General features: G+C 38.6%; 3 protein-coding genes across 19 annotated transcripts in view; 1 reads left to right on the forward strand and 2 right to left on the reverse strand.

The window, feature by feature from the left end:
* The window catches only part of fhod1 (formin homology 2 domain containing 1), a 79,970-nt gene extending 47,983 nt beyond the window's left edge, over window positions 1-31,987 (reverse strand). For 5 of the 9 annotated variants that reach the window (XM_037534520.1, XM_037534517.1, XM_037534515.1 and 2 more), the window contains exons 1-3: window positions 31,562-31,985; window positions 27,612-27,718; window positions 22,355-22,419 (exon numbers count right to left, since the gene is read on the reverse strand). In XM_037534520.1, coding sequence (XP_037390417.1) covers window positions 22,355-22,419; window positions 27,612-27,718; window positions 31,562-31,726 — 337 coding nt within the window. In that variant the 5' untranslated portion in view covers window positions 31,727-31,985. Of the gene's footprint in view, window positions 1-22,354; window positions 22,420-27,611; window positions 27,719-31,561 lie in introns of all 9 variants that reach the window. The other 4 variants (XM_037534514.1, XM_037534516.1, XM_037534513.1 and 1 more) reach the window with 2 other exon arrangements.
* Window positions 31,988-35,717: 3,730 nt separating this feature from the next.
* cars1 (cysteinyl-tRNA synthetase 1) lies at window positions 35,718-51,467 on the reverse strand. 2 transcript variants are annotated; one of them, XM_017706163.2, is made up of 23 exons: window positions 51,371-51,467; window positions 50,048-50,284; window positions 47,992-48,083; window positions 47,046-47,134; window positions 46,451-46,547; window positions 45,847-45,945; window positions 44,921-45,070; window positions 44,558-44,698; window positions 44,031-44,119; window positions 43,813-43,934; window positions 43,547-43,659; window positions 43,164-43,292; window positions 42,817-42,946; window positions 41,879-41,982; window positions 41,321-41,418; window positions 40,779-40,968; window positions 39,652-39,720; window positions 39,455-39,536; window positions 39,285-39,365; window positions 38,672-38,739; window positions 37,685-37,744; window positions 37,499-37,582; window positions 35,718-36,682 (listed from the first exon to the last, which is right to left on the reverse strand). In XM_017706163.2, the coding sequence occupies exons 1-23, from the start codon at window positions 51,390-51,392 to the stop codon at window positions 36,554-36,556; spliced, it is 2,475 nt and encodes an 824-aa protein (XP_017561652.1). In that variant the 5' UTR covers window positions 51,393-51,467; the 3' UTR covers window positions 35,718-36,553. The 2 variants fall into 2 exon arrangements, with proteins under 2 accessions (XP_017561652.1, XP_017561653.1); XM_017706164.2 differs by lacking the exon at window positions 50,048-50,284.
* Window positions 51,468-58,168: 6,701 nt separating this feature from the next.
* On the forward strand, window positions 58,169-111,537 carry mybpc3 (myosin binding protein C3). Of its 8 annotated transcripts, XM_017706156.1 has the most exons (35): window positions 58,169-58,253; window positions 67,523-67,792; window positions 68,649-68,837; window positions 69,255-69,341; window positions 71,415-71,563; window positions 72,719-72,836; window positions 73,151-73,199; window positions 74,013-74,057; window positions 77,513-77,572; window positions 78,052-78,054; window positions 78,804-78,827; window positions 79,226-79,389; window positions 79,503-79,635; window positions 79,856-79,858; window positions 80,335-80,459; window positions 81,188-81,293; window positions 83,180-83,346; window positions 85,614-85,779; window positions 85,964-86,070; window positions 86,167-86,196; window positions 87,240-87,379; window positions 88,185-88,256; window positions 89,945-90,104; window positions 91,429-91,533; window positions 91,660-91,848; window positions 96,059-96,193; window positions 97,774-97,941; window positions 100,241-100,329; window positions 101,586-101,781; window positions 102,267-102,406; window positions 105,658-105,817; window positions 106,322-106,458; window positions 109,387-109,573; window positions 110,344-110,387; window positions 111,105-111,537. In XM_017706156.1, exons 1-34 carry the CDS (start codon window positions 58,229-58,231, stop codon window positions 110,352-110,354), a joined length of 3,909 nt encoding a protein of 1,302 aa, XP_017561645.1. In that variant the 5' UTR covers window positions 58,169-58,228; the 3' UTR covers window positions 110,355-110,387; window positions 111,105-111,537. The 8 variants fall into 8 exon arrangements, with proteins under 8 accessions (XP_017561645.1, XP_017561644.1, XP_017561649.1 ...); XM_017706155.1 differs by lacking the exon at window positions 110,344-110,387; XM_017706160.1 differs by lacking the exons at window positions 88,185-88,256; window positions 110,344-110,387.
* The last annotated feature ends 1,493 nt before the right edge of the window (window positions 111,538-113,030 follow it).

The following is a 113,030-nucleotide window of genomic DNA, read 5'->3' on the forward strand; positions in this document are numbered from 1 at the left end:
CTTTTACATTTAATTAAAAAAATAAATAAATAAAATAATAATTTACAGACAATGTTATAACAAATACAAAGACAAAAGTCACTCAGATCTTTTGCGCTGTTGTGCAGAATTCCACCTCTGCTGTAGAATATGGCTTCAGTTCGCGTGTGCATACATCATGCATGTATTATGATGTGAGGCCATGTTCACAATTTCCGTTTCTACATTTAAAACAGATGGTCAGAAAAACACTTATAAAAGGAACACCAGACCTCAAACATTATCTGTAGCACCCAGTACTTTTTCTGATCCTTCAAAGCATAATTACTGGGTGTGATACTGATTGTACTGAACTTCAGGATTTTTGGATTTTTCTTTGAAGAAATGTAAACTACTAAAAGTGCTCAAAATACTAACCCTTGACACTGGGGCAATTTTCCGCTTGGCCTTCACTTAGGTATTTACCCACAGCCTACTTCGATCTCACAGTTCACCATGTTCTACTCAATGCCAATCAATACTCTCGTTAAGTTGCTAGCTATGATGGTCATAGTAAAGTTTAAGGTTGAGCAAGAAATGAAAAGAAACTGAAGAGAAGTGCATGCGAGAGGATTTTGCACATTATGAAAATAGCTTTACATAAAAAGATGTGCATGGTCCTCTGACGCACTGGGTACAATATGAGAAGGCTAAGCCTGGAGACAACGAGGACAACAAACCACAAACATTTTCAGCCACAGCGAAGACGGGAGCTTTTTCCAAATGCGTAAATACACTGACTACATGGTAGATGCACCAACTGTTTCACCCGAATATAAACAACACCACTGGAGGGATTCAGCTGGGGACCCAAAAATGAACTTGCATAAGAGGGTTTAATGGCCACATGCTTGCTTGGAACACAAACTGACTGGTACTGTAGTTTATCTTGTCCAATACATTAACTACGGGGGGGTGGTCACAGTGCATTCCTGATGGAGACAAACAAATGTACATACATACGTACACCCACCAATATTTCCAAAAGTATTCGGTTGTCTGCCTTCACACGCATATGAACTTGAGTGACATCACTTTCTTAATCCATAAGGTTTAATATGATGTCAGCCCACCCTTTGCAGCTATAACAGCTTCAACTCTTCTGGGAAGGCTTTCCACAAGGTTTAGGAGTGTGTTTATTTTTGACCATTTCTCCAGAAGCAGATTTGTGAGGTCATGCACTTATGTTGGACTCCTGAAAAACAACCCCACACCATAACCCCCCCAAGTTGATGCATTGTGTGCCCTATGGTCAGAGCACTGACAGGCTGATCTAACACTTCTTCAACCTCTGAAGCAATGCTGGCAGTACTTATGCGTCTGTTTTCTGAAGCCAACCTCTGGATATGATGCTGAACACGTGGACTTCTTTGGTCCACCCTGGAGAGGCCTGTTTCAAGTGGAACCTGTCCTGGAAAAGTGCTGTATGACCTTGGCCACCATGTTATAGCTCAGTTTCAGGGTGTTCGCAGTCGTCTTATTGCCTAGACCATCTTTGTGGAGAGCATCAATTCTATTTCTCACATCCTCAGAGGGTTCTTTGCCGTGAGGTGCCATGTTGATTATCCAGTATGAACGAATTGTACCCAAAACACCTAATTTAACAGCACTGCTCCCCATTTGCACCTGGAACTTTGTAACTAATGAGTCACATGGCACTATTGCCATGTCAATTGCCAGCTAATTAGACATTGATGGCTGTATGTTATTTTCTGAGGACAGTAAATCTATACAAGCTGTACACTGACTACTTGAAAAAATATAAAATGTTTGCAGAAATGAGAGTATTCACTTTTGTGAGATAGTGTATATAAGTGCACGCACGCCTGCCAAAACTATTCACTCACCCATCCAAATCACTGAATTCAGGTGTTCCAATCATGTCTATGGCAGACTGCTTCTACAAACATCTACAATGGGTCGCTCTCAGGAGCTCAGTGAATTCCAGCATGGTACAGTGTACTTGTTGCACAGGTGGCATCCTAACAGTCATGAAATTTCCTTGCTACTAAATATTCCAGTCAACTGCCAGTGGTATTATAACAAAGTGGAAGTGATTGGGAACGAGAGCAACTTAAGTGACAGGTAAATTGACAGCACAGCGTCAGCGGATGCTGAGGTGCAAAGTGCACATAGGTTGCCAACTTTTTGCAGAGTCAATCGCTACAGACCTTCAAACTTCATGTGGCCTTCAGATTAGCTCAAGAACAGCATGGATAGCTTCATGGAATGAGTTTCCTAGGCTGAGCAGCTGCATCCAAGCCTTACATCACCAAGCGCAATGCAAAGCGTCGAATGTAGTGATGTAAACCACCACCACTGGACACTAGAGCGGTGGAGACATGTTCTCTGGAGTGATGAATCACACTTGGTATTTCGCAGCTGCCAGGAGAACGGCAGTTGTCTGACTGCATTGTGCCAAGTGTAAAGTTTGGTGGAGGGGGGGGGGGATTATGGTGTGGGGTTGTTTTTCAGGAGTTGGGCTCAGCCCCTTAGTTCCAGTGAAAGGAGTTCTTAACGCTTCAGCAGACCAAGAGATTTTGGAAAATATCATGCTCCCAACTTGTGGGAACACTTCAGGAATAGCCCCTTCCTGTTCCAACATGACTGCGCACCAGTGCACAAAGCAAGGTCCATAAAGACATGGATGAGCGAGTTTGGTGTGGAAGAACTTGACTGGCCTGCACAGAGTCCTGACCTCAACCTGACAGAACACCTTAGGGATGAATTAGAGTGGAGACTGTGAGCCAGGCCTTCTCATCCAACAATGCCTGACCTCACAAATGCGCTTCTGGAAGAACAGTCAAAAATTCCAATAAACACACTCCTAAACCTTGTAGAAAGCCTTCCCAGAAGAGTTGAAGCTGTTATACCTGCAAAGGGTGGCCAACATCATATTAAACCCTATGGATTAAGAATGGGATGTCACTCAAGTTCATATGCATGTGAAGGCAGATGAGCAAATACTTTTGGCTATGTGTAGATAGATATAGTGAACAGTACCCACATTTCCACCAACTAAGAACCAAACAGTGAAGATGCTCTTCGACCATCAGCATGTTGATTGGTTAAATTTCTGCAATTACATTTTCATCCTACCGAAGCTGTTATACACAAACACTGCTATTATGAAGGTCCAAATGCTCTCACATTATGCAACCACTGCAAGATGCTGATAAAAAAAACATGCAAAAACAGACAGCACATTAATACATGTTAAAATAATTAAAAAAACATCCCTTAAACCTGCAGTATATCTGATTTGTGATTAAATAGCCTCTTATTATGAGAAACCATAAAAGCTGAGCAACAGTTAAGCCAATTATACTCAATACGCATCAAATTTTGGGGCAGGAGAGCTAGATCTAGGTCCAGTTCCTCCAGCCCCTTTATCACATTCACTACAATATGAAAGATGACAACTTGCTGTAGAACAGCCCTTGTTCTCTGAGAAGGTGGACCCACATGACCCCCACTTGGGTTGAGAGGTCAATAAAATGTGATTTAGATGCTTATTGAACTAACTGTAAGGGCCATCACAAGGCACAATCACCCAGAGAAACTTAACTGTGCTAAATCTGGATTAACAATAGACTAATTCATGATGGAGGCACACTGAAACCCAGTGTTTGAAAATGTACCATATGTTCATCTGCTGAAATAAAAGGTTAACTGTGGTCAATGTGGTATAAAGGAAGGATCAGCAGATTAGCCAACTATGCATGATGAATAGTGAGGTGGGAAAAAACATAGTAAGTTAGCACCTAAGAGGAAGTATGACTTGGCACAGTCCCGCATTTACAGTGGATGGGCACTTTTCAAACTGTGCATCGAATAAACCTGGACAAAGAGACCAATTATACAGTTAGCAAGTCAAATGAAAATCAACCATGGTTGTGTGTGTACAAGACAGAAAACATCCTTAAACTACAAATTTTGGCTAATTCGTTCGACATGACCAACCGTCATTAGCTGGACATTAACAGTCATTAATCAGCAAGCCTACAGTTAAGAATGGTACCTATTAAAATTTCAATCATAAAACAGAAACTTCAAGATCCAAAGAGCTGACTGAGCATTGTTTGAAGTCACTGTAAAATACTTTATATACTCACACTTGGTGCACACTCCAAAAAGTGTTCCTTGTATGGACCATGGAATGTAGTATTGATAATTGGGGTCAGGCATTAGCAAGTATATGAAGTAAAAAGCCCAAAGCTGTATTAAAACACATCCAACATAAGCTGGTTTTGTTAAAACTGAGGGGCTGACAATTATATTACAAGACCAAAACCTAAAAAGCTGACAAAATGCCTGGAATACATGAATGGAGCATGTATGGTCACCCTACTATGTGCGATTTCCCTTACACCACTGCATATCACTTTCTTTCACAGAACATGGACAAAATAGTTTGTCATATCATTTTTGGCCCTTTGCTTTCAATATGGTGCATTATGCATAGTTGTGCCACTATTTTTGTAGGCTTTTCTAGTGGAATCAATTGTCTGTTGCTCCCTCATGTGTCTTAACCAAAAACATTCCTTAACCTGAACAATAAAACTATCTATACAAACAGAAACTGTTTACTGAAAATGAAATGAAACAGAGCAGTAGCCAACATCACCTGTTACAGCAATCAAATTCAAAGTACATGTACTTTAAATGACCTCAGATGAGGTTGTGTGACCATTTTTGTAAATAGGAAAGACACTGACTCCCAGATCAACACTCCTATACAGCCATAACGAATGACCACAGAGACCTTGCTGAAACGCTATTACTCTACTGACTAAACACATGAGCTAATTTATGAAACTCACTGGACCTTCCTGGCATTTAGCTGTATATGGAGAAGAATACAAGTTCAACAGATTCTCTGCACTCTCCATGTTTTTGTGTCCAAAAACAACAGAAAAAGCTGGAAGACTGAAATAACTTGTGTGTTCTATGTGTGAGTCACATGTCCACACTGCAGGGAGAACACTGACTACATATCCGATTAAAAGTCAGAAAACCGGTCCTGCATGGCAGGTCTGGAGGACCCAACGGAGTCCATTGTCTGCAAGGTTCCGGCGCAGGAAGTCATTACAAGTGGAACACATAAGGGCAGAATGAAAAACAGGGTGAATACAGCTAGAGCAAAGTTAGTCATTATGATTTAGGGCAGTTATTTTTACTTTTTTGAATCCACAGTACAGTCAATGCTATTAACTGATCTATAAAGCATAGGTACATAGGTGAGTGATTTAAAAAAAAAAAAAAAAAAAAAAAAAAAAAAAAAAAAAAAAACCAACATGTTGCTAGAAGTTGCCCTTGCACTTCAATTAAATACTTTAACGTTTGTCCTGAAAACTCATGTGTACTCATTTTTTTTATTCTATTAACTATTATCTACAGATTGTGACATTATGATTAATTGGCAGAGATTTTTTTTTTGTTGAATGACACTACATAGTCTACTGTAACTTTTCAGATGTCAGAAGTAATAAATCTTAATGCCATTATGCATTGTGAAATACTTTAAGTACCGTGATATTAAATTGTCAATCATTAATCACAAATTAATCAGAGAAGTAGCCAGGACATTAAACATGTCAATCAAATTTGTGGTATACGGTTAAAAACCTCAGCAACAGCAAACAACCAGAAGACGCAGTAGTGAGTGACAAAAATTATTTCAGTCAGAAAGAACAGGGCATCAACAGATGTCCGCTTACATTGTTGACTATTGCCAATTATTAACTGCAAAGGAATCACTAACTAACTGGTAAACATGGGGAGTTTTGCAAACTATGGGATGTTATTCCTATACAGTTCATCCATTATGGAGCAATACTGACATTCTACACTTAAACCGTATAAGTCATTGATACTCATAGTGTCAAAGTACCAAAACAAAATATGTCACTATCCAATTACATATGGACTGTGCTCTATATGCACTACATAATGCTGGGCTACAAAAACGCAATAATGTAGAAAGACTGAATGAAGGTCTCCCCTGGTATAATACCAAGATGTGACAAGCATCTGATTGCTGATGGGACTATAATTCTCTCAGCATTAGATATGGTATACCAGTATTGTTGGGTATTGGGCCAATATCAGCAAAACTCGCTGGACTGGATGTTGGAGGGACAAAAAGACAATACCTTAACAAATCTAATCTGAAATGGCGCACACTCACGAGTGATATTGTTATCTGTGCATTTCTTCCTGTGCAGTTGTAGAGTGTGAGTAATGTGAGCATAACACTTTACTTTCTATGCTCATCTTAAATGAAGCATTTTAATTAAAACAGCTTAATCTAAAGCTTACTATTTCTAATATATACAAAGATATCAGCGATATGAGCTATTAAATATTTTTAAAAAAGCAACCTCCAACTCACAAGACAAGACATGCAGATTTGCATAATCACAAAAAAACTTAACTACACACAAAGGAGCACATGCAACTGCGCCAGCTCTGGCAGCTCCTTGCCCACAAAGCAGGATCATATATTTTGGCACACTTCAGGCACATCACAGGTGACAGACTGGGATAGAAATGGGCTGCAATTCCCTCAATGGGCTTTGCTGTTCTGAAACCTGATAGGATGTGAAAACACTGGCAGTTCCTTATGTTATGACGGCATAAGCGAGTAAGAATAGAACTTGACGCTGGTTTCCAAATAGGATGTTGCCTTTGAAGTAATGAATACAGAACAGACAAAAGGTCAAAAGCATCTAATCTGTCTCTACTCAATTTTTCACAATCCGGAACATATGGTTCAACAGTTTCATAAGAAATTACGCATTGTAGAGAAACTTTCTGGCTCACATTTCTCTACAATAGTGGGGTTGCCATGTTTACAATGCAGAATATAGCCATTTTATTTACCATTTCAAATACTTCAAATACCAGAGGTGGACAAAGTACACAAATCATGTACTTGAGTTAAAGTAGAGATACCCAAGAAGACGACCTCCCTTTAGACCTCCACTTGAGTAAAAGTACAAAAGTATTTGCCTTCAAAATTACTTAAGTATTGAAAGTCAAAGTACTAAAACATTAATTATGCCTCTAATATCCCAATATCATTTTTGTAACAAGACTCTTGCTTTTTCAACTCATTTTAGGTGAAAATACTCTAGTGTCACTCTTGGTATACCAGCCTTTTAACAGAATGTCATTCATTGGTCTGACACTTGTCTAATAAAATTATAAGCACAAAACACTGAAGGCAAACAATTTCCATTAGGTAGAACTGAGTGGCTCTGAAATAACTAAACAACTTATAGCTTATGTCGGTTGGTCGGTATGTCCAACATACTGTCAAAACAAGCTAAAAACAAGGTGCACTGTGCCCTGATTGGTGTCCTTCACGCTTCTTTTCGGGGGGGGGGGGGGGGACTATGAATTTGGACATGACTGAACATGTTAGAGACCCTTGTTAGACTTAACTGTCAATATAGACAAAAGTCAAAAGGTCACACCTCTGATAGATCAGATTCCCTTGCTGGTTCACTATATAGGTACAAACATGCACATCAGCCAAAACTCTACACCCTTATATGGACACACAAAAGCAGAAAGAGAACATTCTTGTACAAGCTGCCAAATACAGTGCAATCTAAATTACTCCCAGAATCTGGTTGTGTTCAGCTGGTCAGGATCTTTGAAAAGGTCCACTCTGCACCGTAATACATCATCAGCTTTAAATAAAAGGCCATGCTCACTTCTCATCGTACCTCACTAAGATCACGAAAATAATTTTAGCTCAGCCACAAATAAAAAGGTCATGATAAAAACACACATGAAACATGAAGTTTTCTGGACAAAAATTGAGCCCAATTAATCAGAAATTAATTACTAAAAGAGACCGGTTCCACATCAGCAAGGCTGCACACTAAATGCACACTTGTTCAACCTGTATGCTGGACATATCATGAGAGACGCAGGACTGGAGGAAGAAACCTCAATAACCTTTCAATATGCAGATGACCAGACGGATAAGTAAATCAGTAAGACCTCAAGTTAAAGATGAAGACAGAATATTTGCAAGTAACACTATCCATATGGCTGCCAAGAGTCAGCTTGACGACATTAAAAGGAGATGAATGGCAAATATTACGACAAAAGGCGAAGGCAAAGTAGACGAAAGCCTGAAAAAGAATTTCAAAGAAAGTGAACAAGCACTTCCTTACAATAATCTTCATTGTACAAGGCCCAGGGCAACCTGCTAGCAAGCTTCAAAAGCATCCTTAGCAGGAGACAGAAGTAATCTCTCTCAAGAAGCAGCTCTTGGCCTCAAACTAAAGCCACGTTTTAGTTTGTGACATAACCAGCATCATGTGTAAATGGGCACTCTGTCGAGTTTAGCAGTGTATGTACTGATAACAGTCTCCAGTGACCGGCTGCAGCGCTGCTGTAGGGGATCTGGCTCTATTTATCCCCTCTGCAGTATTCAGGGCACACTGATCCTTATCACCTACTGCCTGCCCTTTGCAGAAGACAAGCTCCCCTCAAGACCACAGTTTGGCCTGTACCCTCACAGTAACAAAATTAAAACACCAGCACAGGGTCCATATTCTACATTTTCCCTGCATTTATTTACACATTATGCTGAAAATGTGCCTCTGTATGGAACAAAATGTCAAATCTGGATGGACATCCTCAAGGACATCAGACACAATGAAAAAGCCACTCCAATACTTAGTAAATGACAAGAGGGAAGCTTGTGCTAGCCTTCACCCTCCATACATGGTAGAACTGTGTGACAACAAGCTGAAACCTAAATTGGGGAGAAAATTGGTCAAAACTGTATTTACTCCACATTTCAGTGGAGGCCAACACTTATGTACATAGTGTCTTGCGGTATGCACAAAGAGCAGAATACACAAATATAGTTTTTATATATAATTTCTTAAAGCTACAGATGGGTAAAGATAAAGAAGCAAAGATTTTTCTGGTCGTGATGCAGAAGGCAGTGCTAGGTTGAGCCAAGAGTTCTACAGCATGTAAGGCTGCAGTTAACAGTGCCAGTGCTTTAATTTATGAGAAGCTGTTCAGCTTATGCTTTTATTATTGACCATCCTCTAACCACATGAGCCAACCACACCTGGTGCTTTTCCTTCCTTCTTCAGTAAGACAGAAACAGAGAGAGAGGCAGAACAATCCTGAAACCCACACAGTAGAAATCCATTTAGTGCTTTCTGTGTTTGAATAATTGACTGAGTCAACATAGGTTTCAAATCACTCTCTTGTTTCGGTAACCTCTGGCCTTTATGTTCAGCCCTTGAAAGCATAAGAACTCTAACAGGGTTGCTTGTGTAAGTAGCCAGGCATGAACCTGCCAGTATCATGAGTAGAGTTACATATAGCTCCATGATTGAAGAATATATGGTCTCTAGGAAAATACTTGAAATTTCCTAGAGCACACCAGATTTTGCAATTGCAAGGTTGCAACTGCCAACTTTGATATCAACTTGACTTAATATAAGGGTAAAGGGACACCAATTTTTGGCCCTTACGTAAAGTGAGTTTCATTTTACCATGTGTGAGATTTAATTTGCACTATATGATGCATTATATCACTGTAAAAAGCTACAAAGTCAGTTGTTGTAACATACCGTCTTTTCACACAGAAAACGTCATCACACCACTCCGAAAATACAGCATTACATAGGTGATGTCAATTTGATGTCAAAGTTAACAAAAGTAGTGTTTGACAGCCTGCAGCTAATGGAATAAGCCTTAAGAAATGTTAATGTATGTTTGTCAATTGTCACGACAAGTTTACACAGGAGTCATGCCTTATGATCACTGTCCTACTGTAAAGTTTGAGGAATATGGTAAGCCAGGTCAGATAATTTACAGAAAAAAAGCAGTATTAAATAAAGATATCAGAAATTCCAGGTTTGTCTAATCTTTAGCCAAAGAACGTGTATAAAGATCCAGACAAGTCTCCCAAACCTCAACACTGACTTTCTGAGGGAGCTTTCCCCAAGACCAAGAACACAGCAACTCTGTTGCTGGTTGATCTGGACAGGGTCTGCAATAAACACACAAACACATAAGCAGATATTCCTGGAGAATGACTCATCGAATACCATGTGATCTTGTCTGGCCAGTCTTGGCTCAGTTTTGACCCTTGTGCAGATTCGTCCTCCCAGATGACACCAACAGCTGAGGTAGCCTGAGGAAAGCCATCTCAAAGAGGCTCTTACAACGAGGCAGTCGGAGCCACATGGTGTTCCTCAGATAAGAGCAACCTCAGGCCTGTGAAATGCCTGACCAGTGAAGTTTAGGCTTTAGACAGATTCTGTGGCCGAAGTGATCTCACTATGGGTGAAAAGGCTAAGCTTATTAAAAAAAATTAATTAAATAAATAAATAAATAAATAATAAAGTAAAATCTCAGGGGAGTACCCAGGGTATAATGGAAAAAAGCTTGAGGATATTACTAACATTAGGGTGTGTGAAGTCTCAATTTGACAGCTGAAAATAGAAGGAGAAGAGCATGGGAGAACCAAAGAACATTGACTTGGCAATTACATTGGTAACGGTAAACAAGCGTTGATTCCAATGCAGACATCAATTTTTAGTTTTAGTGGTAGACAGTACGCAGAATATTTATTATACACTACTCACAAAAAGTTAGGGATATTTGGCTTTCGGGTGAAATTTCAGGATGAACCTAAAATGCACTCTAACCTTTAAAGGTGAACTTAATGTGACCTTCTCTAAACTTTTGAATGCACATGTCCAACTGTTCAATGTTTCAGTGCTTTTTGCACAACTTGCTGTTCTCTAACAAGGAGCTTAATGGCAAGGTGGTGGTGGGTGTTAGTGTGGGCAGGTGTGTCTAGTCAATACAGAACTGCCCTACACTTTGTGAATGGTACAGTGACGAGCCCATACTACTTCAATAACATCATTAATCCAGTCATTGTGCCTCTGCATGAACAACACAGGCCTAATCTCATCTTCATGGACGACAATGCTCCAGCTCATCGAGGTCGCATCATTAGGGAATGGCTGCTGGAGACTGGGTACCTCAAATGGAATGGCCCGCACTTTCTCCAGACCGGAATCCCATAGAAAACCTATGGGATCAGCTGAGTCACCATGTAGAGGTTTGTAACTCTGTACCTCAATGACCTGAGGGCTGCCCTTCAAGAAGAGTGGGATGCCATGTCTCAGCAGACAATGAGTCGACTTGAACAGCATGAGTCATCGCTGTCAAGCTGTAATTGATGCTCAAGGACATAAGTTACTGAGACTGACATTTTTTGTTGGGCTATACCCACAATTGTTGTTGGCTTTTGTTTCAATGAATTGTTTGAGATGAGAATCGCATGCTTCTACTTAAATGCCCTTCTTTCATGGTATAATATCACTGTAGCGTGAACTTTAGGTTTTCCATAAATTTCATCAGAAAGCCAAATATCCCTAACTTTTTGTGAGTAGCGTATATTCACAGGTATCATATAGATCGTATTCTACAAAATAAATGTGTCACAGTTTACTCCCTATAAAGTATGTGTCTGCAAAACAGGCACAAGCTTTTACCCCATTGATGTTTAAATAAGTTAATACTGAATAGCTGAGATGTAGATAAAGTCAAGGAAAAACAACATCAGCAAGATTGAAACCTAAATACAAACAATCAGGTATCCTAATCTAAACAATACTTACTCAGTGGTATGAAGAATGTTAGCAGTAATGTTAATTAAAATGTATATCTGACCTTTGATGACTTGATGCATGACTAACCTCTGTTTGGCTTCGAAAATAGGTTTTTTTAAAAAAAAATTTAAATGCAGCTTTTCCCTATTTAACTTGTGATCAAATCAATACTCAGTACATCACTGGCTACACAGAATAGAAGGGAAAAAAAAACACTAACAGTTAACTAGTAACAGAGACCTCCAATTGTCATTGTGTTCTGGAATAGTTAACAGTGACTGGTTTTTCAGTTTTGTTCTTGTCCTAGCAGATTACCGTTCATTTCTGGCTCCGGCTTTCGTTCCACAAACTGGTTTGGAACCTTGTTTGCTGGTTGCTTCAGAATGTTTTGAACAGTCCAAAATACATAAGAACTAAAACAGTGTCTCCTTTTTGGAAATGTGGTTTTGGTTTGGTGAACTTTTACAATCTTGTGCAAGATCCCCTTTAGTGCGTTTTAAAGCAACTTACAATTTAAATTTTTAATTTAAAGACAATATAATTTAATAAAAGAAGCTATTTTGGAATTGTAAGACAATTGTTTAGTATAGAGTAACAGCAGTCAAGAAGTATGGCTTTGTTATTTATCAATGTTAATGCGAATATTATCATATACAATGAATAATATATTTGGAAGATATAGCAATACCAAATGCAGTCAATATGGCAGTGAGGATGTGCACACAGCCTGGCAACAATAGCCACCCTGGAAGCTATTTTTTGTTAAGAGTCTGAAGAAAACCTCAGTACATCAGGCCAAACAGGACAAAGGGCTTAGCAGTCTGTATGTACCCATTCACAAGACGCACATGCGCACATTCAGCAGTATAAATAGCCTGCAATGGCAGAACTTTACTAAACCACCCTCGTCCCTAAGGACAGGCTCCACCAGAGGCAATCAGGAGAGCAGTGCTCCAAGTGGAGCAAAGCACTATTATATACATCCATCACAGAAAACACCAACACACAATCTTGAGTCAAAGCTCATATAAGCAAGAGGAAGAAAAGCAATCACAGCCTTTTAAGAGCACGGATGCTATGACTATACATTAAAATGACAGTTTTATTTCTTCATAGAAACATGGCTATGCTACTTGCTTAGAAAACCGATCTGCAAAGATCAGTGGTTACACATTAGCCATAGCAGTTAGTTAGCATGCTAACCCAAGAGTTACTTCTTCTGCAAAGGTTCGGAGTTCAGCCCTATAGTCATAAAGTTCCAAACTGGTTCCCGTTTTGAATGTATGGTTCTGGAGAAAAACTAACTGGGGTAAAGCATTTACATAAAGTAGAAGGTTCTTTCAAAGAAAAGGCACTTCATTTGCACAAATTTAGTTTGTTTACTTATTTTGATTACTCATTAAAATTACTATTTAATTAACTATTAACTGAAACAACAGGGAACAGAGATCCTCCATGGCACTGCTCCAAAGAATCCTTTGAGAATCCCCTGTATTTGGTAGCAGCTCCATGCCAGGATTTTTTTACTGAAGGATTCACAGTAAAACCAACAAGGTGATGCATCAATCAGTCGGTATGTGCATGTATGTAACACTGAAAACAACACACTCCTCCGTGATCTGATACAGGCCATCACAACCAGAAAATGGGGAACCTTCTATCTGGTTAATATAACCTTCCTCAATATCTTTAAAAGGGTGTGTCATGCATTACACAAACTCCAGATATACATGCACACACACTATGCATACATATATGATAAATAGTGTCATAGGAGGATTAAATGGATAGTTAAAGAATGCCTGTCAGTTAGCATAATGAGACACAAACCAGAAACTCTTGCTTCTATTCATCACTATTTGGCTGAACCGTCACTTTCAACTACACTTGTATCTGAGCTTAAGCTTCAGCGCTCTGTGCTGCTGACCACCATCACATAAAACCATGCAGAAATAGAAGCCCAGCGCTATGTGGAATGACCTATCTGCAGCATGGCATTTCCTGTTGGCCACTTTAAATGATACTGTTCCGCTCAGAGAATTACAGCAGGAAAGATTCAACAAAAAACGTTCAGTGAACAACACTGCCATTACCCTCAGCTCCACAACAGTCCTCACTATGACAGAGGCAGTCTTCATCTCTGTGTCTCCATCAGCCAGCCAGATCAAATTTATCAGATCTTTCCTTTCCCTTGAAGCAAACATATTAAGCCAGAGCATTTTTTGTTTTGCCAGTTTCTCTGAGAATGAATTCATCTAATTAATTTCATCAGGTTATCAACAGGGCCTTAAGTCAGCTAAAAGCCCATAAATCTACATCACTAATCAGTGATGATGTAAAATTGAAAATCAAATTTCCTTTTACCCCAAATGAAACTGCATAGCTAAAGAAGCTCACATCAAAATGTGTTGAGCTGTTCATATCAAACAAACGTCCACACATGCTTTGTGACATAGCACGACATGATGTTATTGACAGAAATGGATAAAAGTACAGACAAAGTGCAGGCTACAAGATGGCTGCCATTACTGTTTTCAGCGAAGCAACACACTTTTCAGGTGCAAAACTAGAAAAAAAGAAAAAAAATTGAAGAACAAGCACAGCTTTAGGCTAGTGAACTACAACAGGTGTAAAGGGAAACTGAAGTTTTCAATTTGGCAGATAAATCACCTTTTAAAAAGGTCAAGGGATATACTCCTGGACCTGATAATTTAGCTGAAATTCCTTCTTCTATCATAACTATACCATGGTAAAAAACAGCAGGAATTTGGCCTCATCCACACCTGCTATAAAACCTAAGTTGTTATAAAGTTGCTGTATAAACAACATCTATATACCACAACGTTGCATAAATACCACATAACTTCTTGTGCCAAGTGGCCAGCTCTCTCTTACTTTTGATGGAGCACTTTATTTGATTCATGCTATTCACAATAAACTGATTTTCTGACTTAAAAATGGCAATTTGGCTAATTAATAATATAACATTGTTTATACTGTTGCTTTGGCCAATAGAAAGTACAGAGAAAGAAATGTGTGCAATCATTTAGCCTACAGTGTGAGCTTCTGGTTTAAAATAAATTAAAATTTCTAACATGCACACGTTAAACTGTGTAAGTCATAATTGGCCATAAGTAGGGATGCACTGCTTATGAATAAATACGTTTATTTACCATACTTCACAAACTGCATATTTCTGAGTGAGAGTTTCCTGTAACTTGAAGGAAATGAACACACAGTCAGAGGGCACTGGAAGTTATGGGTATTCCCAGCCTACTCCTCCACCAGTCACAACAGCAACATTCAAAATAACACACCAAGATCACTTAGAATGCAATCACACGGATTCCTAATGACTGTGTCACAGACTGATTAACAACAAACCATTAACATTCCTTTGTGTAAATGCGTAAAAAAAAAAAAAAAAAAAAAAAAAAAAAAAAAAAAAAAAAAAAAAAAACCCCACCACACACACACACACACACACACACACACCACCCTCAACTGCATTCTCACCATCCTTGAAGTAGCCAGAAAGGCGGTCAGACATTACTGAGCACAGGATGCTGTGTCAGCTTGTTTGTAACACAACAGGAAGACAAGGGAACACAGCCACATACTTCTTTCCAAAATGAAAAGTCAGTCAGTCAGTCTGTGTGTGTGTGTGTGTGTGTGTGTGTGTGTGTGTGTGTGTGTGTGTGTGTGTGTGTGTATGAAATGTTAAGTGCTAAATAATGTTCTCAAAGTTTCCAACTGAAGCCCAGGTCAAATGGTCCATCCTTAAATTATGCATGTTCCAGTAGCAGGCCCAACTATTACTGTTAACAGTGTTTCATGTCAGGATGAGGCTCAGCTGTTAAACAGGCCAGTTGCTGATGCAGTAAATCAGGCAAGATTATATAAAAAGGTTTTAATGCTAGTTTCTGTTCTCTGCTCCCTTCATTCATCTGGCCCATTCTCTAATGCCTGTGAGGCATTAATATAGTCTCTGAAAGCTATTTATTTTATTCTCTATTATTATTCAATATTAGCTAAAGGAACAGCCAACCATATACACTAATGGTGCTCATCATAAATGTAAGACAGTAGTCTCCTGCCAGCACGATACCGTTTTCATAATACTAATGATGGCCATTTTCCTCCATTCACTGTTAGCATGACTGACTCAACCACTGCTTTAATATATCTCCTAGCTACTTTTACATTTAGACATGAACCTCACAGCTTGTAGCTCACTCACATTTAGAAAGATGAAAATTCTCCTCAAGTGGGCACCATATGCAGTCAAGTAACTAAAAATGCCTTATATACATAATGAGATAAAAGTCAGAAATATTCATAAACAAAAACACTTTAGCACTAAAGACAATGAAAAATTCCTGCAATTGTACAAATCAATTATAAGCTGATCACAAACGATCTCCACAAACAGAAATGCCCTTATTTCCACTCTACATCTATAGCCTACATTCCCATCATCAGCAGAACACTGGACCGTGTTCTAGAACAAAGATCACCTGACGATCCTGGTGATTGCGTTCAACAAAAGACGCTGAGAATGTGGTTTGGATGGTTGACTCTGTAAAGCAAATTATAATATGCTAAGGGCACTGCAGCAGTCTGGGTGGCAAAATCATTCTATAGATGTCTGCTCTGATAAGACCTGAGGAAAAGCTGAACACAAAGCCAATTGTTAGCAGACTGAGAAAATGTATGAAGGAAAAACACCACAGTTCTTAGAAGGAACACACTTAACTACCAAATGCCAAAGGCAGCAACACAGGAAAACATGAAATATGGCTCATTTTGAGAACGTTGTACACATAATTACAGCCCTTATGTTTGAAATCAGTGTTCAGAACAATGTTACGAAAGTTATCTGAAAACCAATGAGTCCAAGTAAAGAAGCCTATTAGTGAAGCTTAATTCAGTTCATCTGCAAATTAGTTAGGATCAATCAGGTGTGCTGCTGTTGTCATATGTGAAGATGTTGACCTAAAGACTAAAAAGCTAATCAGGGCCAGGTATTGAAATTACTACAGTACCACAGTAGATGCAACCAAGACCACTTTAAGGCCTATGACTAAACAATTGGGATAAAATTGACTATTTTTGCGACCAACAGCGAGTTTAAATTTGTGCTTTTTTTCAGTAAATTAGAGCCCATGCCTGTTCTTTTGGCCAAGATTCCTTGAATATCCACTTATTTTGCTTGAGGCTTTAACACTGGACATAGTGTGCCAGACCGCTAGTTAGCTGTGATTGTTTTGCCATGTCCACTGAACATGGTCTACCTCGGATTACTGATTTGTCTAACTGGTTCCACTTAAAACTTAAGCCAAGGCTGTTAGGCAACACAATTACAGCTCTTATGAACTGAAAACTGCACTCTCAAATTACAGTTTCAATACAAAAACATGAAGCTATAGCCCTATTAAGGCTTGTATTCCAGTCATGTTCCTAACCAAGACACCAAAAGCATCTTCTGACATTTCACTACCACATTTCAGACCTAATGAGCAAGGGCGCTCCAAAACCTAGACTGCTGACTGGCATTATGTATTCATGTTATTACCATTAGTGCTTCTTGATTACTCTGCAATCAATTACGGTATGTAAATATAACCCATCCGGCAAATCACAATTTCTGCTTTAACCCACCTTTGTTTTGTAACATTCTGTATGCAACAAAAATAAGGCATTACAAAAAGTATCACTCAGGAATCAGCACTAAAGTCAAAGTACTGGTAGTGATGCATGAAAATTTTGAACAATATCCAGCCTTAGTGATAAGAACATTAAAATTCATTACAAAAATACAAATTATCAATAAAGAATTTTGACTGTTTGTCCTAGGCTAGGGGTCGGCAACACGTGGCTCCAGAGCTGCATGTGGTTCTTTTACTGCCCTGTTGTGACTCAACAGCAGAATTAGATGTTTAGGTAGAAATAAAATAATCCTCCTTCGCAGTAAAATATCTCTGCTGATCGTTCTAACTGTTTTAGCAATAAATGGTCTTAAAACACTGGAGTTAAATGTATAACTGCTTAACCCTGAAGACTGGCACACAGACTGCTCATCACATAATGCAGACAACAGTCTCGCCTGGATAGTAGCTAACGAAAAGTCAAAAAGAAAGATGAACATCAATAATTTGGAGATAAATAGAGAGACGGAAAGAGATGTACAGCAGGTTAGGCTGATAAAGGATAGAGAGGGAAATGTACTAGTGAGTGAACAGAGAGTGTTGAGTAGATGGAAGGAGTACTTTGAAGAACTAATGAATGAGGAAAAAGAGAGATGAGGACAACGGAGGGAGAGATAGTGGATCAGGAATTGCAGAGAATTAGTAAGGTGGAAGTGAGGGCAGCTTTAAAAAGAATGAAGAATGGAAAGGCAGTTGGTCCAGATGACATACCTGTGGAGGTATGGAGATGTTTAGGAGAGAAGGCAGTGGACTTTTTAACCAGGTTGTTTAACAAAATCCTGGAGAGTGAGAGGATGCCTGATGAGTGGAGAAGTAGTGTACTGGTCCCCATTTTTAAGAACAAGGGTGATGTGCATAGCTGCAGTAACTACAGAGGTATAAAGTTGATGAGCCACACCATGAAGGTATGGGAAAGAGTTGTTGAAGCAAGGCTAAAGCGAGAGGTTCAGATCAGTGAGCAGCAGTTTGGTTTCATGCCCAGAAAGAGTACCACTGATGCAATTTTTGCATTGAGAGTGTTGGTAGAGAAGTACAGAGAAGGTCAGAAGGAGCTACATTGTGTCTTTGTGGATCTAGAGAAGGCATATGATATGGTGCTAAAAGAGGAACTATGGTACTGTATGAAGAAGTCAGGTGTAGCTGAAAAGTATGTTAGGGTGGTGCAGGACATGTATGAGGATAGTGAGACAGTGGTGAGGTGAGCAGTAGGAGTGACAAATGGTTTCAAGGTGAAGGTAGGGTTACATCAGGGATCAGATTTGAGCCCCTTGTTTGCAATGGCGATGGAAAGGTTGACAGATGAGGTCAGGCAGGAGGCTCCATGGAACATGATGTTTGCAGATGACACAGATGACATTGTAATCTGTGGTGAGATTAGAGAGCAGGTGGAAGAGAATCTGGAGAGGTGAAGGTTTGCACTGGAGAGGAGAGGAATGAAGGTCAGTAGAGATAAGGCGGAATACATGTGTGTGAATGAGAGGGAGGCAGGAGTAGGGGTCGTAAAGGTGGATGACTTCAAATATCTTGGGTCAACCATCCAGAGCAATGGACAGTGTAGAAAAGAGGTGAAGAAGAGGGTGCAGTTCAGAGACATTTTACAAGAAACATTTTACTGGTCTACTTTTGAGGAAAAGATTCCTGCCAGAGACGCCAGAAAAGTGGCTATAGCTGAGCTAAAGCTTAAAGCAGAGCAACACAAGTCTGCATTTTCATTTATATTATATTTTAAGCCCATACTAGGACATTAGCACATATTGAGACATATTTATAGCCAACATGGTGAAATGTTACTTCAGTAAAATGAATATAATATGTGGCTCCCAAGATGGTTTGATTTTTGGTGAAACTTTACAAAATGGCTCTTCTTTGGGTTGCTGATCCATGGCCTAGGCTATGTGACCCTGTGGGCAATGTAGTAAACAGCACATAGCAAATATCAGCACATACAAACAATACTAAATCACAAAAACTGGGCCAGTGATGGGTTAACTGAAAAACCATAACAACAAGATACAGACATGTGGACATATCAGTTGGTGATTCAGTTTTCAAAGGATTTTTCAAATGTAAAAAAGAAAAACAATGTCATTTAAACTTGAGATATCAGGGTTGTAATTGTTTTTGTTTTAGCAATAAACAAGATAAAATCAATTAGGCGTTGAAAAAAAAGGAAGGTAAACCTGAGATAGCTCAATTACACTTGCCTGACAGACTAGCACTTATTTGACAGACAGGTGCTCCATTTCCCTGACCTGGAATGTGTGTGGGGTTTACCTCTTAATACACAAAACAGTTGAACTGGTCTATCCTGCTAAGGAACATGTCCTATGACACATGCACACTCTATGCACCTGCTCTTTTTGCTAACAAATAAGTCCATTAGGCTGGGGAAAAGCTTTTACTAAAGCAGCGTCATTTCCATGTGTTCAACAAATCCAAACACAAAGTTCTATGGTAAGCTTTCTGCCAAGAAACTCTGGCCCTCCTGATTTGAAATAAACAAAATATCTATAAACAATTAAATATACACTTTTTTTAGAGCAAACACGTGTATATATTGTCTATATTGTCCAAGTTGTTTACCCGATCAATACTAGTAGCTATCACTTTCAGTGTGCATCATGTCCTTTTTTTTGCAGTTTCTTAATGCAACCAAATTAAACACTCCATTCAGACTTTTTTCTGTTCCGTTAGAGGTCTGTGTAGGTGCTGGTTGCATTACTTAACATCCACCTTTGGTAGCCTGTCTAAATATTAAATGCCAGCACCAGAGATCAACACCCTTAGCTTTAATTTGATGTGTTGGTTAATGCTGGGTAGTGTGCTGCAAATATGTAAATGGTGGCTGGATTCACAGACGTGCCAAGGAAGTCTGTGCTAGTCTTCAGCCTCCATGGTGCTGGTAGTAGTGTGTGACTGTGGGAGTGCTTACTAGAGGGTGAAATTGGAAAAAACTAAATTGGGGAGAAAATTGGGGGAAACAAAAAGATAAATATACTGTTTGGTGAAAAATACAGTATATCGATTTTTAGGCACTACTAGACAGTCATAGTTCAAATGAAAATATCAGGAGCCAACTGTGCAGTATATAGGATAAAAGGCTAGGCTCTCTCACATTGAGCAACAAGCTAGCTAGTTTACACCTAACTGGAACCATAGAACATGTTATTGCCCCCCATAACACGTTAATGACATTCTAATTTTCTTGCTCTTTGGACATTTTCAGGTTTCATTGTGTTTACATTAAGATTTGGTAAACTTTAATATTACTTAATTCATTTGTATTCATTAGCCTGCAAACACTCCAAGTCACTGTTACAATTTTTATTAAAGATTAAAATTGTATTTATTTCCAGAGCACTAAGGTAGGTGCAGCTTTAGGTACAAAATGTTTAGAAAACCTAAACAGCCCTGTTCTGTCCATATCATACAATGATATAGGTCTAATGATTCTAACACAAGTACAGTCAAGCAATTGAATGAGACCTCACAGTCCTGCTCAAATGAGTCTGACAATGTCAGAGCCAAGTCAAAACCAATGTGTCGTTTAACAGGAGGCTGCAAGCTCTCTAATGTGCTATTTAGAGAGCAGCTGTGAAGATGAACATGCAGCGTATGTGTCACTTAACATTTTGTGATCTAATGCAAGAAAAAAGTCCTGCAAACACCTATAAGGAAAACACAAATACTGGAGACACCTAAATGCTCTAGTGTCCTTTAGGAATACACACAAACATTAGTCACCTCTTCCAAATGATGTACTGTTTGAGCCATGTAACACACAACAACTGGAAAAGGTTGACTATTAATATCTTTAACAGTTAGAGATTTATGATGAACCACTCAGATGCAGCCAAGAACATACTAAGGCCTGTGTTCTGGTCATGTCCCTGAACAAGGCACCAAACACATTTGAGATTTACTGAGAGAGCGATCAGTTGAAAACTCTTGTTTAAAGTGATGGTACAAGATTAACTTATAAGACCAACAAATATGTAAAAAAATCATTCAGTGTAGTTTAAATGCAAAATGCTACATTCATGTCTGAAGCATTTAACACAGACACAATCTTAAGATAAGCCCTTGGCCTAAAAGCATTTTTAACTATATTCATAATGAAGAGGTACATGTACAAACGCTCTAGGGGTACACAGTACCCAACGTTACATATTAAAAACTCAGCAGACACATAATGGTTCTTTGTTTGTGCTGTAGACATTGTGATGCCTGGTTATCTCACCACCACCACTGTAAGGAAGTCTGAGGTGGTAAGTTTCTATGCAACGAACCATTTGCATCAAACCACTTTGAATGACTTTACATCTCAACAATTGAATTATGTTGATTTTTTACAAAAAATCTATTAAATTCCCCTTTAAATGGCAAACTGCTTTATACTGAAGTTTATCAACACAATGCAGCACAAAGAGACTCTGTTATGAAAAACATCTTCATTTAGACCAGCTGTCAGCTCAGCTGAGAACCATTTGTGCACATGGACAGTTCTAGTAAGTGATTAGCAATGCTTTTTACATCAATCAAATTCATTAAACAGGCATTTTCGCAATTTACATATTCCTTCTGTAATTCCACAGTTCCTCTTCTGCTGCTGACTATGATCTCTACAGCAGCCAATGATACACTAACTCCAGCTGATGAGGTCAGAACTAGGGATGGATTTTGAGGGTAAAGTAGGAATGCTGTACGTCAAAGATGACCAAAAAAGGGATAAAAATGATTTTAACATGGCTGGCACTGTGGCCCTTTTTCCCCCCACAATCCCTTGGGAGCTCCTGGAAAGTAGGAAAGTTGAACTCTAGTGGAAAGACAGGGATGATTCTTTTGCTACATCAGCATTACCAAAGGTTCTACACTGGGATCTGAGCCAGAACTTTCCCCTCTTTCAGCAGATGGCATCAAACTGAGTTGAGAAGGAACAGAAGATATTCTTACCTAGGATGGAGTGGACACGCACGGACAGCTGGGTACGGAGGATCAAGATGGGCTTTTTGCCTATGCTGCAAACACACAAGCAAAGAAAAAGAGTCATGTCAGTAGAATAAGCATGCGGTCATCTGTGGGTACTGTGGCTTCTAAATACTTTTGAGATTTTGGGGGGTTGGAATGGAGTTCATTCATTGCACTTATGTCAGCAATGCGGTCATATCATTCTCCATAAAAGTCTCACACTGGGTAAAAGCCATTTAAAGGGATAGTTTAGAGAAAAATCTCATTTATACAATTTTCCCTTTATGCGAAAGTTGGTTAGCCAAGATGCGTGGTGTCTGACGTTTTTTAGTTTTATATTGGAGCTATGAAGCTAATGTAGCTAACAAGCAAAGGAATAGCTGCCAGGTTGGCACAGTGTAAACAAAGGCTAAATCATCACACACTTGCCTTAAACCTTAAAAGCTGTTAAGTGATCTCAAACAGACTAACAGTGTCAGGAACCACATCAGAGTTATTTATAAGAATGGATGGCTTATAGCTAAATAGAGTTCAACCAACTGGAAAACCTGAATTTTGACTGTACTTTTGTCCATTTATATAGATAATAGTACACTGAACTGTCTCAGAAACCACATAAGCAAGTCTATTTGAGATCACTTAACAACTAGATGCAGCTTGAGGCCAAAGATAGATTACTGACCAGGCCAGAGTCTGACCGCCATAGGCCTTGGGAGGCCTCAGACCACAAGGTTCAAAGTGGCCCAAAGAACTGGGATCATCCACTGCAGATGTAAATATTAGATGATCATATAGTCCTCAAATATGTATAGATGACCAAATAAATAATTTCACTACTCATAGACTGTTGCTGTTGTCAATCAAATGGGACATGCTGGACATCATGTGCTAGCGGTGTTGGCATTTACCCTCATGTGACCCAGCTTGGCATAAAAGAAAAGGGGAAAAAAAAGAGGAAAGCAGGATTCAAGTCTTGCACAAAAACCACAAGCTGTTATGATGCAGACACAATGGGTTATTCTCATGAGCATGACAAATACTCTGACCTAAACTCGCAAAAAATATGAGTAAACCATGTTTTCTTTTTGTGGATATACAAATGGCTATGAAGAGTCGAATAATCAAAAATAATTTTGAATGATGAAAGAGATTTTTAATAGAACTTTAGTTACGTGACCCAACATACCCTTTCCTGTCAGAACCTCTAAAAGATTCATACCCAAGGCCCTTGCAAGGCCATGACACATATCTGTTTAAGGCAAGTGTGTGATGATTTAGGCATGCAGTTCACACAATGGTAACAGGTGGGGGATAAGCTTTCAATCCTGGTTGGCTACATTAGCTTTGCAGCTCTGGTGAAAAGCTAAAACTTCAGACACCAAATATGTCTTAACCGATTGACTAAATTTGGGCTAAGAAGTAGACTGTAAAATCTGATTTGTTGCCAAACCATCACTTCAATGCAGATGGACGAAAGTATACAGAATGTAGGTGATTACTACACCACACACACAGTCCTGGCACTCAGTAGGGATTATGGTATGGAAAGTCAGCGCACAGGCATGGAAACTATGCTCCAAGAGAGTCAGCTGCTAAACTCCAAGCACTTTACAGAAAGGGTTTTCTTGAAGGTGTTGTATGTGGCTTGTGCTCACACACACAGCAAAATTACCGTCTTGTATTTTCCAAAGTGCCATTTCAAATGACGTGTTTCCTGCTGGCTCCCCTGTACGCAGTGTGGAACCTGACGAAGTTCCAGATGCGGCTGCACTTCTGCTTTGGCTTACCCACTTAAGCCCTTATAAAATCAAATATTTGCTCTTAATTATTCACTATACTGTATGTTTCAGTGCAAAAAAGCAAAGGATTCACTACAAAAACAAACAAATATTACATCCACAGACATGGAAACCGTTGCTCGAAAGAAAACAAGACTAACAACACTTAGATTGCATCAGTAACAGTGCGTCTTTCTTCCCCTCTGATCACAGTTTTCCTTGTAGGCCTTCATCAGTGATTACATCACTTTAGGGTTTTTTTTTTTTTGGTCTGCTACTGAGTTTGCTTATTTAATAAGACTGCCTGGTCTTTGCCATTCACTATCTCAGCAGAAAATAAAGCCTTGGATTTCAGTGGTTTGTGTGAATGATATAAACTCACTGTCTCCCTTAGGGAAGGAAACTGCATGAGGCCAGGACAGAAAGTGCCTTTGTTGCTGGGGAGAGAATGCATAGCAGCCCAGATACATTCAAATCAGATTCGCTTCATGTTCGCTTCTAGAATTGAGCTCATTGTGTGAGACAAAGCGAGAGAGCGAGAGAACATGTGTGAGAGTGAGGGTGTGAATGTATGAATGATGTAAACAGAGTCCAGTAAGAGAGACAGAGGGATATGAACTGATTTCTGTGTAAGATGTTTGAGCAACAGAAAGCAAGACCAACAAGTATGTGGGAGCCAGACAGAGCAAAAGAATCTACAGGCAATGAAATAGTCAGTAGGGGTGCACGGACACATCCATTTTCAAGTTTGATATAAGTTTTGATTCTGAGGTTAAGATTCAATTCAATGTCCTGGAGCTACGAAGCTAATGAAGTTAACAAGAAATGGAAGCTTATAGCTGCCAGCTTAGCACCGTATAAACTGATTGCCTAAATCATCACATACTTAAACCTTAAACCTCGTTGAGCTCTTAAGTAATCTCAAATGCACTGATGTAGTTCCTGACACTGTATTTTAGAGTTACCCATGTTAAATGTTACATCCAAGTGGTCTTTAAACTACTTGGACATAACATTAGTACTTGCATTTCCCTGTGCAAAATATGGAACTGAGCTACAAATAATATAAAAATGTAAAATGCCTAAAATAGAAAAACTGCCACATTAAACTGAGTGCCTTAAATTTTCCACCCCTCAAACTTAAATACATCAACATATCATAAAAGCACAGGTAAAATATAGTGCTGTGCAAAGGTCAGGGAGCCCCTGTCATTTATTTAATTTCCAGTCAAAACAGCCATTGAGTAAAATTTGTTCATATTTTTTAGCAACTTAAGCCAAAAACATCATAATGTAACATCACTTTCAGTTTTTAATGTGTCCACCTTTTCGTGTTATTTATCTGTTTGTTTGTTTGTTTCTTTTTTTTTTTTTTTTTTAATTAGTCTTAGAAGTTGGTTGGTCATTTTCTGCATCTCATAATTCAAGTAATCCATTTAATGATTCTGAGGTCTGAACTTTGGGGTGGTCAGTCCATTGTTCTGAGAACACCAGCAGATCTTTCTTTGCTTTGCTTTTTGTCCTCTTTATTTACTTCCTTTCTTGCCCATTTCCCTTCATCTTTCATCTCTCAAAGACGAAGGCTTTAAGTACTGTTTATTTCATGGGGACAGTTTTGGTGGTCTCCCAGGTCTTACACAGTTGTTAGGAGTCTCATTTGCTCTGTATTTAGCCTTTTTAGAACTTCAGTTTGGGAAACTACTGCATACCTTGTACTTAACAGCCTTTCTGACTTGAAAATAAGTAAACAAACAAAGAGTGGTCTCTGATTTTGTGAAAAAACTAAGCATTAACTACAAGTTACTGTTTCATTTTTTTTTTTTGGCCATTTCCACAAAAGGCAAATAAGAGATCCTAGAAAAGCAGACAACATTTTTAAATTTCAAATTTGGATAACATTTCAATTGTTCTTTTTCAGATTTGCCAATACTGTATCGAAATTGTCTTTTGAAATTTCTTTTACTGACTTCCTAGATTTACTTATATTTATTAGCTCTATCCAACAGAGGGGTACATTACTGATGACTGCTAACAGAAAGACAAGTACTCTGTTTCAATACTTTCTCAGCACCTGGATCTAGGATTTTAAATACAGTGACAAATGGTCATTGTCTGGCTTTAAACTGACTCTAAACAGTTATGCAAATGCACCTCTCTCTTCTGTGTCCAGCGAGCAGATCCAAATTTTATTCTAAATGTAACTAAGCTTGATTGAATCAAACAGAAAGACAAAATGTTAGACAACATGTGCTTTCTCTCGTCTCTCACCACAACTAAATTACCAAGTGCCTCATGTGTTTATAAGAATTCTCTCCGAGGATAGGTCTTAAAAAAAGAACAGCCACTGCGCTGTCATGTTCCTACAGCAAGAGTGACTCATGTGGTCCACTCACTCTCTCTGCCCAGAGCAAAGATCAAGGTTCCATCCTTGTCCACAAGAGTGTTTGGGTGTGTTTCTGAAGCACCATAGTCATCATGAGCCACTCCGTCCATCTCAGCTCTATTACCTACCCTTTTAAAAGTCCTGCCCCTTCCTTACTGTTAAATAAATGCCTGTACTTTTCCTGTCTGTGCTTAAGAACAATATCATGGTCGTAATAAAACCTTGTATTTCTGAACTGGTAACTTTACATAGGAAGGAAAAATGTTCTTAACTTCAATGAGTGTTAATTTGGGCTGGCGCAAGGAGTTTAAATGAGTACTCGTTCATTACAGAATCCGTTCTCTATTTTGCATACAAAAATTGGGGGGGGGGGGGGGGGGGGGGTTTAAGCCGCAAAAATTATAGCCTACTATGATAAAATACAATTAATTTAAGTTGGTTCAGTTGATACATCACAAGTTTATAGCATCTACTTCAGCTCACATCAGAGCGCAATTACCACACTGCTTTCCACTTGCCCACTGCAACTAAAGGAACAGAGATTCCTTAAAGAAATCGCATGTGGGAGCACTTTAAATAAATGGATAAGAAAAATCCTCAGTGAAAAATTTGCGATAAGAGGCTGGTCTACCATTAAAGGCACAACAAGTTTGATGCATTCTCTCAATATGAAAGTATAGGGGTTCTTATCAGATTACCACCACGCAACCTACTAACACTGTTCAGATCCATCACATGCCTGGAGTGATATGCAGGAATATCAATTCTTTTTTTTTCTTTTTTTTTGATTAAACAGTTTCACAGCAGGTTTAAAACATGGACAGCAGACAAGAGTGTCCTCCACACATTGTTAGTACAGCACAGGAGCTGCTCCATAACTACCACACCAACAGGATCATCAGAATAAACTAATGTCCTAAATATGGTTTAGAATGCTACAGGAAGTGGGAGTGTTTGATTTGACTGGATCTCTACAGAGTTTATGTCTTCATTTGTCACACATAAGATGTGTCCAACACAACCAGACAGCAAAAGAAAGTGAGAGAGAGACAGAGAGAGAAAGTGAAGGATTAATCCTTACGCGAGATCTTCATAGAACTGCTCCAGTTCATCCCTCTGCTCTGCGAGTGAGGACTCAAGATCCAGGTAGTTTCCATTAGGAGCAACCTGCAGTGCACATTCTTCTAACTGAGGAGTGAACAAGAGAAGAGAGTCAATGCTGAAAAGATACATGATACATACAAAATACTACTGCAATTATGCATACTGCATGACATATGCCTTGCGATGTATAACAGCCCATATCCTACATTTTATTTCTTTTGCTGAGATAATATGTAGGTGTGGGATTGTATTCCTATTTTACTGTATTGATGCAGTATCATGCCGATATCAGCAGAAAATGTTGGCATAGATATTAAAGTGAAAAGAAAAAAAAAATCTGATCCAATCCTGTAACAAATCAGTCCTGAAACTGCATCATCACATTTTGTGATGTGATGTCATCTATGTAGTATTTCTTCTTGTGGGTTAATAAAGTGAGAAGTTGACAGGATATCTACTCTTTGATACTCAACTGAATTGAAGTGCTTCAATTAAAAACAGTTCATTTTAAACCTCAATAATCTTTAAAGAAAAAATATTTAATCAGTATTGCTATTTGGGCCAATGTTCAAAGTATCGCAAAAGAAAAAGTGGTATCATCCCATCGTTGCCAGTTTCTGACCCCTCTTAAAACAGGCTGGCTTGCTATATGTAAATGTTCTCTGTTCTGAATGGCTGACCTATATAGTGTTTTATTCCAAAATCAGTCCAGGCTGAACCACTTCTTATAACTTCAATGTGAATGGGCAGGGCTACTTTGCTATAGGTTGAATAGGTGGATATATGTAGGACATCTCCGTTGATGCAGGCCAATTTCCATATATGGACATATGAAAACAAATTATAACAAATTAAACTAACATTACAAAAAAGCAATTAAAAGGTAATAGTGAATTGTATTGGGTGAAGATTGGTGTGCATTATTTTGACTTAAATAATGTGCTTATGATGGATTACATAAATCAAAACACCCAGAGAAGCATCCACCTGGAGCTGTGATTGGTCAAGTAAAACACTAGCTTATTTGCATACTGCTGTCTTCTGTGACAGCAATATATCAAAGGCCAATATTGCCATAATGTATTGTGCAGCCCTAACATTCCTATAATACACATGCAGGGTTTCCTCCAGAGATTAATATACCTCTTGATCCTGTGTTATCGGCTTTGTATTACCAAACTGCCCTGCATAATGTATCGCATGGCATTACAGTTAATGTTAATTTTGGCAAGAGAGAGAGACTTTATCAAGTCCCTGGAACTCTGTTCTGATTCCAATCCAAAGATAATAATAACAACAACAATAATAATTAGAAGAAGAAGAAGAAGAAGAAGAAGAAGAAGAAGAAGAAGAAGAAGAAGAAGAAGAAGGCTATTCAGAGCATCGCATTAAAAACGCCTGGTACATTCTGCAAACAATACCACAAATGCCAACAGAAACATCTCTTGACCGTGAATGATGAGAATTGTTTCTAGCCATCATTATCCAGTCAAAACAGTCAATGGGAAGAAGGAGAGGGCTCTTCAGCTCTTATCTAGCTGTGTGCTTCCCATGTATAACAGAGGCTCTGCCTCGTTCCTCACTCAGCTGTAATAAGGGGGCTGATTGAAGAGGCCATTCCAGTGGCCTTATCTTCTGCTTACAGATCCCACCCTTTCCGCAAGCATCAAGACAATTTAGCCTACTGCTGCACACACACATTGCAGATTTGTAGAGCGCTTGCATCATATTAGCAAAGCTGCAAAACATTAAATAAAAATAAGCAAACTCAATAATTAAAATATTTGAAAACTGTAAAGCCATTCAAATAAGACATATTTCACCATTTATGAAGCCATGTACTTCCAAGCACCATTTAATATCAGCCCAATGGGGAAACACTTTTGTTTATCAAGTTCAGTGCTAGCTCAGTCAATGGTTCAAACCTGTTCGGTGTTGCCTGATTGGGTAAAATTCACCAGATTAGCATTTTTAAGCAATTTCATATGAAAACAGACGTTTATCAAAAGATTTGTTTTTCACTATCCTGTACTATTTAAAATAAATAAATAAATAAAACATAACACTGTGTGCTTTTCTTATTCTTATAAACTATCGGGATATCAAAGATAATATTCAATATAATATCAAAATAAGCCCTACATATACAATTGAAAACTTTACAAACTTTTACAGAACTTCCAACAGCAGTGTATACAGAACCACAAGGACCACTACAGTGGTCTTCTTCCACTTGTGTAACTTGGGGTGGACCTGTTGTATGTAGGATATTTAACTTTCAGTTCCCTTTGTGACTTTTGCTTCTCCCTGATTTCAACACCATACCCAACATCAAGTCTCAAGGCCAGCAAAGGAACAGACAAGAATACTCAAAATGAATTCCGTATGCGGGTTATTTATCTGATATAAAGGGATTTTGGATGAGCTAATGTGGCTTGGAATGCCCTGCATGAACTGACTGGCATCAGTCAAGGTTTGCCATCCTTTTCAATATGATAAAGCAATTCCCAGCAAGCCGTTCAGTCAGCTACTTCCTACTCCTCAACAAACCTGCCACAATGCCTTAATACATGCCTGTCAGTGAGGCAGCACATCAGTAACCAATAATCAAGAACAATCTAAACAGCTGGTAACTATTATGTAAAGGTGCGTAGGCTTTAGGACACCAACTTCAAACCTACTTCCTAATGGGCTCCATCATCACCACAGTTAGGTGGTTACAAGGGCACAGGGTCCGTAAAAGGCTTTTAATTCCACAATAAAATCTGATCCTCATATTAACATGTAGCTTAGATTATAACATGAGACACCCCAGCAGTTGCCCACCTTCTGCCTCCACCTGTGCAAAGAACCAAAGCTCTGTTGCTAAAATAGGATAGATACACAGATTTGCAGACTTACAGACTAGTTTATAGCCTAGTTGTTTTCAAGAAAGCACGTAAATACAGTACAACCCAGTTGTTACCATTACAGCCACACAGTGGGTCACAACATAGGAAAACACTAAATGTATTGCTCCCCCACAAAATGTGTTATACAAGTCCAAAGATATATAAATTTAATCTAATCTTACAAGCAGGCTTTAAAAGCCTAACAAAATGCAAAAAAAGGTGTCCTTACAAACTTTTTAGCAGTGCTGCCTGATATATTGTCCATCATAGTTTATCGTGATACTGATGCACACTGTTGCTGATCATCAGTTACAATGATATTTTTAGCAATAAGAAAAATAAGGAAAAAATTTTTTTAATTAAATCAAATATGTTTTTAAAAATGAGGAGCATCCATTATCCTGTAGCCAACAAGTTTTTTTTATTTTTTTTTTTTTATTCAAGTTTCTTCCAGACCTTCCATGCTGATGTGTCCAGTTAACATTTGCAATGCTATGTAAGAAGCCAGATGAAAACAAGCAATACAGAGCAATACACCCCTAAGGTAACACAGTGAATATATTTAATGTGTTGTGGCTACACATTAATATAATGAGGCTAAGAGCAAATACATTAAGGCCACAAATTAATATACTGAGGCCTCAAGTTAAAATTTCTTGTTTCCACAAATTAATACTGAGGGCCACAATGTATACATTGACAACTTGTGGACTAATCGCAGCATATTCATTTGTGGCCGCGATATATTAATTCGTGGCCACCAGAAACTTAACTCGTGGCCTCCATTAATCTGTTGTCGCATCTTATTAAAAATAAATCACCACGTCACCTAAAGAGCCCCAATGCCAAGTTTGTACAACGTTATTTTAGCATAGAGTAGCACTATTCAGGAAGCATGCGCTCGCTGGTGTTACTAAAACACAGTGAAATACCAGCGGATAGTGCGAGACGTTCGCTGATACGATATTTTATCGACACCGCGCAGCACTAAGCAGTAGGTGAGGCTCTTTTTATGAACGAGAGTGTCCTGGTTTACCTTCAGAGGCGCCTGGAGCAGCTTATGAACTCCGGCTATCTGCTCGTTCAAAGGCAGGTTTTCGTTGAACTCGTACTGAAGAGGTCTCCTGGGCTCGGGGAAGTTTGTACACACGAACGGGTCCGTATCCTCAAGATACTGGACACGACACGTTAACGTAGCCATGTCTCAGTCCGGCCGGTAGACCGAGAGCCAGAAGAAGAAACTATCTTTTCCCGACAGAAGTCACCAGTTCGCAGTCCGCTGTGTTAGAGAGCCATTAAAGCAGGGAAAGCGCCTTCGTCCACCTGGCGAACAGAAACGGTACGGAGCACTGCTGAGCACCTCGGCGCTGTGTGGAGGGTTAAGCCCGGCAGGGGAAAAGCTCAGCAGACGCGCTGAACAGAGTTATAAAGTGGGAAGAGCACCGCCCATTTATCCCATCGCTCATTAAAGCAGCAGAGTCAAACCGGCTCTGGCGGCGGAGAGCACACACAGGCAGAATGAGCTCAGTGCCTGCAATTCTCACCGCCAACCAGCGGCGGCGCTGCTTTCAAAAGTGCCCCTCCTACTTAGAAATTAGATCCAAAATATTTTGTAACAAGAAACATGAATAGCTTGGTTAGCTGTACAGTACCATCAGAGAGCCTATATGTGTCTAAGTTTTTATGTTTTCCCATCCCTGTTTGCCTTGCAATCCTGCAGGTACCTTCAGTGAACCTCCAAATGTTTTGTCAGTTTTTACAACCCCAATTCCAATGAAGTTGGGACGTCGTATAAAACAAATAAAAACAGAATACGGTGATTTGCAAATCCTATTCAATCTATATTCAATTGAATACACCACAAAGACAAGATATTTAATGTTCAAATGGATAAACTTTATTGTTTTTTCCAAATATTCACTCATTTTGAATTTGATGCCTGCAACACGTTCCAAAGAAGTTGGGACAGGGGTGTGTTTACCACTGTGTTACATCACCTTTCCATTTAACAACACTCAGTAAGCGTTTGGGAACTGAGGACACTAATTGTTGAAGCTTTGTAGGTGGAATTCTTTCCCATTCTTGCTTGATGTACAACTTCAGTTGCTCAACAGTCCGGGGTCTCCATTGTCATATATTGCGCTTCATAATGCGCCACACATTTTCAATGGGAGACAGGTCTGGACTGCAGGCAGGCCAGTCTAGTACCCCACTCTTTTACTACGAAGCCACGCTGTTGTAACATGTGCAGAATGTGGCTTGGCTTTTTCTTGCTGAAATAAGCAGAGACGTCCCTGAAAAAGACGTTACTTGGATGGCAGCATATCGCTGTTGTCGGATCAAAACCTCATATCTCCAAAATTGTAACTTTACAGGAGAAGGTAAATACATACTCTACTTTTAATGCAAGTCAATGGAACCAGATATTTTTACAAATAATTTTAGGTAATTTCTTTTGGTCCAATCATGGAATTTATACACACTATTTATTACAATGTGTCTTTTCAAAGTATGCCAAAAACTGAAAAACGACAAAAATGGAGATATGAGGTTTTGTTCCGACAGCAGCGATATGTTGCTGCAAAACCTGTATGTATCTTTCAGCATTAATGGTGCCTTCACAGATGTGTAAGTTATCCATGCCATGGGCACTAACACACCCCCAGACCATCAGAGATGCTGGCTTTTGAACTTCGTGCTGATAACAATCCGGACAGTCCTTTTCCTCTTTGGCCCGGAGGACACGATGTCCATGATTTCCAAAAACAATTTGAAATGTGGACTCGTCAGACCACAGGAAAGTTTTCCACTTTGCGTCAGTCCATCTCAGATGAGCTCGGGCCCAGAGAAGCCAGCAGCGTTTCTGGGTGTTGTTGATATATGGCTTTCACTTTGCATGGCAGAGTTTTAACTTGTACTTGTAGATGGAGCGACGAACTGTGTTCACTGACAGTGGTTTTCTGAAGTGTTCCTGAGCCCATGTGGTAATATCCATTACAGAATGATGTCGGTTTTTAATGCAGTGCTGCCTGAGGGATCGAAGGTCTCGGGCATTCAGTGTTGGTTTTCTGCCTTGCTGCTTACTTGCAGAGATTTCTCCAGATTCTCTGAATCTTTTGATGATATTATGGACTGTAGATGATGAAATCCCTAAATTCCTTGCAATTGTACATTGAGAAACGTTCTTAAACTGTTGGACTATTTGCTCACGCAGTTGTTCCCAAAGTGGTGATCCTCGCCCCATCCTTGCTTGTAAATGACTGAGCCTTTCAGGGACGCTCCCTTTATACCCAGTTATGACACTCACCTGTTTCCAATTAACCTGTTCACCTGTGGAATGTTCCAAACAGGTGTTTTTTGAGCATTCCTCAACTTTCCCAGTCTTTTGTTGCCCCTGTCTCAACTTTTTTGGAACATGTTGTAGGCATCAAATTCAAAATTAGTGATAAAGTTTATCCATTTGAACATTAAATATCTTGTCTTTGTAGTGTATTCCATTGAATATAGGTTGAAAAGGATTTGCAAATCATCGTATTCTGTTTTTATTTATGTTTTACACAACGTCCCAACTTCACTGGAATTGGGGTTGTATATGTAATGTGGATAAGAATGAAACAGTAGTAAATCTGAAGAAAAAAAATGTTTTCTCCGCCATGAATGAATTTAAAAATAACAGCTTCAAAAGTACCATGAAACAATGCTTAAGACATCATGTATTAATACATTAAGACGTGTGTGTGTGTGTGTGTGTATATATAGTCACACCGATTGCTAAAAGGTGGATAAAATCAAGCACATTGTCTTGCACTCTCCATAGAAAAAACATTAGCAGTAGAATGGTAACACTGAAGAGCTCAGAGACTTAACACTGTTGTATGATGCCCCCTTTGCCAAAAGTCAATTCATGAAATGTCCTGCTAGATTGGCCCTGGTCAACTGTAAATGCTATTATCGTGAAATGGAAGTGTGTAGGAGAAACAACAGCTCAACCACAAAGTGGTAGGTCAAGCATACTCAGAGTGGGGCTGCCAAGTGCATAGCACATATCCTCCGTTGCATCATTCATTACAGTCCTAAACCTGCTCCTGGAAGCACCATCAGCAATGGATTTCACCATCCACCCATTCACAGTGAAGTTATAAGGAGTGTTTCAGCCTGGAATGCTTTTCAAACAAATTACAATACAGGGCAGCCAATCATTGGAGGGATTATTTAAATATATCAGTTTTAAAGAGGCAATAACAAAAAATAGCTTATTTAAATATAAAGGGATAACAAGAGGTTGGTGATATAGTCTGTCTTTGGCACATAAAACCAAACGTAAGTGAACTTCAGGGAAAAAATTAAATGTAACAATAATATTGTGACAATTATGATAAAGATATTTGCCCTTTAAAATAAAGTACATTTAACTCCGTAACTGGTTTATGATGACCGAAATGACAAAAACCTAACAACAAATGCCACGGCAAATAATGACTGATTACGCAAGCATCCTCTTTTATGTTAATATTAATCAGTGATAGTACAATGTAAATGACCTAAGGTTGTTTTCCTGAACTTAAAAACCAAAGAAAATTTTAAAATGGTTAGGTAGAGGGGACATTTACACAAAACACGAAAAACAGTAAGGCAATGCATAAAGCTACATAATACTGGTTTATGGAGGAGTGGAAAGGTATGAAATAGACTTTGATGTACTCCTCAATTTATAAACCAACATGAAGCAAATTACTGTGCATTCCAGCTGCAAACTAGCACAGCAATGCATTCCCCAGCCTCAAGTCTGAAAGAATTTAGTTTTTTTTAATCCAGCAGCCCTCCGTTGCCTAATCCCACCATGCAACCTTATTCTAATCTGACCGTTAGTGTAGCCAATGATGTACCGAAGAATAAATGTGCTTCTGCTATCAGGCTTCCTTGTGGGGAAAAAAAACAAAACAAAACAAAGAGAGCTCAAACAGCACACCTTCAAGTTTTCACTGCAAAGCACTTGTAGTTTTTCCATCCACCTTCAAGATGCATTTTTAGAAGGGGATTTTCCACCTTTTTTCAAACGAGGAAATCTCACTCTAAAGACTGCGCCACAGCTGTATGAGAGGAGTAGGTGTGTTTATAACAGATAACCAGTAATGGCATGTCCCGATGATGGCAGAAACACTGTGTTCATACTAAAAGTAACTTGAAGACAATTGTTTTAATGTTTCACTTTATTTTGAGGTCCTTTGGATTTTCTTTTTTTTACTTCTAGACATTGCACAGAAACTGCAAAATACAAATAGTATTTTCTGTGATAATAGCTATCCAAATCCTATGCTAGTTATTTTACCTTTGCAAACCTGAAACCGAACAGGACTGAGCAACGTCCAAATTCCACATTGATATTCTGCTTTATTTTTTGGAATTCCACAGAATCCTTTCAAACCACTGAGTTTTTCTTCCCACACAAGTTATAAACGCAGGACAGTCCTGCCTTCTTTTTACAGTCTGTTTGTCACAAATGATTACAATATCATATAAAAGGAATCATACCTGTCATCCTTATGCTGGTATCATCATTATATAGGTAACTCTCTGTCAAACATTGCTTTAGAGACCTTTTATCACAATTAATGGTTGTTTAATATTTCTCACCCATGATGACGTCATCAGGCCTTTATCACATTAATAATATTGATTCAACTATTTTTTGTGGATCATCACATACCTTTTGAAGGCCTTCAACATTACAACACTGGCCACATTTCCACATCCCTCCTCCGTTTTTCAGCATTAAAGCAAAGCCTGGACCTTTTCACCACAGTTAACATCTCCAAAGCAATGTTGATAAAGCTGCAATAAAATTGCAGCTTCCCTTTCCTATAATGTATGTAAGACTATGAACACCGCCATAGCTTAGCACCAGGACCCACAAATGAAGTCTGAAAGTTGTAGTTTAACATGTAACAACCACAACACGACATGAGCAGAGCAGAGCAGACACTATGGGCGGATTGCAGGTCCCGGTGGACTCCAACTCCCAGCATTCTCAGCTTCCATTCTGGTTTGACTGGAGGTACTCGTTGTACAGTTTCTCTTGTGCTTCGTAGAGCTTGCGAAGCTTTTTGGTCTGTCCCTTGCTAATTTCCTTCCCTTCTGCATCATGTGTGGGGAAACCCTGTGCATAAATTTGGAGATGAGGTTATGAAAACAATGTTTGATGTAAATGATGTACCTTAAATAAAAACACAGGCCTTATTCATCATAAGTTGCAAAAAAAAAAAAAAAAACCAGCACAGATTTGACCACCTGTAATGAAAAACAAACTACTCTGCATCTGATTCATGAAACTTTTGTGCGACATAGAAACAAGCTGAGATCTGAGCACTAATGATGAATTGGATGAATCAGCTCGTGTGTATGCATGACCTTGTTCACATATAATTTACATGAAGCACACCCTCATTCATGCTGATGCTTCTATGAAAAGCCACTAAAAACAACATTATCTATATCCAGCTGGTGAGCCAATGTGCGGAGTTTGAGGGTGACTACTGGAAAGACTCAAATGTGAAAAACAAAACGTCTCAGTTTTCTCAGATGGTAGAATGCTGTGATTGTGTAGTATGACTATTTTCCTAAAATATAATATTTCATTGCTATACTATTTCAGGCTATGCACTAGCATAGTTGCAGCATTTGTTTTATAGCAATGTACATGTAAAATAAGGACACTTTTTGGGTTGACGTGCACAGATTATTATGGATAATACTGATAGTAGCTTTGGTTAGTTTACCACAAGTCAAGCATTATCCACAAATTTACATACGGTGCTACCAGATGAGACAGATAAACCAAATAAGTGAAAAATAACAAAACTCTTGGTGAAATGGTCACTCATTGTTCAGATTTCACCACATGCAACTTCAATGACTAAGGGTTAAAACAAAAAGTTAAATGATTTTTCTGCTATGTTCGAGGGGAAAAAATTACCGTGTCATCAAAGCTGGAATATTTGTCCGTTTCAGAGCGGAACATTTCACTAGGTGGAATCTTCATCTTCGCTTGTTTGGCCATCTAGAAGATGGATAAAACACGGATGTAGGACATTTCTCAGAATGACATCCACCACATGAGGTTAAGTACTTCTTTAATTTGTTAAACAGCAGCTGTTCTCACCTCTTGTTCCTGCTTCTTTTTGGCTGCCTCTTCTTTCTTCCTTCTCTTTTCCTCCTCCAGCTATAAATCAATGAAGCAAATAATTCTGTAATCAATTTAACAGAAGAAAAACATGCATGCTAGGGTATGCCATGAAACTTAATTAGTACATTTATCTCTAAAAGAGATGGCGTGACTGTAATTCTACACTAGCATAACAAAAGAGTGTAAGTTGAGTCCTGTTTGCCGAATGTCATACACTCTGACTCACTCCAAAGACTCTAATGCATTTTTCATGAGCGCAGTCATGCCTCAGCATTCTTTACTATGCTCTGCCTAGGGCTGGGAAATATAACTGAAAATGAACAATAAGCATAATTTAAGTAAATATAATCAAAATGAATAATTACACCACTGTTCAAAAGTTTGGGAATCCAATTTGGATGGAGACAAGAGTATAAAATGATTGTAATATGCTTATCCAGTATGCAACTTCACAGGTTTACAATGATTAATGACACTAGGAAACTAAGAAAGTTACGTGTCCAGAATGATAAATGGAGTCATAGAAGACTCTAAAATGATTGAGAAAGCAGTGGAACATTCAGAATAGTACCAAAATAAAATTAATATCATGAATATCATATTTCCAAAGGGGACATAAAATCTCAAGGTAGATATCTTCACAAAACATTATGTAAACAGATAATTACAATATATAGTTTAACATATATTAATGATTAATGTATGAGATGGTGGGCAATGAGCTCATCTAGGATGCTAAAGAAAGTTGTCCGTCGAGGATCACAACATATTGACATGCAGGAGCATTAAGATAAGTCTGAAGTGAATGGAGGCAGTTTATCCAGAGCACAACTGGAGACTTTTATGTGGTACAAAACTAAAGCATACCATGTGAAGATGTACACACGAGTGACGTATCTAGTAAAAACAAACTGAACTACATGGTATGAGTGGAATCAAAACCACTCCCACAGCGTTAATTACCTTTTTCTTTTCTTCCCTTTCTTTCAGTAGAGTCTCTCTGTCCACCAGCTTCACCACTGTGCGGAGCCCTTCATGAAATGATTAAAAACAAAGAGATCAACAGATGCATTAAAATAAAATGCATGTTTGACTCCTCCAGCTTACTTCAATAGCTTTAAATCCTTGACACGAAATGAATCATCGTATGATGGTGGGAAAGCTAAGAACGCACCATTTACTCTCTAGAAAGAGAAAAAAACTGCTTTAATGTTCTTCAGAAGACTCACTAGCAACAAAAGCTAGCCCTGACATGTCACTGTTTATGAATAGTGCACAGGTGTCACTACACCTAAACAGAAAGTTCAAGTTTATCTACTGAAGCTCATTAAGCTAATGACATTCATTACTAAAGTAAAAGTAAAACTTTCATTTTAATCCAAGACTCCAAGCAGCAGTTCTGAACATGCAACTTAGTTAAATGAAAGATGGAAAAGCAATTTTAATTTAAATCTATAGATTTTTGGAAAATTATGTGATAAGCTACTGAAACCTGAAGCTAAAACAGCAGATTTCTGACATCACTGTTGCATGAACGTCTTGTGCTAGCAAATACTGTTAAACTGTTGCTGTATACCTTCATGATCTTCCAATCGGACTCCTAGCTCAGGCAGGATGTCATCCCTGACTGCATCGCACAGCTGTAGCACCTCTGTTACTGCATCACGAACAGGGAGAGACAAAGCCATTACTCTTCATTCAGTTTTATAAAGGATGTCTTCATTCAAAGGTTAGTATTAGAGGTACCTTTTTGTTCTCTTGCGATTTTTCTGACACCTTCCCTGAAGTCTGACAGCACATTCAAGTAGGGCATGACTGTACTTTCCAACTGTTGGACATATTTAATATGACCGAATAATTAAATAAGGCCACAATGATACCTCATAATAAAATGGAAAAAACATCATACTGTATATACACACACAGACATAGATTTTACTCACATCAGTGTTTTGGCCATTTTTCCCAACAGGGAATCCAATGGGTTCTGTTCCTTCAATTGCCCCAAACGTCTTAAAAAACAAACCAAAAAAAGCAGATAATCAGACTTAAGAAACATCCATGTGTGTATGTTAGCCAGTATCTTCTCTCGGCCTGTCATGCTTACTACATTTTACCTATTTACTTGAGCTGACCCCAATTATTTTCCACAGTTGATAGCATTCATGATATGTTTACATTGTCACAATGAACAGAATGTGAACTGGGTGCATTTTTATCTGTTCAGTTGAGGTAAAAGCTTGTAAATAAAAGAAAGAAACTCTGGTTATTAAGACAAGTCACGGGTCTAACTGGGTCTTACAAAAACAACATTTAGAGGGCAGTAGTGAGTAATGTTTATTTAGGCTCAAACGGTTATCTGTTAGCAGCTATATCAACAGCTATGAAGGAAAATAGTGAATTTGGCCAATTTAGGCTTGAACTTCAATAGCTACAAAAATGAACACTCAAGACAATTCAATTGGTAATTGCAATTATTTATATGGAACTAACCATTAGCTAAAATTTCATGATTGTGACAGACCTAGTCCTAGGCGTTGTATTTGACACAAAACGTGCGGTCACTAATACTTTGCAATCTCTCAGGTATAATAAGCAATATTATCACGTTCTTTTGCATGTTGCACGTCACAGTTTCATAGTGAGTCATATCACTGGATTTATAAGTATCTGAGATAAAGCACACCACCACACTTGAACAGAAATGTTCTTGCCCCAGTCATTTTCATCACTGGATAACATTGCAGGTCTACAGTGTGATTCTTATTGCAAACATCTCTTTTCTTCAAATTTATTATTATTGTTACAAAACATGTATGACACAGCATGTGTGTGAAATTCAGTAAAATATTTCATTGCAAAATACATTTTTTGGAAAAAGTGGAACATTGTCTGGAAAAAGAACAAGACATAAAAATACACAGTGGTTACGCAATTTGCATATTTCAACTGAATTGTATGAAGTACTGGAAATTGTCCCACAGAATCTTGGCCCTTTCCCCACTAGTAGTTCTTCTCACTACACTTGTCTGAAGACATTCGTTGTTAAGTGTAACTGTTGTCAGCTTACTTTGAACATGTCAGTCAGGTACTGGGCGATGCTTTGAAGCAGCATGCGGTTTGGCAGCAGCTTGGCAGCTTTCCTGGCAGCCACGTAGGCGTTGCTCTGACCCACCAGAGCCCTGATCTCCTCCAGCGCCGTACGAGTGTCAATGTTGTCACAGAGAGCCTCATGAACTGCCTCTTTCTTCTCATAAAAACTAGACACGAAACATTGTATTTTAATATTTTTCATTTACTTGAAGGCATGTTTGGACATCTGAATAAATCTCAAAGTTTTTTAGTTGAGTACAAATCTAATTCGGTCTGTTAATTCCAAATATAACGTTTGTTAATTTCTATGACAATATTGGTCCTGACAACACAGGCAACAATACATAAATGAGCCTCCTGTGTGTTGTGGGCACCCAGACCAATCACAGATGTTTGTGGTTGTTTGGCAGAATCAAGGCATGATCCAACATGCATGAAATCATTTTGTTAGAAAATAAAGTGGCAAATCACCACTGACAAAAGATCATGTCTGACAGCTGAATGGACAAAATTACTGACCTCTTGTTCAGTTCTATCTCTTCCGCTTCCCATTTCTCAAACTGACCAGTGATGTCAGTAGGAGTCCTCAGGATATCTTTAACATTCAGGAAGAACTCCTATGGACATAGAGATATATCCAGCATTAGCACTGCTATTTTAGAATAAGAGAAAATCTCAGACCTAATCAACCTATCTATTACTTCTCATTTTGAAATTGTTATAACCTTATCTTTTGCTTGTTTTAAGTGATTTCAGGTAGTCAAATTATCTCACTACAATGGCTGATTATTTTGCTTGTTGTAAGAAATACACTTGTATGCCAAACTACCTGCCAATGTAGCAGGATAATCTAACTTTCTAAAAATCACTGGAAACAAGGAAAATGTTTAAATACAAGTTTAATAATCTTATGTTAACGTCACAACAATCTAAAAATGAGAATATTAGATAAATTGACCTGATTTAAAATAGTTTCACTTTCCAATATATCATAACCATACCATATCTGAAGCTGTAAATCACATAATAGCAGATACAACACACACACTACAGCGCTGATGTGGGCAGCAAACTCACATTCATGAACTTCTCATACTGAATGGCTGATTCCATGGTGTTATTGGAGTAGTCCAGTGTGTCCTTCCATGAGTGCATCAGGAAGGCCAGACGCAGCTGCCTTGCTGTGGAGAGGTATGGCATAGTTTAGTAAAATGCAGCACACCGAACTACTGATTATATACTGAAAGGTGACAAAACAAAACCAACATGACCCCCTGGCATAGAATCTCCATATCTCTGGAAATTTACTGGAGGAATTCTTCCAAAAGATATTCCCTTAAATGATGATGGGATGCTCCGCCTTATACATTGGCCCAAAATCTGACAGGTGTTCAATTAGGTTGAAATCTGGTGACTGTGATAGCTATAACATATGGCTGACATATTCATCAAACCATTCAATGACCCCACATTTGCCCGTGGATGAGGGAAAAAGTGCCTGCGGATGAGACAAAAATGCCCCATCATATTCTTGGTGACCTCAGGAACAGCTCCTCTTGTGTTATTACCTACATCTCGCACTAATGCGCAAGTAGTATTATGGTCATCGAATGCACACACACTTTCCAACCCCATTTCATGTCTTTCCCATAGATCTAAATGCAGATACCAGCTGAGTAGTCATTGTGAAGCCCCTATAATGAACCCTCACTCAAACACACGTAGATCTTTTTCCTCTTGCCATCTCAATCCAATATTCGAGTTCAGCTGGGCCAGCTCTATATTTCAATAACTGGATGTTTACTACTTAACTGTACCATGCAGTACACCTGTCTGGAAGCATCTACACTCGTTATGTTTCTTGACTCATTTATTTATTTATTTTTGTTAATCAGCCATCTGTATATACTGAAAAACTAAATAATGAAACAAACTCCATAATCTTACAAAAATGGTCTCAAATAGCACCAAAGGATTGCTCATAGTGACTAATTTGCCTGCTTGTTAACCAGTACCTGTGTGTTTGGCGAGGGCATCTTTGATGGTAATGAAGTTTTTCAGAGATTTGGACATCTTGCAGCCAGCTATTGTCAGGTGACCCGTGTGTAAGAAATAGCGCACCCAGTGGTTGTTCTCAAAGTAGGCCTGTATGGACATTACACCATAACCAGCAGGTCAAAAAAAACAGGGCTTCTCTGTACAGCAATAAAAATGTATTCATATTCATCCATAGCACTTGGAATCATTTTCAGGAACTTTGAAGACTAAAATGCAATTAGTATAATTAGTGTAATTTGTCAAAAGCCAGCTTATTTATCATCTGCTACACTGTGTGAAGGATTTTGCGACAACATCTCTGCACCTCAGACTGTGCCAGTTCGTTGTCATGATGAGGGAAGCGCAAGTCAAATCCTCCTCCATGAATATCCATAGACGCACCCAATATGGACCCAGCCATGGCTGAGCACTCAATGTGCCAACCAGGCCGTCCCTAAAAAGACAGAAAAAGTGATGCCACAGAACACATTTTAGTATTACAAGTAACTCTATTACTTTTGGTGCATGACCAAAGAGTGAGAGTGTAGGTCATATAGCTTAACGGATCATTCATTAGATAAGAAGCTAGAAACATAGTGGTTGTATGCAATATCATGACAGAACTCTCTTTAAAAAAAGAAAAAGAAAAGTATTTCATCAATATGCCACTGTAGGTTGATGGATAAAACGTGATGCCCATGTGCTCACCTTGCCCCATGGGGACTCCCAGGATGGCTCCCCAGGCTTTGATGCCTTCCAAAGGGCAAAATCATTCTGTGAACGTTTTTCAGACAGCCTATCTGCCGAAATACTCAGGTCTCCTACAAAACATATAATATAATTATACACACACACACACACACACACACACACACACACACACACACACACACACACACACCCCATTAGCACTGTCCAACCTATGTCAATTATTTTTTGCGTATTGTACTGTAACAATATAAATAAGAGTGTACCTTCTCCCTCTTGCAGAGCCTTCTGGTCACCCACCGCCTCTGGCACCAATTTGGCATATGAATGGCCTGAGCTAGCACCAAACTTTGCAGTGTCAAAATACACTGAACCATTGGATTCATATCTGCACAAAGAAAAATGAGAAACAAATGAGCACAATCATTAGAAAAGTATACCTTGTAAATATGGAAAGTTTCCAACTGAAGACCATCATACTAACCCATATCCATTGTCCACTATTTTCTTTACAAACTCCACAATTTCTGGAACATACTCACTGACCCGCGTGAGTACATCAGGAGGAAGAACCTGTCAATCATACAATGTTACTCTGCTATTCATCATTATATGCATTCATTCAACATCTCTTTTCTAGCATTTTGTACAACAAAGAAAGATCAACACATTTAGCACAAAGCTCTGATGTGCAAGTACATGTTGGGGCGAAATTTTATACACTGACTTGTAGCAACAGTGGCACCTTATTACAGTATCACGCTTAAATTCAGTCAGCTCTTTACGACGACCCATCATTTTACAAATGTTTGTAAAGGCAGACTGCATGGCTAGGTGCTTGGTTTTATACACTTCTGGTAATGAGACTGAATGAAACACCCGAATTCAATAATTAAGAGGTGTGTCCAAATAAGTGTGTCCATACAGTGCATGTCAAAACCCATGTTCATGAACTATATTGCAACCCAAGTTTAAAGCAAGAACCATGAAAATTTTCAACACTTCACTTACATTGAGAGCATCCATGTCTTTGTGATATTCCTCTTCCCAGTATTTTGGCAACAGGGAGAATATTGAGTTTTCTGTTACTTGGCAGCCAAACTGGGAATCCAACCAATCTGACAAAAGGTCCTTGGCTTCGTCCAGCAAGACCTAACGAACGAGCATCCAAAGCAAAATAAGAACTAAAATAAACTTCCAGGATTCATTAGAGTGCTTGAAGGGCACAGGGATTAAACATAACCTTTGAACTGAGAACATAAACAGGATTCAATTTTTAATTCTAAAAAAGGGGCATTTCTGATCAAACTAGGTCACAATAGGTTCAGTCTGTTGCTCTCACATTTGAGGTTTCAGATAACATTTCACACCTACCTGTGCTTGGCTCTGAATGGCAGCATCTGCAGTGCCACTCTTTATCGCCCCCTGCAGGGGAGTCAGTGCAGCTGTCACTGCCGTGTCCAGTCTCTCCAGCATCTGTTTCTTATCAGGGTCTGTGGTCTCTGCAAGCTTGGCTTGGAAGGGCTAAAAACAATGCAACAAAATCCCTTAAGTGCCCACTATTTCACACACAAATTCTAAGGATAGAAACATCTGGTGACAGGCTGATCTCTAGGAATCTGTCTACTCTGAGGTAGCCACAGTTTTAGAGTTAAATTACATACATACATTATATATATATATGCTATATATATAAATATATATATAGCAAGCTCTGTTACTACAGACGTTAAGAGTCTGCAGTCTGAGACAATCAACAGTTTGTAAAACAAATGATCATTTGAATTGATGTAAAGTGCCTGGAGCCCTATTCAAACTGGCAGGAACTTCTTTAATTTGTCTCCATGTTTTTTTTATTTTTTTTATTTACATATCACATCTACATTTGTATGCACATGTTTTAACACCTTTGGTCAAATTACATGTTTTATTAATTTTGGAAATTCTAAAAATGGAAAAAAAATATCCTCTATAGAGAACAAACTTAAATCTACTATATTTGGCCATATTTATGTTTATATTTATTATTTATATTTTTAAACATAAATAAAAAAACTAAAAACTTTTAAAACAATATGTGCCAAAATACAGTCATTTGGAAATTGGAAAAAGAACTGCACTGAAATGTACACTCTCTGCAGACAATGTGTACTTTCACTTCAATCAAATGGGGCGCACAAACATTTGCATATGACTGCATATACTAGCCAAGTGTGCCAGTTTAGTATAGCCTTCTGTGGCGTTTTCTTCTAGTTCATTCTACTGTATGAAGGAGTGTTGTGTGATAAGAAGATTCTCACCTCTCTAGCAGTCAAGACATCCTGCAGAATCTGAGAGGCACTGGGCTTCTTTGCTCTGTACTGCTCCAGCAGGTGATTCTGCCTGGCTCTTTTAATGATCTAAAACATAGTAGGATGTCATCACTCACACTGGCCTGTCAAAGCTCAAACTGACATCAGTGTACACTTGCAAGGGATGTAGTCTAAACATGCCATTCATCTATACTGTTTACACTGCTTGCTGTATCTCATCTGAGAGGACTGTCTGAAAACAGCATTGAGCAAGCACTAAAGCCATAATGATGTGTTTATCGTCATCTTATTTATATCAATGACTTAATTTCTGGTGTAAACATCCATTAAGCACAAGTTATTCATATTTCAGGAGATCTGATGCAAGATAATCCATTTGCAGAGTGAAGGAAAATAAATAAACAGTTGTTTCGATTATTTAGATCTGAGAAGCAGAAAATGCAACTAGTTTCTAGGACTGAACTTAAGAGATGTGGAAATTTGTTCCTGCAGTTTTCTTTGAAAAACTGAAATCAAGTCTCCTTTTTCTTTTTGGAACAGAAAAACATAATCCTGTTCTAAATTATACCAGACAAATTCCTTGGCATCTTACTTTGTCATCAATGTCAGTGATATTCATGCAGTAGAAGACATCATATTTAAAATAGTTCATCAGTATCCTTCGAAGGATGTCAAAGGATATGTAGGATCTGTAAGCACAAGGAGAAGAAGAGCAGACACTTCAGAAACAGACAACCAAAGGCTGCAAGTAGGAAAGAGGAAATGGCGTGATCACTAGATGAGTCACTCAAACTGCACTGCTCTCAAGTAAACTTCTATTATCTGAAGACCTGGAGCTTCTTTCCAAAATGCAACACAATGGTTCTTGTAAAACATCTGAACATGTTGTATTCAAATATACTCTCTAAAAGTTCATCTAAGATCATATTATCTCTGTGAAAGAGTTCAATAACAACAGATTTTGTTTTTTCCCTCTTTTGTCAATTGAAATAGAGATCTCTAACATAGCAAACAAATCATGAGTTTGGGTTTAAAGGCTTCAGTGAATGCTTTAGCCTGGTCAGTGTGCTCTGCAGTGGCCCTATAGAACCATCACAAAGAGTCTGTTCCAGAAAAGAAGTGAAAGGGATTCTAGGCAATACACAGAGCTCAATTAAAAGGGCATGCATGACTATAGAAAGTGGTACCTGGCATGACCCATGTGGGAAGCATCATAGACTGTGGGGCCACAGCAGTACCACAGCACCCTGTTCCCATGCTGTGGGACAAACACCTCCTATAAAAAAAACAAAAAAACAACCAAATTCTATTTGCTTCAGATTTTTTAAAAGAGCCACTAAACGTTCAAAACGGTATACTATGTAACAGAAATAATAATGATGATAAAATGGGTTAAACAGTACTGATTTTGGAACATTAAATTGCAATAAATTATCATTAAATTTAATAAAAAGCATTATTTTTGCCTGGTCCTGGGGTACCACCCTGTTCTGTACATTTCACTGTTTTCTCTGCTTCTGATCAGCTCATTAACAAGACTATCATGACTTGAAGACTGTGTGCTAACCACTGGAAAACTAAATGTGCAGATCAGTGCTGAAACATGCAGTACAGTGGTCTCCAGGAGCAGGGTTTGGAACTTTTGCTCTAAATGGTTCCACCATTCACATTTCTGTACTCACTGTACTTTTCATATGTCAGAAAGTTTTCATTCTTCAAATGATGAAGGTACAAGTCATTACTCTAGATTAGAAATAAATTCTCTCCAACATTATACAATCTAATCTCAGCTCCACAAGCTGTCTAAACCCTACACTCATAGAATCACACTGCAGTGAAATGTGGCCCTGCCTAAAAATCATAAATGATTTACAGAGATTACATCATTTCACTGCCATACATAATATGGGCTACTTGTACAAACTCAAAGCCATTTTTTGGAACATGCTGCAGGGATCAGTTGCAGAATGGACATATATTTACAAAAAAACAATAAGGCTAGTAAGTTAAACATTAAATATCTTGTCTTTCTACTGTTTTAATTCATTACAGTTATTACGAATACAATCCACTATTTTGGAATTGAGTTTGTAATGGACAGCAGTACAGAGACGTTATTTTGTTTTTACGCACCTTTGTCCGTGTTAAGCTGTTGTAAAGTCTGAGTTTTGGAAGCTCGGTTCCATCCGGGGGACACCATGGAGGCTGCATCCTCTTTCCCTTTGCTAAAAGGCATAACGCATCATTTATTATAAGATTATTTCACAACAACTTACATAATAATGATGAATAAATGGCCACAGTTATGGAATGGACAGGCAGGTACAGCTGTGTCTCCAGCACACATGCTCATCATGGAGGGTCCACTGCATGTGGTAGGTGAAATGTGCTTGGTTGTCTCTTGCTCAAAAACTCAGACATGCGCAAAAGTAAAGGACACAGAAATATGTGAAGGGACAAACATGATGCAAGAACTGCTGACAATGAACACAAAGCTGCAAAGACACTCCTGAAAATGAAAGTAACTGAGGGAACGTCCTACAGTCACTAGCAGTATGAGCTGGTGTTGTTTCCAAGAAGTAGCTACAAGAACATTTACCATACTTATAGAAAGGAAGGTGGTCAATCCCTCACAATCAAGACCAAGGATTCATTGATCCAGTCGAAATAACATGAAACATTTAAAACACGCTTATATCCAAAATATTAAAACACAGACTGATACGGGATACTAAGAGACTAAATAAGATCTAGACACTATTAGTAGCTTCCAAAAACTTCAAAATCATCATACTTGAAGTTACACTGCAAGCTAACAATCCTTAAATCTCCCTTCATTTAGTTAACTAAAACCATCATTGCAAGTGCTTAGGGTTGTCATTATCCATTATAGCGAGGAATTCCAGATTATTTCCACAATTTATTGAGTAGTCATGTTTCTAAAAAGGCCAAACAAAAAATATGAAGCATAAGGCCTTTAAAAGGGCTTAAATAAGGCTTTAAGTGGTAAAAATGCAGACAAATAGTTCATTCTAATTGAAGAGCTTTGAACTATGTTCATAAATGCTTGAGTGACAGAATCAATGCCGACAAACAACATTCATATTACTTAACAGATCCACCTGAACTCCACATGAAAGTTTTTCAATGTTGAAGTTGTTCAGTATTTTCTATTCTAATTCTCATTAATGACATGCCCACCTTTTTGTTTCCCATTACAGATATTCATATTCATTATTTTGTTGCTTTTTTTAATGACACAATATTAGTTTGAGTTATTTTCGCCTCTTCAATGTTTTTCTTCTGAACTTTAAGGTGAACCAAACATGTGATTTTGTTGTGTAAGTAAAAAGAAAAACCTCAATGACTGTGTATGAGAAAATAAAAAAAAGCAGAAAAACTGCTAAATACTCTATTTTGTAAAACATCTGTTATTTTAATAATTATCTGTTATAATAATAATATACTTTGTTTGAAAAGCATATACAAATTTAAAAATAGACATTGGGAAAAAGATTATTTAACTGTTTCACAGTTACACATCTGTGTTTATCTATATTAGATTATATTAGATTTACTAATTAATATTATAAGAAGCTTAAAGGCTTTCATTTTCTCAGGTTGGGTTCTAGTCTTTATCATGTCTGAGAACAACCCAGGTCTGTCACTCAGGCACTGTTTCTTACTGTAAGAGATGCCAGTTAAAGAATGTAAAACATGCATTCTTTTTATATGAACTTGCAATGAATCACTGCCGATTCATTTAGACTGACAGCCCTAACACCACCTGGACTGATGCTCTGTGTTAGCTGCCATTCATCAGACCAATACCAGTAGTTGTGTCCTGCTAAAAGCTGTGATACAGTGCTGTGTATCGTAGTGATGATACAAATTACCCATCAGATTGTGACTGTCATTAGATCTGATGAAGAGCAGTCAAGTCACTCCAAGCACGGAGATTAAACTTCAGTATTTGGAAGCTACCAACAACATTCAGAGCTTATTTTGTCCTACTGTCAAAATAAACCTACAACAGACATTAGCTGCCCAAGCACAATGATCTGTAACTATTTTAGCCCAAGAACGATACACTAATCACAAACCACATCCTACTGTATCCTACTCATGCACTACATGGGCCTGCATCAAAGGGGCATAGCTGGGGGTCTCTCGCTCCTGCACTACTCACTGCTGGTGTCTGTGGCCTGGCCGTTCATTTGGGGCTGCAGGGCGGCTATGTGTCTGTACCAGCGCAGGGCGTGCACGTGCTGCTGGTGAGGAGGCCCGCGAAGAAGCGCAAACGCTTCATCGTCCGCCTGCGAGGGCCCATAGCCGGCCAGGTAACTGCGGCTGCTCAGGTATTCATTCAGAGCCTCGCCCCTGCGGGCATCCTCACTTATGCGCAGCAAGAAGCCATAATCAAAGGCTGGGAAGACAAAGAGGGTACACACACATACAGATACACAGGGCAAATCCACAGACAGCAGAAAAGAAAAGGCTCAGTGGCTTCTGTGCTGGACTGATGATGAACTAACAGAAACGAAAAGCACTCTGAGGAATGATGGACCTGGAGACTGCTGATATGCGGTCATGAACTGAGGGCATGAGGATATCAGACAGGCTGGATTTAATGACAATCAAGGACTTCAACTTTAAATCTACCAATACATACCCTTATGAGTAAGAATGATCAATACTTAATACACTGTGGATCACCTACACGTGCCTTGGCTCATCTTGAGGGTTAAAGATATCAGACAGAGGTGGGTGGATCGGTCTGAACACACACTGTGGGGAATTCATGACACAAGTGAAAGTAAAAGAAGCTTTCTGTTACGCAGACGGAGTACGGGTTCAAAAGTGATCGGCCGTGTCTTTTTAAAAATAATGGCCTTATCACCTGAGGGAAGCCTTCGTAACGTTACAGATCTAACGCAAAAGTCCATGAAGCCGAGTAACTGTAGCTAGATAACTAGTTCAGTTACTACACCCAACCAATACTGGATTTAAAGACAAATATGGAGGTGAAAGAAAGATACGGTGCCGTGTAACAGCTATTCATTACAGGTTTTCTGAGAATATACTCTAGAAAAGGTTTAATCAGTCTTATGCTACATTAATATTAAGTGACTGTAGGCAGTCAGACTGAGACCAGTCTAATCCATCCTGCTGACAACCGTCAAAACAAGACACCGCGGGGCGAGGCAGCCCGCTGCAGACGGAAAAGTCGCGTAACCTAACGGCTTCATTTTAATAACAGCACCGCACAGATGTCCATTGCAGCGCCCACGGAGCTGTAGGTTACACAGCTCTAAAGCTGCTAATGTCACCATCAGCAGGAGCATCTCTACACAGCTGTACCCGCGGCTGCGACTCTGAGCAGCGCTTAATAACACTAGCTAACACGCTATCGTTAGCTAACTTAACGATAGGCTTAAATAAGCAGAGTAAGCTTAACGCCGATTGATTCATTTAACAGAAAGTGGCCAGCTGTGGATATTTGACACATTACCTTGTTCTCCAGATCCTGCCATTTTCCCGCAGCCCCTCTATCTGATGCAATAATAACGTGTCCGGAAAACCCACCGGTGACTCTGAGGAACCACAAAGCCAGGCCGATTTACGCGAGTTATAACTCATACGCCATGCAGTAGAGATGCGAGAGTCATGTTACAGATCAGTTGGAGATCAGATTCGGTGCTCAGTCTATCCGTATGAAACGTACGATCATAAAATTGCTTCCAGGTACACCGCGTTTCGAAAATTCAAAATAAAATGCTTTTTTAAAAAAATGTTTAAAAGAATCACTAGTCTATGTGTAATGTGCATGACAATGGCCAAAAAATGTATTTCAAATGTTTATATATATATACTCCAGCTTAGAAAATGGATGGATGTATATATGAAATGTATTTTCCAAGTGTATTTATCAAATACATTTTTTCAATGTATGAAACTGGCCAAAAATGTATTTGTTCAATATATTTTTTAAAATGCATTTAGAAGTATTCATTTTTTAATGCAGTTTTAACAAACGTTGCAGATGTAAGTAAATGGTACTGATTTTCTTTACATAGTACTTTATATTAATTATGTATGTATGTAGTAAGACACCCACACAAAATGTATTTCAATTAAACAAGGTACCAAATAATCAAAATGCATTTTAACAGCAACAACACTTGTTTTGCTATGTTAAAGGCTCATTTGCTAATAAAATTCATTTCAAAAGGTACTGCTGACAGAAAAGTGCATTAAACAAGTATTTGATAAATATATTTGCATACATTTTTAATACATTTCCATGTGTAATGCATATTAAAATATATTTGCTTAATACGTCAATACATTTTGAAATACATTCTTTTGTATACAGTGTTTCTCTGTATGGGTTTTGATAGTATTTTTAAAATGTGGCACTACTGCGTCTGTTTTAAAAAATAAATATTGTGGCACATTGTGTAAAAAAGCTATACATGGAATATTATAATATTACATTTGGCCATATTGTCCACCTCAACTTGTACTCCATTATACCACTGACAGTACAATATATTTACAAATGTACATATTTCTGTTCTTTGAAATACACGGCTATTCTGTTCACCTCTTCTTTCTCCTGTAGTTAATAAATATAGCCCACAGTTTCTGTTTATTTTCTGAGTTTAAAAATAAAATAAAATGTGCTACTATTTTAGCCCAGGCCACATTTCGTTTTCTTATTTTACCAAACTGTTAAATTCAGCCATTAAACAATAAATGTACATTTAAAAGTGCAGAAGTGTGTTCTTTGTGGAGGATGTGTGAACTTATTTATGCTTATTTATGCTACAATCTGCAAAACATGTCATTTGACAAGGGGCACCCAAACTTGCATATGACTGTCGTTTCTAGCTAGACTTCGAATTTACCACCTGTATGAGAGGTCGGTGCCAAAAGGGTGATACAAATTTGAAAATAAAAAAATGATGTCAAGAAATCACATTTTTGTCAGTCTCATGTTTCAGTTTCCAAAAAAACTAAATTTCCCAGCTTTTTAACTGTTATTTTTTTGCGTTAACAGTACAACCCATCATTGTACTGAAGCTGTCAGAGGGAAATGTGACGAGGTGGAAAATTTCATGCAAAGACGATCTGCCATGCATATGTTGGTGTGGAGGGACACATTTAATTATTATGCCTTTCTGAACATTTTTCTTAAAGGTTTGATGCTTTTATAAATCTAAGTGATGTAGTGCTGATATTGGTAAATGTTTGATGTTATAAGGACTTTTATTTGGTAATGTTTAAACTATATTTACTGACTAAAACTAAAACTGCCCATATGCCTAATAAAAAGTGGTGGTGAACTTCAGTCCTGGAGGGTCAGGTTCCTGTACAGTTTCCTGCTCAAGCACATCTGATTAATATCACAGGTTAATTACCAGATACGCTAGAGCAGAGAAATCAAGCTATGCCAGACTCAGTTCCCCACCCCTTCTTAAATAAATAAATAAATAAATACTTTTTTTTACTTAGATTAAAGTTGTTCATATACTATATTTAAGCCTGGACACACTCATACGCAGAGTTCTGTCCCTTATATACTGCATTAAATGGCCTCAAATGGCACTCGGTTCATGAAATGACTCATCTATTGTTAGTGAGTAGCCAAACCACTAGGTGGTATCAGAGGGTAAACCACTGCTTGTCTTTTCTTTGTGGAAAGACACAAACTGAGATTTAAGCATATTTTTTGGATTAATTTGGATTTCCATTTTGTATTAGACAAAGAGAATTCCCCAGGGGACTTTAAAAAACCAACTGCAAAACTTGTTGTCAAATAGGCTACGGAGGGGATTTATGTACATTTTAACACCCCATAAAACTGCTCCTTGAATATAGGGCTGGATTAACCCCCCCATACTCTGAATTCCCAGCGAATAATTTACTGCTTACTGAAAACTGCTCTGACTGGACATAGTAGACCCTTACCCATAACAGAGTTAAATTACCCTGCTATTCTGCTGGCAGTACTCTGTCTTTTCCCATATCATTCCTTTATCTTAGGGCCTTCTTAACCTGCATTACTGCAGTTTTGTTTTAATAAGTCCTATATAGCCCAGTGTAGCTTTAACCAATGAATATTATTCGTTTTGCCTTAACTGGTTATGGTTTCTGTGTTAAATGATCTTTTTTCCTCTGATTATTATTTCAGTATTCTATTATTTGAAAACATGTTTTCTGTGTAGATTATTAAAGTATATAGATGACCAGATGACCATGTAACTGTAACACAATATCTTGTATTATAAAGCAGAGTATGGTCTATAAAATAAGCAACAAAAAAAAACCAAACAAACAGATAAAACCCCTAATAAACTAACAAATACACAGACAAACAAACAAATATATGAATAAAATATAAAACTATATTACACAAGACAAATTCAGCAAGGATCAGTGGAGGCTCAACATTTTTCCTAAAAATTATCCCAAAATCTTTGGAACCATCTACCAGTGGCTGCATAAAAAAGTTCAGGCTTCTGTGATAAATATCATTGCATCAGTTTGGGAATTCTCTGACAAACCATTGTTAAGACTATACTATCCACAGCCAAAGCCATAGACATGTCAAGCTGTTGACCTTCTGGGCCAAAGTGCTGTGTAGATTAACATTTAGCCTCGTCTGACGCTATGAATTCAGTTGATGAAAGTCTTGCTAATTAGCTGAATCAGGTGTGTTTAATGAGGCAGTGCGTTAAAGCCTGCAGTGTTTTGGCTCACAAGGACTGGAGCTTGACATGTGCCATATGTCAAACAGTAATGCTACTGACTCTGGCTTCGAGCTCGTTTGAAATAGACTGGTGCACAATGGAAAAGTGTATTTTTGTCTGACAACTCAATCATTCACATAGTTTACAGAAGTAACAGATGTTGTGCTCACAGAACCCAATGTGGTTTTGGGAGCCTAACCCAGATTGTTACCAGTGTAAAGTCAGTGTCTGTCATGGTACGGGGGCGTATTAGTGTCCATGTGTTGCAGGTATCCTAATTGGAATAAGCGGATATTTACCAAAAACAAATGTTATTAAGGTAAAACATCGTTGTATTTTTGTACTGATTACAATTTAATACAGGTCAAACTTTATTAATCATCTTTGTATTCCATTAATCAACAAATCTCTAATTGAAGTGTGATTCTCATGTGAGAAACCATAATAAACATACTAAGTGCAGGGGCTTTCAGGGTTTTCCTGTCTCTCCAGACATCCTCTGGACCCCTTTATGCCATGCTCACATACTCAGTAAATCAGGAATGCCAGAGCTACTACAGTCCAGGCCCTTACACCTTTCTCTCTCGCTGTTGCTGTCATTCCAAATGGCAAAGGCCAAAGGTGACAGCCCCCTAAGCTAATGAATGTCTGTGTTGTTGTGAGACAATATTTTAAGTATGTGATGATTTACGCATGTCAGCCACGTGTTATACTGTGTCTACGAGGCCAACGTGTCCACGTCCACGTCACAAGCAAGTACATTCTCATGTATCTTGTATCCTGCATACTATTATTGTAACACTTGCTACTCTACTGTATTTGCATTGCGTTCATTTAAATGTGGTGTCTAATTTTTTGTACCTTCCTTAGGTGTCCAATTCAAAAGCGCTAACACGCTAACATCCCGTTCAGGTCATGCCATGCTGCTGACGCTCTTTCATTTCATTACAGTTAAGCTTTAGCTGATCTTCCTGGAATTGCGGCCAGGTAAGGAGAAGCCAGCTGCAAGTCCCAGGGGCAATATATAGACATTACAGCAGATGGGTGGTATTTACAGTGGCCCTCAGGCAGCACACAGTGCCTCCCTCCTCTCTATTCTTTGCAATGGCCTGATTCCTGGCATTTTGCAGCTACCAGAAGCTCCCATCTGTCTGTTACCAGTGACTGGTTGGTGACAGACTGGCAGATCAGGGTCAGCAAAGGTATGGACCAGCGTTGGGGAAGTGCAAAACAGCAAAAATGATTTGTCATTAGATCCAGGTATACGTGCCAGATGGGTGTGAAGTGAGGATGAGCATGACATTCATCCACCAGGCATTTAAACATGGCATTTCCAACATCACAATACCCTGAGCATTCGTTCTCTGATTAGGCAATATATACCAAAGTGTTCCGCAAACACAGCTGGCACTTCGTCCTACACTGTTACCTTCAATACAAGCACAAATTACTGCACAGAACCAGGGCATTTCACCAACCAGGGTTTCCTCAGTTAGAAGGGGTGTAATGATATAATGTTCAGTATGAATCTGAGGATTTGAATTTGGAGATTTTATATTAGAAATGTACAGGTGTACAATGTACAGGTGTGTAATTAAAAACAAGTTTCAATTCTTTTGGCACTTTTTTTTTTGCAGCAGATATTTGGAAACAGTTTGAATCCTAGGTTCTCTATGTGCTCACATACTGGGTTCAGCTCACTCCGGCCAGAATGATTTGTGTCTCTGCTGCTTCTGCATCCAGTAATACTGCTTACATTTGTTGGAGGTGAGAGGGTGTCGGGGGTTGCAATTTTGGGGGGCTGAGGAGGGGGAGGGGGGTTGCTGTGTTTGTAGAGGGTCCAGGACTGAATTTAGTTCACAGTCCAGCCTTGGTGGGGGAGTACACAGAATAAGCCCCTCCCACCTCACTCTGATTGCATCCAGAGGCCCAATTTTGATGGCATGATAGACAGAGACTAACAAAGACACTCAGAAAACACTGAGGGGAACACTGGTGATACTGTTTGAAATGACATTCCTAGCAGAAAGTCCTCAGAGTGAGTTTGTTAGCCATCTTACTGCTTTGTGAAATATCCTCAACTCCTCCGAATGAGTGGAGCACAATACAGATTTCATTGGATGAAAGATTAATATTAGCTGCCAATATACAGGTCTTGTTTTGGGGCTGATGACAGGATTGTAAGACAAAATGGTCATCAAAGGAACCCTATTTTATCAGATTGTCCACTATTTGACCATTATCAATGTTATAAAAACTCAGAGGATGGCACGTGGGTTTACAGATTATTTTGGATGGTTAATAGAATGAGTATATTTGTGTTGCTGACAATGAAACCCCTGGTTCTTAACACCAACATTGAAAAGAATTACAAGTTAGTTTCTTTCTCTACAATGTGCCATTTCACATAAAACAACTCTGAATGACTTTATTTACATCTCAGCAATTAAACTGCAGATTTGGATAATTCAGTCTTTAATATGTCTACAAATGTCTTACTAAATGTTAACAACCATCCTTAGACTGAAGCAGAAGACACCATCAGCCTGCATAGAGCTTTATAACAGTTCTCTGTAATCAGTCAATCAACCATGAATTAGGATATATGGAGAATCCTCTGTTGATCTTAATAAAGCTATCCAAACAAGGTAAGGTGTCACTATGTGTTCTATTGTGTGTTCTTTTGATTGATAAATTGGTGCCAGTATCAAAACTTTACCGTTCTACGTGTTTAATAATGAGGGTGCCAAGCATACTTTGAAAAATACCATAGAAGAACCACTTTGGTCCCCTAAAGAACCATATTTGAAATTGAGAGGTGTGAGTGTGAAGAACCTTATACAGGTTTAAAGAACTCTCATATAATCTAAACATTACACACCCATTCAAGGGTTCTTCCTAGAGCCTTTACTTCATGTGAAGGTTCTTTAATCTTTAAAAAGACTAAAGTTCTTTAGACTCACACAGCTCCTGTACAAATGAGGTTCTCCAAATAAGCCATCCAGTGAAAGGTTCATCTGGGAAACAAAAGTGGTTCTTGAATGGCATCATACAAGGAATCCTTTCTGGCATGTTTATTTCTAAGAGTGTACATAAACAGAAGAGCATTTGAGGACATAAAGATTTATGTCATGACGACGTTTTTTTCTTGTCTACATTCTACAGCGGTCTTCTCTTTTTTAATCCCTTCTGTACAAGGAATAAGGTGTGACAGGTTGTAGGTCTAGATGTTGTGAGAGACTTTCCTGGAGTCAGAGACTAAATTTAATCTCCTCTGTTCCCCTCCCTTATCCCTTAACCTCCATTCACCTCCAGCCTCTCTGGTCCTGTCAGCTGAAGGAGGTGTTGGAGGAGCGGCCAGAAATATGGTCTGCGTTATGGAAACGGATGGTTTGGGGTAGCATGGTGGGTGGGTAGTAGTGGGTTTACCATTTGGAAGTTTGGAGGTATGTGTTCATTATCTTCCTGTTGAAGAGAGAGGGAAGGGGCTGGGCTTAGATTGTAGGGCACTGGTGGGGGGGGGGGGGGGGGGGTCTAATAAAAGAGAAAGAAGGAGGGCATCTGCTAAGCCTGTTTGTCTGAACCCGTAAGGGACACTCAACCAGGAAAGCAGGATGCCAGAGCCGACTAAAAAAGCAGGTAATGGCATTTGCATAGTTTTCAGCTGTTGTGTTCATAAGAAGGACATTTTCTAAGACTCTCATTTTGATTTATGATTTCTTTTGAGTTTGAAGTAGCTTGTTTAACAAAAATGTTAGAAAGTTATCCTTCCTATAGTCCTGTTGTTTATAATGGTTCTGCTATTGGGAAAATATGTTGTGTTGACAGCGCATTATGAAAGATTATCATCCTCCTTTGACTAACATTTGACTTTTGCTATAATACGGTGGCTTCCCCCCAAAACATGGCCCTATACCTCTTCACAGGTAGTTTACACATGTATAGCTAGAAAAACAGTATTCACCTCCAGGTATAGGGCCATGGGTGATGCTTCATAAAGCAGGGTTTCTCTAATTATGAATTCTCAGCAAGCTAATTTAAAACAAAAGTCAGCATTGCCCAGTAGTAATAACTCTTACCTTTCCTCTTATTGGACAGGCTTGACTTTTGGCTAAAGATATCTGGACTACTGGGACATCCTACCTTGTAAAATGATGGCCTGACATGTAGCACATGGCTGCAATGTAAAAAAGAGTTTGATTACACACCCCACAAGGCTGTGAGTGATAGATTGTGTCATAGAGTCAGCGCTTTCAAAGGTTCAAAGGGAAGTGCATCGGTCATCTGTGCTGCATTTGTCATTTGTCATGACCTCTTTGAATACATTGCCATAAGATGTGATGTTAGTCACATGGATGGTCCTTGAGAGGGCAATATTTAAAGTAGTAGCTATCATGTTACCAGTACCAGCATCACATTGAATCACCCTTACTGTCTGCTGAAACGTATTAAGTAGAGACCTCAGGGTTCATTATATTATGTACTCTTTTTAAATCAATGAGGACCAAATGGTAGCTATGAGTATATAAGATATAATCAAATATTTTTGTAATGGAGACTTTTCTTATTACATTTATTATTTTTAAGCTTTCATCACAATATACAGGGGAAAGCGGCACAACACATTTTGCTTTTTGCTAATCATTTTAGAGTATTTGAGGAAGATTTTTTTTAAACAAACAACCTGCACATCTTCAACAAAAGAAAATGCAAACTTTGTTTCCAGCACTGATCATTTCCCCATTTAAATTTAATTAACACTTTAATTCTATGGTATTTGAACCAGATGAGCTTTCCAAACTAATACATCAGAATTCATCGATATGGGTATTGTATTAACTGGGAGGCTAACCTCACCATGTGAATGCTGTACTTTAGCTTGGCTAGTTCTCACTGTGAGTTATGCATATGCTTTAAAACAATGTAGCAACAAAGACAGTAGTTGAAATAATACAGGAGGCAATGTGATTTATATATTCAATTCAATAACTGGAAAAAAAGATGAAAAAAGTTACTTTTATGGTCCAAAAACAGGGTGAACCTCAAGAAATATCCATCCAATTGCTATGAAAATTCACATGAAATACATGAAGATGACCATGTTCTACTTGGACTTATTTAACATTTTCACAATTTCTCCCATGTTAGTTTGTACCCTGCTCTTCCCCTACCCTACTGTTCTACAGTCTTGCATACTGTATACAAGCAGTTCTGGAAGCAGACAGTATGAAAAACAGGTCTCGTACACCAACGTAAGTTGCTTAGCTTTGTAGAAGCACAACACTTCAAAGTTCCACTGATTCCTGTGTAAACATTTCTTCACTAGTAATACACTGTAACCAAAGGCTTATCGTGTTTTCACTCAAGATCATCCCACATATCCCTGAAAGGATCAAGCACCCTAATAGCTCTTGCCTGACAAGCCATTGTGGAGCTATAAGCGCTAAGACCCACAGCATTCGAGCCATGCTACTGTTTCACTTTCAGTGATCCGACTAAGTGATTTGGAGTTAGTGTGAAGATCCTGTAATCTATCGACAGTTTTCTTTCTCTCGATCTCTCTACCCATTGTGTATAGGGGTTTTTATACTTTTATACCCTCATCCCAACACAGTCTTTATCTGCTCTGCCTTCTATCTAATGAGAGTGACCATTATTATTCTCTCTGTTGTGCAGAGGTCAATTTTGACGTCACAACTGCCCGATCTAGGTCATACTTGAAAGAGGATGTGCCCATGGGGGCTCAGATGTGTCACATATCCATCAACACCAACTTTAAAGTCTCTTCAGCAAAAGCTATCACCATTTCGAGGACGAAATAGCTCGCCTGCCCATCTTTCCTCACTGTGGAATCAGGTGACCGATAAGTGTCTATTGTACTGCAGCCCAGGAAACATGCCCTCTAATCACTGACAGTGGAGGGTGTACTTATGGTGCTGGGCTGTGCTTTGACTACTGTTCACAATGCCGAAGCTACTTTCAAACAGAGGTATTTTTAAACAGTGTATGTGCAGATAAGTTACAGAAGGTACCTTGGATACCCTTTCATAATTACAATATTGTTACCTCAGGAAACCGACTTGCTATGTGTAGTTTTTTTTTTTCTAACTTCACACATCTCTTCCGCCAGTCTGCGGCACAAAACAAAATGAAGTGTGGATGCCACCACAGTTTTCAAATAGCAGGTGGAGAGAGAAGAGAGTGCAGTGCCATTCTTCCAATGCTTGTTGAACAACCGAAATAGAGTCTAGCTAATCCCCCACAGAGCTACGTGTGGCTGGGCCACTGTGCTGGTTCTTAGATTGCATTTATTAATGGAGGACATATGCATGCTATATTTGAACCCACTTGTATATCGGCGTTGTCGGATTAAAACCTTGTATCTCCAAAATAATAACTTTACAGGAGAAGTAAAAAACTTAATTTACTTTTAATGTAAGTCAAAGACATCTTTCCAAGTAATTTTGGGTTGTTTCTTTTGGTACATACACCATGAAATTTACAAAAACGTAAAGTACAACAAGCATTTTTGGATTTCGTCAAAAACTGAAAAATGACAAAAATGGAGATTGGTCCATTCCATTTATCCTGAAATTATATACATATATGTATATGTGTGTGTGTGTGTGTGTGTGTCTGTGTATATATACAATATATACACACAGCACTATATATATATATATATATATATATATATATATATATATATATATATATATATATATATGTGTGTGTGTGTGTGTGTGTGTGTGTGTATGTATATATGTATATATATGTATATGTGTATATATATATATATATATATATATATATATATAAATACAGCACTATATATATATATATGTATATGTATATACAGACACACACACACACACACACATATATATATATATATATATGTGTGTCATCGCTATATTCCTTGTGCGTTTCATGATGTATCAGTCATACTTCATGATGTATTTAATAATTCTGCGGAAAGGGAACGAGTGATTTACATGTGATATTTTAAGAGCACACTTAATATTGGAGTAAAATGTTCAATTAGTGCTGTAATGTCTGTTTATATGCCACTGATTATGTTGAACTATCAGTAAAGAGTTTTCGTTTGCTTATTTGTAGTAACAAGAAGAAAAAGTAACCAAGAATAATTCTAGTACATTAGTAGCACTGACAGTTAGGCAAGTTAGCGATATTATCGATCCTTTCATTTTTTTAAGTGGTAGAGATTGACAGATTTTTGGCCAAAATTCAGGCAAATACATCAGTAACCAACAAATAAAGGCAATAAAAGGTAAAAAAAATCAGAAGAACTAATGCAGCAAGGCTCAGAATTACATGAAAACTACCAAGAAAAAATCTGAAACAAACTAACACAACAAACTGCAGGTGTTAAGGACAATGAGGGGCAGAGCTGGAACATTCTAAGGACATCCAGGTCGGGCGCCCTGCAGTTTGTTTTTAATTAAATACAATGCTCTTCAATTCAAATTAGCACCCAACATGTGCACCATCAGAGCTTTGAGCTTATAAATGGAGTAGTTTTATATAGACAGTAAACGCGAGATCCCAAACAGTATATAATGGTGATCACAAGCTGTCATGTGATGCTGATAATCCTTCATAGTGCTGTTTTAGAAGTGAACAGATTGAGGACCGTGTTTCAGCCTTAAAATATCATGTATGTGACATTTAAATGACATTTCTTCAAGAACAAGCTGTAAATATCTGACCTGTTTCTCATTTGTCTCCTCAGTTTATGTTGTTGCCAGGTGTTGTTGCCTGCTATGCAAAATTCTGCTGCACTGTTCCTTATCAACAGTTTTTTGTGACTAAAAATAGACAATCAGATTTAACTAGCTGGCAAACTTGTTACATTAATGGTAGCAAGGCATTTAATTTAACATGTCAAATATTGATTTCATATTTCAAAGTGTAAAGTTAATAAGTAATTTGTTTATTGTGTAATTGTGAGAAAATGTTGGTGCAAAATCCAAAAGTTCCTGAATCAATAAATCATAGGTTATTTACATTGAAAACCAGCATAGTGCATCAAGGATTCAGGGGCTGGAATGGCATTTTAAAGTTTCTAATGCAGCAAGAGAGTGAGCTAAAACTGCAAATTGTGGATGATTTGGGTCAAACACTATAGTAAGAGCCTTCCTAGGTACCACATCCCTATAAAACTCATCCACCTATGCACTCGCAGCAATTCTAATTATCTTGTCAAGTGTGCCTTCATCTCTGACAGTTAAATTCCCAAAACAAGCTGTAATATTGAAAATGAGAAATCCTTTCACCAAACAAATGCAGGCCTTTGTTCTGCACAGTTTTACTTACCCTGCAGCCTTTGAGCTTTGCTAATTAAAAAGTGGGGGTGTACAAGTACTCCATTTACTCCGTTGTTGGGACATATACTACAAAAAGGAAAGCTTCCAGTTCCTTGAGAGCTGAAGTCGTATTTGAAGTCTGCAATCAAGAGCATCCTATAAAGTATCTCATTAATAATGTTTGGATCTGGTAACTGGAGGGATCACAGAAGGCCTTTAAGTTAATCTTGTTTTTTTAAACCACTCTTGAATTTGTTCAGCGGGTGTGGAAGCATCATTTGGGAACATAGATACATCATGAGGGAACATGATGGAACATTATGCTTTGAAGACATCCTAGCTTTTTCCAATAGCAAACATGTTCGTATATAGAAAGAAGGTTAAAAGACGAATCATCAAATACTTTTTTTTGCTCAGGGATCTAACATGTATACTTCTTATGCTGTTCTGCATCTGTGATCTTGAATAGAAATGGTGTATATATCACAAACTCCAGCTTTGTGAAGATAAGGATGAACATTACTCTTGGTAAAGGATCATGCAAGTCTAGATTCAGTTCTGTGAAATACTTTAGGATTCAGGAATGATACAGAAAGCACAGCTTTAACTAGCAATGTGTAATGACAAAGCTTTCGGATAACAAATCAATTGTTTACATCTTAAAAAACAGTGTTTTTAATTGAATGTAGGGACTTAAGATAGGTTCAGCTTGTCCATGCCCTACTTGACGCCAGGCTCTCAAGCAACCCATTGACTATAGACAGGTCACAATTGAAAGAAGAACAAGACAGATCAGGAACGTGGCCCCTTTTTCTCAACACTAATGCAGTTTCAGGGGTGGTTTTTGCACTTAGCAAAGCTGGGCAGCCACCTAGTTCCTCCAAGGCCAAGGGTCCTGTTAAAATCCAGAGATTTACTGCATGTGTTGATGTTAAATAACTTATTCCAAAATATACACTCCTAGCAAAAATGTATTAGTCTCTACTATAAAAGCCACCAATGCTGAAAGGAAAAATACCAGCTCTTCTTTCTGTTAAAGTTTGTCTGCAAACTTTCATATGAAACTTTAACATTTAAAGACATTAAAGGTAAAAGATAACCCACATTAAGTTACTTTATCTGTTTGTTTAACGATTTATTGTTAGGCCCATTAAAAGTGTAATGTTTTGTCTTTTTTTGCCCCGGGAGTGTACATACATTTTAAAAAATAGCTGTTATTTCCAACTTTACCAATTATTTAAATTAATTTCAGTTCCATCTCACCCATGGCTGTAATGTTCCGGTATGAACAAGGCAATTAAGCAATAATCTACTTTCTGGAGAGGAGGTTCATCATGTGGTTTTCTAGGTGTTAAGAGGGAAAATCTAATGAAGTTATACAAGAGTTACAAAGAAACAAAAAAGGAAGGAAAGCAAAAGCAATCCATTCAAGTGACCAATTACTTTTCTCAAAATGTAGTGGGATTATGATGCTTATGTTCTGCCATATAATCTGCTGTATAATTACTTAAGTAAAAAATGTCTAGAACTTAGTTGAAAAATCGATTTATATATGTAAGTTGTTAGATATAATGACTAGAATTAAGATGATTTCACTTGCCAGATACAGCAGTTTTTAACGTATTCAGGGGGCCCATTCCTGTGTTTTGCCTTGGGTCCTAGAATCACTCCATCCCTAACGCAGTTAAGCACCTGTTATCATGAATTTTGACTCTGATTCCTTTAAATGTTTTCACTGTGATTGTTACTGTTTCACCTCTGATTCTGATACTGACGACGTGTCCTCTTTCTTGTTCATTATCAAGCTGTTCTATTGCACTCAATTTAGCACTAACAGCATGCTGTACTGAATTACATATACCACATGACAAAGAGCATCATTTACCAAGGACAGCAGAGCACAGAATAAAGCCCACCCACAGAAAACAAACATTACTGTGAAGAAAATAACACAATTCTAAGAATAAAAAGCCATTAAGGCAGCTGCGAAGTCTCAGTCAACATCCTATTATTGCTGACATTTACAGGTTATAGATAAACTGTGCCCTGCAAGAAGCTGCTTTATATGAGCTGGGAGCATATTATGAACCAGAAATGAACCAGACTGAGTCACTCAGAGGGAGTTGATGTGAAAGGGTATAGTGTAGATAAACCTACCAATTTCTTTACAATGTTTGTGATAGAAACCAGACATCATGATATCTACAATGCCAACACAAAGCCATTTTATTCACTATCCAAAACAGGTGAATCTACGTACATGAGGTTTTATATGTATTATTGATAATGGTAATATAGTGGTAAATCTGAAAAAAAAAACTCAGCATTTAATGTAATAACTCTCTGTGATGGGGCTGTAAGAGGCATTTAACTCTTTAGATATCTTGTTGCTATCAGCACCCCAGTGAACAATTTCAACATCAAATCTGAATTTCAACAATTAAATTTAACAATTTAATAATGCAGACATTTAGAAAATTTGGTGGATTTCCTCTTTAAAGGTATGATAGGGTATAGCATGGTATAGTACATCTCTGACCTGCAAATTGCACACAAGTATGTCATTACCAATTAAAAAATGATTGAAATAGATCACTCTTTTTAGTGCTCACCTTAATCTATTCCTTAGTAATTAAATATTAGTTTCTCAATCCCTGTCATTTCCTAACATTCTAACGTGTTTCAGTTAATCTTAGAGCAGAAAAAATGTATAAATGAATATAAATAATCAAAATATCATCAAGTACATTTGAAAATAAATTGCTGTTGTTAGAAGAAAACTTCGGATCACCAAAATGATAACTTTACAGGCAAAGAAAAAACCCTACTTTACTTTTATTGTAAGTCAGCCAGACTTTTTTCCAAGTCATTTGGGGGTTGTTGTTTTTTTTGGTCCATTCTTTATGAATTTTACATACAGTGCAAAGGGCAACAGGCATTTTCAAATTAGGTCAAAAACAAAAAAAATAAAAAAAAATGGAGATACCAACACCAGTGAAGTATACCTATAAAATATACCTATTATATTTTTACAGCCCAAGCAAACAGTGACAGTACATTGTCCACTCATCTCATCAGTTAAAATTTTTTTTAAAAATTCAGCAACACATTTAAATTCATCATTTTGTAAACACTTACATGTTTTATAACCGCTTCAGACACTACTTGTTGGACCTTGCTGGTCAAATACATAGGTAAGATGAGGATTCCAAGTGTCTGAAAATCTACTAGATTTCTCAGCATAATCATCTCCATATGCAACGTACTATAGAGCTCATTCAGCCAGGGTTCAAACTTGATAACAAATGATTTTTGTACCAGACTATTAAAATGCTTTTAGTTATGCTGGATCACCTGGATCTTAAAACGAACATAAACCTGTATATTTGGTGACCAACTAGGAACTAGGATAGCAGTTGCAGGGTCTAAGGGCAGGTCAACGTTATACGCATCAGAATAACCAAACACCTCTGGCCTGAACTTGTGTAATCCAGAGCAAAACCAAAATGAATGGGCCAGAGTTCCTTTATAGATCTTACATTTAAAACATAAGGGGGATACAGATTGATATACAAAGTGTAACTTTGAGAGTAGTGTAATCTATATATTACTTTGTACTGGATTAGCTGATAATTTAAATGAATGGAATGTGAATGAATGCCCTGCAAAGCTTCTGTCCAGGAGTCATCACAGACCCCTCTTTAATATGTCATGATTTCATTGCTTGGTCAAGCATTTATACTAACTGATGAAGAATTGCTTTGGTTTGCACTGTCCATTTACTATGGTCAACTCAGCAGTGACTCTAATAGCTAAGTGAAGGCTCAATGTTTCCATAATTTTATTGACTGTTTGGGTATTTATCTCAACTAATAGACTTGGTTTGCACTGTCCAGGTACTTAATTATACATTGACTCCAATAGGTATGTGAAAGAAGAGACACAAGGAATGGAGCTATTTAAGAACCAAATGGCCTTTGGAGTCAACCTTTGAAAAGGAGGAATTCCAAACACATGTACCAAACTGGGTGGCTAAGAAAAACATCACAAGTAGTGGAGTGTTGCAGCTTCTTTATTGCTTCTGAACATGTCTGGCTATACTGTGTCATTTTTTAAATTACGAATGTGATTGTGGATATTGCTTCAGTTTCGATGTATTCATTGGACAGAGGGTGAAAGATGAGTGAGCAAGCTCAAACATCCTTAAAGGTAAAGCTCATTGAGTAATGGATAGTGTGAAGGACTTTAGATGTACTACACTCATTGTGTCAAACAACATGAATTCAGTGCATTATAATTAAGGTCAATGTGGCTTAAATGCCCATCTCATCCACTTAGGATGATCATAAAACTTTATTAAATCACAGTAAGGCCATTAAGCACTCTCTTTATGTTTTTGAAGGATACTTTGCTATGGTAATGGATAGCAGGTCAGTCCTTAGTGCTTAACAGTCCTCTGTTTGCTGGTGCTGATCCCTTGTCCATCTGTACTTTTGAAGGGCTTGGCACTTTTCTGGACATGCACATTTTAAAACTTTCTTTATCTCAATTTTCCTCCCTCACCATTCTGGCCCTCTCCAGTTTCTGCTTTCATCAAGAAACCAAAATGTCAGACTGCTGAGGTTGGGGCAACAGTGGTATTCGAAGCAGAGACAGAGAAAGCAGATGCCAGAGTAAGATGGCAACGGGACGCTAAAGACATCACAGCCAGTGACAAATACGTGATATCAGCAGAAGGCAACAAACACTCGCTCACCATAAACAATGTTGCCCCAGAAGATGCAGCAGGATATGCTATTATTGCTGGGGCCTCCAAAGTCAAATTTGAGCTTAAGATCACAGAAGCAGAAGGTGGGTTACTTTTGGGACAGTTTCACACCTGGCACTTGCCTTTGTTTCCTGACCATATCACCATCACTTCATTCTTTGGACATTGGACAGCCACACCTTGACCCCTGTAACCATGCACAACCACCTTCTTTATAATGGCACTGATCAGCTTCTGTAATACAATCACTGGGGCTGAATTAGCACTATTTGTTGGCCAGTCTTAGTGCACACTTTGGTTTGTGCCCTGTTTGAGATGGTTTTGGATACAAAAACAAGGTAGGTCATCACTCTTTTTGGTGCTACTGTGAAGGCCTACTGTGAACTAATCTATGAAAACCAGGCCTCTTCCAACCACCGCTCACTCCAAATACTGATGACCTTTACCTCTGGCTGTGGAGATTGCTTCCCTGAGAGGCACTTGACAGCATGGAGAGAGTGTTCATGGAAAACTGATAACCAGAGAGTACAAAACATGGCTGACATATTTGAGGAATAAATACTTAGTGGCTTTATTTAACAGTCATATCAAATCTAGCTAAGTGTTGCTATGGTATCATTTACTTAGCAGTTCTTTTGAAGCTTTCAAAGTGGATTTCTTAACCTTAGCTGTTTAAATATCTGGGATATTATAGTTCAATCAGGATTGCTGAGAATGCCAGTAAACTTTTTTACGTTTAGTAGCAGGAGCAATTTCTCAAGTAGCTTTGAGAGCTGGTGTAGAGGCAGGGAAATTTTAGCATCAATTTACTGTGCACACCTAATTGTGCCCCAGTCCAGCCACTGTGAACTCCTGGCGCATATTGTGTTCCATAACACTTCAGACTGGCTACCACTTATTGAGTTCAATTCGCACCATGATATGTTTTATGTTCTCCAGGCAAAGCACCTGCAAAGACAGCAGCTAAAGCTCCAGCAAAGGAGACCCCATCAGATGCAGTGCCCCCTGCTGATGCTCCTCCAGCAGCCCCAGCAGATGCTTCATCAGGTGCACCTGCAGAGGCTCCAGCAGCACCAGCCCAAGCTTCGGAAACCAACGGTCATGCTCCAGACAATGGAGCCCATGATGGTACATTTCTTATTCTTAGAATAATAAACATCTTTTAATCTATCCTTCCTCTATTACTGAGTTTAGCTGTAAATATGGCTCTGTCAGTTGCACCTAACAATGTTATAAGTAAAAAAAAAAAAAGATACTAAACTGTCATTGGGGTGGTACCTTCAAGGTTGCATCTTTGGTACCTCTGGGAAAAATATGGGAAGGTACAAATAAGTACCTTTTCTTTATTAAAAAAAAACAAATAACTTATTAATGGCATATGATTGGACCTTAAAACTACTGCTGTTTGTACCTTGATGTATGAAAATGCACCTGTACCTGACAGTGTAATACCACCACACCATGCTCATTTCAATCATGCCAAATAAATGAAACTTGATTATTTATGTTCACTTTAGCCCTTATTCACGTTTTGTCTTATCGCAGGCCTTCCTGAAAGCCATCAGCCAGACACCAGGCAGGACCTGACCGGCCTCTTCACTGAGAAACCTCAGAGTGGGGAGGTGAATGTGGGTAAGCATTGGCTGTTTTAGCTACCTCTAGGCCATGTTGTACTGCACATATAAATGCTGTAGGACATGTTGTACTGCACATATAAATGCTGTAGGCCATGTTGTACTGCACATATAAATGCTGTAGGCCATGTTGTACTGCACATATAAATGCTGTAGGACATGTTGTACTGCATATATAAATGCTGTAGGCCATGTTGTACTGCACATATAAACGCTGTAGGCCATGTTGTACTGCACATATAAATGCTGTAGGACATGTTGTACTGCACATATAAATGCTGTAGGCCATGTTGTACTGCACATATAAATGCTGTAGGACATGTTGTACTGCACATATAAATGCTGTAGGACATGTTGTACTGCATATATAAATGCTGTAGGCCATGTTGTACTGCACATATAAACGCTGTAGGCCATGTTGTACTGCACATATAAATGCTGTAGGCCATGTTGTACTGCACATATAAACGCTGTAGGCCATGTTGTACTGCACATATAAATGCTGTAGGCCATGTTGTACTACACATATAAATGCTGTAGGCCATGTTGTACTGCACAAACACTATATTGCCAAAAGTATTTGCTTGTCTGGCTTCACACGCATATGAACTTAAGCGACATCCCATTCTTAGTCCATAGGGCTTAATATGATGTTGGCCCACCCTTTGCAGCTACAACAGCTTCAACTCTTCTGGGAAGGCTTTATGGGGATTTTTGACCATTCTTCCAGAGGTGCATTTGTGATGCCAGACACTGATGTTGGATGAGAAGGCCTGGCTCGCAGTCTCCACTCTAATTCATCCCAAAGGTGTTCTATCAGGTTGAGGTCAGGACTCTGTGTACACCAGTCAAGTTCTTCCACACCAAACTCCCTCATCCATGTCTTTATGGACCTTGCTTTTTGCACTGGTGCGCAGTCATGTTGGAACAGGAAGAGGCTATTCCCGAAGTGTTCCCACAAAGTTGAAAGCATGAAATTGTCCAAAATCTCTTGGTCTGCTGAAGCATTAATAGTTTGTTTCAATGGAACTAAGGGGCCGGGCCCAACTCCTGAAGAACAACCCCATAATCCCCCCTCCACCAAACTTTACACTTGGCACAATGCAGTCAGACAAGTACCGTTCTCTTGGCAACTGCCAAACCCAGACTCATCCATTGGATTGCCAGATGGAGAAGTGTGATTCATCACTACAGAGAACACATCTCCACTGCTCTAAAGTCCAGTGGCGGCGCTTTACACCACTGCATTCCACGCTTTGCATTGTGCTTGGTGATGTAAGGCTTGGATGCACCTGTTTAGCCATGGAAACCCACTCCATGGAGCTCTCTATGCACTGTTCTTGAGCTGATCTGAAGGCCACATGAAGTTTGGAAGTCTGTAGCAATTGACAGCATAAAGTTGGTGACCCCTGTGCACCATGTGCCTCAGCATCCGCTGACCCCATTCTGTCATTTTACATGGCCTACCACTTTGTGGCTGAGATGCTGTCATTCCCAGTCGCTTCCACTTTGTGATAATACCACTGACAGTTGACTGTGGAATATTTAGTGGCGAGGAAATTTCACGACTGGACCTGCACATTTTGCAGCCTATCACGGTACCACACTGGAATTCACTGATCACCTGAGGGCGACCCATTCATTCATAAATGTTTGTAGAAGCAGTCTGCATGCTTAGGTGCACATATAAGCACTGTGGGCCATGTTATATTGCATGCGTAAACACTCATATATGTAAATGTGTAAATGGGTGGGTCTGAACTGTTGTACGCTGAATAGGTGGATATGTATACACTGTTCTTGAGACATCATGAAAACAATGAATACAAAACAGTTTACTCTCCACATATAGACTATATAGGCTGAGGAGTGAATGTTTGAAACCATATTTACATACTATATCAAACTCTTTTTGCCTTGCCCCTTTTACACATCACTTACAGGATCATTTAGGCATTTTCAGCTCTTGAACAAGGTTTGTCCAAGGCTCTTTGCCCCGAAACGTGAAACAGAAATGCACCAGCTTAGTCAAAGTCTGGAATGCAGAAGGAACTTGTTTTATCATCTACAGGTGGAAATATTACCTTTGTGGCTAAGGTGTGTGGCGAGTCTCTGCTGAAGAAGCCCACGATTCGATGGTTCAAAGGGAAGTGGATGGACCTGGCCAGCAAGTCAGGGAAACACCTACAGCTCAAAGAGCACTATGACCGCAACACAAAGGTCTGGCTGTGATATCTATGACTATCCTATTTACAGATCCTAATTACGATTGTAGTATGTTCCATTTTTAATTGTAAACAGCTATGCTACAGTATTCAGACATGTGAAAAAGTTAGTACACCCCATGAAAAGTTTTGATCTTTTTTAAATGTATGGGCATAGCAGTATTTGACCATCAGCTAAACAGTATTTACAGACAAACTGTACAGATAAACATTGCATAACAAACAAAAAAAAGGACAGCCCTGGCTTCAGTAACTGATATTGTTCCTTTTGACAGAAACAACTTTATAAAAGCTTTTCCTATAACTGTATACCAGTTTCTGGCAAATACTGAGAGAAATTTTTTCCCACTGCTTCATGCAGAATTCTTTCAACTGTGCATTGCTGGAGGGGTTTCTTGCATGTACAGTCCATTTCAAATCCTGGCCCCCGCAACATTTCAATGAAGTTCAGATTTGATCTTTGACTTCATAAACCTCCATTTCTTCTTTTGAGATATTTCTTGGTGGATTTAACTGTATGTTCGGGATCATTATCCTGTTGAAATGTCCACCTCTTCATCTTTAATGTTTTCGCAGATGGCTTCAAATTTTCCTTAAGCACTCTCTGGAAAGAAAGAGAATTCATAGTCGTTTCTATGAATCCAAGCTCACCAGGCCCTGACGTAGTAAAGCAGCCCCAAACCTTTGAAATTTCCACCATGACACTTTTTGGACAGCTAATTCTTCCTCTGGCACACATCCCGTGTGGGCTATATTTGTGCATTTCTTTTCTAACGATACACTGTGCATGTACATTGACATCCACAGTGGCAAGAGCTATGTGCAGACGCTGTGATGAAATTTTGGAGTTCTTTTAGCATTTTATGGTCTGCTTGTGGGTTCAATTTGCTGGCCTGGAGATGTTGGCAGTGGTTTTAAAGATTCTCTACATGATTATCTGATATCTGTCCAAATATGCTGAAAAAGTCAGAACTTTTCACAGGGTGTACTTACTTCTTTACATGATTGCAAAGCTGTGTATTATTGTATGTATTGTATATTGTTGCTGAAGTTTTTGGCAAAAGAGCCACAAAATGCAAAAAGACCTACAATCACTCAGTTGACTATATGAATGAAGTTACATATGTAAACTGTCCCACTGATTTTGCAGATATATACCTTTGAGATGCACATCATTGCAGCCAAAGCTAACTTTGCTGGAGGTTACCGGTGTGAGGTTACTTCCAGAGACAAGTTTGACAGCTGTAATTTTGAGTTGACCGTGCATGGTAAGCACTGACATGGCATTTATTAAAGAATAGTACATTTTAGAAATCACACTTGGCAGAGAAACTGCTTATTGGTTAATAGAGAGAAAGCAAAACGATGTGATAATAAATTCAGAGTGAATATTGGGCTAAAGTGATAATCTCAAGTCATAGTACTTAAGCTGTTGAGAAAAACATGCAATGACTTTTCTTTAAAGACAACGATTATACACCCACACGAAAAGCAAGACACAAAATAATCACGGCATAAAGTGCAGACTCCTTTAGCTTGAAGCTCAGGTTCATGGATTTACATTTTTTCTATTTTCTTACAGAGGCACAAACAGTAGAGGGGTTGGATATTCGCGCAGCGTTCAGACGCACGTGAGTGGTACTTTTGGTATAAGACCTTCTGCAGTGAATTAGATTTTCTGAGTTTGTAGATAAGTCATTACATACATACAGACAGGTGACAAAAGAAAAAGCAACTTTAAGAGTGCTGGATTACATCTCAGTCAAAAATCTCCTACAGGTGTTCAGTTGGGTTGAGATCTGCTGACTGCGAAGGCCACAGCATATGATTTATGATTTTCATACTTACCAAACCATTCAGTGAAACCTCATGCTCTACGGACAGGGGCATTTTCATGCTGGAAGAAACAGCTTTCATCAGGATCAAAATGCCTCTTCGTAGGACAAAAGTGCTCAGAATGATTTTATTATTGATTTGCAGTGACTGTGGCCACAAGCTATACCAGAAAAACACCTTTCAATCACAATTTAATTAATTAATTAATTTCCAACCCTATTTAGCTCTCCCATAAATCTAAATGTCATTCCAGCCACTGTTCCTACTGAAACACCAGCCAGTTGAGCCATCATTACGACTGAAGCTCCTGCCATCTGTGGCCCAATAATGAACTCTCTTTCAAAATCACTCAGATCTTTTCCGATTTTATACATGCCACAAAGCATGATAGGCTGTTAATTGCTTTATTGTATAATGCAGTACACCCATCTGGAAGCATCTGCCTTTTGCATGCTTCTCCACTAATCCAGGTTTTTTCTGTAATTTGTCACCCATCTGTAGGTATGTTCATATTAATTAGCATCTGTATGTGCTAAAGTACTCTGTCAAATCAATACATGGGAAATGATGTTTAATTATCTCGTTGCTTGGACGTCCTGATCACTCAGGAGTTTGTCTGGAGGCAGTAAGAAGAAGATGTCAGGACTTGGCAGGTAGTTAATGGAGTTTGCTGCAACAGCACAGGACATATTCATGCACTTAAGGTCTCGAGACAACCAATTTCTCGCCAAAAGGAGGGCATGTTTTTGTTCTCTCTGTCCTTCGATGCCCTGTTGTCATTTTCTTTTCATTCTTGTTTCTTTTATCTCTGTCTGGGAACATTTTAAGGATGGTTGACTCATATCATTGATGTACATTTCTTTGTGAGTCACTGCCTTAGAATGGTGTAACCTCCAGCCTTGCATTTCCTCTCTGCCTCTCTCTCTCTCTGCCCCTCTCTCTCACTGTCTCTCTTTCACACACCTCCTTTCCTTGTCTATCTCTTCCTCTGGTGAGGATAACGTTTCAGCCCTCCTTTTTTGGCATATAAGAAGTGTTGGACCTTTGAGTGAATATGGTTTCCCTGTCCACTGATCTTTGCAAGTACAGTCTCAGACACTGAGAGGCCTATTAAAATACTCTATGGGACAAATCAACATGGAACAGAGCTTTTTTAATGCTGGTAATTCCATTAAAGCGCCCATATTTTTTTTTGTGATTTTATCTTAAAAACAACCACAATTTACAATCATAATTTACTTCAACTTTAAGCTGTGCCTTTAAGCCACAAATATGTAAATCACATTTGTTCTGATTGGCTGATTCTCTTCACAAGTCAAAGGAGGCATGCATATTCAAAATGCAGCCCAACCTGAAATGTAGAGAATGGGGGTAAATAATAACAATAATAAAAAGACTACTTTTGGATGTCTTGATCCTTTAGAAGACTGCAAGAACACTTTTGCTTCCCAACAACAAGGAACACAATCCCATTATCTTTTGCTCCATCAACTCTGCAGTAACAACACCCCTTATCACTTCAAGGCCAGTCTAAACAGCTGTAGGCTCAATTGAAGGTCATATACATGAATGTATTTAATGGCTGTGACATCACAACCATAATGCATTTAAAATGTGCTGTTTTTGCAGCACAGCCTCTATATATAGACTGTACGGACTGAACAGAGAATGCTATGTTTTGAAAAGGAGAATTTGGTTTGAAATGATATGGGCTCTTTAGTGTCAGTGTTTTTTTTAGCTCTGTAGCTGACATGAGGGAATTATTCACCAACATCTGAAATGATGTATTTTACATGCTCATCCCTGTGACTGACAACTTGCCAAAATCAGTGGAGTCAGTTGCACAAACACACTCTTTCACAGCGTGTCACTTTTCCCCTCCTCACTGTCTCACCAGCGGTGAAGCACTAAGTCTGGATAATACTGTACTTTAAGACAGACACACTCTTCAGGGGAGCGGGTGCATGTGTAGGGAAGCGGCTGGCGCTCGTCATAATGCTCTTACACACACAGACACACACACACATTATCCTTTTAAATCCTGACAGACCCCCGAGATCAGAGAGAAAACTCAGAGTAAAGATTAGTGCTTGCTGCCTTGCAATATCCAGCTCAGGCTTTTTGATCAGAGCTGGGTCCACTATAGATTTCATAAGCGACCGAGCTCCACTTCACCCCACAAGCCTACATCCAGGTCTGAGATCTTGCCTTTGATGCCCACAAACAAAGAGCTCTTTCAAAAAGCACTCGCTGCAGCGAATGGTCACATCAACCTTTATAGAAGCCAAAGGAATGAATGAAAAGTTCACAGGGACACACTAAATGTTTATGCTGTGAAGTGCACTTCCATACATCAGTGCAATATGTATCTGTACTGTATGGTGAGGATGCTCTCGAATGCATCTGGGACTGTCTCTGCCACACTGTCTGTGGCTAAAAATTGCACTTTTTATGTTTATAAAAAACATTATTATAAAGCATTACAGATCATTTTGTACTAATGTTGATTTTAGTGATAGATCAAATTTACCCAACTTTACACTTCCCTCAAATGTAATCGCTGAAACAAGACATGTTTGGTGCCTGAAGTTTGCTTCTTTAGTTTTGCACTGGAGCTATGCTGATATATTTAACAATGGGGTTATGCCCATATTCACTGGGATGTACATTTTCTTACTGAAATTTCTAGGAAAATGTCCTTTTCCAGGGCCCCATGTTACCTCTTTGTAATTTTGGAAACATCCTTATATTACCAGAGTCCAATGTTCCCTCACTGAAATTTCCTAGGAAACAGCTCTGTGTTCTCACGGCCCCAAGTTTCAGCCCCATGTTTGCTCAATCATGTACAGGAAAAATAAGACAAATAAGACAAATGCTAAAGAATAAAGACTACTTAAAATTTAAATAAAACAGACTCCTTTATTGAATCACATTCTGGCTGTTCACTTCCGTGAACAAGAGTGACAATCTGTTCACTGACGTGCAATTCTTTACCAAACTTAGCAGTCAGGCTAATTATGGAATCTTTCAGCAAGACAAATCCACCCCCAATGTCTACCCTATATGGTTTTTAACATGTCAAATGGCCTCCTTTCCATATAAAAATCAGATATAAGCACATATACATACGTATAATAACAGGTCAGGCATATATTTCTGTATGTATCTACACAACATATAAATACATATATTTTGAAATATATGTCTATATGTACAAATACTTATATATGTTGTTTACATATACTTAAGTTTCAAATATTGGACATATACGCATTGCACAGGGGTCATACGTATATGTGTGCTAAGTGGATGAACACATTCCAGTATAGTCATAATTGCTACTATGTTATCTGTTTGCCTTTGAATATGAAAATGTAATATTTTACATTATTTATTTATTCATTCATTTCATCACTTGCAATGTGTAGAGCTTTTAGACTTGTATTGTATATAGAAGTAATATATTCCATCCATATATGAATAATGTTGTTACACATATATGTTTGTATATGTTGCTATATATCTGAAATAAGCAGCCCATATTTCAAAATGGCAAATTTCAAATAAGTTGGCATATATGTCACATATAAGTCCACATGTGACAAATATAAGCTCTAATATCACATATTTGACATCTATATCTTGGCATATATCAGATTTCCATATGGGCTTACTTCCTCTTGGGGGAATCATAAGGCTCTGGGAACATAGGTATGCTTCCCTATCAAGTAGGCTGATGGAAGCTAAAAACACAATTAGCAATTACATGACAAAATGACTATGCTCTAGCCTCAAACTCTGTAAAGTTGTTAAGTAAGCTTATATCGACTTGCTTATGGTTACTGACACTGTGTGACAAATTGCTATCTATGAAAAGCAATAAAAGCACAGACAAAATTCAGGCTTCCAGGGTGCTAATTGGTTGTCACAAAGTTTCCCTTGCTTGTTAGCCACATTAGCTTCATACCTCCAGCACAAACCTAAAGAGATAAACATGTCTTGACTGATTACCTTTGGGGTAAGATGTGAAGATTTGACTCTCGCTTTAAGTTGAAGTTATAGCAGAAGATGCTCACTATGCTTTGTGGCTGATGGTTTCCCCCTGCAGTAGCACGGATGGAGGTGAGGACTCTGGAGAGCTGGACTTCAGTGCTTTGCTCAAAAAGAGGTCAGTTTCCAACATCGTCCAAAGACGTCTACTGATGACGCCCTCTGAATGTTTCACTCTGCCCTGTGCATCCTTTTAAAAAGCTCATTTACTGTGGAAAAGATTTGTTTTCACAGCCTATGCACTTCCCCGAGCCAACTTTTCCTCAAGCATTGTGGCATCACATTGACACAGTGCTTTTGGACAACTGTGGCCTGATCTTTTAAACATTTGCATGAATTTGGTCATGTTCCATACTTACAGCCATCCAGTAACATTCACTTTTACCGCCGGATCGCCTTATCCCCTGGTCATTGACGTTAAAATGTCCTTTCAGATTCATTAAAATGATTGTGTTGCGGGAAGTGATACTCCTGTATACACATTTTTGACTGCAGTATATGAATAAAGCTGCAGTCAAAGTGGACTGATGTGTCTGTCATTTCTTTTGCTGTTGTTGTTCTTTCCATTCCTCTTTGTATGTGACAACTCGTCTGTAGAGAGTAAGTGACAATGCATCCTGGACACGTGTACTTTACCATCTGCATGTGGCATGCTGATCTAATTGTCCTGCTGGCAACATTTGCCCAATGCTGCAACTTTCTCTGCTAATCATTGCTCAAATGGCAGATTACTCACAATTCTCAGTCTTCCAGTCCTCTAGGCGGTAGCCTCACTTTCACTCACTTTCCTACTTTGCTAGGACACAAATATGCAAAATTCAATTTGCATAATTATCACGTTACTTATCATTTAGATTGCTTGTTATTACTCTAAAGGTAGACAGGTATTAGATATTAATCCCAGAAATGTGCTTAAACTGACATCATAAGCCTTTTGTGCACCTCAAAAGTGTTGAGTTCTCTCAGAAAAACCATATAAACCCACAAATTATACTTCATCACTTCATCAATAACATTTATTTATGTCTGTTCAATAATTTTACATGTACAGTTGCTTTCTGAAAGTATGCAGTCTTATCCTAGCATGGTAAGAAACATATGAATCCAAAATGGGCATGGAGTTACAGCATCCTTTATACATTTCCAGAGTAAGCTTAATCCGTGCCTAAAACATTGGTGCTGTACTTTAAAATAGACAGCACAACACATTCTCATGACGTTTTAGTATAGTAGACTGGATATGCTGAGGAGGGGTGTGCTCTTTGGGTGGATTGAGTGTTGTATTGTATGCATTAACCTGCTGTGGTTTGTTTTGTCATGTCTTGGATTCTGCTTCTGAATAAGTGCAGCAGTTTCTTAAAAAGTAGTCAACGGTAAGAATTCATTCACATCCTTATACCCTGTTCTTTCTAGCCGCTATTTGCTTTTGAATATGTGCTAATGATGTTGCTAACACATTGAAAGCAGATGTCCACAGCTTTATCTACAGGTTGCATTCTTTAGTTGAAAAGTTACATTTATTGGGTCAGTTTTCTGGACAGGAATTAAACCTAGCCCTGTACTATAATTTCCTTTCTACTATACTATACTGTACTATAATCACCATTTAGAATGCTGTGTAGTCCAGGATTAAGCTTAATCCCTGTCAGGGAAACGGACCCATAGTTCATCAGCATATAGGCATATATTAGACAGGAATAGAAGGGACTTACTTACTAATGAATGAATGCACTCCTGATAATGACCAGCTCTTCCTGCTCTCTGACCATAGCATGGTCCAGGTGAGCACTGAGCCTGACGTGGACGTATGGGAAATCCTCCACAATGCTCCGCCATCAGAGTATGAGAAGATTGCCTTCCAGTATGGCATCACAGACCTGCGGGGCATGCTCAAGAGGCTGAAGAAGATGAAGAAGGAAGAGAAGAAGAGTGCAGGTCTGTTTGTGAGCTTTATCACAGGATCCAAAAACGGTGTATCTTTTCTGAACTGACGATGAATTCAGTTTGATCTTGATTCAATAATATCAGCATAAACCTCTTTTTCACAGCATTCCTGAAAAAGCTGGACCCGGCCTACCAGATTGAAAAGGGACACAAGATCAAGATGCAGATTGAAGTAGCCAATCCTGATGCAGAAGTGAAATGGCTGAAAAATGGACAAGAGATCCAACCTACAGGAAGGTAACACTTAACAAAAATCATGTGAAAAATAGGCCACATCAAAGTAAGCACATGTTCATAAACCCTGTCAATCAAAATATGTAACACGCATGTATTTCAGATATGTAAACAAATAATTAAATGTAAAATAACAAATGCTTTGTCTTTTGCCTTCTTCAAATTATGTTGCGTGCTTGTGGGTGGATGGACTTCTCTGTTGTCCTTCAACCGAAACCTTTAGCAAGTGAGTGGCTCCAGCTTGTCTGTGCATGGAAGAGAAGGTCCTTCAAACACAGTGTGTAAGCTGTCCTATGTATAAGGCCTGTGTATAAGGTCTTAGTATGGTTAGGCATTTCACACTGTCTGGACTATGACTGGGTTGGAATACTATTTAAAGCAACAAATAGCTGCAAAGTGCACTGGGACAACAGCTGCCCTTTTTTTCGCTTGTGACTTTAATATCAGCAAATCTATTTGTGTGGTGAAGATGTGAAGTAGCACATGCTTTCAGTATTGATGTGCCATTAAACATAGCAACACTGCTTTTACATATTGATTTTCCAGTATTTTGGTAAATCCAATCAGCGGTGCTGTATACAGATTCTGCATGCATCACATCTGTAATGCGTCTAGCAAAGCCCTTATGTGCAATGAGGTTTTGTCTCCACCTACAGGGCAAAATGGGAATTACCACTGAGATTCTTTCTCTTGTTCCTCCAGGTACATCTTTGAGAGTATAGGCAACAAACGCTTTCTCACCATCAACAACTGCTCTCTCGCAGACGATGCTGCTTACACTTGTATGGTGGGAGATGAGAAAAGCTTCACAGAGCTCTTTGTTAAAGGTGCTTGATGACACAGGAATTGAATCTAGTTATAATAGATGTTATAAGTAAATACAGTTATATAGTTTTTTCCATGCAAAATGACCATTAAGTACAAGTTTTTCATTTTTTTCAACATCAGCAAAAAGTATGACATGTAGTGTTTAACAGAAAACAACACAGAATATAATGTTTTTTTCGGTATGAAGTTTGTCCACACTTTACTTTTATTACAGCCTCCATTCTTTCAGATTTTTTAAAAGAAGTCTGGAAGAATATTTTTCCACACCTCTGAAGTTCAGTCTTAGAAGCTGGTTGCATTTTCTGTTGAGTTGTCTTATCACAGTGGAAAGATGAACAGAAACACCTGATTTTTTAGGTCTGAAACAAGAGTAGAGGTTGATTTTCTCCTATCTCCCAAAAATGAAAGTTTTAAATGAGGAGAAAGTTTTTAATTTATCTGATAGTGGTGGTCAACCAAGTCATGCATGGTTGTTAGGAGTCTAATTTTCTCCATATCTTTTTTTTCTCCTTATGCAGGTGGATTATCTTGCACCTAATCTCATTAGAAATTTGATCAGACAGACTTGTACTTTAATGGCTGTTTTGACTGGAAATGTAATAAACGAAGAGTGGATTTTGGCTTTTGCACAGTACTGTACTGTTCTGTATTGTTTGTGTTGTAAGGCTGTAAGGTTTGATGTCATCTTCTGCCTCGCTCTCGCTCTCTTTCACTATTTCTCTTGCAGAGCCTCCTGTTCTGATAGTACGTAATCTTGAGGATCAGATGGTGATGAAAGGAGAGCGAGTAGAGTTTGAGTGTGAGGTCTCTGAGGAAGGAGCCCAAGTCAAGTGGTGAGTGACACACACACACACACACACACACACACACACACACACACACACACACACACACACACACCTGTGCATGATAAAACACTTCTGCCCTGTTTCCTATTAAAGCAAACTACACTTTAGCTTTGTAAGGCTCATACATTTCAGCAAAAGTAAGTGTTTTTCTGAAATATGAATGAGATTTAAACCAGGCCTAGTATTCAGTTGTCAAATACAGACAATAAAAGATGTCGTGTGCTATTATAGAGGCCTATGTGAGTTAGAGGACATTCCTCAGATATCCAGTAGATGGCACGCATGTCCCTCGCTGAGCAGCTGGCCAGGCCTGGCTTGCTCAACCCAGCTGATGGAGAGGGTTGTGTGTGCGTGTGAGCGAGTGAATGAGCCATGCCTTCACCTGATCTGGTTCCAAGGCCGTATATCACCCTGCAGCTCCGTAAATTATCAGTGCCGAGAAAAGGTCATGCCAGCCTTTTAGCACCTCTGCAGTGTCCTCTGCCGAAATGAGAAAGTCACTGTCAGTTCACGGCAACTGCTCTTCAGCGTCCCACAGAGGAGGACTTTCTGCAGCCGTGGCCTGACAGGGGCTCCATATTTCCTGGAGACACTATATTCACATTTTCCACAATGGAATAGCATGCACACAATTAGAAAAAGCAGACAGGAAATGAGGATCGATCAAGTCTACTTATAACTCATCACACGCTTTGGGTCTGTGGGCTCAGACATGTGGCTTTATTTATCTGACAATAAGAATGACTCATGAGCACTAATAAATTAAAGCTTGAATCACTTTTATGGGATGAGTTGCGAGGAGGTTTTTATGACCATCTGTGACTAGTTGCTGACATAATCGCACAGGTTGGGCGTCTGAATCACTAGTCATCTGATTTATCAGGTCAAGTCATAGTCACTCATAAAAGACAGGCTCCACTTAAGATTTATGAAACTCTGTTTTTAGAAGCTGTTATAACAGCCATAAATATTCCTGTCCACTACCTGACTTTTGACACACAGGTGCTCGTATGCTGTCCTGAAATGGCCTATGCAAGTATTCAGATAAGAATCTGAATTTGAAAAATCATATTCATGGTTCAGTTTGTATAATACATGACAAGACACTGACTTAAATGTTATAGCTGATTGTGTTATACTGCCTGGTTTTAATGACCAAACTTTACATTAAAAGCTTATTCTAAGGGCTCCTGAGTGGCAGAACTGCCAATCGAACTGATCGTCAGTTGAATCCCTGGCAATGCCACACCCATCTGTGGGCAGGAGCCCATGAGAGCATAATTTGCCTTGCTCTCTTTGAGTGGGTAGGAGGGTGCTCCCTCTCTCCCCTGTGGCTCAGCGTGATGCTAGCCAAAACAGGGAACTGACAGTAGAGTGTTCTTCTCCAAGTATGTTGAGCTGACTGATGACGTTGCGTGAGTAGCAGTGCAAAAATGTGGTAGCTGTGGTAATATGCTAGCTTTTACCCTTTTAGCTTAGCATCATGTGAAAGTATAATGTGGGTGGAATTGGACATGGCTTAGGGAGGAAAAGTGTATAGAAAAAGCTAATTCTAACATGTCCAAAGTTGTACATACTCCCCAACCTTAAAGTGATAATTTAAGGTTTAAATGGTCCATAATGTCTCCTTCTCCACATTTAGAAGACATATTTGGTGTCTGAAGTTGCTTATTTAGTTTTGTGCTGCAGCTAAGAGGCTAATGTAGTTAATAAATAATGGAAAAACCTGTGTTTGCTGATTGACTACATGTGGAGAGAGGAGAAATTTTATGAACCTATTTTTTTGCCAAACTGACATGAAAAAAATGATCATGAAAACCACAGGTAGGACTAGTCTGGGTTTAATTTAAGGCCAAATCTGAATTTTTCAGGGAAAAAGATGGTGTGGAGCTCACTCGAGATGAGTCCTTCAAGTATCGCTTCAAGAAGGATGGCTGCAAGCATGTGCTCATCATCAACGAGGCCACTAAGGAGGACTCTGGCCACTACCGGGTGAAGACGAATGGAGGGCAGTCTCTGGCTGAACTCTTGGTGCAGGGTACGAGCTTTTCTTTAGTGTCAGGCTGTATTATTGACTTGGACCTAGAATACTTACGTTTCACTTAAATAGCATTTATAAAATCATCATTTCCTGCGCTATTAAAGAGACTGGGACTATTTTTGAAATACTAACAATATTGCTTGTTGCTACTTTTTGCTGTATAATCAGCACTCTTCTACGCATATTAGAACTATTCGTAAGTGTAACAGGTTTAAACCTGTTTAATGTATTTAACCTGTTTAAACCTAACACCATCTTTAAAAGTCACAAATTGGTAAACTGGGTTAAAGGTCACATATCATGATTGAAATCTCCCTTTTCCTCAAGGATTTGGGTTTATAGACCCCTTCAAGGCATTTGTCAATCACAGAGGATGCATGACAAGCCACACGTCAATCAAAGAAGGCACAGCCATCCTTAAACCAAACCTGTGGCCTAAAATAAACCCCCAGAATTCCTCTGGGCATTCTTTGTGCCCTGCTATCTCCTTTAAACCCCGCCTCTTCATGGCCCTGTCACTCAAAAATCACCTCTGTTGTCAGCCCAGTAAACATGGCTGACAAGCCCATAGCACAAGGTTACAGCGTCCACAATGCACAGATGCCAGCTATTGTTAGAACGCAAGGCCCATATATTAGAACCAAGCAGGTGACTCTGTCTGTTTCTCTCTCTGCCTCTTTCTCTCTGCATCTCACTCTCGCCCTGTTATTCTCTTTGCCTGTCTTTTGTCTGTATCTAAGGGAGATTTACAGCACTTGATGAGACCCTGTCCTTTACTCTCTTTTTTACGTCTCCTTTTTCTCCCTGGCTGTAATCACTCTGCCTCTGACATTCTCTGGTGATCTGTCTGCTTCTTCACTATTGATCTGGATCTGAGTGACCCAAAAAGAGATTAGGAAAGTGTTAGCACTATTAGGAAAGTGTTTAAAGGGACACTACCATTAATGTTCTGCACACTATGGTGCTTCTGGGAAATTGGACAATGATTCACATACACACTACTGTTCAAAACTGTGATTAATATATCCATCCATCCATCCATCATCTTCTGCTTCTCCGGGGTGATTAATATATTAATGTATTAATCATGATATTATTATTTATATAATTACATAATAAGGCTTATTATTTCTTAACTATAGGAACTTCAGTGCAAACTAAAGTTCCTTTATTAGGTTATAGAAGTGTGTGATAAAACTTTAAAACTTCTGGCCTCTTTGTCTTTAAGCCTGAAACCAAAGGCTGATATGGTGCATCCCATATATATATATATATATATATATATATATATATATATATATATATATATATATATATACATACATATATAGTTATCTTTGTATATAATATCTAACTATATAACACATTCTTGATGCTGTGTTGATTTTTTAATTAATTTCATCTACAGCTCTAATCATAATTCTTTTTTTTACAGCTTTCTAGCTTCAAGAAGCTTCAAGACTAGCATATTAGAATCTTTTTATACATTTGTATGCAACTAAATTGGCTTTACACTGATGAAAACATTGACTGCATGCTCTCTCTCTCTTCTTTCCCTCTCTCATTTGTAAACCCATCGGGAAGCAATCTGATCTGTGCTGTGCCATGATGCCAGGCTCGGTTTAGCTGGTCAAATAATGAAACAGAGGAGGTGCCAAGCATAACCAGATGCCCAACGGCACTGTCCCGCTGCCAGGCTGCTAGCAGAATCATTACTCCCCAGTGCCCCTTACTTTCATTATAGCACCCCCTAACTGCTGGGCTCTGGGGGAAGTTGCTCCAGCAAATCGACCCTCACTGTACTATGTGGCTAAGCCTCCAAACATAATTTAACACATTTCTAATCCTCTGCATCAGCCTGCCAGGGATATTAGCATAGGATTGGATATATTAAGCTTAGAAGTTTTGGCAAAGTAAACTTCTGCTTGCTTATTTTAAAATGGACTTTTATTTGAGTGTTATAGCTTTTGTCAGAACAAAATTCATTTGCTTGTTTCTTCCACTGTTCCCTTACATAAACTCATCTTCTGGACCATGGTCAGAATTTGGCTTCTTGGCATACCATTTTTATGATTATTTTAGGGAGAGAAAGGTTTGGTTTCTGGTCTCTTCCAGTGCAAAACGCTAAGATGTTGTCACAATTCATGGGAGGCAGAAATTACACTGTCAATTCAGTCTACCTGTTACTTTGCATGAGTACATAACACCAAACAAACAGTTGTGTTTGGCACTTGTGCCTTGTCTGTACCCTTTCTGCCATTCAGAAAAGGATCTGGAGGTGTATCAGAGCATTGCTGACCTGACGGTGAAAGCTAAGGACCAGGCAGTGTTCAAGTGTGAGGTCTCTGATGAGAATGTCAAAGGAGTCTGGTACAAAAATGGAGTGGAGGTGAAGGCTGATGCCAGGACCCACATCACACACATCGGCCGGTAAGAGCCTGTATGTGCAGGTAGATTTTAAATGAAATATGCAATATATGACCTCAGGTTAATGCAGTCTTAGGGGTCCATGCAATTTAGTGCAGGTACATTTTTGTTGGGATTTTTACATTTTTTCAATGCCTTCAATGTTGAGGGTTTGGTGTACGGTTTGTCTAATGTACTCTGTCTCCAGGATTCATAAGCTCACCATTGATGATGTGCGACCAGAGGATGAAGGAGACTACACTTTTGTCCCTGAAGGCTATGCCTTTAACCTCTCAGCCAAACTCAACTTCCTTGGTACTTATATCTCTGTTTCCTTAGACAATGATCATTCAGCAGACTGCATAGTATTGTGATAGTTACTCTCATTACTTTTTTCTTTTGTGTTTTCAGAGGTCAAGATTGACTACGTCCCCCGTCAAGGTAAGGAGAGTTAATACCATAGAGCCTCACACAGCCAGGCCAGTGTGGAGTAAAAAGGGGATTTCCACTGATTTCTAAAATTTCAACATAGCACAAAACTATTTCAACTAAGTCATTTAGAATAGAAGCTTACAGAGTCAGAAATGTTCACAGGGTGGTGATAGAAACCAGACATCTGAGGTACTTAATGCTTTGAAAAGCTAACTCACAGTACATGATACTTTTTGCAAATTTGCTGTCTGATGCCTAAGACATTGTTTTGCAATAGTTTTACATGAAAGCTTTTGGCCTGAAATAGAAATAGCATGACAAATTATGTCACAATATGATCATGGGTATTGTCATTATTTAAAAACTCTGACGTACAGTATGGTTCATTACAGAGAGAGCATAATTAGTCTTGTTTAATTGTAGTGTAGTGCAGTTTGTGAAATACTGAATAAAAGTCATTGTATTTGTATTATAGATTTTTTGTGTGTGGCAGGATATATTCTGTCAGTTTTATCTTAGAAAATCTCAGATTACTGAGATGCATATTGTGTATCATGAAAATGTCTTGTATCATGATATAATATTTTTGCCACATCATCCACCCCAGCCTGAAATGTATTTCAAATACTTCCATGACATAGAGGAACATATAGAGACGTTTAGGTTCACTTGCTTATTTTAAATGGCAAGTTAAATTGTAATTTTTGCATTGTAGACAGCATAATCCCTGGTTCCTATTGCCACCATTGCAAAGAAAATCAGTGCATTTTTCTACAATGCACCATTTTACATGAAGCCACTCTCAATGATTGAATTATGCAGGTTTTTGGTAAATTGGGTGGAATTCTTCTTTAACTGCAAAAACTGAAGAGTATGGCATATAACATTGTCAGTAAGAGAATGCCTTTAAATAAGTAGGGTTGTTGACTAATATTACCAGTTTGCTTTAGAATAATACTCCTGATATAAAGTCAGCACCCTTTTGATTACACATCTTGTGTCTTAGAGGTTAAACTGCTAGGTTTCTTTTTCCCACTGCTTCTAATGGATAGACCCACCCAAGATCCACTTGGACTGCATGGGCAAAACTGCAGATTCCACCATTTTGGTTGTGGCTGGAAACAAGCTGCGACTGGATGTGCCAATCACTGGAGACCCAGCCCCCACTGTGGTTTGGACCAAGGCAGAGAAGGTAAGGGTGTGGCACATGGGAGTTTTATTCATCAAGGTTAACGTACATGCACAATACATAATACTGTAAAAATAATTTTATTGCTGATTCTGATCCTTGATATATGTGTGCAACTGTGCTTAAAGACAAATAAGGGTGTATTGTCATGTTCATCAGTTGCACATTACTGGCTCAGTGCTGGTCAAATGACTTTTTACAGTATCACATTAAAGGGCCAATTTAATGGAAAACCAAATGCAACAGTTTAGCCCCAACCTTTCACAATGAAGTTATAAGGAGTGTTTCAGCTATTCTGAATACTTTTTGAAGGCATGGTAACAAAAATGATGATCATTTTGGTGACCTTAAAGGAAAAAAATAAAATAGTAGAAAAATGTAGAATATGGGCCCTTTAAAGTAGAATATTTTTTTCTTTTCTGTTTTTGATCTCCTGTATTTATCTCCTGTTCTCCTTCACTACACTAATCTTCAACCTTTAACCAATTCTAGAATAACAGTTTAGTAAGCAGAGCACTTATGCCACTTACTATACTGTCCTGCTTTTACAGCCCTGCTTTAGCAGTGAACATCACTGTTCATTAATCTCTGTTACTGTCCTTCATATTTTGCTTTAACACTGAGACAGGGGCACCAGCACAAGGTGACAGGTAAGCAGGTACGGGAGAGCTCTGCTCACTCTCTGCTAAGTTGTGGACGGTCACTTTTGCGAAGGTTTGGAGTGGGGGAGGAGTTTGGCCTCTGCCCTCTCACTCCTAACATATTACATGGTTGCCAAGGCCTCATCGCTTCTGCTCTGCTTGTGTAGGATAAATCTAAAAAGGCACCGGAAGATGGGAAACAGGAACCAGCCTTCATCTGGACTTTGAAGGATGGTGAAGTGAGTTTTGGCCTTTAAAACAATAACCCTGCCACAATATCTCGTTATTATGTGCTGTGAGAATGTCTTCTGACCTTTGTCGTTATTGCCTTTTTTGCTGCTACAGCTCCTGCATTGTGATGCTGTCTTGGCCCCGTAATTTTCAAAGAGAATTAATTAATCTTAGTTAATCTCTCCACATGGTCATAACATCTTTTCATGAGGCATGACATTCAACTAATAAGGTGGTGAACAAATCCACATAGAATTATTTTTATGTTTTTGTCCATAAATGCTTTGAAATCTCCTTCTAAAAATCCTTTTGTAATTTTTATCTTAGAGGCCTCATGACCTTCGTTTGGGATTTTAAGGTCTTGCTTTCCTCCAATCAGTACTTACCTAGCTCTAATGATTTCTATTTTGTTACTATCATACATAAATGTTTTTTTATTTTTATTTTTTAACGCTATTTGAAAAGTAACTGTTATTGCAGTATTCTGCAGCTCAGCATTGCATCCCTCAGCCTTGGTGGTTTGACAGAATTTCACACATTCACTTTGCATCATTTTTGTTTTTCATCCATCAGTGTTCTCTCAGTATAATACCCAGCATGCATTTTGTAAATATGCCATACAATCATGGGAAATGTCTGCAGTGCTCAACCTCACCTAACAGCTAATCTATCTGCTGGCTTATAAATACAACCTAGCAAGCATTAATTTAACCTTTAACTTAGTCATTGATTCTATCTTTAAGCAGTACCACAAAGACTTTAGGTAAAGTGAGGTAAGGTTTGTAGATATTCACAGAATTATACAGTTATGATAAGATATCTGCCTTCCTAGCATTACATTTAGATATCTGGCTTCTTTTTGCCCTTGGTAGCAAACAGAAGAAAACTGAAAATTCCTTTTTAAAGCAGTTGTACTTTTAAAAAGTTCCTCCCACCTTCAAGATACATCATCAGAAGGGAGTTTTCTAGTCTTTAAATCAGAACATTTGGCTCTAGATACTATTGCAGCACCACTGTATGTTACAATAAGGCATGCTTACAATGGATGTAAAGATGGTTACATTTTTCATTTTGGTTACATTTTTAAGTTTTGTCATGACAGCAACAATGTTCTTCTTTCCTAGTAATAACTGGCCATGCATTGTAGTTAATTCTTTCGGAAGGAGGCCTCACTACTACTCATTTAAAAAGGAAAGGAATTGGTGTGGTGACACTGCTCAGTGCAAAACTATAAAACTCTGATTTTGAGATAATCTTTGCTGCACTTTTACTTTTTCTCTTGAAGATAAGTTCCAGGGTCATCACTTTAGTGTCTTAAAACTACACAGGGTAGCTTTAAAAGCACTTTACATGCACTGCATGCTGTTCTGAAGTATGTACTCATTGTTCCGAGTGCACCAGGTAAGCGCATGCTTCAGATACTCTGTTTGTGGAACATGGCTTGAGCAAAAAATGGCAACTTCATTCACAAACAGTAAGTATTAAATGCAAGGACTGAATATGCCTTCTGGTTAGAATGATCTGAGCTCCTTTCTGGTTTTTTGTCTGTTATATGTAAGTTTGAATGTTGACTTTTGCTCTCATTTGCTTGCTTTGGGATTGAGCTCTTGTGCTGGATGTATTGTGATGTCACTGCCCAAAGACTATCAAGACAAAAGAGTGATTGTAAAAATTTGTGTTTTGATTGGTTGACTAGGTCGTGACAGATTCAGGTGGGCGTGTCCATGTGGAGAGTACGAAGGGTCATTGCATTTTTACCATTGAGGGGGCGGAGCGACAGGACGAGGGCGTGTACTCCGTCATTGTGCGGAATCCAGCAGGAGAAGATACTGCTGACATCAATGTGAAAGTTGTTGGTAGGATATTCATAGCCTTATAAGATATACAATATATCAGACATCTAAAGAGATGTTAAAGGAGGAGTTTGGCAAAAATAAAATATACAAATTTTTCCTTTTACCTTCATCAGTCAAGATATTTCAGGTGTCCACATTTTGCTTCAGCAGTCTAGCACTGGGGCTACAAGGCTAATAAACACGAAGTCAATAGTCACCCAAATCATTTTTGAAAATACACCCTTAGATCATCTCACAAAATGCTCAACCTGCAACCAGGTCTTAATTAAGGTAGTGCAGACCTGTTAGTGTTGATTAGTGCACAATACGACTTACTGTGAGCTATAAAAATGAACAAAACTTCACAGTGTAGCTGAACGCAGTGGACAGCCATGTTAAACAACAGATGTTGTGCTGAATTCTGCTTCCTTTGCAGAACCTGATTCCCTTTCATGTACACACGCTGCTGTATGGGTGCTACGTTACACAATTTCTGTGCTTTTTATTTTTACTTGTTAACATATATCTTCACTTTTAAAATTTAAGATTTAAAGCTGTTAATAAAGGAAGCAATGCACTGTCAGCTTCATAGCTCCAGTGCTAAACTAAAGAAGCAAAATGTGGAAGGTTGTGTAATTTAGATTTTTCGCTAAACTGTTTCTTTAATGTTTTGCTTTTCATTCATTACTTTATGCCCTAACCATAAAACATTTTGAGAATAGGCTGAAATTGATTCTTGATGGACTCATATCTACAGAGTTCCTAGCATAAAAGCTTTAAAAGCCCCTATAGCTACATAATCAGTCTCTTGATGCATATTGGCCAGTGTGTCTTCTGTGACATTAAATGGATGGACATTAAATGTATTTATTGAGCCAGAAGCTACTGAATAATGAAAAAGTAATTAACTAATACCAACAAATCCAGTAATATAAAGGAGTATAGATTAATGGGATCTCGCTGTAGTGCAGTATATTGATAAATATATATTTGACCCTTTCCACAGTTAAAACAGATGAAAAGATGGGGGGCTAGCAAACATCAGACAGTTTTAGGAAATCTATTCATGTAAATCACAGCATTACCAAATATGCTTTTAAATTAATTTGATGAGGTTTTGCTTTACTTGCATTCTATCAAGCATGTAGATACAAAGACTTGCAGTATATTAGCATTTCATTAAAGGAATATAGGTATTGAGTATACTATATAAAAAGGCTGTATGACACCAACTCTGATGACATTGTATAGGAGTTTTATATACATTTTTTATTTAGTTGAGGCATTGCAGTAAGTAGTTTTCTTGTTTGTGCATAAATTAAGTGACTTTTTCTTTTTTCCGTAGATGTGCCAGACCCGCCTCAAGCTCCCAGGATCCTCAGTGTTGGCGAGGATTCCTGTGTTGTCCAGTGGGATCCTCCACTCTTTGATGGTGGCCAGCCAGTCTTGGGTAAGTGATACTCAAATGCAAAGCAAACCAATCCTATATGTTAGGTCTCGATGTTGCTCTTAAAGAACTTAAAAGCAAACAGAAATAAATCAGTAGCCTAACCTGGTGAACTGTATGTCGTCTAAGGCTATGTCCTGGAGAGGAAGAAGAAAAAGAGCTACAGGTGGATGCGCCTGAACTTTGATCCATATAAGGAAACCACATATGAGGCTAAGAGGATGATCGAAGGCATGGCCTATGAGATGCGGGTCTATGCTGTGAATGCTATTGGCATGTCCCGCCCCAGTGCTGCCTCTGAGCCATTTGTGCCTGTTGGTGAGTGTCACTGCCTTGATTTACACCTACCTGTGTTTCTGAGACTACTTAAGATGCTCATATATGTCTTTGCTAGTAAAGCTTGGCCATACACCTTCTAAAGACTGGAATCACTATTTTCAGTTATATAAAACTGATTTGATCACAGTCTTACAGATACATGTAGATAATTATTCTAATCTGATACATTCATGGATTCAATGGATTTGATTAGATGTTTTGCAAGTAACGGCATTCTTAGTCAGTAACTAATGTGACACGAGTTTAAACTGTAAACTGTATTATGTGACTTTGTTACAAGAAAAAGTAATTACATTAATGTTTTACTCCTACTGCTGGTCCAGAAAGACAGAGCTTTAAGTGACTCCAAAATAACTGAGAAATCTCAGAGACATGTTATTTTGAGTGGTCCTTCTTAGATTAAACTGACTCTCAGAGACATGTCAAAAACATATACGGGTTAGGATTCATTTTTGGGTTGAAGTTAAGATTAGGGTTAGGATTAGGGCCAGAGTTAGAGTTAGATTTTGGGTAAGGATGGGAAAGGTTGGGTTTTGTGTAATGGAAGTAGCATATTAACAAAACATCTACCTAATGTAAGTGATGTATCAACAGAATAGCTACAAGATATTTACTTCAGTGTATTCAGATGCTTCACTACTGCTACTTCACTGATATGTTGCTGGTGTGTTACTGATAATCTGTTAAGAGTTTATTAATCATCTACAAAGGACCACTCCAAATAGTTACCGAAATCTCTATAATATTAAATTAACTTGTGATAAAAATGAAATCCAGATGTCTCTAGCTTGAAAAGGAAATCTTGAGGCAAAGAACTGGACAAGAATTTGCCATAAAGAAATAGGGCATAATATTTATCATTTAATATTTGTTGTTCCTAAAAAACGAAGAATAAAAAATAGCTTTTGGTGTCATTTATACTATTTCTGTTTACACTGTGTAAAATATGATGATGATGATGATGGTGATGATGATGATTATTATCACTTCCAAACTTTTGAAAGGTAATGTATAGTGAAATTAATTATTTAGGAGGCAAGATTTGTGGAGTTATTAGTATTTCTCATTTTAATTAGAAAGGTCACATTGCTCAGGGCAAGAAAAGTCTAGTTTGTAGAGGAAGAGAATAGGGAGTAACTAACCATGATACTATTTGTAATTTTGTCCTTTATTTAACCATCGTTTTCCATTTCTAAATGCTAATGCTATTTTACAAACCCACAGCATGCTGAAATACCCTCAGTTTATTTTCAATGTTCGGTTTTTAGTGGTGGCAGGGTGAAGCAGGGGGTATTGATGGGGTGTATTGGTGGGGTGTTGGGTCAGAGGTTAGGTGCCTTGTGCATGAGGTTGTGACAAACTTGCTGCTACCAAGGTGTCTGTCCTTTCATCTGCTTGCCAAGTAAGGGATGCTGCTCTATTCTGGCCACCTGGAGCCACTCAGCCACACGTGATCATGTCGCCATCTTGTCACTCTGACCAGCCTGTCGTCTGTCAAAGGAGGAGTCATGAGTGGCTGTTCATTGTCTAAAATTAGATATTTAAGATAGTAATCCAGGCCTGGAATAGTTTTAGGAGCTTTGTTTCTGTGTCTGTTGATGTTCTTGTCTCATCCTTCACTTTATCTGGCGTTAGTGCTTCTGAAAACCTGAGCTATCAGTGCCATCCATTACAATACAACAGATTAGGAAACTATCTTTGTCATCCTCTTCTATAAATAATGGCATATTAGCATGCCGCGAGGCTACATCCAGTAGTGTGGCTCGCCCAAGCTGGTGGACCATAGAGAGGAGGGGGAGGACACTCAGCCAGCTGCACTGCCACTGTCCTCAACCCTGATCACAGCTCCCAGAGGGCAGCCCAGGAGAGGTCCACAGCAGGTGTTAGAGAAAGGCCGGAACAAGAAGATCACAGGCTCACAGAGGGACAGACAGCATTGAGGGTACATCACAGGGACGCTACACTAGCCTGAAGTCACCTAGCAGCACAATGACCAAGCCGATGCTCCCCAAAACGGCGGAGAAGAAGCCGGCCGAGGAAGTGCCAGCGGACGCAGTGGCTGATGCCCCTGTGGAGGCCAAAGAGCCTGAGGTTAGCAATGAAGCTGCTGTTCCCCCAGCTGAGGAGCCAACGCCTCTTGCACCTCCTGCAGATGGAGAAGCAGTGCCAATGGAGGAGGCACCTCCATTAAAGGAGGGGGAGCTGCCTGCTGAGGAAGCCTCCTCCGAGCCTGCCCCCCCACCTGAGCCTGAACCAGAACCAGAACCTGTTGGCAGTAGGTTAATTCTAATTCTAACGCTCCCTGAGGAAAAGCTAGTAAATGCATGCATTATGTTTCTGAAAGTTGAATATCTGTAAAATATTTTGGAATGTTCATATATGAACAACTCATATCTGGATGGAATTTGTACGCTTACTATTGTGTTTTGAGTTCTTTGAGCCGTGCGAATAAGACTTCAGTGATCATTGTTGACTTATCAACATAACACTCTGTGCAACATAGGAGTCCAATGCTGCACGGAATTATATGGCACTTAAATTTTCCAAACACAATATCGCTGCTGTCGGAAACAAAACCTCACATCTCCATTTTTGTTGATTTTCAGTTTTTGTCATAGTTTGAAAATGGCATGTTGGCCTTTACATTGTGTGTAAATTTCATGAAGGATGGACCAAAATAAACCACTAAAGTGACTTGGAAAAAAGTCTGGTTCCATTGACTTACATTGAAAGAAATTCAGTTTTTTCCTTCTCCTGTAAAGTTAACATTTCAGCGATATGATGTTTTGTTCTGACAACAGCAATACGTTACAAAAAAATTGCATGCCTAAAGATACAGCTATGTGTACATAGAAAAGTTTGTCCAGAGTAGTATATAGCAGCTGATATGTCCTCGGTATGTCCTAGAAAGCGTGCTCTTGTGCAACAGTGTTTGCTTTCATGTACAACCCGTTAAGCACATAGCATTTTACTATGCTAGCACCCTTGTTTCACCTGTTGCATTATAAGGCAAAGCTGTAACTCAAGCTCTCAACACAGAGTTCAGAGCAAGAGCTAATCTTGGCCAGTCTCTGTTTGACATCACTATTGTATGTCTTTCGGCATGCTGTATGCTTTTAGAAACACATCGGCATTTGATCACTCCTCTTGCCAAGATGGGAATATTTATGCTAATCAGTTCACTATTAGATGAGCTGCATTTTTCCAGCCAGAACTGGCTTCATCAGAAATAACAGGTCTTTCACTAATTCAAATTCATTCTGAAGGAACAGCCTTGAGGAATCCAACGTATAGCAGTCATGGCCTGTGTTTTGTGACAGGATACTGCCAAGTGCAAACTATTTTTGTCCTAGATGCTGCAGCATCACTGACAGCATCTATATCTTTGAGAGGTTCTTATCACCCACTAGCCCAAGTTTAACTTGCGCTCATTCAAGCAATGACAGTTATGCTCTACTGTGCTGGGCAGCGTACCGTGAAGGTTGGCTGCAAGGTAAGGTTAGATGCATCTTACTTAGGCCTCTGTTTTATTGGTCTCATAGTTTCCATGGCTTCTTCTCATAGTGAAAGGGCTTTGCTCTAGTTCTCACACAGACAAGTGGGAGAGCCCAGGATTAAAAACACCCTGGTGACAAGTCTATTAAATCCACATGGTACCAAAGCATTATGATTCCATCTTTGGTTGCTTCATAAAAGTGCACTGCAAAGCAAAATTCCACACTAAAAATAGACCCTCAGTTAAGTATTTTTCTTTGTGTGAGAGGTTTGACCTCTAATGCAGGACAAAGATGCAGTATGAACAGAACTGACAGCAGAAATCTTCCTGTGCTAAAACAGATGCTATGTTATTAAATTTGCCAGTTTACTGGATTAAAAAAAGAAAAGGGACCTTTGGTGATTAAATTTCTATAATAGTGATTAGATGTCACTTTGAATGTGTGTTTTTGTTCAGTTCTCACTTCCTTTTGGATTCCTCTTTAGTATTTGAATTTAAGGAGTTTTAGGAGTTTCTGTTTCTTAGGGTTAAGCTAGATTTAGATTTTGGTCTATGCTGAACAGATAATGTTATTGTCAGTGAATAACTAAGCAAATATCTGCAAAACTACTATGATTACAATCAGCAGAGATGATCCAAAAAAGATGGTATTCAGTAGTTTGTTTATTAGATTTACTCTGAACTTTCCCTCAGCCCCTTCCAGTGAGCCCATCGGCCTATGTGTGGATGACATCAGTGACACCACCATCTCTCTGAAATGGAGGACTCCAGAAAAAGTAGGCTCAGCTGGAATTGATGGATATGGTGTCGAGTACTGCAAGGAAGGCAGTAAGTGTGGTTGTGTGTGAACTATTTACACCGATTAAGGCTTTGAGCATGATTTTGATAAGAGGTTCGACCATTAATCAGAAACACTTTTGACTATAGCCTTGTTGGAGCAAAGTCAGTGTTACCCGGGGAGGTGCTGTAGACTTTAATGTTGTACGAATTTGCAATGCTGTATATTTTTTAATGTAATAACTGTGGAACTCAGTATTTTTGTAGTTCACCCAACCCAGAGATTGTTTGCTTAATAGAAGTCAGGTTGAAAATGACCTTGTAACATAAAAAAATTCTTATACAGATGGTCTGGACTATTCAGTTTGCTCAGTCAAAGCCATTTTAAACTGTCACAGCAGCGTTTCTGATAAATTCAGTAATTCATGCACTGCTTTGTGTTTCACTTGCCTTAACACACTTGAGTGATGTAATTAGTTAATTCTCTTTCCATTCTTGAGTTGAATCAGTTGTGTCAGTGCAGTGATGACACAATCGTGCTACACAATGCAGGGCTCCAGGACTGGGGAAACCATTTTTATTCAACAGAAGCAATAATAATATGGACACAATGGACCAAAATACAATTTAAAAAACTGGAAATAGCAGTCCAAAAAAAGGGGACCAAAAAGGAAATAAATTTCCTAGTGGTCTTTTCCATTTCCACTTGCGTTGTTGTCATTGTAGTTCCCCTTTTCATTTACCTACATATTTACCAGTTACATTGTACACTTATATTTCCAAATGTATTTCCAAGTGTCAATCAACTTGATTTGGCTCGATCCCGCAGATCCAAGTAGGTGCTCTCAAAAAACCTCAATATTTCTGTATTTTGTGGGGCCATATAATAATCAAATAGTATGCTGTTTGAAACAACAGCTCATGAATCTATCCTATATCAAAAGAAAAGAATACATGGCAAATAAACAACAACAACAACAACAAAATAGACAGGTAACATTAACCCTATCACTCTGAGTTAATTGGCTAATTTAACTGTTGCAGATAAGAGATAAAAATAAAATAACTTATTACTCATGTTATCTGAGTTTGCATGCTAGGGCACTCTGGTTCACATTAGCAAAACACAAATAAAGTATTCCCGCAAGTGTTAATCCATTTCATCATAAAATACATAGGATGGCTTTCATAAACTAACCTGGCTGGCTAAATTCACAGGGAACTGGATATAGTTATCATTTCCAAAACAAAAGAACATGAGCTGGAGTTGTTCATAGAATTACTCAAATACTCATTATAATTCTATTCATGTATTTCAGGAGAATAACATCTAAGATTAAGAACTAAACTATTTTCTAATCTAAAACTAGACAACAAACCCCAAGTTAGTGTTTTGGTGCCTGTGTCTGGTGCTGTAATGGTAAATGATTGTATATAGCCTGCTGTCTTGGTGACACCACATCTGTGGCCTTAAATGTTACATTACTGAATCACACCGAGTCGTGTTTTGCCTTTCTGTTTGGACGATCAGGCTACAGAGTCAATCGGTCAGATCAACATACTGCTTTTTTAAACTCTTCCTGGGGCTACTGGCATTTCTTTGTAATTTTCATTTTTTTCTTCTTGTCTAGCTGACGAGTGGATCCCGGCATTTGAGGGCCTTACAGAGAGAACCTCTGTGATAATTCGTGACCTGCCCACAGGAGAAAGGATGCAGTTCCGTGTGCGGGCGTTTAATGTGGCTGGCCCTAGCCCTCCTGCCACTCTACCCCAAGCTATTACAATCCGCGAGATCATGCGTGAGTTTATCACACAGCGCACTGATGCTGTTGGACATTCACTGAGAATTGTAGGTTGATAGTTTGATATCGCTTGTTTTTGCTCAGAGAACTTTGAATAATGAACAAAATGTATACAAAACACATCATGGTGGCTATCTGTGGCAGACATGCATCGGAGAATATGCTAAATATCACACCTAAGACGTAAAGATTGACACATTTCAACCCCCCTCATGTGATTATTTGCATAACTTCCCAATATTAGGAAATAAATCTTTTCACATGTCTATTGTAAGCCTTTTTCACCAAGGTTATCAACATGCCATAGATCAGGTTCTGACACTAGCTTTGGAAACTGTTAAAAGACTTATTCAGATATACAGAACAAGACTAAATCAAGTTTGTGCATCATAAGGCCAAGGACTGGATGAGTGCATTCAGCAATTTTCCATAACAAAGTTGTAGAAAAAGTTTTTTTCTTTCTGCAAAGAAAAGCACTGTAAGCACCATTTGCAATGGGATAGATGTCATGGATCCAGTTGCCAACACTCATTTGCATTTCCATGTTTGCCAGCTGTTCACAGCAAGACATGCATTAGCATTGGGAAGGGAAGGATGTAAGTGGGGTTTATTTTAGGGTCTAGGGCCCCCCAGACTTTCCACTCACTGATAAGGTGATATCGTGCTAAGTGCTCATCTGGCAGAAGGCCCTGTTGAGAACTTGAGTTTGTCGGATGACCTTCGTGATGCAGATAAATGAATGGGTGGTGTTTTATGAAAAGGTAAAGATGATCCTTCAGGCCTATGTTGAGTCTATGGCTTTGTTTACACACATCTACTCACCCAGCTATATTAGAACAACTCTTTAATGCGATAGTTTGTTGGAAAATAAAGTCATATCACAATTTTCCCTTTTCCTGTAATGTAGCTAAAAGTTATTTGAAGCATCTACCTCACCAATCAGTATCCTGCAAACTCTATGTCTAAGCCATACACTTTTGCATTAAGGGCTGTATAAATAAAATAAAACACTTTGATGTAGTGCATAAGGATTATTTTAAAAGTTTAAAAATTGTTCATTCTGTTACAGGGGGCGAGGAGGCGGACGCACGTGCTGAGATAAGCGACTTTTATCATAGGCAAATTCAGGGTCATGGTCAAAACGGTCCAGGGTCATAGAGCCAACGTAGATAGAACGATAAACAGACATAACATAAACCAGAATAAATAACACAGCAGATAACTCCAATAACAACAAAGATCAGCACAAAAACCAGCAAACACAAGGGGCAAACACAGGGCTTAAATACACATGGAAAACGAGGGACAGGCGGAAAACAGGTGGAGACAATCAGGGCGGAGTCACGAAAGAGGGGGCTAAACCAAAACAAATGCACATGAACAGGACTGGGAGGGGCCAATCGTGACACATTCCAATACTGGTTACTGTGCAGGAAGCAAACTAAAAAAGCAACTTTTTAGCAACTTGTGGCTAATGTGCTATTGTAAAATACTAAAATTATTATTTTATTATAAAATATCATTATATTGGTGTAATGAAAATTCAAATGATAACATCAACATATAAACATTTTTAGGCACTCCTTATTTTTATTGTATCAAAAAATGTATCGAATTGAATTATGAATTGCATGTACCACTACATGGTGAGCGATATGTCAAAAAAATAGAACTCACAATACTTCAGGAATTTTTTACAATACACAATGTTTCATAATGCCACAATATTTATTTTTCCAGACTTGGTAGATTTTTTCAGACTTCTGATAAGTTGGCTCAGACAAGAACCAGTAGTACCACATTTAAAACACATAGTCAAAAACCAGGGCTGCACGATAAATCATAATTTTATAGCTATCTGTGATAAACATCACTAAGAGCTGAGATGACAGAACAGATCACATATTCATACACTAAGGGCTAGAGATTCAAAGAGATGTTATTACATTGTCAGCACAAACAGTTAGGAGCCTAATGAGCGCTTTGCTATGCTGGAATTGAACCCTGCCCTCCCACGGGGGAAAGAACAGCTAAATCATTTGGATAAACTGCCAATTACAAAACACACATGCACAGCACAAAAACTCCTCCATCCAAAACGACTGTCGCAACAAACATGTTTAATAACTACACTAAATCCAGTCAAACAGGACTAATTGTGCTCTCTTTATAAGGAAACATGCAGTTGTTCATTGTTCTACTGTACTGACCGTATGCACAACATGCTCATGTTGTCATATTGCCCCATGATCTTCTGCTCACCAGCTCTGTGATTTTCCTTTATGCTTTCTAACAGAGCGCCCCAAAATTTGGATACCTCGTAATCTCCGCCAGACCCTCATCAAGAAAGTCGGGGAGACTGTTAACCTGGTGATCCCGTTCCAGGTGAGGAACAGCTGTCCAGATGATTTCATTCTAATGACCACATGGCACCTGTGTGTATGACTTGACACTCAAGTAACTGAAGATTTATTGCGTAATAAAGAAGGTCAGCTGATATTAAAGTATCATTACTTATTCCATAGTTTGTCATCCTCTTAGTCAACATTCTGTCCTGAAAGCTTTCTCAACTCAGTTCTTTACCCCTGCTGTGATAATACACATCCATGTTTCTGTGGCTATGGCTGACCTCATGGCTGGCCTCTCTCTACCCAGCCTCTAACTGCAGTCTGCTTGACCAGACTGAAACTGTACCCCCTGTGGGCCTACAGTACTGTGTTTATGGCCATTAGTTAGGGGAGAAAGGGTTCCTGCTCTTTGTGTCTGTAATTCTATAAATACACAGAGCTGTGCAGCTGAAACCCGATGAGAGAGGCTGCATACAGATGGCCGGTTGATAAGTGTCAATGACATGAATGGGAACAGCAGCTGTGAAGGCTCAGTGGGGAACTGTGTTACTCAAAAACAGCAGGCCAGTGCACACAAACACAGACGGGTCCCGAGCCAGTCTTCCAGTGATGAGCTCATTAGGATTTCTGCATACACGTAATAGTATGCATTTAAAATACCATAAGGCTATTGCTTTCCACACATGGATGGCATCGTTTGCCTTTTAGAATCACTCTCAGTGGAGCTACAAATGCTATTTGACACAGGCTGTGTCTGTGGTTATCTGAGTCTAGAATGAGGTTATCAAGGGCCTGCTTCACAGAGCACATTCAACTCAGACAGGTTGTCTGATTAAGTTTCAGCACAGATGCCACTGTGGTAACTTCGTTTTATGACGCTGGTCAACAGCTTTATTAATGCATATTCACACATACTCAAGCTGTGATTAATCCTTGCACAGAAACACATGACTTTTGTAGCAAACAGGCAATTGTGATAAACTTGGAAAGGAGTTCAGTGGCTTATTTGTCCTTTAGAAGGAAATAGAAATCATACTATGTCAATATGTAGACGGTATAGCATTCTAATGTGTATTCTAATGTGAAGAATGCACACGCTGTTCTTTCACTCTTTAGAATCTGCCTGCTGCTTCACTTGACCAGTCAATGACAATTCATTTTGACAATCAAATATTTATGTCCACATCAATCCATAGCCTTGAAAGAATTGTGGACCTTTACATATCAAATATCTGTTGCTTTTCAGTACTTTACATAGTAACAAAATCAAAAATCCTTTTTAATCTTCTTCAGGGTAAACCAAGACCAAAACTGACCTGGACAAAAAATGGCGAGCCTCTTGACCCCAAGCAGGTGAGCGTGAGGAACAGTGATACGGACAGCATCTTGTTCATCAGGAAGACGGAGCGCAAAGACTCTGGGGTATATGAGCTCCAGGTTCAGATTGAGAATGTGGAAGACAAGGCCAGTGTGACCATTCAGATTGTGGGTAAGTTCATATACATTTAATCATCTAAGACTACAGTCCACATAAGTCCATTAGCCTTTTTGCTCATTCCTTTAGCCTTTTATGCTGTTCTTAAGTCTGACCCAGCAGCTCTGAAGTTGAGTAGCTTCAGACGTGGTCATAAAGCTAACCTTTGCCACATGACGCTAAGGCTACACAATATATCATAAATATATTGTTCTTATGATACCAGCAATATTACAGAATCTGAAATATACAAATGAGCTCTTTTACCAATCAGTAAATGTTTTATTTTATGTTGTGAGCATCTTTACCAACTAAATGCACTTCAGGGTCTTTGGATCAGTCAAATAACTGACATGACATAATACATGTAAATAATTGTGTTTTAATAGATAATACAGGCTCTAACCATATCACATTAGTGCAGTTCTGCTTGTGAATTTGGGTTCTTCATGCAGTTTTCTAGATCATGCATTGAATCTGTATATTGTTCTTTCTGTCAGACCTGCCTGGAGCACCTCAGAATCTGAAGGTGGCGGATGTGTGGGGTTTTAATGTGGCACTAGAGTGGAAACTACCCAAAGACAACGGCAACTGCGACATCATTGGCTACACCATCCAAAAAGCTGATAAAAAGACCATGGTAAGTGCAAATCAGCAGGTTGTGCATTTGTGTTGCAAATGTAGTTTTGATTTATTTAGCACTGCTGCATGTATAAAATGTGATGTTACATGTTCTATGTTATACAACAGCAAGTGGATTGAATCCAGATTTTGTCTTGTGGTTTCCATGGTTTGGAAAATCTGGAAACTTTCAACTAGCATTCTGAGTCTCTCTTTGAGTGACATAATGATTGGTTAGGCATTTACATAATTGCATTGTGGTAGAGTGGGTAGGGCTTTCCTCCAAGTGGGCTAAGCTGCAATGTGATTTGAAAAGATGTAGTGGGAAAACCTCACATGCCTTCTGGTAATGCCTGTGATAATGCGTAATAAGATAATATGTCCAAATTGGATTTAGCATTGTGCTATATGGAAATACTTACTAAACTATTATTCATTCACATTGCAAATCAATCATCATTAAGAATGTACATTTTAACTGAGTATGCAGTTATAATCAAATAATCATGACAGCCCTAAACAATATGTAAAGACACACTTGCACTAAACTGTTTCGGACCCAGCCAAGGGAAAGCTTCAGGTCATAGACTCCCAGCCTTGCTCCTGGACATTTACTTCTCTGACTAATTCATTTTCAGAAGTGAACAAGAGCAGGGCTCTTTTTCTTTACATAGTACTGCTAAAAATATACCTAATACATCTGGTTTTACCTACCGAGGACAATCCAGTCAGTCTTTTCCTGGAAGATGGAAAAAGATCCAATTTATCTTTTTAATATTTAATAAATAAATGTAATAGATTTATCTATTTTAAATATCTATTTAATTGTAGTTATTCACATAAATAAAGATTTATTACATACAATAATAAATAAGTCCAAACGGGTTGACAGTGGCAAGAAAAACTGAGCATGAGGAAGAAACTCTCAGAAAGACCAACACTTAAAAGGGGGACCCATCCTCCTCTGAGACTTCTCTTGATAGCAGAATTATGATAAATAGGGATGCACAATGATATTGGTATCATATCAGCATTGGCAGATATTCACTCTAAAAAAATGACATCACACAGATGTTTAAATTTGAATATTTAAAAATCAATATTTGACGGCATATTTATTGTACAATGAGCAGAATGTTTAGGTGACGCTGGGCTCCTGTGCTAAAATGTCTACATTTTGTAAATTATACTGCACCCTACAGACAAAAGCTATATTTCTCTATAATGCTAGTCCCACTTTCTACATTCAATAAATTCAATTTTTAAAATTTAACAATATTTAACAAAATATTGTTAAAGCATTTATAGGCATCGGGAGATACATGGTATGTGAAAAATATCTTACAATTAAGCTTACAATTACCAGATTGTTACTTGCCTTATTATAAACCAATGAAAATTAAGATTAAGGTAGGTAGGTTAAACGGAGGCACTCTGATCAAGCAGAAGAACATACAGATCTCTGAGATAAACCAGTGACTAATGTTGGGAGCTTATTAAAAACTGTCAGGAAAGAAATGTCTTGGTGTTAGAAATAGTCTATCAAAGAAAGTCTGAAAAGACTTTCAGAAGTAGATCTGGAGAGACGGGGGAAGAAAGAGAGAGAGACAGGTATGCATGTAAGTCCTTGCATTCTGACACCCTGCCAGTGCCAGCTAAGCGCCTAGACGCACCACTATAATTGATTAATGTATGTACACTATGCACAAGGGATGCAGGGTGGCACGGACATTGGTGGAGCTTTTGGCTTCTCTTGTGACACATAGCTGGCAATGATGCTTCTGTAGGAGACAAGGACACCATTCAGAGCATTTGGAGACTGTAAAGCCAAAGCTCCAAAATGACACTCGCTGCACCTCATCTGTGAGCAACTGTGCCCCTCAGCATGGGCCAGGAATGCCCCACTTCCCTCTCCCTGCTGTCCAGCAGCCTTGACCTGATTTTAAAAGCTGCCAGTACACCGCGTTCTTCACCCCATTGTTCTCTGCAGCCACAAAGGTTAGTGGCAAAATAAGAAAGGATCCCGTTATGAGTTTCACCACTCATCGTTTGTTAGGCCCAATTTATTCCTCTCTGTGCGTCTACGACAATGCAGCCCGGAGGCTCGGTATCATCACATTTCACAGGACAATATCTCAATCAGAAATCAGAGATGCCCTGCTACTAAATATAAAAGCACTTTAGGACCTCGGTCTTGGAACGTGTCCGTAGGCTGCCATTTTACTCCCGTCTTCCTCTATTGTCCACATTGTCATGCTAATAGCATTAGGCTTAATAAATGTGTAATATGATACCACAATGTTAAACACTGACAGCTGTATAGTTAGATATTTATGAATCGTGAAATTTAATATTCAATGCTTGATAACGTTTAGAATATGTCTGCACAAATGACATGATGACAGATGAAGATTAACAAGGAAAGCAGCAATTATTGTTTTTTTGGGGGGGGCTTTGCATCCATGTTTTGTTACACAAGCCATGCAAACAGCTGGTGGGCGACTGCAGCGCCTCATCTATACTGGGTCTGTCACTCAGTAACTTGTTGACAAGTATGTTTGTCAGCATGAATCATGTGCATGTCCATTGGTATGCATCACACGGCCATTCTGGCAGCCTTATTTTATTATTATTTTGTCAGAATAAAATAATGATATGGAAAGTATTTGTGCGATTCTGCCTTTTGCAAGTTTGCTTAAGTGTATTTGTTCTCCAATAAAGATCATCCAGTTCTACATACAGAATTTAGGAATGTGTTTAAAAAAATTCCTAATATGTGTTAAGAAAGTGCACCCTGTGCATGACTATGGTGTGTCCATTAGTGTTTAAAAGTCAGAGACCAACCTTCACTTAATTTTCAGTCAAACTGGCCGTTAAACACATTATTCATTTTTGAGTTGAAAAAAAAAAACAAAAAACAAATATTGCCCAGGAAATGACAGCCTCAATAACGCCTCAATAATTGAATATAATAGCACATTTTTCAGTATTTAGTGTGTCCACTCTTTGCCTTTATTAACGCTTCAATTCTTTTCGAGAGACTCAGTTTATCAAAGAGATCTGCACATACATTTTTCCACATGTTCAAAGTTGGTAGCATTTTTTTATTTTCACATTCCAAGTAATCCCAAACATTTTCAGCGAAGTTGAGATGTTTAACTTGTACTTACCTCGACTGGATTTTCTAAAGAAATTGCACCGTGTGCATGAACATGATGTGTGTTTGTATAGATCCATGTTTGTATGTGTTGACATGTGTTTGTTCTGCAGGAATGGTACACAGTTTTTGAACAGTATCGTCGCACTAACTGTGTGGTGTCGGACCTGATCATGGGGAATGAATATATATTCCGCGTGTTTTCTATGAACATGGTGGGACTGAGCACGGAACCCTGTTTGTCTAAAGACAGTGCCTACATCCAGAAAACAGGTGAAAGAGGCTGACCACTTAACAAATCTTCAACTGCTCATGTTTATCACATAACCAACATGGACCTTTTACCACAAACAATAAAAAAGCAAGATTTTTGTAGTTTGGGCGCCCCGGTTAAAGTATGTTTTGTTGATTTTCTAAGTGAAACTATGCTCATTTCAATAATATTGGAATAATTAACATCAAATTACTGCATTCTTGTATCATGTGTAATACAACCCTATTTCCAAAAGTTGGGAAGTTGTGCAGAACGTAAATAAAAATAGGTTGCAATGATATGCAAACATATGAAATGTTATAACTCAGAAATTTAATATTTTTTTGACAACACGTTTCAAAAAAGTTTCAACATGATTGATATGTTGTTTTTGTACTATGTTCAGTGAAATATAAGGTTTAAATGATTGCATTTTGCACAGCGTACCAACTTTGTTGGAGATTTTTTGGGGTTGTACCTGTGACATGTAAATGTTTAAGTCTGACATTATGTTCTATTCTAAGGTATTATGTATAAGCCACCCAGCTACAAAGACCACGACTTTTCAGAGGCTCCGAAGTTCACCCGTCCATTGGTCAACCGCTCGGTCATTTCAGGCTACAATGCCACTCTCAGCTGTTCTGTAAGGGGCATCCCTAAGGTGAGCGTGTTTGAACCCTGATGTAAAGGGTCAAAAGGCATTATTCTTGCGTATCACATACTCGGATCTCAGAATATTCTGCATGTGAAAACCTTGCAGTGAGGACAGCGAATGTGCTGGACTATTTCTGGATACAGAAAATCGGAGTAAACTGACAGCTGGCAAAATGTGTGTGATGAATTATTTATTTATTATAAATAATAACATCAAACATAACAAGAAGGAAGAGAGAGGGAGAGGGAGAAAAGGAAGGCAAATTATAAGGATTCTGATCCCTACCTCCACCCTCAAGGTTAACACAGAAGGAAAATAAACAGCTTGCGTAAGTCGTTTGATGTTAACAATAGCACTGGGTTCGCTCTGAATGTTCCTGCATTTTGTGTCGTACAAATGGAACCACAGAAACGTCTAGCCCCAAAATATCTAGAAAGGTTACAGGCCAGTTGTTGACAGAGTGAGAAGGCAGAGACTTCTGGTGAACAATCAATATGTTGGCTCCTGTTTGGCACCTCCTGAAGACGCGGATGTTCAAAAACAATTAATCATTTAAAGATAGCAAGTAAACCTATAAAAGCGCAATACATTAGGACAATCCTACATGTGGTCTAAAATATGGTCTTATCCAAACCTGTAATCTACCCTGAAATAGCACATGGGCATAAGTGATTTTATGTTGTATGTATTTATTCTTGTGGGGTAGTAAAGTCTTAAGATCTTCATCATAAGTGAAGTGCCTAAATTAAAAACAGCTCACGTTAAAGGACCCAAGTGCAGAACTGAAACCCAGCAAAAATAAAAAGGCAACAAGATATAAGGAGCAACGGAATATGCAGTTGTCATTGCTATTAATGAGGTGCCCAGACCAGGGTTCGAACCATCGCTGCTATGGTCGGCAGTCCGCAGCGCTACCGCTGCACCACTGGAACGTGCAAGCAGTGGCGGTCAAAAAAAAAAAAGCACGGGAACGAACAACAAACAAAGGTAACGCCACAACTGGCGTGCTCAATCAAAGGCTTAGTTGAAAGGTGAAACAAACGAAAATGAAAACACAAAGACACTGCCACTGTAATTATGATGGTAAGGCAGACTTTCCGTCTCCTTGGCTTGGATTTTTGTTTTTTTGGGAGTAATTTGGGGCAATTACTCTCTTTTGTTTTTTTCCAGCCCTCTTCTTCTCTCTTTTTATTTTTGGGGGGCAATTTCTTCTCTCAGCCCTCTTTTCCCTCTTTTGGGGCAGTTTATTTTTCTTTTTCTTTTCTTTTTATTTCTTTTCTTTTCTTTTCGAAGACTAAGTACTGTACCAGTCACACCTCTACAAAGGTGTGACAAACATTGGTGTTTGCCAGCACCTTATATAAGGAAGCTTCCAGGTGCGTCGAGTTAGTCTCATTGATCCATGGCATCTTCCCGCCGTCGCCCTCTGCCGGCAGCAGGTGGGGTAGGCAGGGCGCCTTGCTGCCGACGCCCTCTACTGGCAGCAGGCGGTGCAGGCTGAACCCTTACAGTATTAGTATCGACCAGTGCTCACAATTTCAGTATCGGTATCATAAAAGAAGTAGTATCGTGCCATTTCTACTTGACATGAGATGTGTTCAGTGTATGAATGGCATATGTGATGGTAAGGATCATGCACTGAAAAAAGAAATGCTTGATTCAAAAGTGCACATCACCTCTACATGAATAAAATATATTAACAGTTTTATCTTTTGGTTTACTTTGTTTTGACAGTAATTATGTTGACCTAATATGTTGTATTCATGTGGTTCATTTGATTTAAGGACATTGAGTGCATTACCTTCTTCAGTGTAAGAACACATTGAAATATTCAGTCTATATGTTTCCTGCTCTAGGCTTGCTGACAGCAGCTTTCTGCCTACATTTAACAATTAGAATAGAGTTTAGAGGTGTTAGAGGGGTTTAGCTTAGTTGTAGCACAAGTGTTTACTAAATTCAGATTTACGCATTACTAATTCTAAACGTGTTGCACCACACAAACTACTTTTTACATGAACTTAATAGCTACTAAATATTTACACATCATCCTTAGACTTCCATGGTTGAAACAATTAATGAAAAAACACTAAATGCTGTACTCTTAAAAAGGTGGTTCTTTAGGGTTCTTTGATAAAGATAATGGTTCTATATAGAATCATGAACACTCAAATCGTTTGCATGCTTAAATAGTTCTTTGAAGGGGGCTAAAAAAGGGTTGTGCTATTGTCATGTGAGGCTAAGCTTCTACCAATATACCAATAAAAAAAGCTTCTATATAGAAACATATAAACACCCAAAAAAGGGGCCTATATTGTACCAAAAAGAGTTCTTTGGCTTGTAACAATAGTAGAACCCTTTTCAAAAAGGTTTACAATGCAAATAATTATTTAATCAGGCAAACGGTTCTTTAAGTGTTTATGGTTCTATATAGAACCATTTTCTTTTCTAAGGGACCCTTAGAAGAACCTTTCTTTTATAAGAGTGTAGAACACACTCTCCAGCAATCTGAAGCACCAGTTCATCCTGCAAGGGGCCATTTAAGCATGCAAATGATTCTTTGAGTGTTTATGGTTCTATATAAAACCATTTTCTTTACTAAAGGAAACCATCTTGTAAGGGTGCTGTGATTTTACTTACAGGTCTAAACATGGTTTTAGCTTTCGGCCCTGAACATGGACCTTACATCCAGCTCCAGTTCAGTGAGACTCTGATGTACTGATGTGACTGTGTCATTTAAAAAAACTGCCCATTCTTTCAGAACATTATTAAACAATAAGCAAACTTATGCAAAACTGATACAACCCAGTCCAGAATTTTACTGAACAATTGTCTATATTCTCTAAACCAAACCTTATACACTGGAGGTAGTGTGATCAGATATAACGGCTAACATTTTCGAGTCTCCAATTTCCCTTCTTCTTTCCATCTAACCAGCCCAAAATCACATGGTACAAAAACAAGATGGACATCTCAAACGAAGCCAAGTACCGCATGTTCAGTGAGCAGGGGGTTCTGACTCTGGAGATCCGGAAACCGTGTCCATTCGATGGTGGTGTATACACGTGTAAAGCAGTTAATGCCAGTGGAGAAGACACAGTAGAGTGCAAGCTGGAAGTTCGCTGTAAGTACCCTGCTTCTCACTCCACGCTTTCAGAAAGCTTGCCTTTCATGATCTACAAAGAAAATGTAGAGTGACTGCGCTGTCTTATCTTTTTGAACTTGAAATTAAGAGTTTAAGCCAAGTTTACCTATAAATAGTGGTAGCTGCAGCACCTTAGATGCCCCCACACGGCCTCCTTCTAATTGTTGAATGCAATGTATGTGTCAATTCCTGTTTTACTGTATTGTACAGTGTTCAGTGAAATATGAGGACATATATGAGTGACACTGCAGTGTTGTCATATATGATCTGTACCTCCTCATATTTACTCATGACTGTGTATATATGCTGACAAAAACAGAATCCATGGTTTCACTCCCATACATAGCTATTCCAGTAGGCCTAAAGTTCTCATAACCTCATCCAAACTCAGGTTCCCTGACCCTGAGAGCTAAAGATGATAAATCACTGTTAAAAATGCAATTTAATCTTTAAACTAGGTTTAAATGTGCCTGGGACACTATCCATTAGGCCTCTGGTCTTCTGCTTATCAAGGCATTCCCAAGAAACATGGACATTTCTGGCATATATCAAAATGTCTTTTCGTTTTATTTTGCCTTATTAACTTCATAAAACTGGATCTGAAGATGTATCTCAGTGTGCATTCCAAAGGTCCTGAATGGATCTCTTTCCAGAGATCCATGGTTTGTGTTGTGTGTCAGACTTTAATCCTTCCTTTTTGCCGTTTCCTGTTTCTCCTCACCTGTTCCCATTGACCCCCCCACCCCCAGCTCGTGAATAAAGTCAGGTTTGCTCTGTGTGAAGTGTTGTGAAGGTAAGCACACCACCACTAAATCTCTCTCATAAACCTGCCTCAGTATCTTTACCGCAGGACTGCTAATATGCTTGTGGATTCTCTCGAAATGATTTAAATGTACTTATTTAGGAAGTGGCTTGGTTTGTTTCAGATTTCTGTGGCATTCTGTGGAGTTACCAAATCAGCCCAGTGCTGTTTCCGTTCAGACATAACTAACTATGAAAGATTATTCTTTTGCAAGGTTACTCAGTGACTTCTATTATTATTCTCTTATCATGGTATTATAATATTGTAGGCCTGCCACAGATATTACATATGCATACATACATACATATACATATCCACCTGACTGCAGTTATTTTTTACAGTTGCTAACTTGAACATGAACAGAAACAGAATGAAAGAAATGAAATTTTCACCTGTTGTGTTGAGGCATACACATATAAACAGGGCTGTGGATCTTCTGACAATGACAGACGTCATAACATTTGCCCTGGAACAGAGGCGATAGTATGTTGGATGATTTGAGCTTGAGCTCTTTATACCATCAGATGGGAGCTACTAAGTGTTGATAGCTAAGTAAGATGTAAGATAGCTACTCAGCTAATTTGGTCATTTTAGGCTTGTATTTTAATAGTTTATTCTTTAATTCTGGTTCATATTACATTGATAAATGCTCTATTGTCAGATTGTTCTTCTAAACCATTTTCTTAAATTTCTGTCTTTGCGTTGCAGCTCAAATCACCAAAGAGGATCTCAAAAAGTGAAATGCACAGTTGACTTGACCCTGGGACGGACGCTCTGGGGCTCCCTTATGCCCCTTTTTCAGTCCACTTAAAATTGACCTCAGGATGTGCCAAAGGTCATACTGCAGAGCAGAAAGATTTTGTTGTCTTCATTTGCTTCTTCATCTGAGTTCATGCACACACCCCGTAATCCATGCATCATCATGTCTCTCAGGAGTGCATTATTTAATGGTTTCACTCATTAAGTGTGTGTTTGCTGCTTGTGTTCATTTCATTTTCATTTCATTTCATTTGTTTGAAGTGAAGATATGAATGCTTTATCCATGTGGAGCCTGAATAATGATGGTATGATAATCCTGCACCTTGCAATGTGTTGTCGTGTAATTAAAGGAACAATAAATTTGTTGAATATTGCTCAGTGACAGAGCTTTGTCGTTCTTAATGCCTCAAGTTTAATGTCCCAACACATAAGAATCAGGTTAACACTAACATATAGCTGGGGAAATGAGCTCCGCTTTAGGCAACCATACACAGAAATAACTAAGTGATCACAGATTCTGGAAGAATAGTTCATGTCACATGAGTTCTGAAAGAGATGAGCATGGGAAGAGAGCAGAAAATGTGATTTTTCTCATGTTAAGTGGAATGATAAAGGTTAAGATGTTATCACACTTTTATGTTAAACAGACAGGCCTGCTGTACTGTACATCCTAATAGACAGCAATATAGACTTCAACACGAGGTCATAAACCTTACATAACTTACGCCTGGAGCAGTTTTCTCAAAATGGGGATTCTGGAGTAAATCGTCCTATTACTTTTGGCTCAACCTGTTAAAATAACATTTATATTCACTTAAATATAATTAAGTAAAATACATTCATGCATGTTGTATTGTAGTGATACTGCATCATGCCAAGAGACCACTAGACTAAAACCAATAAGGGCTCAGCCCCGTTAGAAGATCTGAGAAGAGCAGCCAATCGTGTGTCAGAAGGGAAGTCTATTCACTCTGCTGCAAAGGAGCCAAAGAGAGAATCACACTAATGTGATACGTTAAAAAACTTGATCAAGGAGAAATTCTCAGTGCAGGTTATTAGACACTAGTAAAAGCTTTCTGATGATAAGATGGAGTGTGAACAGTTTCTGTTGGATCCTAGTGGTGTCCAGTAGTCACTAAAGGTACTTTGTCTTTTCGTGATTGGTTGATATCAGAGTGTAAAGGACTCTAATGGTTTAACAGGTGTTCAGGGAAATGGGATTTCTGCTCATGAGAACCGGAGCAAAAAAAAGAGCAAGAATGAACAGGTTTGTGAGCTACTTCGTTCTTTTTTAATCATACATGTAAATTTCACAACCAACACAACCACCCTTCTTTGCGTAATACATCTTTGATTAATATGAACTAGAGTGGAGAATCACTGGAATGACTTGGGCTTTTTTCTTTATGTAGGCAGGTTAATTAAGTGTGGCACTTTTTACCCCCACCGGGCTCAGCTGTCCCCTCCCTATGCTTGATTTACACCTGCCTGGGGACAAGATGTACCAAAGGACCAACTTTTTGATTGGTCACACATCTAAAGCTGTAACAGCTACATGTAGCCTAATGTTTCATTTCTATGCATGCACAACAACCAGAAATAAACAATGTGATGCTCATTATACTCCATTTCTCCCCCAGTTACATTTGGGCTGCAACTGATGAAATGATTTCTATAATCGATTAATTGGTTCATTATTGCTTTGATTAATAAGTATAAGAAAAAAAAGGTCAGTACTCTGTCAATTACTACATAGTTCAATTCACACTCAATGTTTCTTTCAGTAAATGAAAATTGCATGTATTGTTCCTCTATTTGCCCAATGCTCTTTCAAACATAAAGCCTAACTTCTGAATTATATCTTTATCATGAACA

This window comes from Pygocentrus nattereri, chromosome 25, assembly GCF_015220715.1.
Source record: "Pygocentrus nattereri isolate fPygNat1 chromosome 25, fPygNat1.pri, whole genome shotgun sequence".
Lineage (NCBI taxonomy): Eukaryota > Metazoa > Chordata > Actinopteri > Characiformes > Serrasalmidae > Pygocentrus > Pygocentrus nattereri.

Excerpts from the sequence above, each read along its gene's own strand:
- mybpc3 (XM_017706155.1), top strand. The coding sequence starts at position 58,229 with ATGCCAGAGCCGACTAAAAAAGCAG. Across the intron at positions 58,254-67,522 it reads AGAGCCGACTAAAAAAGCAG|TTTCTGCTTTCATCAAGAAA; the intron begins GTAATGGCATTT and ends GGCCCTCTCCAG. Across the intron at positions 100,330-101,585 it reads ACCTGGTGATCCCGTTCCAG|GGTAAACCAAGACCAAAACT; the intron begins GTGAGGAACAGC and ends AATCTTCTTCAG.
- cars1 (XM_017706163.2), bottom strand. The coding sequence starts at position 51,392 with ATGGCAGGATCTGGAGAACAAG. Across the intron at positions 45,071-45,846 it reads ATGTCTTGACTGCTAGAGAG|CCCTTCCAAGCCAAGCTTGC; the intron begins GTGAGAATCTTC and ends CATTGTTTTTAG. Across the intron at positions 44,699-44,920 it reads CCATTCAGAGCCAAGCACAG|GTCTTGCTGGACGAAGCCAA; the intron begins GTAGGTGTGAAA and ends CTCGTTCGTTAG.